Source organism: Diceros bicornis, chromosome 6, assembly GCF_020826845.1.
Source record: "Diceros bicornis minor isolate mBicDic1 chromosome 6, mDicBic1.mat.cur, whole genome shotgun sequence".
Classification (NCBI taxonomy): Eukaryota; Metazoa; Chordata; class Mammalia; order Perissodactyla; family Rhinocerotidae; genus Diceros; species Diceros bicornis.
Window position 1 is genome coordinate 15,463,085 of NC_080745.1, and position 144,179 is coordinate 15,607,263.

At 41.7% G+C, this 144,179-nt stretch overlaps 2 protein-coding genes and 2 long non-coding RNA genes across 7 annotated transcripts; 1 reads left to right on the top strand and 3 right to left on the bottom strand.

Annotated features, from left to right (window-relative positions):
• Positions 1-9,485: 9,485 nt before the first annotated feature.
• Positions 9,486-11,879, bottom strand: ZNF239 (zinc finger protein 239; the record flags this gene model as incomplete). Its single annotated transcript, XM_058542755.1, has 1 exon — positions 9,486-11,879. A coding segment is annotated over one exon (1,398 nt), but the record flags the coding sequence as incomplete, so codon positions are not given.
• A 7,826-nt stretch (positions 11,880-19,705) lies between these two features.
• On the bottom strand, positions 19,706-29,331 carry LOC131406982 (uncharacterized). Its single transcript, XR_009220418.1, has 5 exons — positions 29,272-29,331; positions 28,357-28,397; positions 22,526-22,598; positions 20,378-20,500; positions 19,706-20,083 (listed from the first exon to the last, which is right to left on the bottom strand). It is a non-coding gene; the product is annotated as an uncharacterized LOC131406982 (long non-coding RNA).
• A 132-nt stretch (positions 29,332-29,463) lies between these two features.
• Positions 29,464-103,779, top strand: LOC131406983 (uncharacterized). Of its 2 annotated transcripts, XR_009220419.1 has the most exons (4): positions 29,464-29,602; positions 40,643-40,818; positions 47,967-48,669; positions 54,526-55,945. It is a non-coding gene; the product is annotated as an uncharacterized LOC131406983 (long non-coding RNA). The 2 variants fall into 2 exon arrangements; XR_009220420.1 differs by lacking the exons at positions 47,967-48,669; positions 54,526-55,945 and adding an exon at positions 103,657-103,779.
• ZNF32 (zinc finger protein 32) lies at positions 74,058-78,885 on the bottom strand. Of its 3 annotated transcripts, XM_058542932.1 has the most exons (3): positions 78,818-78,885; positions 76,285-76,424; positions 74,058-74,997 (listed from the first exon to the last, which is right to left on the bottom strand). In XM_058542932.1, the coding sequence occupies exons 2-3, from the start codon at positions 76,352-76,354 to the stop codon at positions 74,246-74,248; spliced, it is 822 nt and encodes a 273-aa protein (XP_058398915.1). In that variant the 5' UTR covers positions 76,355-76,424; positions 78,818-78,885; the 3' UTR covers positions 74,058-74,245. The 3 variants fall into 3 exon arrangements, with proteins under 3 accessions (XP_058398915.1, XP_058398914.1, XP_058398916.1); XM_058542931.1 differs by lacking the exon at positions 78,818-78,885 and having other exon boundaries at positions 76,285-78,713; XM_058542933.1 differs by lacking the exon at positions 78,818-78,885 and having other exon boundaries at positions 76,281-76,343.
• Positions 103,780-144,179: the final 40,400 nt, after the last annotated feature.

Sequence of the window (144,179 nt, forward strand, 5' to 3'; positions counted from 1 at the left end):
TGACTCACTCCTATCCTCATTAGGCATCTCTGAGTCTGGAGCCAACTGGTTCCTTTTGTCCTTATCCTCACGTGCAAACAGTATAAATGGTGCCTGCTTCTGCTCTGATACAATAGCTATCCTCCTTCCATCTTTCAAATTTTTGTTGAGATCTCATTTGCTGATGGTCTTTCTCCTGTTCTCTTTATTGCTGTGGTTTTATAAATTTAAAAAGTTTCTTTTCTAGCATTTTAATCCTGTCCAGAGAGATCAGACATGTTCAACAAAAGCATTTTCTAGATCTTTCTCTGCTATTTTGCTCAGTTGACCAAACACTGACATGATTTCTGTAGCCCTGCTGATCAGTTGCCACATGATCCCTATGTATTAGCTTTTCCCAGCTCTAGGTCCTGAACCTACTTGTTGGTATCATCTGCTCTCAGGTACCAACCCAGTGCTACTTTTACTCTGGCAACTACTTTGGGCAAGTTGCTTTGGATTCCCCTTGCTTTCATTACCTAGGGTTCAGCCTTGCACTCCATGCTCAGTTATGACCCTTTCTCACCAATGAAAGTACAATGAGAAAGGTTATGGGAGCTGCAAAAGTGAACCTCCATGTTTCTGTCCCCTAACTCTGGTGGTCAGGATGCGGGATGGAGAGGTAAGAATTAGAAATATCCTAATTTAGAACTGTGACTACAAGTAGTGATCACATATTTGCCAGTATTTTGACCTTAAGATATTAAACAATCCATATTGAAAGCAAATAGCACCCATTGAATAGGTAAGAATTTTAAGAATTGTAAAAACTTGTCTCAAGTACTCAACAAATAACCTGTAACCAGCACCAGCCCTGTGGCATAGTGGTTAAGTTCAATGTGCTCCGCTTCAGCAGCCTGGGTTTGTGGGTTTGGATCCTGGGTATGGACCTACACCACTTGTCAGCCATGCTGTGGTGTTGACCCACATGCAAAATAGAGGAGGGGGGCCAGCCCAGTGGCATAGCAGTTAAGTGCACATGCTCCGCTTCAGCAGCCCAAGGGTTTGCAAGTTCGGTTCCCGGGCATGCACCAACACACTGCTTGTCAAGCCATGCTCTGGCAGGTGTCCCATATAAAGTAGAGGAAGATGGGCACAGATGTAAGCCCAGGGCCAATTTTCCTCGGCAAAAAGAGGAGGATTGGCATCAGATGTTAGGTCTGGGCTGATCTTCACACACAAAAAGAACAAAAAACAAAATAAATAGAGGAGGATTGGATTGGTGTCAAGATGGTGGTGTAGGCGGACTCTGAACTCACCTCCTCTCACAGACACAACAGACTTACAACTATTCTTGGAACAATTACTTCTGAGAGAGAACTGAAAACTGAATAAGAGGAACCCCTGCAACACACGACAGTCCTGATTGAGGTGGAAGAGACAGAAATTCCCTTCTGGAGAGAAAAAAAGCCACTTTCACAAGCTGCAGCACTTCACAGCTACCTGGGAATAATCCAAAGGTATGCAGCCTTCCCTGGAGGAGTGAGGGATCTGAGCAGGGGAGAGTTGCCGCTATAAACATTTTCTGGACCCAGCACAACCAAGATGAGTGTCATAATACCTGGCTTTGCTGGTGACTAACAACAATGGTGAATACCCCCAGAAAAGCTATCAGACATAAGAAAAAAAAAGCTAGCTCTTAAAGGGCCCACACATAAATTCACCCATTCGGAAATTACCAGAAAGGTGCACAGTCCTTTGGTGAAAAGAGACTCACCTGATAGGACCTGGGTGTATCTCGGTGCGAGGTGAGACCTCTCAAGGGACTGAGACATTAGTGGTAGCCATTATTGTGACCTGGTGCGGGAGTGCTGACATAGACACTGGCAGATGCCATTGGAGTTCTTCCCTGGCCTGTTACTGCAGGGACCTGTGCCACCCTTTAGAGCACCGATTTAATCCAGCTCAGCCAGGGCAGGCAGCCCATCCTAGGGACTGGTCCCACCCAACAACAAGTCCTTGGGCAACTTGAGGGTCTGTATAGGCAACGTGCCTGGATTCACTGCAGCTGGGTGAGTGGATCTACCTCTGCAGGGCAGGACGTGTGCAAGGAGCAGGTGGAGTGTATGGGGCCTCTGCTGTGGGGCGACTGGGTCCACTTCAGGGGGTCAGGGCACATGCATGGGGCAGGACTGTGTTGATGGTGTGTGTGGCCTTCTGGGGTGGGTGGGGCTTGTCAGCTGCAGAAGACTTGTGCTTCTCAGACTGCTATGTAGAAGATCAGCCCTACCTACCTTCCAAAGCCTGAAACAACTGGGTGCTCCCCTGCTGGGGGCCAGCCCCATCCAGCTGCAATCCTGAGAGAGTTGACAAGAGCTGTATAGGCCAGAAGCCGACAGCAATTGTAAGCCCCTGAGCCTAACAACTAGCCACGCTGGGGGCCTACTCACTTAACAGAAAAACTGCAACAGGAATGTGCTATTAGATCTTGCAGCCAACTGTGCTGGGGCTCCCCACACCAGAGAAGGAGACTGAAGGGTCCATAACAGGCACATGCAGCTGCCCAGGGGGACACCCTAACTTCTCTGGGAACCTGCAGCAAGAGCAACCCTGCCATAACAGAAGGACACCTGTAGCCCACACGGGGGTCACTCTTGGAACATTTGGAACTGGTGACAAGAGAGCAGCACACTGCTGGGCCTCATAAGACATCTCTTACATAAGGTCACCTCTCCAAGATCAGGAGATGTAGTTGACCTACCTAAGACACAGACACAAGCACAGAGAAAGAGGCAAAATGAGGAGGCAAAGGAATATGTTCCAAGTAAGGCAAGAGGACAAAAATACCAGACAAAAAACTAAATGAAACAGAAATGAGCAATCTACCTGACAGAGTTCAAACAAAGAGTCATAGGGATGCTCACTGATCTTGGGAGAAGAATGGATGAACTCAGTGAGAACGTCAACAAAGAAATGGAAGATATAAAAAAGAACCAATCAGAAATGAAGAATACAATACTGGAAATGAAAAATTCACTAGAGAGACTCAATAGTAGAGTAGATGATAACAGAAGAATGGATCAGCGAGCTGGACGAAAGACTAGAGGAAATCACCCAAGCTAAACAGACCAAAGAAAAAAGAATTAAAAAGAGTGAGGACAGTCTAAGGGACCTGCAGGACAACATCAAGCACACTAACATCCATGTTATAGGTGTCCCAGAAGGAGAAGAGTGAGACAAAGGGGCAGAGAATCTATTTGATGAAATAATAGATGAAAACTTCCCTGACCTAAATCCAGGTACAGGAAGCAGAGAGCACCAAACAAGATAAACCCAAAGAGGCCCACACCAAGACACATCATAATCAAAATGTCCAGAATTAAAGATAAAGAGAGAATCCTAAAAGCCATGAGAAAGGCAACAAGTTACGTACAAAGGAAACCCCATAAGTCTATCAGCTTTCTCAGCAGACCTTACAGGCTAGAAGAGAGTGGCACAATATATTTAAAGTGCTAAAAGGAAAAAACCTAGAGCTAAGAATACTCTCCCGGGGCAAGGTTATCATTCAGAATGGAAGGAGAGATAAAGAGCTTCCCAGACAAACAAAAAATAAAGGAGTTTATCACCAAGAAACCATGCCTACAAGAAATGCGAAAGGAACTTACTTCAGAGGGAAAGAGAAGACCAGAAATATGAAAAGAAATCTATTTCCATGATAAGAGTGTAATGGCTACAAACACACAAACAAGAGGTTAGATATATCAAAAACATAAAATGTGGGAGGACAGGAGTAAAAGAGCAGAGCTTTTAGCAAAAGGTCAAAATAAGAGACCATCAACTTAATATAGATTTCTATATATGTAGGTTATTATACATGAACCTCATGGTAATCACAAACCAGAAACCTATAATAAATACACAAAAAACTAAGAGAAAGGAACCCAAACATAATACTAAAGAAAGCCATCAATCCACAAGGGAAGAGAGCAAGAGAGGAAGGAACAGAGAAGAACTACTAAAACACCAAGAAAGAAAGTTAAAAAAATGACAATAAGCACATTCTTATCAATAGCTACTTTAAATGTCAATGGACTAAACGCTCCAATCAAAAGGCGTAGGGTAGCTGATTGGATAAAAAATCAAGACCCATATAGATGCTGCATAGGAGAGACACGCTTCAGACCTAAAGACACTGACAAACTGAAAGTGAAGGGATGGAAAAAGATACTCCACGCAAATGGCAGTGAAAAGAAGCTGAGGTAGCAATACTTATCTCAGACAAAATAGACTTTAAAACAAAAACTGTAACAAGAGACAAAGAAGGGCAATCCATAATGATCAAGGGAACAATCCAACAAGAGGATATAACACTTGTAAATATCTATGCACCCAACATAGGCGCACCTAAATATATAAAGCAATTATTAACAGACATAAAAGGAGAAGTAGACAGTAACACAATAATAGTAGGGGACTTTAACACTCCACTTACACCAATGGATACATCATCCAAACAGAAGATCAATAAAGAAACACTGGCCTTAAACGACCCAGTAGACCAGATCTACTTAGTAGATATATATAAAACATTACATCCAAAAACTGCAGAATACTCATTCTTTTCAAATGCACATGGAACATTCTCCAGGATTGATCACATTTTAGGCCACAAAACAAGTCTCAATAAATTTAAAAAGACTGAAATAATACAAAGTATCTTTTGTGACCACAACGGTATGAAACTAGAAATCAACTACAGGAAGAAAATCAGAAAAGCCACAAATATGTGGAGATTAAACAAAATGCTACTGAACAAAGACTGCGTCAATGAAGAAATCAAGGAGAAATCAAAAAATACATGGAGACAAATGAAAATGAAAATACAACATACCAGAATTTATGGGATACAGCAAAAACGGTTCTAAGAGGGAAGTTTATATCAATACAGGCCTACCTCAACAAACAAGAAAAATCTCAAATAAACAATCTAACAGTGCACCTAAAGGAACTGGAAAAAGAAGAATAAACAAAGCCCCAAATCAGTAGAAGGAAGGAAATAATAAAAATAAGAGCAGAAAAAAATGAAAACAAGAGCTGGTTCTTTGAAAAGATAAACAAAATTGACAAGCCTTTAGCTAGACTCACCAAGAAAAAAAGAGAGAAGGCTCAAATAAATAAAATCAGAAATGAAAGAGGAGAAATTACAACGGACACCTCAAAAATACAAAAGATTATAAGAGAATACTATGAAAAGCTATATGCCAACGAATTGGATAATCTAGAAGAAATGGATAAATTCTTAGAATCATACAACCTTCCAAAACTGAATCAAGAAGAAATAGAGAATTTGAATAGACCAATCACCAGTAAGGAGATCGAAACAGTAATCAAAAACTTCCCCAAAAATAAAAGTCCAGGACCAGTCAGCTTAATATCTTTCAAAGAAGACTTAATACCTATCCTTCTCAAACTCTTGCAAAAAATTGAAGAGGAGGGGAAGCTTCCTAACTCATTCTATGAAGGAACATTACCCTGATACCAAAACCAGACTAGGACAACACAAAAAAAGAAACTTACAGGATTATGATGAACATTGATGCAAAAATCCTCAACAAAATATTAGTAAATCAAATACAATAATACATTAAAAAGATCATACACCATGATCAAGTGGGATTTAGTCCAGGGATGCAGGCATGGTTCCACATCTGCAAATCAATGTGATACACCACTTTAACAAAATGAAGAATGATCATCATCTCAATAGATGCAGAGAAAGCATTTGACACAATACAGCATCAATTTATGATAAACTCTGAATAAAATGGGTATAGAAGGAATGTACCTCAACATAATAAAGGCCATATATGACAAACCTACAGCTAATATCATCCTCAATGGTGAAAAACTGAATGCTATCCCTCTAAGAACAGGAACCAGACAAGGATACCCACTTTCACCACTCCTATTTAACATAGTAGTAGAAGTCCTAGCCAGAGCAATCAGGCAAAAAAAATAAATAAAAGGGATCCAAATTGGAAAGGAAGAAGTAAAACTGTCACTATTTGCAGATGACACGATTTTATATATAGAAAACCCTAAAGAATCCACCAAAAAACGTGTAGAAATAATAAATGACTATGGTAAAGTTGCAGGATACAAAATCAACACACAAAAATCTGTTGTGTTTCTATACACTAACAACGAAGTAGCAGAAAGAGAAATTAAGAATACAATCCCATTTACAATTGCAACAAAAAGAATAAAATACCTAGGAATAAATTTAACCAAAGAGGTGAAAGATCTGTACACTGAAAACTATAAAACACTGTTGAAAGAAATTGAAGAAGACACAGAGATGGAAAGATATTCCATGCTCTTGGACTGGAAGAATTAACACAGTTAAAATGTCCATACTTCCTGAAGCAATCTGTAGATTCAATGCAATCCCTATGAAAATTCCAGCAACATTTTTCACAGAAATAGAACAAAGAATCCTAAACTTATATGGAACAACAAAAGACCCCAAATAGCTAAAGGAATCCTGAGAAAAAAGAACAAAGCTGGAGGTATCACACTACCTGATTTCAAAATATACTACAAAGCTATGGTAACCAAAACAGCATGGTACTGGTACAAAAACAGACACACAGATCAATGGAACAGAATCGAGAGCCCAGAAATAAACTCACACATCTATGGACAGCTAATTTTCAACAAGGGAGCCAAGAACATACAACGGAGAAAAGAAAGTCTCTTTAATAAATGATGCTGGAAAAACTGGACAGCCACATGCAAAAAAAATGAAAGTAGACCATTATTTTACACCATACACAAAAATTAACTCAAAATGAATTAAAGACTTGAATGTGAGACCTGAAACCATGAAAATTCTAGAAGAAAAGATAGGCAGTACACTCTTCAACATTGGTTTTAGCAACATATTTTCAAGTATCATGTCTGACTGGGCAAGGGAAACAATAGAAAAAATATACAAATGGGACTACATCAAACTAAAAAGCTTCTGCACAGCAAAGGAAACCATCAACAAAATGAAAAGACAACCTAACAATTGGGAGAAGATATTTGCAAACCGTATATCTGATAAGGGGTTAATCTCCAAAATATATAAAGGACTCATACCTCTCAATAACAAAAAACCAAACAACTCAATTAAAAAATGGGAAAAAGATGTGAACAGACATTTCTCCAAAGAAGATATACAGATGGCCAACAGGCACATGAAAAGATGTTCAACATCATTAACTATCAGGGAAATGCGAATCAAAACTACAGTGAGATACTACCTCACTCCTGTCATAATGGCTATAATTAACAAGACAGGAAACAACAAGTGTTGGAGAGGATGTGGAGAGCAGGGAACTCTCATACACTGCTAGTGGGAGTGCAAACTGGTGCAGCCACTATGGAAAACAGCATGGAGATTCCTCAAAAAATTAAGAATAAAACTACCATATGATTCCCCTATTCCACTATTGGGTATTTACCCAAAGCACATGAAAACATGAATGCGTAAAGATACATGCACCCCTATGTTCATTGCATCATTAGTCATAATAGCCAAGACTTGGAAGCAACCTAGATGCCCATCAAGGGACGAATGGATAAAAAAGATGTGGTATATACATACACAATGGAATACTACTTTCAGCTATAAGAAACAATGAAATCCAGCAATTTGTGACAACATGGATGGACCCTGAGGGTATTATACTAACCAAAGTAAGTCAGACGGAGAAAGTCAAATATTGTATGATCTCACTCATATGTAGAAGATAAAAACAACAACTAACAATTATATAGAGACAGAGATTGGATTAGTGGTTACCAGAGGGGAAGAGGGAGAAGGGAGAAAGGGATGATTAGGCACATGTGTGTGGTGATGGATTATTGTTAGGCTTTGGGTGGTGAACATAATGTAATTTACACAGAAATTGAAATATAATGATGTACACTTGAAATTTATGTTATAAACCAATGTTACTGCACTAAAAAAAGAGGAGGATTGGCACAGATGTTAGCTCAGGGCAAATCTTCCTCAGCAAAAAATAAATAAATAAATAAAATAATAACCTGTAACCTAGATCCTTTGCTAAAGTAGTGATAGAATTATCAACTGAATATAATTGATGATTACTAAGACTATTCAAAGTTCCTTGTTCAACTCAACAAGTCCTGGTAAAGCATCAAGCCTAGGGCAACACTTGAACTCTGACAGGAACCATTTACACACAATCCTAAGACCCGTCATTTTTTCTATTTTCACATCTCTGTAATTGGTGTGTGTCTTAAAAATTAATGAAGTGTTTTCCTTTTACAGTCCATGGCATCTTAGAATCTGATGAAATGTGACATATCCCCTCTTGTTCTTCCTGCATTTTCACGCACAAGTTTTCTAATTTATTGATTTCCCCAAACTTCCTTCCCATAATCAGTGAAATGCTCCCCAAGGACTCTGATCACATTTCAATTGTATTAAGGAAGTTAATGCTTAAAAGAGAACAGTAAAGCTCAACATAGTTAAAAATATTGATTACTTAAGGTATGTATAAAAATTTGGAAAAACTGGCTATTTTACACCCATTTGAGACTTTGACTTCAGACCTACCCTCTGGTCTCACTCTATATGGGTTCTTGTGATCCTATTTGGCTCCAAATCCCAGTTAGATTATATACATCAGCCAATTGGAAGACTTATGTGACAAACATGAGGGTAGGAGGAACTGGGAGGCATTCACCATTTTAGAGATTACTGAAACAGAGTCACATCACTTGTGATGATGCCTTATAGTATCGAAACAAGTGAACGGCCTTAGGCAATGCCAAAGGGCAGATGCTCAGTCACTACCCTAATCATTCCATACGGAATGCTCAGGGTTAGAGTCAGATATTCTGGGACTCTGTCTTGAAGGAGGGTGGATTCTTAATCTGTCACCCTCCTTCACTCTTTATTAGAGATTAGCTATGTTTCCCCTAAAATAATGTATAACTTCACTGTTACCTATGTCCAGTTAACTGCTTCGTGTTACCTTTGATCTGGGTATATCAGCCACAACCCCACCTTCTCAACCTCATAAATAAAGCATCCATATTTCCTTACCTGGTATTTTTCATATATGGATACTAGTCACTGGGGAAAAACTGGCATCTAGAACATTGGGCAGCTTCCTGAGCACTGCTTGAGGAATCATTACAAGTTTAGAAAATCAGGGCTGCAATTAGGAGCTCACTATATAGTAACTTCCGATTTAGTTATGTGTTGGCAATCCCTTTTCTAGTCTCAACTCTTGTATGAGCCTCTTGTATTAACTCCTAGGAGATGAATGCCTAACTCTTTGAGGTGTCCTAGCTCCACACCCAATCCCACCCACACTCCAAGTGAATTATATGTGATACAGTGAATATTTTAAGCCTGATCTTCCTATACTCTCCAAATATGGTTTAAAAATTTTTCAAATAGCTATTTTTATATGAAGTTCTTTTAGCTAAATATAAAAATAATTTCATAAATATGAGTTAGATGTCAACAGCGAAGTCTAAAGAGGCTGGGGATGCTGCAAAAACTAATGATTTTTTGAGAGTACATCAAATATTAAAACACTAGATAAGCCTGAAGAGACAAATATCAGGACTTTCTCTCCTGACTCCTTTGTTTTGCTTAGAACATAGGTGGTGAAGAAAATTAAGGAAACAAGGAATTGTTGAGAGAAGAATTAAATACATTTAAATATATTTCAACTTCATTTGACATGTTTTAACATGGTGTATGTACCCTCGTTGGCTTTAGGTTGCAGGGGGGTCAACTGAGGTGGCGAGAATCAGAAGAATCCCAATAGACTAGGAGCATCCAGGAAGAAGAACTACTTATTTTGCTGAGCAGTTGCCTTCAGGAAGGTGAGGGGAGGGGGTTCAACACCCTGTAAAACAGTGTATGGGGTGTAATACATGAGTAGCTCTTCTCCACCTTCTTGTTGTATGGCCACAGACTTTTGTACAGTTTTGCAATAAACACAATAGATTTCCATGCCTATTGTAACTCCAACCACCTCCTCAGCCTAAAACTAACATATTGTACAATTGTAGTTTAGACAGGGTTACTCAGGGCTGGAAAGAAATATGAAAAACACAAGGCACATAATTTGAAGAGAAACCAGAGCTCCAATTTCTAAGAGATTGTGAACAAAGGGAAACATGTTCTGCTTGGACAAATATAAAGTTCTTGCAGTTATGAATGCTGGGTAGGATATGTAGTTCTAATAACATCGGCTGAACTGCAAAGTATAGATGTTTTCATTCCATCCATCTGAGGAACCAGAACAATCAATTCATGTTATAGCATAACAAAGTGCTTGGTACTTAAATATTTGAAATGAATGAATGAGTTTCAGTGAGGGAACATATCCGAATAACTCTCCCTTTCTTTCACAGAATATAAAGGTAAGAGTGATGTTAAAAATATTTAACAGTCTTTAGAGTATGAGCACTGAGACTGAAGACCTTCTTTAACAGGGATCTTTCCTGTGAACCCGCTGGTGGATCTGGAGGTTGGAGCTCTGGCTGAAGCCCTTCCCACACTTGCTGCACTCATAGGGCTTTTCTCCAGTGTGCACTCTCTGGTGGATGAGTAGTTTGGAGCTCTGGCTAAATCCCTTCCCACACTTGCCGCAGTGATAGGGCTTCTCTCCAGTGTGGACTCTGAGATGGATGCGGAGATCTGAGCTCTGGCTGAAGCCCTTCCCACACTCATAGCACTGGTAGGGCTTCTCCCCTGTGTGTATGCACCGGTGAATGTGAAGGTTTGAACTCTGACTGAAGCCCTTCCCGCACTCTCCACATTTGTAGGGCCTCTCTCCCGTGTGGACTCGCTGGTGGATGTGCAGGTTAGAGCGCTGACTGAAGCTCATACCACACTCCCCACACTCATAGGGCTTCTCGCCAGTGTGTACTCGCTGGTGGATGTGCAGTTTGGAGCTCTGACTAAAGCCTTTCCCACACTTGTCACATTTATAAGGTTTCTCGCCTGTGTGCACTGCGTGATGAATGAGCAGACTTGAACTCCTCGTGAAGCCCTTCCCACACTTGTCGCATTTGTAAGGTTTCTCATCCATGTGGACTGCTTGATGGATGAGGAGACTTGAGCTCCTGGTGAAGCCCTTCCCACACTGCTCACATTTGTAGGGCTTTTCTCCTGTGTGGGCTCTCTGATGAAGTAGGAGTGCTGAGCTCTCATTGAAGTCCTCACCACACCGACTACATCTATATCGTTTCTCTGCAGTGTGGATTTTCTCACGTGGATGGCCATCTGAGCTGGTGTTCAGTATTTTCCCACAGTGATATCGGTTACAGGGTTTCTCTTCTGTATGAGCTCTCTGATGACTACGACTGGCCACCTGTGATTTCCAACCACAACTGTCTTTGTGGTTACAGTCTAGGGGATCCAAGTATTCTTTCAGCTGGCCATTCTGGCAGATTGCCTCACCACTGAACAATGGCGAGACCAGTTCTGTTACATCAGACACAAATTTAATTTGAAGGTTCTCTGAACAATGGTCCCTGGGAGGACTTTTCTCCCCTATTACTTTTCTCTCAGTGCTTTCTTCAGTTACAAATAGACTTTTGCTTTCCTGAGGATCCTGGGGCTCATTCTTACAGAACATCACTGAGGAGTCCTGCATGGTCATTTGGCCTGGAACTTTCAAAGACAAATATTCTTCACTTTCTATGTTTTTGACATTATCACTTTGAAGAGTTACCACACTGCTCTTGTTTCTGGAAATATTAGAAGATGCCGACTTTTGACATGAGGAAAGATCTAGTTCAGGGTTCCCGTACACTTCCCCTTGAAGAGTCACAATATAATCCTCTCTCCCAGTTATTGTACTGGCTATCTCTTCCAAAATTAGTCAGCAGGAAAGCTCTTCATGTAACAGATCCCTAAGTCCTTTCTCTTGAAGATTCTCCAGGGAATTTTCATTCAGGTCTCCTAGGGAACAAAGACAATTCAGTGATAAGAACAAACAAAGGGTAGATGTCAAGATTTCAGAACTCGAGTGCCTAAGGCCTGAAGAATTAGTAACTAGGGAAAAGTTCAGGCTTGTCCTTACAGAGTCACGTCCTTTGGGTTAACGTCAGAAAGAGAGAAGGTTTGACTACACAAGACAGAAATCTTTTCTCTGTTTTTAAGCATAGCCAATGAAAGTATTCCTCCCCTAACCCTGCAGAAGGCTATGAATCTCACATCCTTGTCACAAATAACACTTTGTTTCACTTTACTTCATTTTATTTTATTAAATTTGCATTTAATTGGTAATCCACTTTAATAGGTGCCAGGGATACAAGGAAGAAAATAAAAATCCTTTTGCTTAACAAGCTAGAGCCTACTGGGAAGAAAGAGAAGTGTATCAACAATGATGATACCATGTAAGTGCTACAGTAGATGCATGCACAACCAGTCCCGGCAGCACACAGGAGGGGCATTTGACTCAAACCTTGGGGTCTGGGGGAAGATTTCTGGGAGAAAATGTAAGGAAAAAAAAAAAAAAGTGAAATGTAGAGAGAAAATATGACATGCTCAGTTAAACTGTAAGCAGCTTTTTGTGAAGGATATAAAACAGGTGCCAGTGGTAAAGAGTGTACCCTGGAGAGGAAGCAGGAGCCAGAACAAAGGGCTTGGTGTGTACTACTAAGGATTTAGGGATAAAATGCTCAGGGATTTAAGGCTATTGAAGGATTTCAATTGAGAGTGAAATGACTGACTTCATGATTATGACCACCACCAGAAGTGAGCAAGACTTTAGGTAGAGGGACAACTGCGGTAGCAAATGAGAAGAAAAGTGATAAGGATGATGGTTATGGAGAGAATGGGAGAGACATTCTAAATTATGTGACGACTAACTAAGCTCAGAAAGGAAAGAAGGCATCAAGCATGATCCCCAAGTTCCCTGCATGAGTGACTACATATGGAGGTGCTGCATAATAAGATAGGGAATGCAAGAGGAAAAGGCTGGTGCAGGGAAGGAGGACAGATGACGAACTCAAAATCTATCTTGTTTAATTCGTGGTGCTGGTGGAACATTCTTGCACTGTTCAGTAAGCAGTGGATATATCTGGAACTCCTGAGAGAACTGTGCTAGGAATACAGATTTTAGACTTAATAGTATATATGCAGGTCAAAACAATTAGAGTGAATATGACAGTGAAATGACTAAAAAGAAATCTAGAATAGTCTTGGAAAAAAAGAAAGGTTGCTAAAAATGTTGAGGAACTCCTAGATGATAAAGAGCAGATGGATTATGACTGATGGAGAAACTAGAAAAAAATGCACACCTCAAATCATGTACAGGAGAAGACTTCTGAAAGAGTAAGAGATCTTCTCAAAAAGTCCTAGAAATTCAAATTCCAACTCAGAATCAACAATTATAAAGTAAGAGAGGTTTATCCTGGAAATCCAGGTTTATTAATTCACGTTAGGCATTTCAAATGGCTGGACTAGTTGTTGCCATTAGCAGCACCACTCTCGCAACCACCTTCTTCCTCACAAAAACTGAAATATTGGGTGGCTAACAGAAGTGGCCCCACACAAAGCCTCAAGAACAAAATAACTGATCTGCTAAAGCAAGAAAGACTCCTAATAGTATTAGTTGGGTTGAAGAGAGAAGCAGAAGTTGAGGTAATGATGAGCCTGATATAATGACAGTGTTGATTAAGGTAGAAAAAGAAGCAATTGACTCCACATGTGCCCAGGAGAAAGCCTCAAGGTAACCCCTGAAGTGGGATTTCTGACAAGAGAGATATCCCAGAGCTGGAGATCAAAGCAGGGCATGCCCCAGATAACTTACTGGCCTGAAGTGGCAACCCCAAAAAAGGGGGTCTACACCACCCACCATCTGGATTCTTATTCTATCCATCCCAAGTCCAGTCATTAGAGGCATCCCCTATAGGCAGAACACGCATGCACCAAAGAGGGTGGAGCATCAGCTGAGGATGTACACTCCAGTATTGTACTGTGAACATAGACTTTTGGGAAAAAATGAGAATAAAAAAATATAAGCAGACCAAAAAAAAAAGTAGAAAACATCAACAGAGTGGCACAAACTCAAGTGAACAGAGGAAACAGAATTTAAAAGGTACATAAGTAAAATCCCAGAGAAATCTGAGAGGATATCACATCTAGAAAAACAACACAATATAATAATAAAATATGGACAAGTTGTTATGAAAAATAATCGGAATTATTCTAAATTAACAAAGAGATTGAAAAAGACGATAATCATAATAATTAAGACCTACCGTGCCCATTTGAAGCACTCAGGCACTCGTTGCAAAATCTTATGTGAGAGGAACTATTAGGACACCCATTCTACACATGAGGAAACCAGGGTGGAAAAGGTTAAGTAACTTAGCTCATAGGTTAAACTAAAAGGTTAGGTCTTTAGTAATTTTTACTTAGTAATATTTTAATATTTATTATTAATAAATGTATAGCAAAATTTTTTAAATTACTTTTTTTCTATTATTTCTTTGATCATTTCTTTCCCTTCATTCTATCTCCACTATATTCAGAGGACTCCTGCAAGATGGGCTTTTATTTTTATCTTTCCATCTGTCTATTGTATGTGAAACCTCAGGACTTCAAGAAAAAAAAATCCCAGAAAATGCTAAAAGCATCCAGACAGAAAAACAAGGTTATGTACAAACAGAATTATAGTAACACTGAACTACTAATCAGCAGTACTGGATACCTGAAGATAATTAAGCAAATCTTCTAGTTTTGGAGGAAAAGTGATTGTGAAAGTAGTATTCTCTTCTATACCTAGCCAATCAACCATTTTGGTAGGAGGAATAAATACACACCTTTTCACACAAGAAAGGATTTAAACAATTACTGAAACAATTACTCAGAAATATACTGTAGCAAAATTTTTTTAAATTACTTTAAGAAAAAGATATGTGATACAAGAAACAGCAGTGAGCTGAGAAATCATTACAACAGACAAGTAAGTCGACTCAATTGTTGATACATAAAAGAAAACAATAATAATTAACCAAATTAAACAAAACTCTATAAAATAGTATGGAATGAAAATCTCCCCAAATAAAATATATTTAAAAAAGCAAGTATTAGCTTTAGGAAAGAAAATAAAAAAAGGAACTGCAATCTATACTAGTATACTATTTGACTCTGTGGGAACAAGAATTATGAAGTGAGAGCAATGTAAGCATGAATCACTGATGTGACTCTGACATAAATTCTTGAAAGGATGGGCATGTTGGGGGAAGTAATATAAAACAGCTAAATCCTCATCTATGATATAACAAAGTCAATAGAAAATATCAAATATTGATAAATTGAAAAATAGCAATATATCATAATATAATAAATGCAAATTAGAACCATACTGAGGTACCATTTGCCACCCGCTACACTGGCAAAAACCCAAAGCCTGAAGATCACACTGCTTGTGAAAGTAAATTGGCATTACCCCCTAAGAAGGATATTTTGACAATTACGTATCAAAATCACAAATGTATGCACTCAGCATTCCAGCTTGGGGGTTTTGTTCCTCAGATTTCCAGGCATAGCTGTGAAATGATATTTGCACGAGATTTATTCACCGCAGACAGTTTGTGATAGCAAACGACTAGAACCTGGGTAGAGTGGAATTATGGACATGAAAGAAAGTTCTCACCGTGCACCTTTTTGTTTGTTTTTATTTTTGCAATATAACTTTAATAATTTTAAAACATTTAGTACATTTGGGAATCTTACTTTTCTTTGCTACTCATGCATAATTTATTTTCCACCTTTCTCCTCATTGTACATTTTTTTCAGCTTTATTTAGGTATAATTGACAAGTAACACTGTGTACCTTTTTATGCTTTTTTAAACTACGACTGAATGCATTTATTCTTTTTAAAAAAGAAAATAAGTAGCTGCATATACGTATTATTTGGAAATATGATGGCAAATACAATAAGGAACAGATGAACGGCCTGAAACTGAGTGCCTTTGAGAAGCTGCGTGAAGCTGCGCTGTTGGCACGAGGAGCAGCAGAGCAGGGAGACTCATTTTTGTTATAAGCCTTTTGATACAATTTGCTTTATCTAGGTGAATGTATTACTTTGTTTACAAAGTTGAAAAGTAATGGCAAAAATAAAAAGGAAAAAATGATAAAAGAAAAACAGTGCAGTTTGGAGCAGTTAAATCACAAGGTGGGCCAAAATGATTAAGGGTCAAAGGACACTAATTCACCATCCTTGCTGTATAATACTTGAGAAAGGCAGCAGAAATGACAGGTCTATGAAGACCAGTGAGGCAGGAATTGTATTAATGGCAAGTTTTATAAGTAGTAATGAAACTTTGTGATATTATTTAAAAAAATATTTAAAGTACTATGAAGAATGAGTATGTAATATTAGAAGAAAATGCTGACATAATGAGAAAAGAGGTCCTTATACAGGAAGTTAATACGACATAACAAAGATCCCTATGACATATTGCATAAAACAGCCAGTTGAAAAATATATACAGCATAATCTCATAAAATTTTAACACATATATCTGTAATATACACACATACGTATAGAGTGCATAGAAAAAACAGGATATACCAACTATTATTAGTGACTTCATTTCATATTATACTAATGTGCTCTTTGACTCTTTGAGATTTTTATATCTTACTTCCATAAAAAAAAGTTGGACAACTATGTTTAGTTTTAAATCAATTAAAAAGGAAAACCTAGAGCAGAGCTTGAAAGTAGAAGCACATATCCTATCTCATTTTTGCCCCTCTGCATAAAGCAGTCCCAGTGATACTGGGTAAATCAGATCCTACCACTCTGTTGCTCCATTGGCTTCCCACTGAACTTCGCATGAATCTACACTTTTTACCAGGGCCTCCAATGCCACGAATGAGCCAGGCCCTGCCCACCCCTTCTTCCCAGGTGCTCCCTGTCTTCTAGCCACACTCCTCCTTCCAGATCTTTGGGTCTTCCCTTACACTATTCTCTCTGCCTGGAGTCCTCCCCCAACCAGTCACCTCTTTAATGCCTACTAATCCTTTAGATCTCAGTTTGAAAGTCGCTTCAGAGGCCTTCCCTGAAACTCTCAACAACACATACATCACCCTTGTCCCCTCCCATGCCTTCATTCTCTCAGAGCACACTGTTCTATCCTTCATAGGACTTATCAATTTATAGTAATATATCGTGTTTACTTAGTGTCTCTTTCACAAGACTGTAAGAAATATTTCTTCTCTGTTAAACTCCAAAGCAGTCAATTTTTTTCCCGTATTTTTTTATTGTGAAATTTTTGTTGTACATTATTGTTTATCAGTCACCATATAAGTGCATCCCTCCACCCCTTGTGCCCACCCCCCACCCCTTTAGCCCCTGGTAACAAAGCAATTTTTTGTGTGTGTGTGTGAGGAGATCAGCCCTGTGCTAACATCTGCCAATCCTCCTCTTTTTTTGCTGAGGAAGACTGGCCCTGGGCTAACATCCGTGCCCATCTTCCTCCACTTTATGTGGGACGCTGCCACAGCATGGCTTGCCAAGCAGTGCATCGGCGTGCGCCCAGGATCCGAACCAGCGAGCCCTGGGCCGCCACAGGGAGCACGTGCACTTAACGGCTTGTGCCACCGGGCCGGCCCCCAAAGCAGTCAATTTTTAAATCTTGACTATGTATACAGAACACTGGAAGTATTAGATACATTGCTTTCCCTCCAGAAACCTGGCTGGAAACAAAGAAAATAAATCAGACTTGCAGATTCAATAGTTAAAATAAAAGCATGCAATAGAATGTATAATCAGGTCTAAGACTGTGAGATATAAATTGAAAGTTCTGAGAAGAACAGGGTCAAGTGGAAGAGGTGGTCAAAGGTTTCACACAGGTAATGGACTTTGAATAAAACCTTAAAGGACAAAATTTATCAGGAACCAGGGCATAGTAATCAAAGGTTCCAGAGCAAGGAAGCATGGAGGACCTTGGGAAAACAGGCTTAGCTGAAAAGGAGAGTAAACTTGAGGCAGCAAAGAACAATCCTCCATAGGCGAGAGCGGGGCACGAAGGGCCTCAAAAGCCAGGCGGAAGTTCAGGCTCTACACCAGCAACTAAAGGTAATTCTAGGCTTTTATCCAAAGAGTGACATGGTAAATGACAGGTCTAGGGAGACAAGTCTCCCTGCAACATCTAACTTGAGCCTGAAGAATGATGTCAACAATCTGGCAGATTGTTACCAAAATTCAAGCATTAAGTGGGGCCATTTTAGGGTGATATCTGTGGGACTTGAGTGTTAATAAATTTAAAAGAACTTAAAGTCAAAAAAGAATTGGTGAGAGAATTGGAGATATTGAGGATGGGGAGGGAGAAACTTAATGGCCTATTTCTAAACTAGGGGACTGGAAGAATGTTAATACTGACAGAAGTGGGAATATGAGAAGGGAAGTTAAAAAGGAAAAGAATTTTGAAAATTCTCAATACACTGAATTTGAAGTGACACTGGATATTCAAGTGTAGATATCCCATAGCCAAGAAAATACATGGGAAGAGTGTTTAATACAAGGATAGGAAATAAAGACATTAGGGTTATGGAAACAGAAAGGATAGTTAAGGCCATATAAATGTATGATAGCTCTTGGGGGGAGGCAGACAAATGTACATACCCAGCATGCATTCTCAACAGGGCAGTACTGCCCCCAAGGGGGTGAGAATTGGTTCTTAGTGGGCAGTGGTGATAATAAGAAAAAGACTGAGAAACTGATAGACAGTGATCAAAGAGCAGGGCCTTTTGGGATTTCCAAAGTTAGAGGAAAGATAGAAAAATATGCAGAGAAAAGGAATAAAAGGCCGGAGGAAACAGGAAAACTATGATTTCATTCAAGTCAAAAAATTTTAAGATTACGGTGAACACTATCAAAACCATCCAAAAAATTAGTAGTAGTAAATACTCTGAAAGAAAAATTAAAAAAGGAAAAGCCCTGAAAGGGACAAAAGTTTAACAGTAACCTCCAAGTGAGGAAATCTGGTACAAAGATAGAGCACAGTCACTGGGTTTCCATAAAGAAAATGGAAACGCATGACTCTCACCACCTGCGGAGACCACTTCATCCTGGGGCTCTCCCCTCACTCCCCAGGTTTAACTGACAGTAATGGTTCGAGAGCCACAGTTACTAAGGGAAGAGAACCATGTGGGCTGAGGCAGGAAAAACCCTGAAAGCCCCAAAGGAGAGGATACTTCTTTACAATTGTTTTTATAGAATGTCCGATTTTACCACAAAATGGCAGTTTCCCATGGTTCAACCTGGTAGGTAGACATGCATCTTCCCATCTAATTAAAAATTCTTTATCAGCATATTTTTAATGGCCACGTATTTTTCCCTTATATGATCTACCATAATTTGTATAACCAATCCTCTCTGATACATTTGGTGAATAACTTTTCACTATTTCAAATAATTCTATAACGATTCATCTCTGTTCACAATTTTTGGTTAGAGTTACTGATTATTTCCTTAGTCTAGATAGCTAAAAATGAATTATTACATCGAAAATGTTTAAGGCTCTTTGATTCAAGAAGTCAAAATGTTTTTGAGAAAAACTACATCAATTACACCCCCATCTATCGCTAGCAAATGAGGCTTTGTCTCACCAAAGTACTGTCTTATCTTCAGGGGAGATGGATGAATCCCTGAATGTGTAAGAAAAGAAGCACTGGAGACTAGATATTGCAGGACAGGGGGATGTTTAATGAAAACAAAGTCTAAGGAAAGATGGTACAAGACCAACGCGGGGTAAGTGTGGGAAAAGATAGAGTACAGATAAGAAGGTCAAGTGAACGGGAAAGACCACAACCTTCTGAACAGGTAGAAGGGGGAGCGAGTGAGTAGATAAAGGTAGATCAGTATGTGGAAGCTGAGGCCTCACTTTCTCCACAAACCAGAGAACTTCAAAGACAACTCCCGGCACACTGACAAAGGAACTCCTCTCTCACGGATTAGCCTGGCTTGCAATTTGCCATGATGCTTAGCTGATTCCTTTGGAGTTCATTCTCCATTATATAATGATCTTCAACTTCACCTTCCTCCAACTGAGAGGTCATATCTGGGAAACACACAGATTGGGTGACTGTGCAGAAAGCAAAATCAGTCCCAAACCCTGGCTTATTAGGGATGGACCAGGTATGGTTTCTGAAACAACTCAGTGAAGCTACCATTCTCCACTTCTCACCAAATAAAGTTCTTTAGTGCTTAGAGTAATCAGCAACATCCTTTTGTGCCGAAAGGAATTACGAAACTCTGATTCTCCTGAACGACAATTCCTGGGGCCCCAGCACTATTTAAAATGGAAGAAACAAAGACTCCCATGGGCAGTGTCCTGGCTCATGTTCTTACCCACCTAGACCAAGTGGCTGTAGTTCTGCAGCATCACAGCTCTGTGCAGCTTCCTCTGAGTAGGGTGCAAGCAACCCCACTGTTCCTCAGTGCAGTCCACAGAGACATCCTTGAATGTTACTGGTTCCTAAAACAGTAAGCACATTCCTGCTTAACCAACAACCATCTGCACAAATGCCCCACAAGGAAGGTGAGTTTGGTAGCACTGGAAAAGGTGAGAAGGGTACAGAAGTGTGCAGTTCAGGGATCTGAGTGATCTAAGTCAAGTTTTGTTGGAAAATCTTTCCTTTCTCATCTACTTTGATACTTCCATCCAAGTCCTTCCCCTCTTGCTCACAACTCACCCAAGCTCAAGCTATCCAACTGCTGAATCTTTCCTTGTCACTGTCATCTCCTGGTGATTGCTGAGTTGTCCTTTTCCTCTCATTCCCCCTATTAACCTGAGAACCTCAACACTCCTGAGAACAATTTACCCAACACTCGAACCTCACGTTTCTTAATCTCTTTAGTGCTGATGATCTCTGCCTCATTTCATCAAACTCAATAACCACAATCAGGGCCATTTCACTATTTGGACCACTCTGCTTTTGAAATATTAATCTCTTAACGTCCTACACCCTAAAAATGTCTTCCTCTTCTTTCTGCTCTTCCTCTGCCATCACACCTGCCTTGTCAGGATCACCATCCTTTAACCCCTCCTCTTGTTCTCCTCTCAGCCAAAGCACCCTTCTGATCTCAAGCTTTTCCCTAGTCGTATCAATCATATGTCCTTTCTTCTTCTAAACTAAGTAGTCGAACATTCCTGGAAAAAATAAAATAGCATATAGACACACAACCATAAAATACTCTCCTTAGGTATTCCCAATCCAGCCGCTTTGGCTTAAAATACCACTGACTGCCAAATACTTACCACCAGCCCTAACTTTTCCCCTCAACTCCAGGCTCCAACTTTCCACCTAACATCTACACTTGCATGTCTAAAAGGCACTTACAACTTAACAGGCCCCAAGAGAACTTTTGTTCCCAACAATCTTCATCAATATCTGCTCTTTCCTAGTCGTCCCCATTTTAGTAAATAGCCACGTGACCCACCCGATTGCTCAAGCCAAAATCCTAGAAGTCACTTTCTCTTCTCTCTTCCTCACATTTTATCTATCACCAAGTCTTTTCAACTCTACCTCTAAAACATACCCGAATCCACCACTTCTCGCCATCTTGCACTATTATCGTCACGAGGCACAGCTGTCATTAACTCTGACCTACACCAACCTCCTATTTTGTCTGCTACCACTCCTGCTCCCCCAACACAGTGAGTTTTCCACAGAGCAGCCAGAGTGATCTTTTAAAACACACACTGCATCAGGAATGAAACCGTCCAAAGGCTTTTCAGTGGACACTGAGTAAAATCCAGACTCTTCATCCTGGTCGGCAAGGCTTTACAGACTGGGGTCCTGTCAATTCTCCAACCTCAGCCCGAGTGACTCCTCCCTTATGTGTCACACTTGGCCCCAGTGACCTTGCAGGTCTCTGAACACATCAAATGCACCCCAACTTAGGGCCTTTGCACTGGCTGTCCCTCTGCCCACAATGTCCTTTTTCCAATCTTCACATGCCTGGTTTCTTATCATTCAGATCTTAGGTGTACTGCCACCTCCTCAGAGTAGCATTTCCTTGACCATCTAATCCACAGTAGCACCCAGTGACTATCACTTCTCTGTGTTTCAATTTCTTTGTACTACTTATGCCTTATGTCATTTTCTAATTTATTTATTTGCTTTCGTATTTATAGTCTGTCTTTCCCCACTAAGATATAGGTTCCCTAAGAACAGAGTGGCTGTCTGATTTGTTCACAGCTGCATCCCCAAGACCTCAAGCAGGGCCTGGCACATAAAAGGAGTCCAAATATTTATTTAGTTAACTTCACAGTGAGTCTGGTTCCCTCTGAGGTTCTGTCAATAGAGAAGCACTTCTCAAATTGCCTCTGGTGAAGAACCAGTTTCTTTTAAAAAAGTTCTAATATGGCACAGACTGATACTTTTGTTAAATACAATAAAAAAGAATTACTAGAAAATAAAAACCAAGACATATAAAATACTAACATCAATTTTTTAAATTATTAGATTCAATAGACATAAAAGTTTTAAACACTCACTCTCAATTTCCTTATGTCTTTGCAGACTGGTAACAAGCAGTTTGTGGGCCGGCACCAGTCTACAGGCCACACGCTGAAAAGCAGAGAATAGAATATACACAAAACAACTGAGAGCCAAGTGAAGCCCAAAAGAGCAGCTCAACTCTGTCCAGGGAAGGACCCAGTAACCTTCAGAAGTGCAGACAACTTAGGCCTGAGGCTGAAGGGGCACTACCCCCTCCCTCCTCAGGAAACAGGACCACCAGGCTGCCCCCAGGAGTGATACAACCATCCTACTAGTCACCAGTGGAGCAGGTAACAATGAGGGAAAGTGCCAGTTTCCTCCCAAGCCCTCCTCTCATGGTCACGGGTCTCTACTGTGTCTGAGGAAGAGGGAGGAGATTGGGCTGGAGAAGCCTGCAAGTCCCTGCACAGGTGGAACGAAGAAGTCGAAGTGAGGGTTGCTGCCTTAGAGCACCACAAACACACTCGTTAGTAAAACAGGGCCCGGTGAATATAGGCAGTTGGATTAGCCACTCCTCTCACCCACACTTTTTCTTTACCTCAGGAGAAAAAGACTTCTTTTTTTTTAATTTCTTGTTTATTGCAGTAACATTGGTTTATAACATTGCAAAAATTTCAGGTGTACATCATTATACTTCTATTTCCGCATAGATTACATCATGTTCACCACCAAAATACTAATTACAACCCATCACCACACACATGTACCGAATTATCCCTTTCACCCTCCTCCCTCCCCTCTTCCCCTCTGGTAACCACCAATCCAATCTCTGTCCCTACGTGTTTGTTTATTGTTGTTATTATCTACTACTTAATGAAGGAAATCATACGGTATTCGACCTTCTCCCTCTGACTTATTTCACTTTGCATTATACCCTCAATGTCCATCCACGTTGTCACAAATGGCTGGATTTCATCGTTTCTTATGGCTGAGTAGTATTCCATTGTGTATATATACCACATCTTCTTTATCCATTCGTCCCTTGATGCGCACTTAGGTTGCTTCCAAGTCTTGGCTATTGTGAATAACGCTGCAATGAACACAGGGGTGCATGTACCTTTGCAAATTGGTGTTTTCAAGTTCTTTGGATAAATACCCAACAGTGGAATAGCTGGATCATATGGCAATTCTATCCTTGCTTTTTTGAGGAATCTCCATACTGTTTTCCATAGTGGCTGCACCAGTTTGCACTCCCACCAGCAGTGTATGAGAGTTCCCTTCTCTCCACATCCTCTCCAACACATGTTGTTTCCTGTCTTGTTCATTATAGCCATTCTGACAGGCGTGAGGTGATATCTCATCGTAGTTTTGATTTGCCCTTCCCTGATAGTTAGTGATTTTGAACAACTTTTCATGTGCCTGTTGGCCATCTGTATATCTTCTTTGGAGAAATGTCTGTTCAGGTCTTTTGCCCATTTTTTAATTGGGTTGGTAGTTTTTTTGTTGTTGAGATGCATGAGTTCTTTATATATTTTGGAGATTAAGCCCTTATCAGATGTATGGTTTGCAAATATCTTCTCCCAATTGTTAGGACAGAAAGACTTCTTTCTGTCCAAGGCTAACCTCCCCTATGCATTCAGGAGCGAAGCCCTTCCTCCCTTCTGAGATTCAAGTCCATCAGTTATCTTTTTTCCCTTTTATTTTTAATCCATCTTCCACCCAGTCATCTGGATTGTCTAAGACTCCTTCATTACCTCAACAACATTCAAACCACTTCAGATCTTGTCAATTCTATCTCCTAGATCTCCCTCCAATGTATTACCTCTTCTTTATTCCCACTGCCACTGTCCTAGGTGAGGCCCTCATTTCTTACCTAGATCACAAGAACTCCTTATCAAATCTTCAAAACACAAATGTCATTTTTCAATCCATAGATTGGACAGTTAGAGTTATTAATTTGTTAAGATCCCAGAGATAAAGTGGTGGGGAGAATTCTATACTGAGAATGGAAAGGATATGTTGATGGACTACCAACTTTGTGGTAGGCTGAAAATTCCAAGATGAGAAATGCTATGACAGTGGACCAAATGAAAGGAATCAGTGTGACAAGGGAAAGGAAAAAGAGAAAGAAAATAGTGGTTTTGAGAAAGCAGGACAAAGTTGGAATGAAAGCATCTGAATAATGAACAGTCTCCCCTGGTGTCAGCGGAGCTAACGAGTCACCTCAAGGCAGAACTCATGCTTATTGTGGGAAAGAGAACTGAGTATCCTGAAGGCCAACCAAAGTGGAAGGTTACAGGACCAGTAGTTTCCTGTTCCCACTCAACAAATGTCAAACTCCTCAAATCTACATACACATGTGGCTTTCCACTTCCTCTCCAGAGCCCACCCCTGCTAGAGCCAACAATTTTCTCAGGAAGCAGTAATGCAGAAGGCCAGAGGTGGACAGGAGCTGTGGTCACACTGGATTACCTGCAGTCATCCAAATGGCATGCTCTAATCTAGAACAGCCCTTTACACATTGCTTCTGCCCTGACTTATACTTCTCCCATCCATTTTGGAACTCCTTTCAGTTTTAGGACAACTAATAACCTTTCTGAAGCATGAGGATAAGTTAAATGCCTCCTCCTCCAAGATCTCATCGTATTTTCCACATATCTCTACTATAGCTATTAAATCTGTCTCTCAAATTGGCTATAAGATTCCAAAGGATAGGGGTCATGCTTAACTAATCTTTAAATCCCCAGCAACTAGCACAACTGACTCAGAATCTAAATGATAAATATTTATAAATTCACATTCAACTTAAATAATGAAATTATACAAGAAAAGAGAAACTTGAGGTCATCAAACTCAGCACTCTAATCTTACAGATGAGAAAACCAAGGTTCATAATGGTGAAGGGACTGACCCAAAGTCACAGAGGGAGAGAGGGGTTAAACTGGTACTCCTTCCTTTCAGCAGACTCAAGGGCAATGTCTGGTACATAGAAAACACTCAGTAAGTATTGGTGGAATGAAATCTTTTATTTAAATTCAAAACGTTATTAACATATGCCAGAATCTCAAAATTTCACAATACTAGCAATCCCCAACTACATCATAAAAAATAATCTTCATCAGGGACCAGATAGAAGGAAGGAAAATATAAAGAGCACAGGGTCTTACTCATTTTAATCTCCCTTGAAGTCCTCAATTACTTTTCAAGGCACAGAGATGGCATGCTCTCAGTACCTTGAGGCAGCTTACTGTCCTCTAAACAAACTGATTTTTATAAGAGCTCATGGTCTCTTCCCATACATGTGAAGACTGTATTCGCCAAGCAAAAAGATCGTCTTGCTACCTCACACCCATCAGAATGGCTATAATTAATAAGACAAAAAATAACAAATGTTGGAGAGGATGTGGAGAAAAGGGAATTCTCATACACTGCTGGTGGGAATGCCAACTGGTGCAGCCACTATGGAAAATGGTATGGAGATTTCTCAAAAAATTAAAAATAGAAATACCATAGGACCCAGCTATGCCACTGCTGGGTATTTATCCAAAGAACATGAAATCAACAATTCAAAGAGATTTATCCACCCTATGTTCATCGCAGCATTATTCACAATAGCCAAGACATGGAAGCAGCCCAAGTGCCCATCAATGGATGAATGGATAAAGAAGATGTGGTATATATATACAATGGAATACCACTGAGCCATAAAAAAGACAGAGTCATCCCATTTGCAACAACATGGAGGGCCCTTGAGGGTATTATGCTAAGTGAAATAAGCCAGACAGAGAAAGACAAACACCGAATAATTTCACTCATATGTGGAAGATAAACACATGGATAAAGAGAACAGATTAGTGGTTACCAGAGTTGGGGAGGGCAAAAGGGGTAAAGGGCACATATGTATGGTGACGGATAAAAACTAGACTATTGGTGGTGAACACAATGCAATCTATACAGAAACTGATATATAACAATGTACACCTGAAATTACACAGTGTTATAAGCCAATATGACCTCAAGAAAATAATTTAAAAAAAAAAGATAGTCTTGCTGGTGGTGTTAAGAACCAATTATTTTTTCCTTAAAATCCAGCCTGATATTTTATTCAAATAACTTCTGGTGTGATGACCTGTTTAGCTATGGAGAAGGAACAGCATGGAGTTAGAAAACACGGGGTTTACTTCTGACTCTGCTGCTCTCTGCAATAAAAGACATGGTGCTTCCCTTCAGCACCCTCAGAACTAGAGCTCTGCTCTGTAAAAGGCCAGAGCCGAGGCAGAGGGGGCTGGCTGACCTCTTCCATTTCACACATTCTACGATTCTCAGTGCCAATCTTGAGGTAACTTTCTAGAAATGCTTTTATGGAGACAAATGGGAAATTGGTCTTTAACAAAGTGCTACCTGGTAATTTAACAGTTTATTGTACCAATTAAGTAGATATGTTGATAAAGGGAACAAAGCAATCAGAGCATAAAAGATGCATGACCCATCTTACCTACCTAGTGATGCTCACATCAGTATGTAGAGAAATATTTCCCAATAAATGCAACAAATCTTTGGATACACAAAGATCAACGGATAAAAAAGGAGTGAAATTCTCATTTTAGTAGGTCTGGGGGTGGTGGTGCCTAGGAACCTTATTCTTAAAAAACACCACGGGTAATTCTGATGCACAGCCTGGTTGAGGAGCATTTCTGGGAGTGATTTGGTAACTACTGTGCTGCTATTTAACAAATTTTCTCATGTCTTTCTCTCTTTCATGTTTAATAAATGATTATCGTAAATGTGCATATTTTTTTTGTATATGTAATCTGCTCACGAAGAAAAGCACCATGGTTTACAGTAGTCCCCCTTATCCACGGTTTTGCTTTCTGTGGTTTCACTTACCCACAGTCAACCGTGGCCTGAAAATATTAAATGGAAAATTCAGAAATTAACAATTCATAAGTTTTAAATTGTGTGCTGTTCTAAGCAGCATGATGAAATCTTTCACCTTCCTGCTCCATCCTGCCAGGGATGTGAAACATCTCTTCATCCAGCGTATCCACACTGCACATGCTACCCACTACCTGCCCATTAGTCACTTAGTCGCTTTCTTGGTTATCAGATGGACTGTCGAGTTATTACAGTGCTTGTGCTCAAGTAACCCTTATTTTACTTAACAGTGGCTCAACGCGCAAGAGTAGGGATGCTGGCAATTCAGATATGCCAAAGAGAAGTTAATGTTAACCTTTTACTGTGCCTAATTTATAAATTAAACCTTATCATAGGTATGTATGTATAGGAAAAATCATAGTCTATATAGGGTTTGGTACTATCCAAGGTTTCAGGCATCTGCTGGGGGTCTTGGAATGTATCCCCCATGGATAAGGCAGGACTACTGTAATTCTATTTGTTTTCCTGAGACCACTTAGCACTGCACTGAGCACGTTATCACTTTGAATGACTTTACAGTGTGAGTGAAATGTCTGGCAGGAAAAGGCAGGCTTTCAGGGAGAGGACCAGGCAAAGACGCTGTGTTGAGTCTTTCAATAAAAGAGCATAGCGCAGTGCTCTGGGGAGTGGGCCAAGTTCATGGAGGCAGGGTGGTTCAGTGAAAACTGACGTGGAATTTAAAGTCAGGAGACAGCTGTGCAGATTCTGGCGACATCATCTGATAGTAATATGCCTCAGTATATAAATGTTCCCACACCCATATTTATAAAATACTGTAGGTCTCACACTGAAGTCTGACAATAAAGAGAAAAACAACACACAAAACAAAGACAGGACATGACACTAGATAGGCACTCAATTAATGCTGATGTCCTTCCTTTGTCCCAAGAAAGAAAGGCTATCTCCATTCTCAGAGAGATGGCATTTTCGGGGAGAAGAAACCCCAACTCACCTGGAACTCGGTCATTTCCTCCTCTCAGGAAGGACAGAGTCCTGGAAAGGTAGAGTTAGGGAGAGAGAAAGAGCCATGAAAATCAAGTCCACCATGCAGGACACAGACTAGCCAGTCCAGCAAGGCTGTGGGAAAAAAGTTCCTCAGCTCCTGCTCCTAACCACTTCTCAGTCAGCCCGTCACCAGCCTTCTCCAGAGATGCCATTCTTGTCTCCCTCACCTCTCTCCACAGGGCTTAGGATCAAGCCGGCCAAGCCTTCCCCCAGAAACCCCACCAAACCCAGGAGGGTAAGTAAACTCTGCAGCCCCCAGCAGCTCTAAGATGTGTCCATTTCCTCAGGCTTTCCCATTTCTGCCCTAAAGTTCTAGTCGGAGCAGTAGGAGCTCTCCCGTCGGATGTGTCGCATCTCCGGATGGATTCTGACTGCCCGAGATGCCTTCCCCACCTGACTCGTTTCTGGAATGCAGAGGCTCAGATGCAGCCTCCTTTTAGCGAGGACAGGGCTGTGGGGGCAGAAACCTCGGCTCCCTCACAGGAGCCCCTCTCGGTCACCTAACATCCACTCAAAACCTCCTTGAGTAAGGCCAGTCACTGGCGCGGAAAAGGCCGTGAGGCAACGACGAAGCCCCCAGGCCGCCCAAGGCCGCAGCTCAGCCAGGCGCGAGGAGGGCCCCTCCGGGCGGGGGCCGGCTCAGCGGTCTGGGCCGCCTCGTCTCAGGTGACCGCAGCCCGGTCTGGGGTACGCAGCGGCGGCCGCGGGGCCCGGACACACGTGCAGCCCCGGACTGCACCTTCGCCAGGTCGCGCGCCCTCCCACGGCCGCCCCGCCAGGCTTCCAGTGCCTCCCCCGCGGCGCTTCCATATCGCAACCGCCGGACGCCTCCCTGCCGGCGCTGGCGCCCCATGCCTCTCACCTCCCACGTGGGAACCGACACCTGGGAGCGCAGGATTCCGTATACTGACCCGCGCCCGCCCGCGCCTAGGGCCCGGAACTACACCTCCCAGAAAGCCGCGGGCGGGCCACGCCCACTTCCGGCGCCCTCTTCTGGCGCTGGTCCCCGCCTTCGCGAGGCGCTGCACCGAGGGCTGGTTCCCGTGTACGGGGTTCGTTTTCATGGTAGTTTGTCAGCGGCTAGTTCATTCAAGTTATCCCCTCGGTTATTTATTACAAACGCGGAAGAATTATTTTAGGAATATCTATTAAAGTGTTTTCGTTTTGTTCAAGTGCTACTGGGGAAAAAGAAGGTAAATATCACCCGTAATTTCGCCTTTACTTTTAAAAATATTCTAAAACGAATATGTGCCGCTCGGCTTCTCCATCTCACCTCCGAAGTTCATTTATTTAGCCAGCGTTATTTGAGGGCCTATTATGTTCCAGGAACTGTTCAAGACGCTTAAACAAAAATCATCGTGTATGTTAATTTCTAGTGGGGTAAACAAGCAATACCTAATTAATGATAAATGGTCTAGTGTGTTATAAGGTGATATGAATTATTAAAAAAGTAGACCCGAGTCGGGGGATTGAGGGGCGCTAGTGTGTGTGTGTGTGTGTGTGAGGGGGTTGTGGGTTGGGGGCGTACTTCTCAATTTTAAATATGAGATATTGGAGCAAAGACTGAGGTCATGGGGGGAATTAGTTATGCGACACTCAGCAGTCAGAACTGTCTCCTGAGCGTACACAGACAACTATTTATACATACAGCTATACTTTTTAAACAAAAATGGGGTCATGCCATATATATGGGCCTACAGTTTGCTTTTTAAAATTTGATAATACTGTGTATCATAAATTTACCAAAGAAACAAACCTCGTCCCCGAGACCCTTTTAGTTGTTAATAATGCTTTCAAGGGAGTGGCGCTAAAACCCTCCCAGGCTCTGTCTCCATTACCTTCACCCTTCACTGAGTGACACAGGGCCACTCATTTGGTCCCTCCCTAGTACCTTCCCTTCAGATTTATTCTGGGGGTCAAAGAGCTGTTGCTTGGACCCCTCCTCTCTGTCTTTCCTCTTCCTTTGGTGTATTAGTTTCTAACTGCTGCTGTAACAAATTGCCAGAAACTTAGTGATGTACAATAAACAGAAATTTATTCTCTTATGGTTCTGGAGGTCAGAAGTCTGAAATCAGTTTCACTCAGCTAAACTCAAGGTGTCAACACAGCTGGTTCCTTCTGGAGGCTCCAGAGGAGGATCTGTTTCCTGGCCTTTTTCAGTGTCTAGTGAAGGACTATATTCCTTGGCTTGTGGCCTCTTTCTCCATCTTCAAAGCGCATGACACCAATCTCTGCTTCCGTCATCACATTACCTTCTCTGGCACTGACTCCTCCTGTGTCCTTCTTATTAGGACTGATGTAGTTACATCAGATCCACCTGGATAATCCAGGACAATCTTTCACATCATGATCTTTAATTTAATCACATTTGCAAAGTCCCTTATGCCATATAAGGTAACTTATGCCTTATGCCATGTAAGTCACAGCTTCTGGGGATTAGGACATGGACACATTTGGGGGCCTACCATGTGGGGAGAGGCTCCTCCTCAGAGCTGCTCTCCTACCTTTTCTCTGGGGAACATGAAATGTCTCCCTAGGACCTTACTCCTCTCCTCAATCTTCCCTGATCCATTGATTCTATCACCTTTGCCCTGACTCTCACCCCCTGTTGTTCTCACTTCCTTTCTCACCCAATTGAGAAGCCATAGCCCATCATTGTAATCAGTCATTTGCATATAGTCAGCTCTCTTGCCCCTATCTCACTTGGTTTTATTCTCCAGATAAAACACCAAACCTGGTTGAATACAATTCCCTGCCTATTTCATGCCTGTGCCTGTGTAGCAGATGTGGCCTGAAAAAAATACATGGCCCTGATGATTGTTCTCACTTTCCATTTATGACCACTAAGGTCAGTGTGCCCTTAATGCTGCCCAGCGATCCCAGCACATTTTCTTAGTCCATCCATTCTCCTAAATGACTATTTCACAGCTTCTTTTCTCAAGCCTCCAATAAGTCCTCCCATGTCACTCACAGCTGATGACTTTGCTTTCTATGAGAAAAGAGAACTTCTGTACCTTCTCACAAGCACATCTGCTACCTCTCTGTATTGGAACCTGTATGCTCTACTTTCCATTCTGAATGAACAGCCCCAGTTCCTATTTAAGAAAACTCTCCATTTGCACCCTGGATTTTATCCCCTTTCTCACACATGGGGGCATTCCCCTCTCTCTTCTGTATTGTCAGTTTTTCATTCTGTACTGAATTATCAACATACTAGTGCATATGCTCTTAAAAATACTAGTGAATAATATCTCCTATAAAATAGTCATTTGCCCCCCACCCCAATTCTCTCCAGCTGCTATCCATTCTATGCTTCACTTGACTGAAAAAACTCCTAAAAAATTGTCTTTAGGAGATGTTTCCAATTCCATTTCTCCCATATTCTCTTGAACCCACTTAAATTAGGTATTTTCCCCTACCAATCCAATGGAAAAGTCACCATTAAATTTCAACAACCTAGGTTCAAAATATATAAATCAGAAACTTTTAGACAGGAGAAATTGACAATTACTATCATAGTGAGGTATTTTGACATACCTCTTATAGAAAAAATCAAGTCAACAAAAATCTGCTTGGGATATAGAAAATCAGAAAAATACAGTTAGCAAGCTTGATTTAATAGTTAGATATAGAATAGTAGACCCCCAAATCAGAAAATAAGCATTTTTTAAAAACGTGAAATAGTCACAAAAATTGATCCCATTAAAAATGATAAAGAAAATGTCAACAAGTTTTGAGGAGTTGATATTAAATATGGACTTTCACTTAGCAATATGGACTTCAGACGGACCCTCTGTCTAGATGCTAGCCCATAAATCTGCTGCCCACTGGGTTTCTAACATCACCTATAAAAGTGCTGAACTTTTTTTCTGTGCATCCCAGAGGTTCTCAAATATTACTTAAATAGCAAAAGCTAGTCTCAGATCCTGTAAAGGATGTGGCAGCCTTTTGAGAAAGGCCTACAGTTGGAGCCAATGCTATTTGGAGTATTTAAACCATATAATGTGCTTTCAGATAAAAACCAGTTAGAGCATTTAAATGTGTCATTTGTGGCTCCAATTCCCACTTTCCAAGAACCTAAGACTGTATGTCATCTGGGTTATTTTGCCTCATAATGTGCAAATCAACCCAAGGATCTTGTCTTTCCAACACCATTACCATTTTATAGATGTAGACAGCTAAGACAAAATGAAATTTTCCTGAAGTCACTCAACTTGTTATTGGCAAACTTTTGTAAGGCCAAAACATTGCCTCTTGTCAGGGCAGTGCTTTTTTACCTAAATATCCACCCCTGAGGTAGAGTTAGGGTGGATGGGACCATCCAGAGGTCTAGCTTAAAGTTCCTGGGAGGGAGATAGGGTCAGATAATAAACAAAAGGACAGACCTGGGACTCGTATCCTGGCTAACAGGGCAATGGCTTTTCTCAGATTCTGCTTGTTGCTATGAAAACAGCTGATTGCTTGGAACAGGAAAAGGTCCACGTGGAAGAACATGTTCTTCATCTAGTGAGGAAGAAGAAAGACAAGAATGGCAGGCAGCCCAGATACCAGTGAAAAATCTTGGTTCTGTCTGTGTCTTTTAACAAATTAAGCACAATAATTAGCATATATGTGTCAAACACTGTATCTTTATCTCATGTAATCTTTCCATACACCCTAATGAGGTAGGTAGTGTGACCCATTTTACAGCTTTTACATTTTAAAAGCTTTAAGAAGCATAGTGTCTCATAATAAGGGGCAGAGGATGGATTCAAACCTAGTTTTGTTTTTTAGAATCCAAAGCACAAAGTTCTTCACAGTTGACTCCTTTTATTATTACCCTGCTTTTTAAAAATCATTCTCCCCTCCAAGACTTGGTTTTGTCATTTATAAAAGGGAGCCAGTAACCATAGCCCCTTTCGTTGAGACCCACAGGAAGGCAACGGAGGTTAAAATGTTTTAGGAACTTTCCAGGGCTCTGTAGGGTTGAGGGTAATTATCACTGAAATGTGATGCTTTGTACTTAGAAAATGTCAGGAGATGTTTGTAGGGATCAGTTGAGGGGCCTCAGCAGGGGTTAGTATGGGGAAAAAGACATTCACATTGTATTCTGCAATTTAGAATCCCTAGAGAATGATCACATTTTCTCACTTTATACAGGGGGTGGTGGGACTTTGGGATGTACTGAATGGCATTCTGCTGACAGTGATCAACCTGCCCACAAACCTATACTCCATATTCATTCATACAAACTATATATATACATGCAGTCTGTACCCGTTACAGTATGTTCCCACACAGCCGTAGTAGTTCATAGCATGTGTTCATGCTCTCACCCACTATTGCTTGTAGATTGCATTATTATTCCCCATTTTTTTTGGTTCATATATATTTAAAACAATTATAGATTCATAGTAATTTGGAAAAAATGTACAGGGAGGTCTCTGTACCCTTCACCCGGTTTCTCCCAGTGGTAATATCTTGCATAACTAAATTTTGTAATTTTCAGGATATAGATCCTGTACATGTTTTGTTAAGTTTATATCTAAGTATTTAATTTTCTTTGGAAAGATCATAAATGATATTGTGTTTTTAATTTCAATTTTCACATGTTTGTTGTTTAGTATATAGCAAATTAATTGGTTTTTGTGTGTTGGTCTTGGATCCTGTGACTTGCTGAACTCAGTGGTTATAGGAGCGTTTTTTTACAGCTTCTTTGACATTTTCGACATAGTCAACTATGTCAGCTACAAATAGAGACAGTTTTCCTTCTTTCTTTTCAATCTGTATCCCCTTTATGTTTTTTCTTACCTACTGCAATAGCTAGAGCTTCCAGCACTATGTTGAATAAGAGATGTGAGAGCAGACGTGCTAGTTTGTTACCGATCTTAAGGAGACAGCATTCAATCTTTAAGTGTGATGTTATTTTAGGTCTTTATCAATTTGAGGAAGTTCTTTTTGTTCATGGTTGGCTGAGTATTGTTATCATGAATAGTTGTTGGGTTTGTCAAATGCTTTTTCTATATCAATTGATCTTAATATTTTTCTTCTTTAGTCTGTTGATATGGTAGACTATACTAATAGGTTTTCAAATATTGAACCAGTCTTCCATATGTGGAAAAAAATCCCACTTGGTCATGGTGTATAATCCTTTTTATACTTTGCTGGATTTAATTTGATATTTTGATGAGGATTTTTGCATCTAAGTTCAGGAGAGATATTGGTCTGTATTTTTTAAATTATTTTGATACTGTCTTTGATTTTGGTATTAGGTTAATACTAGTCTCATAAAATGAGTTGGGAAGTGTTTCCTCTTCTTTTATTTTTTGTAAGAAATTGTGTAAAATTTATGTTAATTCTTTAAATGTTTGGTAGAATTCTCCAGTGAAACAAACTGAGCCTGGAGATTTCTTTTCATTTTAAATTACAAATTCAATTTTTTTTAATGGTTATATGACCGTTCAGATTATCTATTTTGTTTTGGTTTGTTTTTGGTCTTTGTGGTTTTCAAGGAACTGGTTCATTGCTTCTAAGTTGTCAAATTTATGACTGTAGAGTTGTTAGTAGTATTCCCTCTTTTTCCCTTTCACTGACTGAAGGCTTTATGGTGATATCTTCTGTTTTGTTCCTGATATTGGTGATTTGTGTCTTCTCTCCTTTTATGTTTGTCAGTCTTGCTAGAGATTTATCAATTTATTGATTTTTTTTTGAAAAACCAGTTTTCTGTTTCATTAATTTTTTCTTTATCTCTTTTCAGTTTCATTTGTTTCCCTTCCTTATGCTTTCTTTGGGTTCATTTTGCTCTTCTTTTTTAGTTTCTTGGGATAGGATCATAGATTATGATTTGAGACTTTTCCTCTTTTCTAACATAAGCATTAAGTGCTAAAGATTTCCCTCTCAGTACTATTTTAGCACAAATGTTGACACCCTATATTTTCATCATGAAGTTCTATTTATTGTTTTTTAATTTCCTTTTAGATTTCCTCCTTGACCATTGGATTATTTAGAAGCGAGTTGTGTGATTCTGAAGTGTTTGGAGATTTTCCTGTTGTCTTTCTATTATTGATTTCTAGTTTGATTCCATTATCTCAGAGAATGTCCTTTGTGTGATTTCAGTCCTTTTAAATTTGTTGAGGTTTGTTTGGTCTATCTTGGTGAATGTTCTATGGTGTTTGAAAAGAATATGTATTCTGCTGCTGTTAGGTGCAATGTTCTATAAATGTCAGTTAGATCTTGTTGGTTGATGGTGTTGTTCAGTTATTCTGTATCTTTGCTGATTTCCGACTAGTAGTTCTAACAACTGCTGAGAGTAGGATGTTGAAGTCTCCAGCTATAATTGTAGGTTTTTCTACTTCTCCTTTCAACCCTATCAGTTTTTGCTTCATGGATTTCAAAGCTGTTTTTTTATGACCACTATGTCTTCCTGATGGATTGATCCTTTTATCATTACATAATTTGCATGATATATCTTTTTCCACTATTTTACTGTCAACCTACCTATGTTATTATGTTTGAAGTGAATTTCTTGAAGAAAGCATATAGTTGGGATATTTAAAACAAATGCATCTTGCCAATACTTCCTCTATTTTGTATATGGGACTCCTGCCACAGCGTGGCTTGAAGAGTGGTGCATAGGTCCACACCCAGGATCCAAACCTGTGAACCCTGGCCCGCTGAAGTGGAGCGCAAAAACTTAACCACGATGCTCCCAGGCCAGCCCTGCAATGCTTGTCTTTTAATTGGCATATTATACATTTATATTTAGGGTAGGTATTGATATGTGTGCCATTTTGTTTTTTGTTTTTTGTTTGTTCTCTTTTAGTATTTTTTCTTTTTCTTGCTTTCCTGTGGGTTACTTGAACATTTTTGATAGTTCCATTTAAAATTTTTATTGTGCTTTTGATATATTGCTTTATATAATTTTTTTAGTGGTTGCTCTAGTGTTACAATATACATGTGTAACTTATCACAGTCTACTGGTATCAGTTTTTCACCACTTTGAATGAAGTGCAGAAACCTCACTTCCATTAGGTCCTTTTACCCGCTCTGTTTAAAAAATATACTTGTATTAAATATTTCCTCGAGGTGCATTGAACACTGTATTACATGATATTATAATTTTTGCTTCAACTATCAGCTATGATTTAAGAAACTCACGAGGAAAAGCGTAGTCTATTATATTTACCCCCCATTTTTACCCATTCCTTTGTTCTTCTTTCTTTTCTGAAGTTCTGAACCCTTTTTTATTGTCATTTCCTTTCTGTTTAGACAATTTTATTTTGCCATTCTTTAAGGGAATGTCTACTAGTGGTAAATTCTCCTAGTTTTCCTTAATCTGAGAATGTCTTTATTTCCCCTTTATTCCTGAAGGATATTTTTCACTGGCTATAGAATTTGCTATTTACAGTTCTTTCAGTACTTGAAAAATGTTGTGCCACTTCTTTCTGGCCTTTATGGTTGCAGATGGGAAATCCCCTGTCCTTTTAATTGGTGTTCCCCTATAGGTAATATGTTGTTTCTCTCTAGCCTTTTTGCCAAGATTTTTTCTTTTTAGATTTTCAGAAATTTGATTATGATGTGTCTTGACATGGATTTCTTTACATTCATCCTATTTAAGATTTGCTCAGCTTCATACGTCTGTAGGCTTATGCCTTATACCAAATTTGAGACACTTTCAGCCATTATTTCTCCATATACTTTTTCAGCCCACACTTGCCTTTACTTCTGGGACTCTGATGATAGGAAGGTTAGATTTGTTTTTTGTTAAACACACAGGTCCCTGAGGCTCTGTTCATTTTTTTTCCATTCTATTTTCTCTCTGTTGTTCATATTTGGTAACTTCTGTTGATCTACCTGCGAGTACACTGATTCTGTCCTCTGTCCTCTCCAATCTACTATGGCATCCTTCAGTGAGTTTTTTATTTTGCTTACTGTAGTTTTCAGTTCTACAATTTCTCTTTGGTTCTCTTTTATATCTTCTGTTTCTTTGCTGAAATTTTTAATTTTTTCATTTGCAAAAGGGAATTCTTAATTGCTTATTGAAGCATTTTTATGATTGCTATTTTAAAGTTCTTCTCAGATAATTCCAACATCTGAGTCATTGCCGTGTTGATGTCTGTGAATTTTTTTCTTGTTCAGCTTGTAATTGACTTTGTTCTGGGTATGATGAGTGATTTTCAGTTGTATCCTGGACATTTTGGATGTTATGTTGTGAGATTCTGGATCCTACTTAGTTTTCTTTTTTAGCAGACATTTACCCTTTTTAGGTGAACCACATTGGTCTGGGTGGGCTGGATGATCAGATCCCTCCAGGCCCTGATGACACCAAGGCTTCCAGAAGGGTGGGAGGGAGGAAGAGGAATGCCAACTAGCTCCACTTCCCACCATCTCGTTCTGCCTTATTGATGTTAGGTAGGGTTGGAGGTTCAGCTCCTCACTGGGTCCTGTTGATACTAGGGTAGGTGGAAAGTGGAGTGTGGACTCGCCCTGTCTCTCACACCCTTGTTCCCCCTTATTGATGCTGGGTGAGAGTCGAGGCTTGCTCTCCACTCAGCCTTCTAACGCTGGGGGTGGAGAGTAAAACGGAGTGACAACTCTCCCTCCTTGCATCAGCTTGTTATGTCTGATTGCTGCCAAATGAGGGTAAAGGCTTAGCTTCCTACTAGACCCTATTGACACTGTCCTGGTGAGGGCACCACCTGCTTTTGCTGAGCAGGGGATGGAAGGTCTTTATGTTTCTTTTATTAGAGGAAGAATGTAATTCCAGGCCTATTGATGTTGGACTTGGCAATGTCACTTGTCTTGGTTAACAGAATTTTGGTAGATATGATGCAAACGGATACTTTAAAAATGCTTGTAGGATTGGGCTTGTTCTGTTGCACTTCTGCCATTTCCATGAGAAGAACATGGTATAGGCAGTCCACATGTCCCAGAAAAATAAGAGACATGTGGAGCAGACCTGAACCCACCCTGTGGCCTGAAGCCAAGCTCAGCTATGCCTAGCCTAGATCATCAAGACCCCAGCTGGCTTGCAAGTTCATGAGCATGAAACAAATGATTTTTTTGGTTAGCTACCACATTTTGGGATATTTTGTTACATAACATTATTGTGAAAATAGCTGACTGGTACATTGTCGCACCCTATTTTACCAACTTACCTTGACACATCATTTATTCACACATCATACTGTCCCCCTATATGCACGCATCCTCACATCACACATATGCACTTTCTTATACCTCATACATGCCCTCTTGCTCATATACTATCCCCACTATATTCCCTGGTCTCATATTCTCTCTCTCACACTCATATCTCATTCACATAGACCCATACCCACTTGGTTCTCACACACACATCCTATAGTAACACACATACCTGTCTTAACTATGATAAATTATACATAGATATGGACACCTCTATATTGGCGTGTTCCCTATATGCTTTACCCCCTCTATGAGGCTTCCAGGGGATCACTAGGGATCATACTGGAGTGGTGCAATCCCAGATTCCATAGGAATCCCCATCATTATTAAGCCCAGGAAGTCTGTGAGGAGAAGGGCAGTAGGCAGAATTAGAAACAAGTGCTGTGAAAAGCTGAGGGTCCCAGGATTATGGTAAAGAAGGCAAGCAGCTGGCCTGAGGCATGGATGGCCAGGGGACAGAGTGGGGGAGGGGTGGTAGAGGAAACTACCAGAAGAGGCCATGATTCCAGCAGTCCTTGTCTGTTGTAGGCTCGTGTCAACCCTAACTGTTCCATGAACTTGGGAAGGCTGGGCTGCTCTGTGCTGCCTGAAGACTCTTCATGCATGACCTCAGAACCCAGCCCAGAGCTGGGCAAGAGGTCAGGGGTGGGAGGCACAGCACTGCCCCGCTCATGGTGGAGTGATTACCCTTGATGCTGGGTAGGCCCTCTTGGGCTCTGTTTGGGGGACCGCAATATGGTAAGGAGCTTTTTATGTAAACAATGGGACTGAGGCTCATAGGAATGAGGTTTGTATCTGTTTTCCAAGGCAAACGATCCGCTGTGCGGATCTAACAGTGCTTTTTGTTTTCAATTCTATCCTAATCTTGTCCCACCCCCATCCAGTACCCTTTTGCCATCTCTTCTCAGCTGATTCTAACCCTGACCCCAGAGAAAGGCTGTAGTGGTACAGCCGTCTGAGGCCATGGAGCCCCTACCAGGATGCTCTCCATGTTGCCGGGGCCAGGAACTCTGAGAGGAAGCTTGGGAGGTCTTCATTTAGGGTCTACATCTTCTGCCTCTTGAGGTCTTGGGACCTGGAGAAGCACTGGTCAGGGAGCACATGGGTATTTAGGCTTTAGCTGGGGAGTCCTTGGGAGACAGAAAGAAAGGTGGAGGGACTTCCGTTTACTGATTTCCTTCTGGGTGCCCTGTACTGGACTCAGGGCCCAGTGTTCATCCTTGCCTATTAGCAGCACTGTGGAATAGGGGTTATTCTTCACTTGTCTTAAAGTGAAGGCACAGAGGATGAGAGAGAGAGTAACTTGCTTAAGATCTTGCTGCTGGTAAGTGGCAGAGCCAGGATTCAAACTCAGATCACAAATGGAACAGGCCAGGTTAGAGATGAGGAAAGGAGCTTCTTTTGGACCGCTTGGGCCCCACCTCGCAGTCCAGCCTTCTGGTGGATCACTCCAACGCAGAGATACACCAGGCCAAGCAGGGTGGTGGCAGATGCAGGTCAGGCCATACTGGACTCCTAGAAAACCTGGAAAAATCCCAGTTGGAGCTAGAAAAGGGGTGCCTACATGAGTTTGAGCCCCCTTCCCACCTGGGCTGGCTCCTGGCTAGAGCAGAGGAACACAGAGCTGTCCCTCAAGATCCCTGCGAGGTCTAATAATGTCTCCAGCTCTATTTCCCAAGTTGTCCTCAGGATGTCCTCAAATGCTGTGAAGCCATGGAAATGGAGAGGGTGATAAGGAGGGTCTCATCCAGCCTTCTTTACTTTTCAGACTGAGAATCAAGGCCCAGAGAAGAGAAGAGAATTGCTCAAGTGCAGCCAGGCAAGCAGCGGAGGAGGCAGGAGGGATATCAGTGCTGTCCGGTAATGAAGGCTCTTGGTGCTGCCCTGCTAGGGGTCTGGGGCAGACAGTGTCAGGGTTATAGAAACTCATGATTATAGTGCACATGCTCCCAGATGCAACTTAGCATCATTCCTGCACTTATTCATTCAAAAGCATTCAGTGAGTGTATTCTGTGTCCTTTGTCACGCAAAATGCTGTTTCTCCGCAGGGCCCTACCAACACTGGGATGAGGAGAGTTTTGATGGTTTTCAGCATTATGAATCCTTTGTCCTGCCCATCAGCCTCTTCTCCCTGATCGTGTGTTGTTGCTGCGCTTCCCACCTTTCTTCAAACTCTACTGTTGACTTTCTCAAAGTTGTTGGGCACAGCCAACTAAGGACACTGGTGAGTAGATAACAACTTAAGGGATGTCCTCCCATCCAAGTTTAGAAGATCTAGAAATCTTTAAACCAAAAAACTGTGGCTTTTTAGTTATCGTATTAGCATAATAGAAATGTAAATCTATATGGAGTGAGGAGGGTTGGGTTGCCAGATTTAACAAATGAAAATACAGTATGCCCAGCTAAATTTGAATTTCAGATAAACAATGATTATTTATTTTTTTTAGAAAATGTTTGTCTGAAATTCAAATGCTACTGGGCATCCTGTATTTTATCTGGCAACCCTAGAAGAGAGGCACGCTTCCAAGGACTCCTCGAAAGACTCTAAGTGGGTAATTACCATCTTGTGGGCTAATCTAGAAGAGGTACTATGAAAATAGGCACAACAGTGATATTTGTTGAATCTGGGTTATGGATATGTGGAGGCTTGTTATATTATTCTAAGTTGTGTATATTTTGAAGTTTCTGTAACAAAAAGTTTTTGCTATTGAGGATGGTAATAGTACCTACCTCATAGGGTTGCTTTGAGGATTAAATGAGATAATTCAAGTGGAAGCTTTAGGACAGGACTTGGCATAAGGGGAGTCAGACCTTGCCGTAGGCCTTTGCTGAGCATGACTTTTTGGCATTATTTCATTATTATGTGAGATATTATGTGGGATTTACTATATAGGCTGTTTTAGAAACTGATTTTTTCACTCAGCAATACTTTGTCAGCATATTTATGTAACATATGTCTATATCTACATTGATATTTTTAATGGCTGCCTAGTATTTTGTCATATGGATTTACTATAATTCACTTAACCACTCCTTATTAATAGTGAGAGTGCTGAACTTTATCTGAGCCCTGTGCTTCTGGAAAACAGCATAGGTTAAGGAATCCCCCACACTTCTGTTTGGGCAACAGTATAGTGTGGCATAAAATGATGATGGCATTTCAGTGCAGTGGAGGAAAGAATAGACTTTTCAATGAATGGTGCTGGAAAGATTATCTATTCATTTGAGACAAACTTAGATCCTATCTCTTATAAGATTTGAACTTTATAAAATAAATTACAGAGTATTAAAGGCAAAACATTAAGGAACAAAACATAAAACACAAAACTAAATGTTATGGGTTGAATTGTGTCCCCACCAAATTCATATGTTGATGCCCTAACCCCCAGTACTCTGGAATGTGACCTTATTTGGAAATAAGGTTGTTGTAGATGTAATCAAGTTAAGATAAGGTCATTAGGATGGGCTCTAATCCAATATAACTAGCTGTCCTTATATAATCCAACATAACTAGCTGTCCTATGTATAAGGAAATACCATATGAAGACAGAGACACACAGGGAGAATGCAAGGCAAGGAATGCCAAGGATTGACAGCAACCACCAGAAGATAGAAAAGTCAAGGAAAGATTCTACCCAAAGTCTCAGAAGGAACCAACCCTGCTGACACATTGATTTTAGACTGCTAGCCTCCAGAACTGTGAGAAAATTAATTTCTATTACTTAAGTTTGTGATACTTTGTTATGGTAGCCCTAGGAAACTGATATAATTACTATCTAATTTTAAAACATTTCATCATACCCCAAAGAAACTCCATACCCATTAACAATCACTCCCCATTCCTCCTTCCCTCTATCCACTGGCAACCATTGATCTATTTTTTGTCTGTATGGAATTGCCTTTTTTGGACATTTCATATAAATGGGATTGTACAATATATTGTATTTTGTGACTGTCTTCTTTTACTTAGTATTGTGTTTTCAAAGTTCATCAATTATGTAGCATGTATCAGTACTTCATTCCTTTTATTGCCAAATATTATTTCATTATTTGGATATACCATATTTTATTTATCCATTCACCAGTTGATGGACATTTGTGTTGTTTCTACTTTTGGCTCTTATGAATAACACTGCTATGAACACTTGTGTGCAAGTTTTTGTGTGGATGTATATTTTTATTTTTCTTTGATAAATGTCTAGGAATGGAATCACTGAGTGATATGGTAACTCTGTGTTGAATGTTTTTAGGAACTGCCAAACTGTTTTCCAAAGTGGCTGCACCATTTTACAATCCTCCCAACAATGAACGAGGATTCCAATTTCTCTACATTCTGATGGCTTCTTATCTCATTCAAAATAAGAGCCAATATTCTTACAGTGGACTAAAGGGACCAAAATTGTATTAGTCAGGGTTCTCCAGAGAAACAGAACCAATAGTGTGTGTAATTAATTAATTAATTACTTGGCTCATGTGGTTATGGAGGCTGAGGAGTCCCACCATCCGCCATCTGCAAGCTGGAGAGCCGGAAGAGCCAGTGGTGTAATTCAGTCTGTGTCCAAAGCCCTGAGAAACGGGAGCCAATGGTGTAATTCCCAGTCTGAGGGCAAAAGCCTGAGAAGAGAAGGGTGCTGTGCTGGTGTAAGTCTCAGAGTGTGAAGGCCTGTGAGCTAGAAGCTTGATGTTTGAGAGCAGAAGAAGATGGATGTCTCAGCTCAAGAAGAAAGAGAGAAAAATCATCCTTCCTCCACCTTTTTATTCTATCTGGGCCCTCAGTGGATTGGATGATGCCTGCCCACATTGGTGAAGGTGGATCTTCTTTACTCAGTTTACTGATTCAAATGCTAATCTCTTCCAGAAACACTCTCATAGACACACCCAGAAATAATGTTTTACCAGCTATCTGGGCATCCTTTAGCCCAGTCAAGTTGACACATAAAATTAAGCATCACAAACATGATCTGGCCTTTTCCTATGTCTTCATTGTTCTAACCACATCGACCTGTTGCTGTTCCTCAAATAAACCAAGCACACTCTCTTTAGGGGCTTTGAATCTGCTGATACATTGTTACTGAGCAATGGGCTCGCTCTGCTCGCTGTGGTCTGAGCCAATTAATCACAATGAGTTAGGGATCGAGAAAGGAAGTTTTAATTCTATTAGCCAGCATAACCGGGAAGATGGCAGACTAATGTCTCAAAAAACCATCTTCAAAAATTACAGGATCTTGAGGTAGTTATATAGGGAAAATGGGCAGTGAGGAGGGGGTCCAGAGATGTTGGTCTCCAGGCGTGATGGGCTCCAGGCATCACATTGTTCCATTCTCCTGTCAGCTGTGATGGATACCTTGTAGGTGTGTTTCCCACCTGTGGTCAGCCTGTTCCTGGAGAGAAACTCATAGAAAAAAGTTTTAATTTATCAAGCTGTTGGGGAGTACATACATAAACAGAGGCCATAAATCAGGAGAGCACATGAATTTTTTTTTTAGAGTGCATGCAGAGCAGTGAGTAGTCACACAGAGGAGGGGCTGGGGCCACTTAGCATAACAAGATGGCCTCACTTATGTTCACTTACATCATCTGCCTAGAACAGACTCCCCACAGACATACTCCCTCTTGTTACCTCACTTACTTCAGACTTCTGCCCATATGATCTCTTATCAAAGAAGGCAATCCTTACAGCTCTATATTAAATAAGAATCCTTCCCCCACCTCTTTGCCCTGCTTTTGTTCAATCCCTCTTTTCCTGACCCCGATTGGAATGTAAGATCTTTGAGAAGAGGGACATTAATTATTGTGTTCACTGTGTTAAAGAGAAATTATGCTGACACTTGAAACCTGCAAAGAAAACTTTATTCAAGACTGTTGCAATAAGAGAGAAAGCTTGAACTTAACTCCCAGTACAACAGGGACAAGGGGGGATTCATAGCCAACTGTCAGGGTAAAGGAGTAGATGGAAAATTACTAAGAAGAAATTGATTAGGTATCAAGGGTGTGGTGGTGAGGGGAGGGGGAGAGGAACTTGATTAGATATCAAGGGTGCAAGAAGAGGAGCTTGACTGGATATCAAGGGTGGGGGAATACTTGATGAACTGGCTTAATAGGATTCTTTGCTAAATTTGGGCTCAGCAGGCCAAAGACAAGGCTTAGTCAAGAATAGGGCTCAGAGAAGCCTGAATAAAGTTTGGTCAAGGAGAGAGTCCTTGTCAACTGCTCTATCCTTAGCATCTAGAACAGTGATTGGCACATAGTGGGGCATTGGTTAATCACTGTTAAATTGGTGAATGAATGCCCCATTCTGAGAAATTTTCTTTCAAATAAGAAGTCCTTATTGAACAAAAAAGATACATTTTCCTTCCCAAGCTGTCCAATTCCTGTAGTTTATAAGTAGAAATATTTTTTTATAGAAAATAATACATTTGTTAAAACTAATTCAATCTTGTTCCATTTTCTATGTCAACACATGATGAGAAAATTAACTTTCAGTGTTCTGGGTGCTATACTTTTTAAACATGCTTTTTCTTTGCTTGAAATCAAAACAGGATTACTTGGAAAAAACAAATAAACAAACGAACAAACCATAAAGAGCTGCCCCAAAGTACTATATAACATGTCATGCAGATCCTCATCAATTTCTAGAAGTGGGTGCCGATCTTGGCTGCACGTTAGAATCACTTGGAAGTTTTAAAAAAATCTCGATACCAGGACCATATACAGAGCATTAAATCCGAATGTCTGGAGCTGGGACCGAGGCACCATTACTTTCCAAAGCTCCGCGTGTGATGCCAACCTGCGCGTGGATGCATGGAGACCCTAAGACGGCTGATTGTATCCCGGACTACATTTCCCAGAGGCCTCTACGACCATTTCCGTTTCCGGCCCTGCCCGCCTTGGAGTGCGTAGAGCGAGGCGCTGCTTTGTTGCTGGTGTTAGTGGCCAGATGCGCTTCGGTTAGTGGTGGCACAGCCTGCGCTTCTGGGTCTGGGAACGGCCGCCGCCGGGCTGGGGCGCTGAGACCCGCTGGGCCCCTCTTTTCCCCGGGGGGCAGGTAGAGGAAGGAGCCGGTTCGGAGGGGACCGTCAGATGTGGGCAGGGCCCCACCTGCAGGAGCCGTGCACTGTTGAGTGGCCGCTTGAGTGGCGCATCACAGAAAGCTTAAAGGCTTGCGCCGAGGCCCAGAGACTGTCACCGACGAAACTTTCCACCGTGTTGGCGAAGGTGCCTGACTGACTCACAGCCAGAGCTTGGCCTGGAGCTTCCTGCAAGGCTGGCCTCCAGGCAGCCGTCCCATGACCTTTCTTCCTGACCTTAACCATCTTCACTTGTCTACTACCTTTGTGGGGAGTAGGGAGGCTGGTGGACCGCTCTCGTCCAGCTCGCAGAGAGCAAGTTCTAGCTAGTATAGGACATGGAGGGATTTCCTCATATCGCCTTTATTTCCCAGATTGGCTTACTCAGGATTCTTGGCCTTTGCCTGGGAGAACAGTTCAGGAGACAGATGGCCCCAAGACTACCAAGAGCCCAGATCCAGGCAAGTTTGATTTTTCTTTTTCCTGAGAAATCGCCATCATTTCCAATTGAAGTTCAGTTTATGCCTTTTGCCTGGAAGATGCTCTGCCCCGTGTATGGACCAAGTTGCCTGAGCCAGTCCTGGATGGGAGCAGCTCTACAGAGAAGGGACATGTCTCCCCACTGTCATCCCTTCATGTCCTTCTCTCTACCGATTACATAGTCATTCACTAAATAGATGTTGCTATCCGTGCTTTCTAGAGTGCTAGAGACTGAAAAATACTTTGTACGTAAGGCATAGCTGTTGCCTCAAAGACGTTGCCAACTCACAGAAGATGAAAAACAGACACATTTAGCATATAAAGACATACAGGCTAAAGTATCAGTAAATGATACACACCACTCAGGGATGGCAGTGCTGTCTTGACCTTGGGGGGGCTCAGAGGAGTCTTCAGGGTGGGGCGGTGGTGATGGTGGTGATTGTTGTAGTTTTTCCTGAAGAATAAGTGAAATTTGCATAATTGCAGAGGATGGGGTGACTAGGGGAAGGCGCTGCAACATGAGTGAAGCCATTTCATCTGAACCATGAACAATGCGGCCCCAGAGAAAGTTGGAAATGTTCAGGGTCTAGAATGCCAGTCTGGAGTTTGCCTTTGTCCTGGAGAAAACTGGGTTTTGAGGATTTTGAGAAGTTGGCAGGAAGTAATCAGCATTTTTAAAAGTAATGAATATTTGAATATTTATTGTACAAACGAAGAGTAACAAAATTTTAAAAAACTAGAGATTACCCACATTCCTATGAGGCTAACAAGTCAAATTATTTCGTTTGAAACACGTTTTCATATGTATTTTTTAGGCTTACTCATTTTTTCCTTTAAATATGTCAGAGCCATTTCTTCCAATTTGCTCCATAGTCACATTTTTATAGCTGCTTTTTATATTGTACCCCTCAACCAGCCCTCTGACCGTGAGCAAGTTCTTTCAACTCTCTGAGCCTTAGTATCCTTAGCTATAAAATAGATGCAATAATGCTTTATACAGTTGTGGTGGAAGTTCAGAGAGAGATGGTGTATATGCTAGGGCTTAGCACTGTGCCTGGTGCATGTTAAGTTGCTACTGCTATGAATGGCAATAAAAAAAAAATATATATGTGTATATTGATATTCTGCCCCAGAGTCAGACCATAGTCCTTGTAAGTTCTGGGATAAAGCCAATATCACTTTGCGTTTCTTTCAGAGTTTCTGTTAATTTGTTGATTCACAAATCCTTGAACACTCCCATGTGCCAGGCAGTGTTTTAAGCTGAGGAGACAGCAGTGACCCAAGTGGTCCCTGCCCTGGAGCTCACATTGTAGGGGATACTGACAATAAATCTAAACCTCCCCTGCCAGCTAGTGAGAAATCCTGTGAAGAAAAATAAAGTGGGTCCTGATGAGGACGGGAGAGGAGAAAAGAGGAGACCTTTTTGATAACGTGACATTTAAGCAAAGACCAACAAAGTGAGGGATGAGCAAACACCAGCCCCGGAGGAGGGAGCACGATGGGTGTGTTGGAAGAACACGAGGAGGGCAGTGTGGCTGAAGTGAGGGATCCGACCTCCTCTCACCCTTCGCTGGGTTCTCCAGCTTCTTGTCTTTTAATTCTTCATTCCTGTGAAGCAGGTCTGCTCTCTGAACGTGTCCTATACTTTCCCCTTGGTCCTTTTGTTAACTGTGTCCCACTTCTCTTCCAGTAAACAATTTGAACTATCAGAAGCTGACCTTGAATTTCTTACTTTCCTTCTCCTGTGAGGCCTTTCTGGCTCCCTACTTCAGGGGCAAGGATGTCAGCGGTTCCTGGATGAGCAGAATTGGGTCTGGTTTTGCAGGGATCACTGACATTTGGGGATGTGGCTGTGGCCTTTACCCAGATTGAATGGAGACACCTGGATTCCGCTCAGAGGGCCATGCACAGAGATGTGATGCTGGAAATCTATGGGAATCTGGTGTCCGTGGGTAAGGATGTCTTTGTCTTTGACTCAAAATTGGTCTACTGGGCAACTGTGCATTTTCACAGGGTAAGTGATTTGGGGTATTTAAAAATCTTAAATGGCAGGGTTTTTTTGTTTGTTGTATTTTTTTTTAGCATGGGCTTAGACGCTGGAGTTTACGCCCCTTCTACCCCTCAGAAAGGTCAGAGCCTTACAGAGTTTAAGATGGGAAGCTTTGTGTGCAGTCCAGCCCAGTTCTCTAAATTTTCCATGTCAGGATTCATCTGCCACCAACAGGAGTTTCTCTTCCTCAAGGAGGTCCAGTTTTCTAACTGACTTTCCCTCCTACATTTCTATGACTGCGTGATATGGACATCCTTGATACCACCGTCTAGGCCTCCCTGACATACCCATGCTCCTTATAGACCCCCAAGTTGAGACTGAGGTCTGGGATAATTCCTTGTGCTCATAACCATGGTCACATTCCTTTTCTTTCTCTATGAACAGGGCTTCTCTCTTCCAAACCCAAACTAATCACCCAGTTGGAGCAGGGGGCAGAGCTATGGGGAAGTACAGGAAGTCCCATCAGGTACTTGTGTAGGTGAGTGAGGTGGGAGCCATTTCAAGCAGCAGCTCAGCACACAGAATGGCAAGGAAGACATTCTTGGTCAGAAAGCTCCTCTCAGGGGGCCCATGTCTGTGCACCAGGGCTGGGGCACCTGGCACTAGTTTCCTCTTTTTAACGTCATCCTTATGTCAAATGACCTGCGATTTTTCTCCATTCTTTCCTCTCCTGTGGACAGCTGCTCCCTTCATGGGCCTCAGGCCCATTAGCTCCTGCCCTGCAATCCTCAGTCTTTTCATGTGTTTTTCCTTCCCCATTTTCAGGCGCTTGTCAGGCTATTCTTTATTTCCACCTTCTGTCATTCTCAATTCCTTCGAAATTCTCTCCTGGTTAGCTTGTTCAATGACTCTATAACCCTTTCTAGTTTTAGTATCCATATCCCTGATCGTATAGTGGCATGGCAGATTCAAAGTATAAGCATAGTTTTTTAACTATCAGGTAACTATTATTTTTGGCAAACAAATTGATGGGGAAGCATTTTCTTTTCTTCCCTTTTCTCATAGGTCGTCTTTTATTTCTCTTCTCTGTTATCCTTTGCTCTTGGCTCTCATTTTTTCCTGTGTATACTTTGCATAAATTTCTGTATGTCACTTGCTCTGTGTCATAGTTCATATTTATTTATTTTTAGTTTTTTTTGTGAGGAAGATCGGCCCTGAGGTAACTTCCGATGCCAATCTTCCTCTTTTTGCCAAGGAAGATTGGCCCTGGGCTAACATCTGTGCCCATCTTCCTCTACTTTATATGGGACGCTGCCACAGCATGGCTTGACAAGCGACGCATCGGTGCGCACCCAGGGTCCCAACCTGGGAACCCCGGGCCGCCGAAGCAGAGCACGAGCACTTAACTGCTGTGCCACTGGGCCAGCCCCTATAGTTCATTTTTAAATCTTTAAAAGTGGATGTTTCTCTCACTAAAAATGCTTATCCTGCCAGTATTCCTTCTTTTAAAACTCTGTCATTTTGCCTATATCATCTTAGGGGAAACTTGTGTAGCTGTATTTCATGGAAAATCCCAGTGATACATAATCTTGCTTAACCTAGGTTTTTAAAAAAATGCTTTTCAGTAATTCCTTTTGTTCTTACTGTGTTTAACTTCCCCTCCGCTAAATTCTTGTGTAGATTCTTTGTAGGGTAACAGCAGTAACTCAGTCTTCCTTATTCTTTGTTCTTTCTGTTTTAATTTTAGTATTTTTTGAAATAAGATGTTTAAAATTTAGATGTAGTAAAAACTAGCAATGTTTCCTCTAATATTTCTTTTATCCATTTAGAAGATTAATAAATCTTTATACAAGATTTCACAACCATTCAGTATTTTATGCTCCCCCCGCTTTTTTTGCATATTTCCCTCTGTTAGTTTTTAGAAATGCATATGGTGCAAAATTCAGATGGTTCAAATGGTATGCAGCCTCCTTCACGTACCTTTCCTAATCACCCACTTCCCCTCCCCAGAGGCATCCTTGTATAAGTTTCTTGTGGAAGTTTCCAGATATAATGTATGCTTTGCAAGAATGTACATGTATTATTTTTAAAACACATTTGTCACATATCTTGGAAATCATTTCACATAGCTACATCCTATAGAGCCACTATTTTTCTTTTGAATGCCTGTGTAGTGTTCCCTTTTATGGGTATACTGTAATTTATGTAGTCAGTTCCCTATTAATGGACATAATAACTATGAACAGTGCTGCAGTGGTTATCTTCATACATATATCAGTTCTCTCAAGTACAAGTAAATCTCTAGGATAAATTCCTAGAAGAAGAATTGCTAGGGGAAAGGGTAAGTATATTTTCAAATTTAGTGGATACTACCAACATCCATAGAGATTATATGTATTTATACTCCTAATGACAATGTATGAGTGCCAACCTGAGCATACCTTGTCAACAGTGCCTTATACTTTTTGATCATTGCCAATCTGATAGTTAAATTTTTTTATTTTATTGTAATTTTAATTTGCATTTCTCTTATCAGGAGTATAGTTGAGCGTGTATTTTTTAACTTTGTTTTTTATTGACTTTTTTTTGTATTGTCAACAATAATGGTAATGATGGATATGCTTGTCTTTTTGTGTCTTTAATGGGATTGTGTCTAGGGTTCTTGCATTTAGCTGGTTGTTGGGTTGGGATACGTATTTGTCATTATGTAGAGGAAGTATTTAATTCACCTCTTTTATTAAGGAATTTTTGTTTTTTTAAATTAAGCGTGGATGTTGAATTTTATCAAATGCGTTTTCAGCATATATGGAGATGCTATCTATCTTTTCCCTTTTTATCTGTTAACGTGGTAAATTTTATTGACTTTGCATTCTTAGTAGAACCCCACTTGGTCATGGCACAGTACGTTATTCTTTTAATATACCAGTAGATGATTCTATTTGCTAATCTTTTATGTAAGTTTTTGCATGGATATGTATAAGAAATTTGTTTACGTTTTTCTTTTTTGTCAGGCCATTTTCATGGGTTTTTTATTTGTTTTGCAATATTTCTTAAAAAATTTTTGGATCCTTCCTATTTTTATCCTCTGGTATAGTTTAGTTCATGTGACAGCTGGTTCCCTGAAGGTTTGGTGCTCTGTTTTGTTTTTACTTATTTATCGTGACAGGGAGGAGGGTAGGGGAATTGGGGAGTGGTTCTTTGACAGTATTCTCTCCTATATAGTAACCTGTCGAAGTAGGTTTTCTTTCTCTCCCTCGAAACAGTTTTGGTGATTCACAATTTCCTTAAACGTATCCAATAATTCAAGTTCGCAGATTTATCTACATAGTTGTGAACAAAGTAGCCTTTTATGATTCTTTTTATAATATCCTCTACATTTATGGTTACTTCCTCCTGATTTCGTACATTATTTATTTGTCTTTTTCCATTTTTTCTCATTCATTAGCTCTTTTATTTTTTTAAAGAGCTCTTAGATGTATTTATTAGTATTATTGTTTTCTGCTTTTAATATTTAATTCCTTCTTCCTTTTCTTTCCTTAGGTTTATTTACTTTTTCTAACCTTTTTAGTTGTTTACTTAATTCATTGATTTTCCTTCTTGTTTATGTAATATAAATGTTTAAAGGCTTAAACTTTTGTTTGTGCAGTGGTTTGGTTTTATTCAATAGGTTCTGATATGTAGTTTTTATTATTATTATCTTTTAGATATTTTGTAATTTGTGTTTGGATTCTCTGATCAAAGTATTAAGAGACTTGTAAACTAGCCTTCCTTTTTCTTTCTTAAAGACTTTAAAAAATTTAATAAATATATAGAAAAGTTGATAAAAAATATATGTACAGCCTAATTAGTGTTTTTAAATTGCATACTCATGTAACCAGCACTCAGGGCGAGAACTAGAACACTGGGTGTACTCTACTAAATCACATCTTGTTTCCTCCCAATCATTAACCATGCTCTCCCCCACCCCCTAAACAAACATAGTTTATTTTGGCTTGTTTATAAGTTTTATGTGAATGGAACCATATAGTATCTTTTTTCCCCTCTGGCTTCTTATGGATAACATTTTGTGAGATTCATCCATTTTCATTCATTGTCCTTGCTGTGGATCAGTAGTTCTTAAAACTCTAGCATACATCAGAATGCATGCTTAAGTATAATTGCTGGTCCCCACTCTCAGAGGTTTTTTTTTCGCTAAGTCTGGAGTGTGGACTGAAAATTTCTACAAGTTCTCAGGTGATGCTGATGCTGATGCTCTTGGTTTGGGGCCCATGCTTTGGGAACCACTGCTATAGAATATTTCATTCATTGTATGACTAAACCATAGTTTATCTCATATATTTGGATGGATATTTGGGCTACTTCCAGCTTTTGACTATTATAAATGCTATGAACATTCTTCTGTGTTATCTCTTGGTTCACATGTGAATACATTTCTATTGGGCATATACCTAGGAGTGGAATTTCTATTTTATAAGATATGCATATATTCAACTTTAGTACAAATGCCAAATGGTTTTTCAAAGTTTTATACCAATTTATACTTCCACCATGAGTGTGTAAGAGTGCTCATTGTTCCATATCCTTGCCAACACTTGATATTGTCAGTCTTCTGAAGTTAGTCATTCCCTGGATGTGTCACGTATCTCGCTGTGGTTTTAAAATCCATACTCCTGATACCTAATAAAGTTCAGGACATGTTCAAATGTTTGCTGGCCAAAATATACCATCTTTTATGAAGTATCTGTTCAAAGAACACTTTGGTGATTACATATGCAGTATCACCTTTCTCTGTGTGGTTTGCTTTTCACTCTTAATGGTCTTTTGATGAATAGACGTTCTTAATTTTTTTTTTTCCTGAGGAAGATTCGCCCTGAGCTAACATCTATGCCAATCTTCCTCTATTTTGTATGTGGGTCGCCACCACAGCATGGCCGCTGACGAGTGGTGTAGTCCATGCCCAGGAACCAAACCCAGGCTGCTGAAGCGGAGCACACTGAACTTAACCACTAGGCCACGGGGCCGGCCCCTAGAAGTTCTTAATTTTAATGAACTCAGTTTATCAACCTTTTTCTTTCTTGTTGGTGCTTTTCGTGTCCTATTTAATAAATCTTTCTTTTTCCCAAGTTCATGAAGATGTTCTCCTGTGTTAACATCTAGAAGCTTTATTGTTTGTCTTTTACATTTAGATTTACCATCCTCTTAGAATTGATTTTGTGCGTGGTATGAGATAGGGTTCATGTTTACTTCCCCCCCACCCCCAAAATATGCTAAAGTAGTCTCCTCTTCCTCACTGCTCTGCAAGGCTACCTTTCTCATAGAGCACGTGTCCATATGTGTGCCTTTCTCTTCATATGACTAATTTGCCTCCACCTACCTTTACAATCAGTATCTTGAAATTTTCTCTAGTTTAACCATTACACGTTAAATATATATCCCATCAAAGGCCATTTGAAGGATCTGGGCTGTTTCTTACCAGGCTTCACCTCCAATTTGCATCTCCTTAAAGAAGTCTTAGCTCTAATATCTGATGTATGGGATTTCTCCCCAGGCTAATAAATATAAATATATAAAAAAATATAAATATAAATATATGTGTGTATATGTGTGTATATATCTATATCTGTAGTTATAGATAGAAATAACTTTTTATGAGAAAAAATTCATTCAGTAAAAGAATTGATCAACCATTGTTGATTTATCAGAAATTTGGCTCCATTAGTTTTTCAGAATCTCCTTGTCAGAATCATTTTGCATATTTTCTATTGGGTCTTGTGTCTGTACTTTGTAAACAGCTAAAGAAAAATCACATAGTTGACCTTTTGATTGGTATGTTCTTTTTTAGATATGTTAAAAACAGATTACAGTAAAATCTTTTGACATGAGAACTATTTTGATTCTTTAAATATTTTGTCTGGTTTTTATCTGAGTCATTAAATGTTAGTTTGCTGTTAAATTTTCACAGATGAATGTTATTCGTATGTTCTTGGAGAAATTACAGTCTTCTCAAATGTACCACCCTACAGGAGTAGGGTGCTACTTGGTTTTCTCCCCAAATTACATAAATTTATTTATGTATTTATGTATTATGTATTTATCCTCATATTCTCATTGCTTTTCTTTTCTGTGTGTTTCATGTGTTACCTCCCTAACTTGGTAACTTCTTAGATGCTCCTTGCGTTCTTTAAATACAATGTTTATAGTATAACTTCCTTCCATTTCTTTTGACTGCTACTTCTCATATCTTTAGTTTTGCCATCTATTCTGAGCAAGAATCACAAGTGGGATGAATTAAAACCCTTAGTTGTGTTGAATAGAACATTATCCTTATCCTTGTGCAGCTCTCATTTTCAGTATTTCAACAGAGAACACTTGAATTTTTAAAATTTTCTTTCAGTCCAGGAGTACTGGTTTGAAACAGAGTTGTCGGCCCTAAAACAAAATGTTTCTGATGGATCTGATCAGGAGGAGTGAATAAAAAGTGTCATGATGGAAAGAGGCCTGGATTGGGAGGACAGAAGTTCCACAGAGAAGATGCACTATAAATGTGAGGAATGTGGGAAAGTCTTCAAATATAATTCCTCCTTTATTAGCCACCAGAGAAATCATACTGGTGAGAAACCCCATAAATATAAAGAATGTGGGTTAGCTTTTATGAGCAGCTCATCCCTTTTAAATCATCATAAAATTCACCTAGGCAAGCAACTTTATAGCTGTATTGAATGTGGGAAATTCCTCAAGAAGCATTCAAAGTTTGTTAATCATCAGAAAATTCATTCTAGAGAGAAACTCCATAAATGCAATGAATGTGGGAAAGCTTTCAGAAAGAACTCTATCCTTTTAAGTCATCAGAGAATTCATACTGGTCAGAAACCCTACAAATGTAATAACTGTGGGAAAGGCTTTGCTCAGAATGCAGCCCTTACTCGTCATGAGTGAATACATAGTGGAGAGAAACCTTTTAAATGTAAAGAATGTGGGAAAGCTTTCAGGGATAACTCAACTGTGTTGGAACATCAGAAAATCCATACTGATGAGAAACCATATCAGTGTAATGAATGTGGAAAAGCCTTTAGGAAGCTCTCAACTCTTATTAGTCATCAAAGAATGCATACAGGAGAGAAACCCTATCACAGTAAATGTGGAAAATCTTTCAAGTATAGGCTCATCCTTTGCCAGACATCAGAAAACTCATAGTGGAAATAAACTCTATCAATGTAATGACTGTGGGAAAGCCTTTGTGAAGAGCTCAACCCTTATTGGACATCAGAGAATTCCTACTGGAGAAAAACCCTGTCATTGTAAGAAATGTGGGAAATCCTTCAAACATAGCTGTGGCCTTGTTGAACATCAGAGAATCGATACTGGAGAAAAACTTTATGAATGTAATGAATGTGGGAAAGCTTTTCCCTGGAGTTCAGCCCTTAAACAACATAAGAAAATTCATAACAAAGAAAGAGCAATCAAATGTAGTTAGTGTGGTAAATCATGCAGAAATAGTTTATTCATTTTGACCATCAAAGAGGAGACATTCAATAAATTACACATTTAACAAAAGTATTCTGTGCACCGCTATCCTGAAGAACTTCTCACTTGTGAGAAGGTCATTGTAGTATGGTTTGTACTAGTGAAATATTTGAAGAACCTAAATGTATATCAATATGGAAATAGTTACTGTAGAATCCTGTGTAGCAAATGACAGAATGAGGTAGAGCTCTATATATGGCCATAGAAATATCCTGATGATACCTTGTTAAGTTAAAAAAGCAAGTTGCAGAAAATTTATATATTGTGGTCTTATTTATATTTTAAAGAATGAAGCTATTTTTGTTTGTACATTTATGTTATATGTATTCAGAAAGATCTGGAAAAATAAAGGCCAAATATTAACAATTGTTTTCTTTGAGAAGAATGTGGTATTGGTATGATGAAGTGAAATTTTGATATTGGCTGTGTTTTTTTGAAATATTTAATCAAGCATACATCCGTGTATCTTCTATAATTTAACAGCTGTCTTTCTAGAAATTTCAGAAACCATAAAAATTAAAACACACACACACATGAAAACTAAAAACTTTTATATTACCAGAGGCTTCACAATGTTAAAATACAAAGAACCAGGCTTGGGGAAAATATTACCACCATCCTATATAACAAATAAAACTTAGAATATCTAAAGAGTTCTTAAAAATACATAAGAAAAATACAAAAACCCCAGTGGAGAAATGGTCTGGGATATGAATGTACAGTTGTCAGAAAAAAGTACATAAGGTCAAACTTAAAAAGAGATGACCAGCTTTAGAGAAATGTGATTTAAAATGATCAGATTTTTTTTGGCTTGTTTGGCAAAAATTAATAAGGTATATTTGATGCTTTTGAGTGTGCAAGAAAATAGGCACACTTGTAAGTATATATGTATATAAGTACATATATATATAACAATATGTATATTGTTAAAAGAATTGTGAATTAACAATATATTTGGTGGTGAGAAGCATAATTTGACTATATCTACCAACTTTTAAAAGGCTTCTACTCTTTGACCTAACATTTCAACTTCTTAAAAATCTAAGAAACAGTAAAGTTGGTCTTTAGAGCATTATAGTAGTGAAAAGTTGGGGTCACCATAGTATCTATCACCGGGGCTTTAAATATTTACACACATTGAGAACCACATCAGAGAGTGTTATAATTTTTGCTTCAATTGTCTAACATAATTTAGAAAACATAAGAGGAGAATAGTCTTTTATACTTACCCAATATTTTTACTCTTTCTGTTGTTCTTATTTTCTCACATTTCAATTCTCTTTTTTTCTTTTCTTTTTTTTTTCTGTTTGGATACTTTCTTGTAGCCATTCTTTTAGAGTAGGTGTACTGATGACAAATTCTCTTAGTTTCATCTGAAAGAAATGGTTGATTTCCCCCTTCATTCCTGAAGGATATTTTCACTGGGTATAAAAATCTAGGTTGAGAATTCTTTTCTTTCAACACTTGAAAAATGTGTGCCAATTCCCTTTGGCGCCCAGGATTTCCAATGAGAAATCCACTGCTGTTCAAATCATTGGTTCTCTACAGGCAATGCTTTGTTTATTTCTAGCTACTTTCAAGGTTTTTTTTTTTTTTCTTTTTGTTTGAGTTTTTGAAGTTTGATTATGATGTGTCTTGGTCTGGATTTCTTTGGGTTTATCATCTTTGGGATTTACTCAGCTTCTTGAATCTAGAGGTTTATGCCTTTAACTCAATTTGGGAAATTTTCAGCCAATATTTTCAAGTACCCATTCAGCCTTACTTCTTTTCTTCTCTTCTTTTGGAACATCAATTATACAAATGTTAGCTCTTTCATTATTGTCTCATTTCTTTTCAGTGTATTTTATCTCTGTCATTCAGATTGAGTAATTATTATTATTATATCTTCAAGTTTACTGATTCTTTCCTCTGACATATTCACTCTGCTATTGAGCCCATCTCATGAGTTTTTAATTTATTTTATTTTTCAGTTCTAAAATTTACATTTGATTCTTTTTTTTAAATCTCCAAACACCTGTGTGACCTTGCACAAGTTATTTAACCTCTCTAGACTTCAGTTTCCTGAAAATTATAGTTTGTGCTTATCCAAGAAGTTTTCTGTGAGACTTCAAGGATATAAGGCATAGCTCAGTGCCTAGCAAAAAGTAAGCATACCATAAATATTAGCTCTGATTGAAAAATTATTTTCCTACAAATAAATTAACATCAAACATTTCCAGCTTTCTGGTGTGTGATTTTTATTGTATTTTTATTGTGTGGGATCATTCCCACTTCAGAGGTACCTTGATATTTTATAATGAAAGTCAGTGGGAAGATAAATATTTGTTTTACCAGGGCAAAATTCTGCACTTAAGTAGCATTTGTTTGTTCAGTTTTTTTTTCTTTTTGCTGAGGAAGGTTATGCCTGAGCTAACATCCATTGCCAATCCTTCTCTTTTTGCTGAGAAAGATTGGCCCTGGGCTAACATCTGTGCCCATCTTCCTCTACTTTATATGTGAGACGCCTGCCACAGCGTGGATTGATAAACGGTGCTTATGTCTGCACCTGGGATCCAAACCTGTGAACACAGGCCACCGAAGCAGAGTGCTTGAATTTAACTGCTCTGCCACCAGGCCAGTCCTGTTTACTCAGTTTTAACCTTAAAAGTACATTGGGTACATGAGGAGCTTTAGCCTAACATCTTAATGTAACATTTTGATATTTAATGATTTGTTTTAAATATACTTTATATTATATATACTTACATAAATAAATATAATGTATAATATATACCTTATATGTAAATATACAGTATATATATATATGTGTGTGTATACATGTATGTATATGTAGTCAATTCTCATTATTCACAGTACTTATGTTCTAAAAAGTCTCAGTGAACATTAAATTAGCAAATACTGAACCATTACTCCTAGCAGAAATACAAAGTTAGGTTCTTGTAAGCTTCTGGTCACAATATTTTCATTAACTGATCAGCATGTTGCAATTTTTTTTTGTATGTTTCTGTTTAAAGACACCTTACTTAATATATATTGTTGATTTATTAACATTGAACTCATAATCAGCAAGAGTATAACTCATTCTTGAACAAAGCTTATATAACACGTTTTCTTCCTGAGGTACATCCCAGCCTCTTATGCTTAAGAACATTCGATGGCACTTCAGCACTACACTTGAGGCCATTTTAAACAGCAAAATCGCCAAGAAAAAACATAAAACTGAAAAACCTGGCATTAAATATACCATGAAAAGGAAGCTTCTTTACAGTATGAGAACTGAAACAAGAAGGCATAATGACACCTTGTTCGACCTTAGCTGGGAACTAAGCTGAATGTTGGGTGACTCAAATTTTTCACTGCTCTGTGTATGTTTGTGAATGACCACAAAAGTACAGAGAATATTGATTTTGGGTTATGAATAAATTTTAGCATGTATGTGTATTTGCAAATATGGAATCCATGAATAATTAAGATGTACTGTATATACACACACATGCAAACACACACCTCCATATTATGTTTCCTTAATATCTGTGGAAATTACAGGTAGAAAAAACATATTTGAGTCTTTACTTGGTAGTACTATGTGGTGCTGTATTGGGGGGAAAAATTTAGGTTTTTGCAATGCACATTAACTTTACAAACCACACTTTGTCATGGTGTATTGTGTATTTTTATATATTTATCTACTTGTCATCATGTATGTGTTTTTGTATGTTGTTGGATTCAATTTGCTAAAATTTTGTCTCTATTTTCATGAGGGATGTTGATCTGTAGTTTTCTTGTGAGTTCTTTGGTGTTAGGGTCAGATAAATACTGACTTCATGAAATTATTTGAGCATATTCTCTTATTTATTGAAAAAATATGTAGGGATTGTATTTTTTTTTTTACTAGAATGTTTGATAACTTTATCAGTAAAGCCCTTTTGGCCTAGAGTTTACTTTGTGTGAAGGTATTTAATTAAAAAGTTGAATTTCTTTAGTGGATATATGGTTACCTAGATTTTTTATTTCATCTTGTGTCAGTTGTGGCAAGTTGTGTCTTTTATATCTATTTTATTTGTGTTTTTGAATTTTTTGACATATTGTTTATACTGTCTCTTCATTATCACTTTAATATCTGTGTAATTTCTAGTGATGTCCTCTCTTTTATTCCTGATATTTTAAATTTGTCTTTTTCTCCTTTTTTTCTTAGTCTTGCTAGGAGTTTATCAGTTTTATTAATCTTTTAAAAAAGCCAACTTCTGCTTTGTTGATGTTCAATTTCAGTGATTTCTTCTATTATCATTTGTTTTCTTCTACTTGCTGTGGTTTTAACTCTTTTTTTCTAGCTTCTTACATGGGAAACAGATCAGTGATTTTACACTTTTTTCTTTTCTAATATAGATATTTTAAAGCTATAAAATTCCCTATAAGGGCTGCTTTAGTTGCATCCCACAAATTTCAACATGTATTTTCATTATCATTTGGTTCAAAATATTTTCCAATTTTCCTTGTGATTTATTCTTTGAACTATGGATTATTTAGAAGCATGTAGTTTAATTTCCAAGCAATTGGGAGGATTTTCTAGATATTTTATTGTTATTGATTTCTAAGTTAATACTATAGTGGTCAGAGAATATACTCTGTATAATTTATATCTTTTAAATTTACTGAGACTTGTTTTGTGGTTCAGCATATGGTCTACTTTGGTGACTGTTGCAAATGCACTTGAGAAGAATGTGTATTCTGCTTTTGATGAGTGTGGCCTCCCATAAATATCAGTGAGATCAAGTTGACTGATAGTGCTGTTCAAATCTATATCCTTTTTGATTTTTTTCCTACTTGTTTTACCAGTTATTGAGAGAGAGGTGTCAACATTTCCAACTATGACTTTTGTCGTGTCTGTATTTCCTTTAGTTCTCTCAATTTTTGCTGTATGTATTTGGGACCCTTATTATTAGGTAAATAAACATTTTAGTTTCTTAGGTCTTCTTGATTAATTGATCTTTTAATCATTGTGAAATGGCCCTCTATATCGCTGATAAGATTCTTCATCTTGAAGTCTACTTAAGCACAAGAAGGCTCAGCTTTCTTATGTTTAGTGCTTGCATGATATATTTTTTTCCATTTAAAAATTTTATCCCTTTGTCTTTATATTTAAAATCATTTCTTGTGAACAATATATATTTGGGTCTTGATTTATATCTGGCCTGAAAATAACTATCTTTTAATTATGATGTTTACTCCTGTTACAGCTAATTTAATTATTGATATATTGGGATGGATGTCTATCATATTGTTGTTTTATTTCTGTTAGTATCATTGCTCTTTGTTTCCTTTTTCCTCCTTTCCTTCCCTCCCTTTTCTTGGGCAAATCAAATATTTTGGGGCACATTAAATAGTTTTTAGTAACCCACTCTGTCTCTTTTGTTGACTTTTTAGCATTGTACCTCCCGTTTTTTTTTGTGAGGAAGATCAGCCTTGAGCTAACATCCATGCTAATCCTCCCCTTTTCTTTTTTTGCTGAGGAAGACTGGCTCTGAGCTAACATCTATTGCCAATCCTCCTCCTCTCTGTTTTTTTTTTTTTCCCCAAAGCCCCAGTAGATAGTTGTATGTCATAGATGCACATCCTTCCAGTTGCTGTATGTGGGTAGCTTTGTCCCTTTATGTTTGTGTGTGTGTGTGTGTTTGCCCTAGAAATGACTATATGCATCTTTAGAATATCAGAGTCTATGCTAAATGTAGTCTTTTACTTCACTAACATTTTAAGTTCTTTATTATGGTATATTTTTATTAATTAATTAATTATAAAAATCAGAAAGTCTTTATTTGTGGTCATGGTCCTGCAGTTTAATCACTTTCTCAGGGATGTAGAAATCACTTTTATGTTAACAATTTAGTAGAATGAAGTTAGACATGGTATTTATTCATAAGCTGAATGGGCAAGCAATTCATTATGTTCCAAATCTTTAATTTTTGTGCCTGAGCTTTTTGTAGACACATAACAGTAATGGAAAAAAGGCCAGACTTTCTATATAATTATTATTTTTTTCAGTGAGGAAGACTGGCCCTGAGCTAACATCTGTGCCCATCTTCCTCCACTTTATATGGGATGCCGCCACAGCGTGGCCTGACAAGCGGTGCATCGGTGCGCGCCTGGGATCTGAACCCGGCCACCAGCAGCAGAGTGCGCGCACTTAACCGCTACGCCACGGAGCCGGCCCCTCTTTTTTTTTTTTTTGGTTACTTTTGTCATTGTTTTGTATTTTTTTTTTATTGCATTAACATTGGTTTATAACATTCCATCTATTTCAAGTGTACATCATTATATTTCAATTTCTGTGTAGATTGCATCATGTTTACCACCCAAAGACTAATTACAATCCATCACCATACACATTTGCCTAATGGCCCCTTTTACCCTCCTCCTACTCTCCTTCCTCTCTGGTAACCACCAATCCAACCTCTGTCTCTATGTGTTTGTTTGTTGTTGTTTTTATCTTCTATTTATGAGTGAGATCATATGATAGTTGACTTTTCCTGCTGACTTATTTTGCTTAGTATAATACCCTCAAGGTCCATCCATGTTGTCACAAATGGGAAGATTTCATCATTTTTTATGGCTGAGTAGTATTCTAGTGTATATATATACCACATCTTCTTTATCCATTCACTCCTTGATGGGCATCTAGGTTGCTTCCAAGTGTTGGCTATTGTGAATAATGCTGCAATGAACATAGAGGTGCATATATCTTTATGCATTTGTGTTTTCATGTTCTTTGGATAAATACCCAGCAGTGGAATAGCTGGATTGTATAGAAGTTCTATTCTTAATTTTTTTTCTTTTTTATTTATTTTTTTGTGAGGAAGATTAGCCCTGAGCTAACATCTGTTGCCAATCCTCCTCTTTTTGCTGAGGAAGATTGGCCCTGGGCTAACATCCATGCCCATCTTCTTCTACTTTATATGGGACTCCACCAAGCATGGCTTGATAAGTGGTGCATAGGTCCACACCCAAGATCAGAACTTGCGAACCCCAGACTGCTGAAGAAGTGGAGCGTGCAAACTTAACCACTATGCCACCAGGCCGGCCCCTCTATTCTTAATTTTTTGAGGGATCTCCATACTGTTTTCCATAGTGGCTGCACCAGTTTGCACTCCTACCAGCAGAGTATGAGAGTTCCCTTTTCTCCACATCCTCTCCAACACTTGTTATTTCTTGTCAATTATAGCCATTCTGATGGGAGTGAGGTGATATCTCATTGTAGTTTTGATTTGCATTTCCCTAATAATTAGTGATGTTGAACATCTTTTCATATGCCTGTTGGCTATCTGTAGATCTTCTTTGGAGAAATGTCTGTTCAGATCTTTTGCCTGTTTTTTAATTGGGTAGTTAGTTTTTTTGTTGTTGAGCTGTATGAGTTCCTTATATATTTGGGATATTAACCCCTTATCAGATATATGGTTTGCAAATATCTTCTCCCAATTGTTAAGTTGTTTTTTCATTTTGTTGATGGTTTCCTTTGCTGTGCAGAAGCTTTTTAGTTAGATGTAGTCCCGTTTTTTTTTTTAATTGTTTCCCTTGCCTGGTCAGACATGGTACTTGAAAATATGCTGCTAAGACTGATGTTGAAGAGCATACTGCCCATGTTTTATTCTAGAAGTTTCATGGTTTCAGGTCTTACATTCAAGTCTTTAAACCATTTTGATTTAATTTATGTGTGGTATAAGATAATGGTCTACTTTCATTCTTTTGCACGTGGCTGTCCAGTTTTCCCAACAACATTTATTGAAGAGACTTTGCTTTCTCCCTTGTATGTTCTTGGCTCCCTTGTCGAAAATTAGCTGTCTTTAGATGTGCGGGTTTATTTCCGGGCTCTCTATTCTAGTCCATTGATCTGTGTGTCTGTTTTTGTGCTAGTATATGTTATTTTTAATTACTAGTCTTCCTTACTTTGTATTTTTGTCATCGTATATTTTGCTTCTTTATGTTTTATAAACTCCACTTTCCTTTGTTATTATTTTATGTTATTGTTTTTCTCTTTTTTATTGAGGTATAATTGACATATAACATATTAGTTTCAGGTGTACAACATAATGATTCAATATTTGTATATATTATGAAATGATCACCACAGTAAGTCTAGTTAACATCTGTTACCATACATGGTTACAATTTTTTTTCTTATGATGAGAAATTTTAAGATTTACTCTCTTAGCTACTTTCAAATATGCAACATGGTATTATTAACTAGTCACTATTATTAACTAGTCACTATTATTAATAGTCACCATTGCTGTATCTTACATTCCCATGACTTATTTGTTTTATAACTGGAAGTTTGTACCTTTTGACCCCCTTCACCCATTTCATCCACCTCCCACCCCCCACTTCTGGCAACCACCAACCTATTCTCTGTATCTATGAGCTGTTTTTTGTAGATTCCACATATAAGTGAGATCATACAGTGTTTGCCTTTTTCTGTCTGACTTACTTCACTTATAATAATGCCCTCAAGGTCCATCTTTGTTGTCAAAAATGGCAAGATCTCCTTCTTTTTAATGGCTGAATAGTATTCCATTGTATTTATATACACACATTTTCTTTATCCATTCATCCATTGATGGGCACTTGGGTTGTTTCCAATTTTGGCTATTATAAATAATGCTGCAATGAAAATGTGGTACAGATATCTTTTTGAGTTAGTGTTTCTTTTTCTTTGGCTTAATATCCAGAAGTGAAATTTCTGTATAATATGGTAGTTCTATTTTTAATTTATGAGGAACCTCCATACTGTTTTCCATAGTGGCTGCTCCAATTTACATTCCCACCAACAATGTACAAGGGTTCCCTTTCTCCATGTCCTCACCGACACTTGTTATTCCTTGTCTGTTTGATAATAGCCATTCTAACAAGTGTGAGAGGCTGTTTTATTGTGGTTTTGATTTGCATTTCCCTGATGATTACTGATGTTGAGCTCCTTTTCTTGTACCTGTTAGCCATCTGTATGTCTTCTTTGGAAAAATATCAATTCAGATCCTCTGCCCATTTTTTTTTAAACTAGAAGGGCTTTTTTTTCTTTTCTTTTTTTTTCACAGGGAAAGATTCACCCTGAGCTAACATCTGTTGTTACTCTTCCTCTTTTTTTTCCCCACCCCCAAAGCCCCAGTGCATGGTTGTATATCCTAGGTGTAAGTCCTTCTAGTTCTATGTGAGCTGCTGCCACAGCATCTCCGCCCATTTTTTAATTGGATTGTTTGGGTTTTTTTACTATTGAGTTGTATGAGTTTTTTATATATTTTGGATATTAACCCCTTATCAGATATATGATTTGCAAATATTTTCTCCCACTTGGTAGTTGCCTTTTCATTTGTTGATGGTTTCCTTTGTTGTGCAGAAGCTTTTTAGTTTGATGTAGTCCCACTTGTTTATTTTTGCTTTTGTTGCCTTTGCTTTTGCTGTCAAATCCAAAAAATCACTGCCAAGATTGACATCAAGAAACTTACTTCCTATATTTTCTTCTAGTTTTATGGTTTCAGGTCTTATGTTCAAGTCTTTAATCCTTTTTGAGTTAAATTTTTTGTGTGTGGTGTAAAATAGTAATCCAGTTTCATTCTTTTGCATGTGGCTATTCAGTTTTTCCAAACTATTTATTTAAGAGACTATCCTTTCCCCATTATATATTATTGGATCCTTTGTTGTAAATTAATTTACCATATATGCATGGGTTTATTTCTGGGCTCTCTATTCTGTTCCATTGACCTATATGCCTGTTTTTTGCCAATACCGTACTGTTTTGATTACTGTGGCTTTGTAGTATAGTTTGAAATCAGGGAGCATGATACCTCCAGCTTTGTTCTTTCTCAGGATTGCTTTGGCTCTTCAGGGTCTTTTGTGGTTCCATACAAATTTTAGGATTGTTTGTTCTATTTGTGTGAAAAATGCCATTGGAAATTTGATTGGAATTGCCTTGAATCTGATTGCTTTGGGTAGTATGGACATTTTAACAATATTAATTCTTCCAATCCATGAGCATGGAATAGCTTTACATTTGTTTGTGTCTTCTTCAGTTTCTTTCATCAAAGTCTTATAGTTTTCAGTATACTGGTCTTTCACCTCCTTGGTTAAATTTATTCCTAGGTATTGTATTCTTTTTGATACAATTGTAAATGGGAATGTTTTCTTCATTTCTCTTTCTGATAGTTCATTATTAGGGTATAGAAATGCAACAGATTTTTGTATACTGATTTTGTATCCTGCAACTTTACAGAATTCACTTATTAGTTCTAATAGTTTTTTGGTGGATTCTTTAGGGTTTTCTCTTATAATGTTATGTCATCTGCAAATAGTGACAGATTTTTCTTCCTTTCCAATTTGGATGCCTTTTATTTCTTTTTCTTGCCTAATTGCTCTGGCTAGGTCTTCCAATACTATGTTGAATACATGTGGTGAGAGTGAGCATCCTTGTCTTGTTCCTGATCTTAGAGGGAAAGTTTTCAGCTTCTTACCATTGAATATGATGTTAGCTGTGGGCTTGTCATATACAGTATTTATTATGTTGAGGTATGTTCTCTCTATGCCTACTTTCTTGACAGTTTTTATTATAAATGGATGTTGAATTTTGTCAAATGCTTTTTCAACATCTATTGAGATGATTATATAATTTTTATCCTTCATTTTGTTAATGTAGGGTATCACATTGATTGATTTATGGATGTTGAACTATCTTTGCATCTTTGGAATAAATCCCACTTGATCATGATGTATGATCTTTTGAATGTATTGTTGAATTCAGTTTGCTAATATTTTGTTGAGGATTTTTGCATCTGTATTCATCAGGGATATTCGCCTGTAGTTTTCTTTTCTTGTGGCATACTTGTCTGGTTTTGGTATCAGGATAATGCTGCCTTGTAAAATGAATTCAGAAGTGTTTCCTCCTCTTCTATTTTTTGCAAGAGTTTGAGAAGGATTGGTATTAATTCTTCTTTAAATGTTTGGTAGAATTCACCAGTGAAGCTGTCTGGTTCAACTTTTGTTTATTGGGAGGTTTTTTGAGTACTTATTCAATCTTCTTACTAGTAATTGGTCTGTTCAGATTTTCTATTTCTTCATAATTCAGTCTTGGTATGTTGTATATTTCCAGGAATTTATCCATTTTTTCTAGATTGTCCAATTTGTTGGCATATAATTGTTCATAGTAGTCTCTTATGATCCTTTGTATAGCTGTGGTATCAGTTGTAATGTTTCCCCTTTCATTTCTGATTTTATTTATTTGAATCCTCTTTTTTTTTTCTTGGTGACTTTAGCACAAGGTTTGTCAATTTTGTTTATCTTTTCAAAAAACCAGCTCTTAGGTTCATTGCTCTTTCCTATTGTCTTTTTAGTCTGCTCTGATCTTTGTTATTCCTTCCTTCTACTAACTTTCGGCTTTGTTTGTTCTTTTTTTTTAGTTTCTTGAGGAGTAGAGTTAGGTTGTTTATTTGAGATTTTTCTTGTTTCTTGATGTAGGCATTTGTTGCCATGTACTTCCCTCTTAGAACTGCTTTTGCTGCATCCCTTAAGTTTTGGTATGTTATATTTCCATTTTCATTTGCCTCAAGGTATTTTTTAATTTCTTTTTTGACTTATTGGTTGTGCAGTAGCATGCTGTTTTTTTTTAATTGAGGTATAATTGACATAATATAACAGTATATTAGTTTCAGGTGTACAATGTAATGATTTGATACTTGCATATATTGCTAAATGATCACCATGATAAATCCAGTTAATATCTGTCACCATATATAGTTACAAAATTTTTTTTCTTGTGATGAGAACTTTCAAGATCCAGTCTCCTAGCTACTTTCATCCTAGCTGTACATTACATTCCCATGACTTACTTATTTTATAACTGGAAGTTTGTACCTTTTGACTCCCTTCACCCATTTCATCCGGTAGCATGTTGTTTAATCTTCACATATTTGTGAATTTTCCAGTTTTCTGCTTGTAATTGATTTCTTGTTTCATACTGTTGTATTTGGAAAAGATCCTTCATATGATATCAATCTTCTTAAATTTATTAAGACTTATTTTATGGCCTAATATATGATCTATCCTGGAACATGTGACATGTGCATTTGAGAAGAATGTGTTTTCCTTTTCTTTTGGATGGAATGTTCTGTGTACGTCTGTTAAGTCTGTCTGGTCTAATGTGTCCTTAAAGTTTATGTTTCCTTATTGATTTTCTGTCTGGATGGTCTATCCATTGATGAAAGTCAGTTATTAAAGTCCCCTACTATTATTGTATTGCTGTCTATTTCTCCCTTAGGTCTGTTAATATTTGCTCTATATATTTAGATGCTCCTATGTTGGGTGCATAAATATTTACAGATATTATATCCTCTTTTGGATTGACCCCCCTTATCATGCACTTTTTTTGTCTCTTATTACAGTCTTCATTTTAAAGTCTATTTTGTCTGATATAAGTGTAGCTACCCCAGCTTTCTTTTTGTTTCCATTTTCATGGAATATCTTTTTCCATCCCTTAACTTTCAGTCTGAGTATGTCTTTACATCTGAAGTGAGTCTGTTGTAGGCAGCATATAGATGGGTCTTGTTTTTTTAATCCATTCAGCCACTCTATGTCTTTTTATTGGAATATTTAGTCAGTTTACATTTAAAGTAATTATTTGATAGGTGTGTACTTATTGCCATCTTGTTAATTGTTTTCTGGTTCCTTTGTTCTTTCTTCTTCTCTTGCTCTCTTCCTTTGTGATTTGATGATTTTTTTTAGTGGTATGCTTAGATTCTTTTTTCTTTATCTTTGTTTTTGCTAGGTTTTTGCTTTGTGGTTACCATGAGGCTTATATATAACAACTTACATTTATAACAGTGTTTTTTAAGTTGTTAACAACTTAAGTTTGAATGCATTCTAAAGCTCTACATTTTTACTCTCTCCCACCATGTTTTATGTTTTTGATGTCACAATTTACATCTTTTTATCTCCTGTGTCTCTTATGTAATTATTGTACTTGTAGTGATTTTTACTACTTTTGTCTTTTAATCTTCATACTAGCTTTATAAGTGATTAATGCACCAGCTTTACAACATTAACTTATTCTAAATTTTACCATGTATCTACTTTTACCAATGAGATTTATTCTTTCATATGTCTTTTTGTTACTAATTAGCACCCTTTCTTTTCAGCTTGAAGAAGTCTCCTTAACATTTCTTGTAAGGCTGTTTTAGTGGTGATGAACTCATTTAGCTTCCGCTTGTCTGGAAAACTCTTTACCTCTCCTCAATTCTGAATAACAACTTTGCTGGGTAGAGTATTCTTGGTTGGCAGGTTTTTGTCTTTTGGCACTTTTATGGTATCATGCCACTATCTTCTGGTTTGCAAAGTTTCTCCTGAAAAATCTGCTTATTTTGTTCTGGGGGTTCCCTTGTATGTAACATGTTGTTTGTTTGTTTTTTGTTTTTGCTGCTTCTATGATTCTCTTGTTGTCTAAGTTTTGACACTTTAATTATAATGTGTCTTGATGTAGGTCCCTTTGGGTTCATTTTATTTGGAACTCTCTGGATTTCCTGGATCTGGATGTCTGTTTTCTTCCTCAGGTTAGGGAAGTTTTCAGCTGTTATTTCTTCAGATAAGTTTTCTGCCCCTTTCTCTCTCTCTCCTCTTTCTGGGACCCCTATAATGTGAATGTTGGTCTGCATGATGTTGTCTCATAAGTTTCTTAAGGTACCTTTACTTTTTTCATTCTTTTTTCTTTTTGCTGCTCTGATTGGGTGAGTTCCACTGCCCTGCCTTCAAGTTCACTGATCCTTTCTTTTGCTTTACCTAGTCTGCTGTTGGACTGCTCTAGTGTATTTTTCAGTTCAGCTATTTTATTCTTTAGCTCTTGACTTCTAGTGGTACTTTTAAAATATTTTCTATCTCTTTCTTTAAATTCCCACTGTGTTCATCCATTCTTTTCCTAAGTTTGGTGAGCATCTTTTTGACCATGATTTTTGAACTCTTTATCAGGTAAATCACTTATCTTCATTTAATTAAGGACTTTTTCTGAGGTTTTATCCTGTTCTTTTGTTTTGAACATATTCCTTTTTCTTCATTTTCTTTGAGTCTCTCTGTTTTTTTCTATGCATTAGATAAAACAGCCACTTCTCCCAGTCTTGAAGGAATGATCTCATGTAGGAGATGAACTTTATCATTCAACCCTGACCTAGTTCTTTGTTTTCTCTCAAACCTTTGTGATTTTCCAAGTTGCCTATTTTATTTTCAGTGGCTCTTAAAATTTGAAGGTGTGCCAAGGCCTGTCAGTATCCCAAAGGGGAGGATCTCAGTCAGGGCCTAGGTTCAGGCTGATTGGAAGCCAGACCTTCAGACAGCAGCTTTAAAGTTTGCAAATATATGTGCAGTCCTGTGGGACCACCAGCGTAAGTCCCGCTGGCCATCAGAGTCACTGCTCTTAGAGGTGTCTCTGTGTGGCAGTCACAGAAATAGGGGTGCCAGGTAAGTGTACAAGTTCCTTTCTGGGAGATATCAGTGACCTGGAACAAGGCAGAGGGATTGCAGAAACATGGCGTCCACCAGCCTCCATCCCCACAGTGTACCTCAGTAGTCCCCTAGATGTGTGCCAAACTAGAATCCTGCCCCTCAGGCCAAATTTCCAGGACAAGCAAATAGGCCTCTTTCACAGAAAGACTGGGGGTCTATTTCAGTCTGCTATCTGTGCAGTGCCCTGGGACTGGTAGCTGGCCAAGAACTGTCTTTCTATTTGTTACAGTCCCATGGGACACAGGAATGCAAGCCCCATGGGGCACCAGAGCAAGGTAATCAAGGGGCATCCCCTCAACAGCACCCACAAAGCCCAGGGCACCAGACAAGTGTACAAGCTCCTCTCTGGGAGTCACTGGTGCTGTAGAGATGGCAGAGGGAGAGTGTAAAGATAGCACTCGACCTCTGAGGTCACTGGAGAGGATTACAGTGTGCTCTTACATGTGTATTTAATTAGAAGTCTGTCTCTCAGGTCGCAGCTATGAAGATAAGCTCATAGGACTCTTTCACAGAAAGACTAGGCTCCTCAGACTGTTGCCTCTTGCTGTGCCTTGGGAGTGGTTGCCAATTAAGAACTCTTACTCCATTGTTTACAATCCTGTGGGATCTTTGGGCATAAGCCTCACTGGCCACAAGAGTCACTGGATACAAGAAATGTCCTGTGTGGGGCAGCCACAAAAATCAGAGCACCAGAGGAGGGTACAAGCTCCTTTCTGTGAGCTAGAGCAAGGCAGAGGGAGAGTGCAAAGATGGAGCTGTCACCTTCTGTCCCTGGAGAGTACCCTCAGAAGGCCCCTAGATGTGTGTTAAATTAGATGCCTGCCCCTCAGTCCAATGCTTTAAGATAAGCGAATAAACCTGTTTTACATAAATTCTGGGTGCCTCTCATTTGGCTGCCTCTGTGCTGGTCCCTGGGGTGAGTGAGTTGGGGAGCAAGAGCCCCTTAAGAGCTGTTTCTCATTTTGCTGTAGCCTTGTGGGTTTCGTGGTTCCAAGCCCCATTGGTTTCCAAAGCTATATGTTTGGGGGCTTGTCTCTCAAGTGCAGGTCTTAAATGTTGAGGTGCCCAATGTGGGGTTCAAACTCTTCACTCCTCAGGGAGAAGCTCCAAGTTTTGAGTTCCCTCTCAATTGTGGGCTGCTGTGCCAGGGGTGGGGTTTATGGCAAGATTGTGTCTCAGCCTCTCTTACCCGGTTCGATGTGGATTTTTTCTCATTTGCTGGATCTTTAGGAGTCGCTCAGCTAGTTTTTAGTTTTTTTTCCAGAGGAAATTGTTCCACATGTAGCTGTAGATTTTGTGTGTTCATGGGAGGAAGTGTGTTCAGGATCTTCCTCCATCACAATCTTGAACTGGAACTCTCTTTTGTTATTATTTTAATATAAGCAGCCAACACTCTTTAAATAAATTCAATAATATATGTATAAAAATAGGAATACTATTTTTAAAGATCATTTATATTTTCTGACCTATTTACTCATTCCTTTGTGTAGAACCAGGATTCGAATATATATGTATGTATATTTATATGCATTTCTTATAGTGCAGGACTGCTGGAGACTTGTATCTTCACTTTATAACTTGGATCTGGGTTAACTTATCTGTACCTTGCCTCCTATTTTGTCAAAAGAAATGTTTATTTTTAAATCTTAAGCTTTCTAGTGAATCAAAAATCATAATTTCCTGTTTTGATTAAATCAGTGAGTTAATATCAAGTTGCTTCCCTAGATTTTTCCTTTTCTTTTCACAATCACTTATCCTTTAAAAAAAATATGTTCTATTATTGCTATATAACAAAAAGTCTGAAAATTTAGTGGTATAAAACTATAATCTTTAATTTTTCTCATGATTTTGGGTGTTAGGAATTTGGGAGGCAGTTCTCACTCGGGGGTCTCTCATACAGTTTTGGTCAGATGTCACCTGGAGCTGCAGTCATCTGAAGGCTCCACGGGGCTAGACATCTACAAGGGCTCACTCACATGGTTGGGAGTTGATGCTGGCTGTCTGTTGGGAGCTCAGCTGAACCTGTCAACCGGAGCACTTACATGCAACTTGTCCAGCATAGTAGTTTCAAGATAGTTGGACTTTTTACTTGGTGGCTGGCTTTCTCCAGAGCAAGTGTCCCAAGAGAATCAGGCAGAAACTTTCTGACCTTTAAAGGGCTTTTCAGACCTACCCTTGGAAGTCATGTAGCATTACTTCTGCTGTATTTTGTTTGAAGCAGTCATAAACCTGCCCAGAGTCAAGGAGAGGTGACATAGAGCCCATCATGGGGTGAGTGTCAAAGAACTTGTGGGCAGTATTTTTAAACTGCCACATTGTTATTGAAGTATTCTTCAAATATAATAAAATGCATAGATCTTAAGTGTTGAGTTCAATGAATTTTGACAATTGCATCTACCACCCGAAGTAAGGTACAGAACATTTTTCACTCTATAAGGTTGCCTTGTGCCCCTTTCAAGTCACTCCTCAACTCCCGCAGCCCCAATAGAGGCAACCACTATCTGACTTCTATTACCATAGGCTAGTTTTTTCTGTTCTGTGAAGTCATATAAACGGAATTATATACTATATTTGTGTGTGTGTGTGTGTGTACTTGGGTTCTTTCACTCAACATAAGACTTTGAGATTCACCCACATCACATTTATCAGTTATTTTTTATTGCCGAGTCATATTTCATTATATGAACATACCACAATTTATTACCTTAGCTTTTGTTGGACATTTGGGTTATTTCAAGTTTATGACTGTTATAGATGAGGATGATATGAACATTCTTGTATGCATCTTCAAATGTTATCAGGGTATCTTTGGGAGCAATATTGTATTACTATTCAAACTCATATAGTGTTTGTAAAGTGTTTCCATCCCAAAGACCTTTGATAAAATTTACCTATCTAGATGATAAAGATTTGCTATGAAGCTTTTGGGGATTAAGGAGCCTACAGCTTATAGGATCTACTAGAAAGAATGGAATGGTATCTTATCAAGAAAACCACACGTCTACATCATTCATCATTTTAATTACATAAATACTCAGCATGAAAACTTACAGAGGTGGCTAAGGTTAAAAAAAAATGGAAATTCCCCCTTATAACCAATTTCTCCTCTCCAATATTCTTCAAATCTCATCCACTAGAGGTAAAAAAATATTAGAGTAGTTTATCCTTCCAAATTTCTTCCTCTTTGTGTGTGTGTGTGTGTGTGTGAGGAAGAGGACAGTATTGTTGGAGGACTGGAACTTCATTGTTGACTACAAATCTTGGCTCAGTAATAAGGACACTTATGTCCTTTCTAGGTGACTCCAACCCTGAGATATTGCTACTATTGCCAAAAGGGGAGTGAAAGTCATTGTGTTTCCCAGGGAGTTGGAGTCCATTTATTAGAGGACATGATAATAGGCTTAGGATTCTCAAAAAAATTGCACAGATGGTTGTCTGCTCTTTGGCTATAGGCAAATTATCTCTATCCAGTTAAGAGAGGAGGACTGAAGTAAAACACAGTGCACAGACTCCAAACCTTTGCAGGCTTGGAAAGGAACTCTCTTTTGTATGGAAAGGCTAGGGCCTGGGTGATTTGTTAGAATAGATTTCTGGGGGGTATCATCCAGGTAATACAATATTCAATAAGAGGATCATTAAAGTAGTTAGATTCACCTCATTAATTCTGCCCAGTGGTCTTGCATGCAAAAGAAAATTAATTTGAATATGTAAAGAAGAAAAGAATCTTGGGATTGATTTTTTAAAAAAGGCTGATGGTGTCAACTATAAATTTAAAATCTGAATCTGCTACAGACAATCTCCAATTATGCTCTAGATTAATGGAGGTACCTTGGGAAATTAGGTCAAAATAAACTTACAGAAATTATGAAACATATGTGATAATGATAATAAACAAGACATTTATTTTTCATACTCATTTGAGGGAAAGGAGAAAAGTCAGTTTGCCCTACCCATTGATGGTCTTTCTGAAAGAATCTCCATTCATTCCATAGAATTGGATAGGTTGCTTTATCTCAGAGGATTTTGGACTCTCAATTCATAAAGAGAACTTCCTTTGAACAGAGTGGTCATAGGGTGAGCCTTTGTGAGCAGCTTCGCTGGTGCACAGCCAGACTCCCTCTCTGAGTGAAGCTTTTCCCACACTGGCCACACAGATAGGGTGTCTCTCCTGTGTGGATTTTGCCATGAAGGAGACAATTCCCCCTGGTGTGGAAACTCTTCCTGCATTGTGCGCAGGCATAGGGTTTCAGGCCTGTGTGGACTCTGATGTGAACAATTAAGCTTCCTTTCTGGCTGAAGGCTTTTCCACACTGATCACATCTATAGGGCTTCTCACCACTGTGAACTCTTCTATGAACAGCAAGGTTACTTTGATTTCTGAAGCTTCTCTGACAAATGGCACACTCATAGGGTTTCTGCCCAGTATGGAGTCTTTCATGAACGGCCAGACTACCTCGTTGACTAAAGCTTTTCCCACACTCCTTGCACTGATAGGGCTTCTCTCCTGTGTGTATTCGCTGATGTGTAACAAGATTGCCTTTGGCCCTGAAGCTTTTTCCACAGTGGGTACACTCAAAGGGCTTTTGACCAGTGTGGATTCTCTCATGTAATGTTAGACTACCCTTCTGCCTGAAGGATTTTCCACATTCCTGGCACTCATAGACCCTCTGTCTCACTCCAGGCGAATCTTCCTCTAGTGCCTTAGAATCTGGGGATTTTTGTTCCAGCTTCTCTCTTCTGAAAGAATTCTGAAAATCCCAGCTTGAAGATCCTGTGGCCTCAGAGTGATCATATTTGTGGTGGGATTCTGTCATCACATCTGGTAAAATGAGAGGGAAGTCATGTAAGATGCACCAATATGCTGAGTGAGAAGAATAGGGAAAGAAGAAACAATGCTTTGAGTGCTTATTATGTGCCAGACATTATACCATGAACTTTGCATAGATAATTTAGTCCTGAAAACAATCCTGTGAGATTGCTACAGGTAAGGAAATGAGAGCATGGGGAGGTTGTCAAAGATCATGCAGCTAGGTAAGCATAGAGTTGGGATTCAAATGCGGGCATGCTCCACAGCAGTGTATTGCCTCTAAATTTAGTTTAATTTAGCCTCCCAAATAATTTTGTGAGGTAGACATGATTATCTCCATTTGCTCAGAAAAATTAAGAAAAATTATACAGGATCACATAGAACCCCATACCCAAGTTTTATCTGACTCTGAAATAGGTATGGATCCAGGTTTTGTAGGGCCTAAAGCTTTAAAATTTTGGAGGGACTTTATTAAGAAAAGGTATAAAAGCAGGTACAGGTCCTTGAAGAGACCAATGTGAGAAAGGGGTCCTGAAACTTAAGTTTCATCAGCTTCTTGAGAAATCCACCTCTGCTCCAATCTCCACTGCTCTCCTGACAGTGGAGTAGGCTCCATAACGTCAGAAAACATGTAGCAGAATCCTTGGTACTTTATATCTGTTATCTCTAATCCCTGCAACCCTGCAAGGCAGAGCTTATTGTCCCATTTTACAGATGAAGAGCCTGGAGCTCAAGGAAGTTAAATAACTTGTCTGATACCACGAGCCAGGGCAATTATAGAATCTGATCCAAGGAATTTTTCCCTTTAAAACCCATGCTATTTCAGTCTACTAAGCTATGGTGGAATTGAAATCAATTTTGGTTTGGAAGTTATTCTCAAACACTTTCTGTGCAGATATTGACAGTATTTTCCAATAATGCCCTGCATCTGAGCCTCCTACTGCACTTTAAATATAGGTCCATTCATCACTATTACCAGTCTTCTTGGAATCATCCTACGGAGATTTTTTCCTTGTTCCCCTGCCTTACTCTTCCTTATTCATTGATTGCACTCAGATTTAAAGCTGCTCATTCTCTCCGAGACTCCTCAAGACTACTTCCATAGCAAGATTGTTCTCCTGCTCTGTTTCTACTGTTATTTCTAACTCCAGCTTGCAGGCTTTCCCTGTAACCCCAGGAATGGTGAGTTCCACCAAAGTAATGTCTCCTCTGCTTCCTTAGCCTGCCTACCAGTGCTGAGGACAGGGATACTGAATATTGTGAGCTGAGGGCATCTCAGCGATCAGCTGACTCACTCACTGAAAAATGCTACATTCTGGGCATATCTTCCATGACAGTCCAGCAGGGTAGCTGTTGGAAATCCAAACATGTCCACTCCTGCTATATGACCTTAATCACCACCTCTTCACATGCTTCTTCCATGGGCTGTGCTTGAGCACCTGAGGAGGAAAAAACAAACAAACAAAAACAAAACAGAACAACAAAAACAAACAGGAAAGGGCAGAAGAATTGATAAGTGAGAAGGATAAAGTCAACAGGAGCTGTAGTTTGGGGTACGAGTAAATGGAGGAAATCTGGATTGCCTGATGTAACATCAGTCACCTATAATGTAACTGCAAAATGGGCTGAAAGGTTCCATGACCACACATAAATGAGTCCAGGAGGAAGGGGGAGGTGGGAAAGCAGAGAACACATACAGTAAACATGTCTCTTTCTGCCAACCCCAAGATAACAGCCACTCCTGTTTGTACCTTAGCCTTGGCATGTGATTGGGATCTTTCACTTTCTTCCCCCACCTAACCACCTGCTATTTTATCCTCCAAGCCTCCAAAGGAATTCAGAATCTAAAAAACCCAACATTTCAGCCTTCATGATTGGTTCTACAATGGAAATGGCTCCAGCTCTCCTCTCCAGTTCCCCCCTCAGTTATAAGGACAGAACAAGAGATTTCATATGTTACCTTTTAGCAATCTTAGGAGGCTCCAGATCCAGACCCACTCCTCTCCTCTTTAAGATATGAGAATACGAGTTCTGAGGAAGTCAAAATGCTTGTCAATTCTTGGAAAAGGAAGACCTACTTCAGACTCCAAAAGCAAGCCACAGGCACACCAACTAGGGTAAGTAACTTGCCCAAATTCTCTGAGCCAGTAAGGAGTCGAGGTGAAGCAAAGGTTCAAATCCAAGACTTTCCAGATCCAAAGCCTATGCCCTTACACTAGACAGTTCTCTAGTTCCTCACCACTAAAGAGCTGTTGAGAATTCTTATAAAATGGAACAGAATGAGACAGGGCTTGACCAGACTTTACTACACTTCCAGATCCTAGGAATCCTCTTGCTCCATATTATCTTTTTCTACTTGTTTTTTTTAGAATATTCTCTTCTTACTTTAGGACCTAATTACCGAATTCTTACACTTTATTTATGGAGTGGTTCAATGTATAATCCCTCTAATATGTCTCATCAAAATGCTGGCCTCTTGATTTCATGAAATAGCAGTGTGATGCTACAATTGTTTTGTTAACCTAAGCACCTGGTCTTCTTGACAACTGCACATTTTGCTACATGCTGTGATGACTGGGGAAACATTTTAAACTCTCATTTGGAGGACTCAGCTCCAATTTGGAGTACAAGCTACAAAGGAATCCCCTATCAGAGAGCCGGGATGCTACGGGACCTTCATTTGGAAGTTCAAGGTGTTACTGCTCAACAAGTGCACATCCACCAAAAGTCAGTGGAAGGTACATGGCACATGCTGCCTGGGGTTGGACTCTGTCCCTGGGGAGTCCAGCAAATAGTTTGGACAGAATAAGTGGGTAAAATTGACAGCTCTGCCTCTCCACATGCTGTGACATCTTCAACAAGTGACAACTCAGCTGTGTCTCAGAAACCTCCTTGATTAATAAAGGGAAATTGTCTTATATTCCTCCCTAGATCACAAGTCTGAGGAATTAATTTCCTGAAGATTTTGGAGAAAGTGGCTTTATAATAGAAAATCTTGCTTTTCCTGGCAGAAAGGCTAGTTATCCTTTGGAAGACCTCAGGATCAGGCCCCAAGAGACTTGGATTCTTGCCTTGGCTCCTCCATGTGACCTTGGGCAAATACCTAAACAGTGCTGACTCTACTTCCTCACTAAATAGGTTAATAACACTGTCATATCAGGTGGCTCCTGGGAGAATAAAATTATCAAAGGTGAAGAGTCTCTGACATCACCTACAGATTTATGGCCTAAAGCTGAGAGTCCTCAGAAGGAGAGGACTAGAAGAGGGGGTAATTTTGCTGTCCTGGGAACCTCTTGGGGGACAGTTTCAGGATTAGGAGATTCTGGGTAAGGGTGATTATTTTCTCCAAACACTTGATCCACTTTGTCCTTTCTCCCATTCTCCACCCAGGGGAGCTTGTCGTTTCTCCCCATCACCCTCCCTGGAGAGACTGCACTTTCCCCTGTCCATCTCCTGAAACCCTCACTGCAGGCCTGGGCACACCTGCCTGTGGCTCCCCCTCCCGCGTCTCCAGGGTGCAGGCCTTCACCCACGCCCTGCCCAGCGGAGCGGCGGTCGGAGGGGCCCCTGCTCCTCAGGGCGGACTTCCTGTCCTGCCTCAGGCCCCCCGGGGCCCACCCTGCGTGCTGGACCTCAGCGCCCCGCTCTCCGGTCCAGCTGGACCCTTCTCTGAGGGCGGCAGACTTCTACCCTCGGGGCTGGCCTCCCTCAGGGCCCAGGCCAGCCAGGCCTGCTCAGGGCCGCGGGGGCCCCGGAGGGCCCGGGGGCGGCGGCCTACCGGCGCCGCCCCACCTTGCCCGGGCGCACTGACCCGGCCGGCGGCCTCACTCACCGCAGCGGCGCGCGCCCGCAGACAGACAAAGGCCGGCGCCAAGCCCGCAGCAGCGCCGGCGCGAGCGGACCGGACTACAACTCCCAGGAGGCTCCGCGCGAGCCGGTCCGCCAGGCCCCGGGCCTCGGCGGCCCCGACTTCCCGGAGCACTGTGGGAAACGTAGTTCGGCAGCGCGTACAGGCCCTCGGGCTCTGCGGGACCCGGTGGGCGCTGGGTCATCAGGCCGCCCCACGTGGTCCCGGAGCCCGTGGTGCCCACTTGTCTGCGGACGTGGAGCTGGGACGGAGGGGGCCGCACAGTCTCTCAGATTAGCGAGACCTGGAGTGGCAGCCTCATGAAGCCGTCCGCTTACCCAGGAAGTCGGGAATCCAGGGTTCTTGTAGGACATCGTGGAAGGAAGCAGAGCCTTGGGGAGAAATTAGTGATAATGCCTTGGGTGCTTAGGGGCTGTGTGTTGAGCCGCTGCATGAGCAAAGACCAGTTGTTCTGTAATCAGGGCTCTGAAGCAAGGGGCAAATCTTTCAAGCAGAGACTGCGGGAAAAGGGAATTTGGAACACCTCAGGAGAATTTCGAGGGGCTAGGGGAAGGATACTTAAGTCTGGTGGACAGCTGTTTCCTCCAATCTCTTTAGTAGAATTCGCACCAGAAATAATGGGTAAGAGATCAGGCTTTGGAATTATCTTGAATTTGCGTGTTGGCTCCACCACTGACTAGCTGAGGGACTCTGGACAGGCTTCTTGTCTGGTGGGGAGCCTAGGATAGGGCTGGGTGACAGCGACAGGGGCCTGGCTTCTTGGGAGGGCCAGGGTGCTGGCCAGGCAACCCCCTGTCCTATTCCTTCAGAGCTAAGGCAGGGATGTGAGTGAACCTGGAAAAAAATCCTTCTGCGTGTACCCTATGAATTATAGAGAGAAAACAATATTTTCTAAGGTAACAAATTAGATTTTTCTTCTTACCTGAAGATGTGACTGAAGCACTGAGAAATTGTAAGCCTTGAAAATTACTCAGCACATAGGGCAAGAGCTCTTTTTCATGAGGCTTCTCTGAAGAGCTGCACAAACACAGGCAGTCAGTCCTTGGCCCAGTTGTGTGATCCTGGGAGGAGGCAAGATTGCTTCTGAGCATCCATGAGATAAAAGCTCTCCAGAATGCCTTAAGCCTCCTTCAAATGCACTTTTCTAGGATCCTGGCCTCCCCAAGAGGGAATCTGGACAGGGGAGAATGGCGTTAAGGTTCCTGATGGCTGAGGCTGCTGTTGTCTGGGGCTTCCTCCCCCTTGGAATCACCTTTGTTTTCCTTTATCCTGGAGCTCTCCTGCTCAGTGGACTTCTCTCTAGGCTCCCTGCTCCAGAGCTCCCACTCGGAGACTGGTCTATCCTATTGAATAAAGGGCTTCATAAGGAACTCTTCCTCTTGCTTGTCCTTGTCCTCTACCAAAAGCCACTCATCTGTTAAATAAAACAAAACAAAATTTAATTTCACACTGTATATGAAATTGTAAGTGATAAGTTGATTCCTAAATGTTAGTTATTACTATTACTAATAACACGTTGTTACTTAAGCTCATTCAGCATGTATGTGCTAGGCCCATTTTAAGTGTCAGGTACTGTGCTGGGTGTTGGGGACACAAATGTGAACAAGACCCACTCCCTTCTCCTAGAGAGGAAGCCGACAGTCTAGTTGAGAAGATAAACACACCACCTTCCTTAAGACTGACTCACAGAGAAGTCTTGGAGTGTGCAGTGGACACTGCCCTGAAGCCCCCCACTCCTGAAGAGCCCCTGAGCACGACTGCAGAGCTCCCTGTGGTGCCTCCTTCCATCATTTGTTCCTGAGTCCGAGAGAGAAAGGGGTAGGGCACCAAGGGACAGGGCACAGTCACCGCTTTCTCCTTCTAGAGCAGCCACAGACACTTGTATTTTTCAAAGCCCAGGAGGCACACAGCAAAGGCAGTTCTGTCTGATGGGGCAGTGCTGTGTGAGTGTCTCTGCTCCCTTCTCTGTTGCGGCAATGTCAGTAAGGCTGGGTAAGACTCTACCCCCCAGGGCCGGGAGTCATTTCCTTGCTGATAAACAGCTCCATGCTCCTGGAAGTCACTCCAGACACATAGTTCTCTGTTGAGGTCAGGATCAGCTGTGGACATTAGGACAAGTTTCAGATCCCATTGTGCAAGTTAATGACAAAGCTTTAGTTGGAAAAGGTGGCTATAAGGGAGACTGTAGTCACTTTTCTCGTTTAAATCTTCATAAATTCTCTTAAGGAGTCTCAGGAAAAAGAACACATTGGATGGAAAGTGGGGCAGAAAGCGGTTAGGATTGGAGTTGATGAGCCCCAGATGAGAGCCAATGCTCTCTAGACAGACACTTACCAGTCTTGACCCAGATCTTAAATGGGGCCCAGGCCTCAACCACCACCTGCACCTTAACGCACACACTCAACAGGAGGGAGGGGAGAGGGAGGAGTGTCAGTAGGGTAGATTTGAGAAATTGCTAAAGAACTATTCCCCCACTTCACATGCATTTCAAAACGTTAGGGAAAGACAGATAACTCAATAAATCGTGTTATGACAAAAGGCTAGCCATTTGGGAAAGAAATAAAGTTACATGTTTACCTAACTCCTATGCCAAGATAGCCTCTAGATGGATTAAATGTGAAATGTAAAACCCAGGTCCTTAAAAGGCCCAGAAGAACGAATGGATTAATATTTTTATAATCTTGGCACAGGAAAGGTTTTCCTAACTGTGGTAACAAAGGCAGAAACAATAAAGAATAAGATTGCTGGATTTGACTGCATTAAAATCCAACACCTCTGTGTCAAAACACCACTAAATGAAGTTAACACATGACAAGCTGGGAAAATATTAACTGTCATATTTAAAGATACTATCAAAATCAATGAGAAAAAGAAAACATTTCAATAGAAATTTGGAAAATGAGAGCAAATCACAAAAGAAAAAAATAGAATTAAAGAAAAATAACTCAGATTCACTATTAATTTTTTAAAAATGCCAGTTGAAACAAAGGAAATTTTTTCCCTAACTACTGAATGGCAAAAGCTGCAAAGAGGACTAAGGAAATGGATATTTTCATTTATGTGTAAATTGAGACAATCATTCTGATTAGACATTTGGTAATATGTATGAAAAAGTCCTAAAAATGTATATATTACTTCTAGAATTTTTTCCTCAGGAAGAAAGAAATAAGATAATTGTATCCTAAATGTAGAATGAAAGCTGCAGTGTCCAAGTTTCTGGAGTGAATTATTGACTTGGAAAGGACTCCTGGTTCTTTTGAAGTGAGTGGCTGCCCCAGAAGCTTCCATGAGATGGCATGATGCTCAAGGAAAGCTCAAGGCCTTCACTTGCTGCCAGATAGTTCTCAGGGCTGGAAGTCATCCTGGTCTCCTTGGATAAGCCGTTCCTGTTCTCTGCAGCTGCTTCTGTCCCTTTGAACAAATATGTCTTGTCTTTGATCTTGTTATTCTTGCCTGATTTATAAATTTGAGATACTAATAATTTGGCCTTAATGATGCCTACTGTGTACATCTTTGCTCTTGTAACCTCTTAACTCTCTCAACTATTCAAATCTAAATCATTTATCCTTAGGGAAACTATTTGTACAGGGTTTGGACAGATTTTTATTTTTGCCTTTATTCTACCATGTAACTAGCTGTGCCTTTCTTCATTCAGTCATTTGGTGGAATTGCTTATATACCAGAAGATGGAAGGGAAAGTTTGGGATGGGGACTGGTGTCCCACACTTAGCATATAATTGTATCTATTTCCAGCACTATGGGCCATGCCATCATTTCCTGCTGAGGGTCTAATGCCCAGAACTGATGATCGCATTTGGTATCACCTAATGGGGCTGGCTTTAGGGTCCCTGTAGGATATATTTATGGTACTGCTTGGCCCAGAAAGAGGAGGTGCCCTTTGTTGCACGGGTGAATGTTGTCCTTTCATAATGACCCTGCGGAGGAAATGTCAAGGGGAACACAAAATCCTGTATTTCTGTCAGGCCATTTTGTAGGAAGGCCCCCGAGCAGCCAGAGGGTGAAGACATGAATGAGACTGCAGGTGGGAGCTAGTTGTTCCTGCTCAAATTCTCTGTTGGATGTCACTTCCTCCCACACCCAAGTCCTGAGCTGCGGCCCTTGAAGCCAGGGTTCTTCACCTGGATGGGCTCCACATGGGTGTGTGAATTCTCAAAGTGGAAAAAGTGGACTTGGAGGTTTTTTAGGGCAGACAGTATATACTTTTCATCAAAGAGTTTGTTGACCTCCAAAAAGATGAAAATGATTGTTTTAGAGAATCCTTGAGTAATCAGAGATAGATCATTTAAAACTTTTTTCCTTTAACTTTTTATTTTGAAATAATTTTAGACTTACAGAAAAGTTGGAAAAACAATACAGAGTTCACATTTGTCTTTCACTCAGCTTCTCCTAGTATTAACAACTCACAGAATTATAATACAGTAATCAAAACCAGGAAATTAACATTGGTTCAATATGCAATAGTAATACTTAACGGAAAACTACTGACCTTATTTAAATTCCACCAGTTTCCCCCCTACTGTTCATTTTCTGTTCCTGGATCCAGTCCAGGATCCCACATTGCATACAGTTGTGTCTCTTTAATTTCCTCCTATCTGTGGCATTTCCCGATTTTAAAGAAGAAAATAAAATCTGTTGGTAGTGATGATGTTAAAATGCAAGATAAATGTACAGATGTACAAATGATCTGCTTCCTTCTCTTACTTTTTTCCTTCTTATTCATTTTCCTTTCCAAGCAAAGCTTAAAAATTAGCTTTATTTTATTTGCTATAACTGAAATTAAAAATAAATAATGATTTTTATTTTAAAATAAGTTTTAAATATAAGTATAATGGTTTTAAAAATAAATATAATAGTTTTAAAGGCTTTAAAAGCTTCAACCATATTTCAGAATAGTCAAACACATTGTACCCTGCAACTTTACTGTATTAATTAATTATTACTAATAGTTTTTTGGTGGATTCTTTTGGGTTTTCTATATGTAGAATCATGTCATCTACAAATGGTGACAGTTTTACTTCTTCCTTTCCAATTTGAATACCTTTTATTTCTTTTTCTTGCCTAATTACTCTGGCTAGGACTTCTACTACTATGTTAAATAAGAGTGGTGAGAGTGGGCATCCTTGTTCCTGTTCTTAGAGGAATAGCTTTCAGCTTTTCACTATTGAGCATGATATTGACTGTGGGTTTGTCATATATGGCCTTTATTATGTTGAATTACTTTCCTTCTATACCCATTTTATTGAGAGTTTTTATCATAAATGGATGTTGAATCTTGCCAAATGCTTTATCTGCATCTAGTGAGATGATCATATGATTTTTATTCTTCATTTTGTTAAGGTGGTGTATCACACTGATTGATTTGCAGATGTTGAACCATCCCTGCATCCCTGGAATAAATCCCACTTGATCATGGTGTATGATCTTTTTAATGTATTGTTGTATTCAATTTGATAATATTTTGTTGAGGATTTTTGCATCTCTGTTCATCAGTGATATTGGCCTGTAATTTTCTTTTTGGTGTTGTCCTTGTCTGGTTTTGGTATCAGGGTAATGTTAGCTTTGTAGAATGAGTTAGGAAGCTTCCCCTCCTCTTCAAATTTTTGGAGGAATTTGAGAAGGATAGGTATTAAGTCTTCTTTGAATATTTGGTAGAATTCACCAGGGAAGCTGACTGGTCCTGGACTGTTATTTTTTGGGAAGTTTTTGATTACTGTTTTGATCTCCTTACTGGTGATTGGTCCGTTTAGATTCTCTATTTCTTCTTGATTCAGTTTTGGAAGGTTGTATGATTCTAAAAATTTATCTATTTCTTTTAGATTATCCAATTTGTTGGCATATAGCTTTTCATAGTATTCTTTTATAATCTTCTGTGTTTCTGAGGTGTCCCTTGTAATTTCTCCTCTTTTGTTTCTGATTTTATTTATTTGAGTTGTCTCTCTTTTTTTCTTGTTGAGTCTAGCTAAAGGTTTGTCAATTTTGTTTGTCTTTTCAAAGAACCAACTCTTAGTTTCATTGATATTTTCTATTGTTTTTTTAGTCTCTATTTCATTTATTTCCACTCTAATTTTTATTATTTCCTTCCTTCTACTGATTTTGGGCTTTGTTTGTTTTTCTTTTTCTAGTTCCATTAGGTGCACTGTTATATTGTTTATTTGAGATTTTTCTTGTTTGTTGAGGTAGGCCTGTATTGCTATAAACTTCCCTCTTAGTAGTGCTTTTGCTCTATCCCATAAATTTTGGCATGTTGTATTTTCATTTGTCTCCAGGTATTTTTTGATTTCTCCTTTGATTTCTTCATTGATCCAATAGTTGTTCAGTGGCATGTTGCTTAGTCTCCACATATTTGTGACTTTTCCAGCTTTTTTCTTGCAGTTGATTTGTAGTTTCATACCATTGGGGTCAGAAAAGATGCTTGATAGGATGTCAATCTTCTTAAATTTATTGAGGCTTGTTTTATTTTCCAACATATGGTCTGTTTTCGAGAATGTTCCACGTGCACTTGAGAAGAATGTATATTCTGCAATTTTGGATGGGATGTTCTCTATATATCTGGCAAGTCCATCTGGTCTAGTGTTTCATTTATGGCCAATGCTTCCTTGTTGACTTTCTGTCTGGATGATCTATCCATTGATGTAAGTGGAGTGTTAAAGTCCCCTGCTGTTATTGTGTTGCTGTCAATTTCTCCCTTTAGGTCTGTTAATTGTTCCTTTATATACTCTCGTGCTTTTATGTTAGGTGCATATGTATTAATCAGTGTTATGTCTTCTTGGTGGAATGTCTCTTTTATAGGATATACTGCTCCTTTTTGTTTCCTGTTTTTGTTTTTGGCTTGAAGTCTTTTTGTATGATATAATAATGGCTACGCCTGCTTTCTTTTGGTTGCCATTTGCTTGCAGTATCATCTTCCATCCCTGCATTTGAGCCTATGTTTGTCTTTAGAGTTGAGATGCATCTCCTGGAGGGAGCATATTGTTGGGTTTTGTTTTTTAATCCATCCAGCCACTCTGTGTCTTTTGATTGGTGAATTCAATCCATTTGCATTTAGAGTGATTATTGATATATGAGGGATTAATACTGCCACTTTGTCTTTTGTTTTCTGGTTGTTCTATACTTCCATTGTTTATTTTTCCTTATATTTCTGTCTGCCATTTCAGTTTGGTGGTTTTCTGTGATGTTTTTCTCAGTTTTCTCTTTATTTATGATTTGTGACTCTGCTCTGACTTTTTGTTTTGTGGTTACCATGAGGTTTGTATGAAAGATCTCAAGGAGGAGATAGTCCTTTTTCTGCTGATAGCATCTTATCTCCATTAGCCTATGCAGGTTCCATCCTTTTCCTCTTCTATGTTTTTGTTGTCACAAATTATCCTTTTTTGTGTTGTGAGTTTGTTACCCAATTGAAGTTGTTATAGTTATTTTTGATGCTTTCTTTCCCTTTAGCCTTTATGTTATAATTGTTTGCTAACCTGTTCTGATACAGAGTTGCAATTTTCTGATTTTGTCTGTCTATTTATCACCAATATTTCCTAGCCTGTAGAGTTTCTGCTGAGAAATATGCTGATAGTCTGATGACAGTTATTTTATTTTCTCTGACCACCTTAATATTCTTTCTTTGTCATTGACTTTTCACAGTTTTAATAGAAAGTGCCTTGGAGAAGGTCTTTTTGCATTGAGAAAATTAGGAGTTCTATTAGCTTCATGTACTTGCATATCCAGCTCCTTCTCTAGGTTTGGGAAGTTCTCAGCTATTATTTCTTTGAATAAGTTCTCTGCTCCTTTCTCCCTCTCTTCTCTTTCTGGGATACTCATTATCCTTATGTTATTTTTCTTAACTGAGTTGGATATTTCTCATAGAATTTATTAATTTTTTAAAAATCTTAGTGCTCTCTCTTCTTCCACCTGAATAATTTCTAGATTTCTATCTTTGAGCTCACTAATTCTTCCATATGGTCTGCTCTATTTCCTATGCTTTCTACTTTATTGTTCATTTCATTAATTGTGTTCTTCATCTCCAGAATTTCTGTTTTTTATTTTTTTTTGTGAGGAAGATCAGCCCTGAGCTAACATCCATGCCAATCCTCCTCTTTTTGCTGAGGTAGACAGGCCCTGGGCTAACATCTGTGTCTATCTTCCTCCACTGTATATGGGATGCCACCACAGCGTGGCCTGACAAGCAGTGCATCAGTGCGTGCCCGGGGTCTGAACTCAGGCCACCAGCAGTGGAGCGTGAGCACTTAACCGCTAGCCACCGGGCCGGCCCCTGTTTTTTTTTTTTAAGTTTCAATCTCTGGTGAAGTATTCCTTCTGTATATTAATTTTATTCCTGAGCTCATTGAACTGAGTTTTCTTGTAATTTGTTAAGTTTCTTCATGATAGCTATTTTGAATTCTCTGTCAGTTAGATTGCAATATTCTGTGACTTCAAGTTTTGTTTCTGGAGAGTTGTAATTTTCTTTCTGTGCTACTGTGTTACTGTAGTTCTTCATGGTGCTTGATGAATTGATCCTCTGCCAGTGCATTTGTGGTAGTAAGCACCTTTTTTATTTGGGTAAGGCTTTGGTTACTTTGATTCTGAGCTGCTTCTGGTTGTATTTGAGAGCTTGCACATTTCACTCTCTGCTGCCTCTGCCAGAGGTGTCATCAGTGCCCTCTTTGTGCTGCTTGTGCCTCTGAGGTTGCTGGTGACTTACTGCTTATGATGTCGCTACAGTCATGGGTGTCATCACTGGAGTCAACAGGTTGTGAGAACCTCTGCTGCTTCCAAGGTCCCTGAGTTCTCATGTTCCCCCACTGGCTCTTCGTGGGCTCTCCATGGGCTTGGGTGCTGCTGCCGCATGTACCACCTGTGCTGCTGCTTCCAGGTTAGCTGGGGGTGCTGGCAGCACCATTGCCAGGAGTGGTGGGTTCACAGGTGTTGCTGCCACTGTGAGGGGCCTGGGGTATGTATGCAGTCTCTGCTGTTGGTAGGGTTGGTGTCGGGGGTGCCGCCACTGGGGGCCGGGTCACAGGTACTGCTGCTGCTCCTGCAGCCTCTGGTCTCTAGCTCCAGTGCACTTTTTGAAACTTCAGGTCAGGGCATCACTGCCCCTGCTGGGGGTATCCACGTTTTGGATGCAGCCCTTGCTGCTGGAAAGACTGAGGTTGGAATTGCCATTGCCTGGGGAGTGGGAGGGGGCTGGGTTACTGGCACTGTTGTGTTTCCTGAAGCATCAGGTTGGGGGTGCCACCTGCCACTGCTGGAGGAGGGGCCAGGGCTAAGCCACAAGTGCCATTGCTCCTCCTGCAGCCTTTTGTTGCTGGCATGCACTGGTGTGCTTTTTGACCACTCAAGTCAGAGCACCACTGCCACTGCCAGGGGTATCGCATTTTGGATTGCTGGGGCAAAGGGAAGGGGCCGTTGCCCTAGTTACAATGCTTCCCAGCAGTTCAGTCTACTCACCTTCAGATGTATCGATGTTTGGATCTCTCAGGTGTTCTGGTGTGCTGTGCAGGGAGTCCCTTGTTGGTCAATGGGTGTCCCACTGGTTGTAACTTAGAGAGGAGAGACAAAGGGAACAACTCACCATGATGCTGACATCGCTCTCAGTGGAACGTTTAAAATACCATGTTTAGCGGATGTTGTTGGTGCCCATCATATACTCTGAGCTCACCTTAAGCTTTCGTGACAATGTTCCTATCTATGGAGGGCTTCTTCCTTCAAGAACCTGAGTTCCTTGCCTGAGGACTTTCTTTGGCCACAGGAATTCCCCTGGCCCTCTGAGTGTGGCAGTCCTCAAACACTGAGGGTTTAATACCTTCAGGAACTGACTTCAACCAAAGGGAATAGGAACTCGTGGAGAAATAGCCCAGCTTGCCGCCTTCTCAGCGGACGGTTCTGAAGTGTATTCTATACTCTCTCAGAGGCCCCAGTGGGCTTGCACCCCATTTTCCCACAGTGGTAACCCACCTTTCATGCACCCTTGATTGATGTTCCTTCCTTTTCTGGCTCATTCTCCCACTCTGCCTGACTGTGCTTCCCAAACTCCTTGCCCTCAAGTCTTTGTCTCAGCATCTTCTTTCTGGGGGTGCCCAACAGAAGACATCATATGAACTAAGTAACACTCGCAACAGAACCATCAGTCTTATTGGGAGGTAAAAGCTCTAGACAGGCCTCAAAACAAGTCAGAGGAATGGGGGTTAAAGAAAATCAGTAAACCCCAATAGGAGAGGGTATATCACTAATAAATCTGATGGACCAAGAGAAGTGGTTGCAACATCCCCCCAAGTGATATTGGGAGAGAAGAGAGTAGTATCATTTTAAACCAGGATTTAAGATCACAGACTAAATAATAAAAGAATAGGAAGGGATGGGAAAGTGGACTGAGAGAAGCCAAAAGACATTAAAGTCTTACACTTCCGTAAAGGAGAAATAAAATTTTGCGTGCTTATTGCTGTTTTAAGATATATTGTAAATGAGGGCTATACTGTTTTAGGATAACAACCATAGGATCAAATGGGGCTGTTTTCCTGCTTACCCTTGGTAAATGATGGAAGCAAGTGGGAATGTGTTCACTCATCTAAAGACAAGAAATAGACAAGGAAGCATAAAGAGTGGGGCTTGGATTGCGAATGTCCACAATCCGGATCCTCTGATGGCGAAGAAGCTCCCCTCTCACCTGCCACGTTCCATCAAATGTTGTGTCCTCCCAGTTTGACTCTTAACTATGTATTGTATCTGCCACCTCTACTCTTCCTGTCACTCCACAATGTGTGATCACTTTTTCTGGATTTCTAGGATAGGTTCCTAAATGTTGATTTGTCTAAAAACTACAATTCATTTTGCCTATTAGGTATCCAATAACTACTAAGCTATTGTGAATGCACAGAAGTGCCCAGAGTGGACTTGGGAACAGTCCCAAGTCTGATGCTCTTGGAAACAGATGTGTCTATGTAGACATTTATGTAAGTTATACATAATTTAATGCTCACAGCAGCCCTGTGTAGTAGGCCTTGCCATTCCCTCCACCTTGGAAAGGTGTCCTTCATGTGCCCAGGGTCTCACAACCAGTAGGTGGTCAATCTGGGATTCTGCCCATGTCTGACTCCAAATGCCTTGCTCCTCTCATCTCACTGGGTTGTCTTGATGGGACGTTCATTGGACTGCAACAGGTGCACCTGAAACAAAATAACCCAGAAAGGCTTTATGAAATATGGACAGAGGGACTGACATGAATATTAACATTCAAAGAGCATTGTTTAGTCAACAGAAACATTTAACAAAGTGGTTATGACCATCAATATTAAGGATAACGTTTTTAAAACTTTATGAATTTTGTTACTTTGTGACATAAAGACATAACGTTTGGAGTTAAGGAATATTCAACAAAATATGCTATTTAGAAACTTGAATTTACCATTATCAGTTTATATTAAATTAAGCTGGCAAAAAGGAGGTATAGATTATAAAAGAATGAAATAGAAGGTATCAATAATCTGAGCTTTGAGCCTTTCCAGTGTCTGAAATCTTTGCGAAGTCTGATAATTCATTATGACATAGAGAGGACCAATACATTACAAAAAATAAAGAAAAATCTTACAGGCTATAAACGCTTTCCATAATATAGCAAAACTAGTAACAATGAATGTTTCAATAGGAATTACAAAATTGTCCCTTTTGTAACTTGCTCAATTCTCTCTCAAATAATAATTGACTACAGTGGGAAATTAAAGAATATAACAACATAATGTTTATTAAATGACAACACTATACATATAAAATTCTGTAATATTTATCAAAGCCATACCCAAGAGAAAATTCACATATAATGTTTTTTTTGTGTGTGTGTGTGTGTGAGGAAGATCAGCCCTGAGCTAACATCCATGCCGATCCTCCTCTTTTTGCTGAGGAAGACAGGCTCTGAGCTAACATCTATTGCCAATCTTCCTCCTTTTTTTCCCTTTTTCTCCCCAAAGCCCCAATAGATACTTGTATGTCATAGTTGCACATCCTTCTAGTTGCTGCATGTGTGACACGGCCTCAGCATGGCCGGAGAAACGGTGCCTCGGTGCGCACCCGGGATCCGAACCTGGGCCGCCAGTAGTGGAGTGTGCGCACTGAACCACTAAGCCACGGGGCCGGCCCCTCACATATGGTGTTTTTATCACCAATAAAGGAAAAAAGAAAACAAAAGAAGACAACATTCAACTTCGATTTATTGGAAAGGGGAATTCAAAGACGTATAAGACAAAGATAATATTAATAAAAGGAGAAATATAAAAAACTATAAACCTCAACAAAAGACAACTCACTAAAAAATCTGATCAAGAAAAACAGATGCATATGTACAAACAATATTGTAATTAAGAAAAAGAATGGCAAAGATATAATTTACTTTGTAAAATTATAAGCAAATGTTATGATTAATTGTAATTCAAGTACTTTTGGGAAATTTGATATTTTGGTGTCTTTAGTCTCATTCATGACCACCAGAGGGCATAGTAGTTTTTAAATTTCTTTTTCCCTCCCTTTCTTTTACTGGAAAATCTTGAATTTTCCAGTAAATTCTGGGCTGTTTAGACTCTGGGGGAGCAAGCCTGCTCTGGGCTTAGATGCTGGAGTCCGGAAGGGATCAAGGAGATTCTGGTTTGCCCACTCTCTGCTAGAGGGAACATCAAAATGAGAATCCTAGGGTCCTGGTAGGAAAAGAAAAAGATGTGGAATCGGTAGCATAATTGGTAAATTGGTATAGTTTCCAAGAAAAAAAATAGCGGTTTTCTGAACAGGAAAAAGATGCTAGCTGAGACTGTTGTTCAAGTCCAGTTGAGGAGCGCTGGAGAGAGAGGGACGTTGCTTCTCTTCTCTGTGTTAAAAGTGCTTCAGAAACCCAGAGGGGCAGAATTAACTGCCCGCTACCATGCTGTCCATGCCCTAAGAGGGCAAACAATTCTTCCAGAATAGCAGTGCTAAATTAGGAAAGAGGTTTGTCAAAGTTCCTTTCCAGCCTAAGGATTTTTATCATTGAATAACTTCCAAGGATGACCTCTGGCCCCATGGTGGAAAGTGTACAAATATAAAAATCACACATCCAGCGTAGATCCATTGTTCCACGACTTTGGGCAGATCGGCAACAACCTTGCCTGTGTCATGGAGCTGTGGAGGTTAATTCTGGTAGTCATCTTTCACTTTGTGAAAAGCATAAAGCCATCTGTGTACATAAGAGATTCATGTTCCCCAGTGGTCCTAGAACCAGTCTCTCTCCCTTGGACATCCCACAGCACTTTGTCAGTACATATTTTATGGTCCTTGTGCCCTTCTATGCTGCACTAGCAATACTTATATACATGTCTCTTCTTGAGTGTGAGAGCAAGATCTCGAACCAGTGAATCTGTGAACTCCCTTCATTACTCAGTAGTGTCGTACATGTAGCAGATATTCAAAGAATATTTAGTAAATGAATATTTGTTCAATAATCCCAGTGCCTCCCATCTTCATTCTAACCCCCAGGGTAGCCAAAGCATATAGATTGGAAAAGAAGTCGTGAAACTGTCATTAGTCACTGACATGGTTGTGTACATAGAAAATCCTATGGAATGTAAAAATAAAACCACCAGAATAATCCTTGAATTTGGTAAAGTCACAGGACACAAAGTCAGTAAACAATTAATTGTATTCATACACAATGGCAACAAACAGCTAGAAAATGAAATAGAAGTACTTTTTATAACAGCATCAAAAACATCAAATATTTAGGAAGAAATCTAACAAAATATATACAACAAGATCACTACACTAAAAGCTACAAAATATTGATGAGAAAAATTAAGGCAGACCTAAATAAGTGGAGAGGTATACTATATTTATGGATTATAAGATTCAATATAGTTAAGATGGCATTTCTCTGGAAATAGATTTATAGACTCGGAATTCTAATCTAAGGCCCAGCAGGACTTTTTTTTGTAGACATAGACAAGCTGATTCTAAAATTTACAGAGAAAGGCAAAAGATCTAGAATAGCCAAAACAATCTTTAAAAAGAGGAACAAAGAGGACTTATCTAATCTGATTTCAAGAGTTTTTATAAACTAAGCAATAAAGATAGTGTTTATTTGCATAAGAACAGACAAATAAACCAATGGAACAGAATAGAGAGTCAAGAAATAGAACCACACAAATAGGCAACTGATTTTCCACAAAGGTACCAAATCAACCTAATGGAGGAAAAAAGTCTAACAAATGGTGTTTAAACACTGCATATTCATATGGAAAAAAGTGAACCTCAAATACTATCTCACTACATACACACAATTAAGATGAGTCATAGCCCTAAAAATAAAAGCGAAGACCATAAAACTTCTAGAAGATTATATAGAAAATTATTTTTGTGAGAAACCTTTTGTGCAAAGTTTTCTTAAACAGTACACAAAAAACACTAATCATTAAAAAATAATAAAGTGGCCTTCATAAAAATATTTCTATTAAAAAATGGGCAAAGAACTTGAATAGATATTTCTCCAAAGATGATATATAGATGGCCGATAAGCATATGAAAAGATGCTCAACATCACTAATCATTAGAGAAATTCAAATCAAAACCATATCGAGATACCAGTTCACACCTGATAGGATGGCTATTATATATATATCTCTCTCTTTGAAAATAACAAGTGTTGGTGAGGATGTAGAGAAATTGGAACCGTTGCGCACTGGTGGTGGGAATGTAAAATGGCACAGCTGCTGTGGAAAACAGCATGGTAGTTGCTCAAAAAATTAAACAGAATTACCATATGATTCAGCAATTCTGCATCTGGGTATATACCCAAAAGAATCAAAAGCATGGACTTGAACAGATACTTGTATACCAATGTTTATAGCAGTATTATTCACAATAGTCAACAGTTGGAAACAACCCAAATGTCCACTGATGGATGATGAATGGATAAACAAAATGTCATGTAGACATGTAATGGAATATTATTAAGCTTTAAATAGGAAGGGAATTCTAATACATGCTATGACATGGATGAACCTTGAAGACATACTAAGTGAAACAGCCAGTCACAAAAGGACAAATGCTGCATGATTGCACTTGCAGAAGGTACCTGGAGTAGTCAAATTCATAGAGACTGAAATTAGAATGGTGGTTGCCAGTGGCTGCAGGGAAGGGAGAATGGGAAGTTATTGTCTAATGGGTACAGAGTTTCAGTTTGGGATGATAAAAAAATTCTGGAGATGGATAGTGGTGATGGTTGCATAACAATGTGAATGTATGTAATGCCACTGAACTGTATATCTAAAAATGGTTAAAATGGTAAATTTTATGTTAGGTATATTTTACCACAAAAATTAAAAAAGAGTAAAAAAATTTTTTCATTAACACTATATACATATTTGTCATCACAGAGGTTGTGAAGGCCAACCACAACTTCTGTGACGCATCTCTAAAGGACACAGGAGAGGCTAGCGAGTTTCTTTAATGGCACACCCCCAGCTTGTTCCAGAGTTCCTCAGAGGTGCCTGCAGATAAACACGGTCGTCTAACCCTCCCTGGGTGCTTGTTCTGTGTGGGCCCTCTTCCAAGTGCTCTATGGATGGTGATTTGTGTACCCTCTCCACAGCTTTAGGAGGCAGGTAGCCGTTATTGCCCTCCTGAGAGAAGGGGTTAGTCAGGGGAGCCATAGTCAAGAGCTTGCCCACAGCCCCAAAGCCAGGAATTGGCGCTGCCAGCCCCTGTGGTCCCTCCCCAGCTTCATACCTCTGACCACTGGACTCCCTGTCCCCCACGCCACCCCCTTCAGCTCCCTCGGTCACTCCTCAGGCTCTGCTTTCAGGTATCTGCTGTCCTCTTCTCACGCCAGCAGTCTTTGCCTCAGCAGACAGCATCCTGTCTTGTTTCAGAGGAAGGGAGGACAGTCAGGCCTGAGCCCAGCTCTTCTGTCCCACTGCTGCCAGAGTGGGCCTCAGGCTCTTTTGAAAGCCAATGGAGTTTTCTTGTTGCCCAAGGTCAAGCACTTGAACCTGCTTGTTTTCTTGGGGAACTTGTTCCTTCGTACATCCTCTCTTGTTTCCAAATGTTCTTCCTTTTTCAAAGTAAAGATGTTTTTAGGATTGTAAGAACAACACAACTTGTAATATAAGAATGCAGAAAAATAAAAAGAAGAAAAATTGCTACTAATTTTATCAAACAGAGAACATCGCCATGAACATTTCTATTTTTTTGGATGCATTTTAAAGACACAGTGTGGTCATATTAGTAAATAAACATTTAAATGGCTATTATTAATTATAACACAACCATCGCCACACTGTTGGACATTTAGAGTGTTTCAAATTTGAAATTTAATGTTGGGTGGCTTTCTTTTCCCCCCTGATTATGACTTTACACTACTCTTTCTTGTTGCGTGGCTTCAGCTGCTGCCCCCACCCCTCACTTCAGGAGGTTTCTCAGAGGTACTCCTGCCCAGGTAGAGATTTCGGGTCCCCTCCATAGGCTGGTTCTGGCGACTTCCTGGGGCTCAGAAGCAACGTCACCTCTGACTCCCTCCCCTGCCATGGAAGGCTCTTCTGCTGATGTGCCAGTGGATGGCAGAGGGGACGGCCACAGGGGACTCCAGTGGCAACAGACCCCGTGTCCCCACGTGGAGATATTTATCACTTCCCTGAGCCACCTCTTGGCTCAGGCTTGGCGCCCCCAGTCGGCCTAGCTGGTCTGCGCTCTGGGCATCTTGTGGTCCGCAGGCCCGCCGGGGGTCCCAGGGCAGCTCGCTCGACTCAAGTCAGCGTCTAGCACGCAGTGATTTCCAAGAATTAAGAACGACGCTACTTAGAAGGCCGTGTAGCAAGTGTTTTGTGAAGACAGACACGTTAGCGCTGGAAGCGCGGACGCCGGGACAAGGCTCTGAGCGCTCACGGCGCGCACCGACAGCCCGGACTGCTGGAGGGGCCCCCGCTGTGGACCGCGGTGCGTCGGTGCCGGAAGCTTCCAGCAGGGGGCAGTGCGGGCACGCTTGGGACCCTCTCCCCCAACTGCGCCAGGCTTTACATTGCAAAATCGTTGAAAAGCTTGGAGAAGTTCGATCTTTGTTTATGGTCTGAAGTTTATTGACTTTCACTCCCAACTCAATCATTCCCACCCGAAGGAATCCTTTTAAAAAGCAGCAGCATAAATTACTATCAAGTGGATCCGATGGAACTTGCTTTCTTCCCTTGCTTTCGACATGTGTCACTCTGGTGTGACAACGGTGGGGCCTGGCCTGTAGGGAGGGGCGGGGGAGGTGGATTCCTCCTGATGTAGCCCCTCAGTAGGGACTTAGGGTACTAAACAGACTTGCAAATTGTGGGAAATACCATTGTAGTGGTCCAAGTCTCTCGGTTAGACGGGTATGAAAGAATTGTAACTCCCGTTATTTTCCATAATTCCAGTCTAGTTTCTATTTATACCTAATAGAGATAAGTCAACCACTTCTTGGTTAACTCTGCCGAGTTAGTGATTGCTCAGCCATTTTAGGTTTAAAACTCGATGGCTCCCCCTAGCCTCATCCCTGGGTTGATTCTAACCCGCGAGCACAGGGCTTGCCACAGCCGCATACATGGTACCGTGGGGCCGCTGGCCCCTTCTGAGGCCTCTGTCTCTCCCGGGTCTCTGCTGACCTCACCTACTTCCAGTGTATGGTTCATGTTCTCTGGGGCCATCCACAGAAGGGCCGGGAGGACTCCAGGCATGGTGTCCGTGGTCCCTTGGCTCCCTGGGACAGAGGTCTGCTGAGACAGTAGCAGAATCTCCCCCTGGAGCCTCAGTGGAGAGAGTCCAAGTGGGTTCCTTTGATGCAGGTTCCCGAATTCCAGTTTCATGACTTTGAGTAGATCCACCTGGGTTGTCTAACTTCCAAGTCCCACTTGGCCCTTGGGAACTTAGAGATGCCCTCTCATGCCTTTCAGGTCGGGGACAGGTGGGGCTGTTATGGGTCCTCGGGTGCCCAGACACACCTAGATCCACTACTTTCTTGAGGCTGGACAACACAGAGGTCTCTAAGAGGTTTGCTACTGCGTCTTTCAGGCTGTTCTCTGGTCTCAGTTCTAGATCAGACTCTCAGACTTCCAGGTAGAGTCCACTGTGTGTCCATCCCCTAACTCCCCTGTACTCAGCCCAAGGAGGACAGGGGAAAGAGCGTGGCCTGGGTGCTGGGCCTAAGCCTCATGCTTCTTCTCCCAACAATTCCTTCTCCTACCCAGTTTGGAGGGTGTACACACACTCACACAGACACAGAGACACACGCAGACACGCACAGACACATGCATACACACAAACTAGATTACATATTTTCTTTAAATATATATAAAGAAGATACATCCTTAGCTTCTCATTTCACATATATGGGTGCGTTGTGAATGAGAATGGTAGTGAGGGTGGATAACAAAGCTTTGTATCTTTCTGCTTTATCGCCTTTCAAATCTTTGGTCTCACACCTCTATGGTACTTTTTGAAATGAGAAACTAAGGATGTATCTTCTTTATTTCCTGAGTCCACAGTGACTCCCTTTCCCCAAAGCATCAGGTGAGTCTGTGTCTACCTGTCTGGGGAAGGAGGCCAGAAGGAGCTCTTCAGAGAATGGAGGGAGCAGGCCAGCATCATTGTCCACATCCACACTCCATCCTCTGTGCCTCATGGAGGATTGTCAGGTCAAGGCCCCAAGGCCTGACCAGACTTTGAGTGGAAGGGGTTTCTTTTGAAGAAATGGGCCTTCATTGTCAATCATCTGGGGAAATTGTGGATCTTAGGGCAGGACATGGGACTTGGTTGGTGTGGGTCTCTGAGCAGATTCAATAAATACACCCCCAAATGTCTGAGTTCTGAACAAATTGAGAAATATCCCACAAGAGTGGCAGATGGAGACCAAAGAATGGCCTTACTAATGCTGGTGGGTGGTCACCTTCGGCCATACAGAGGGTCTCTTGAGTGAGGTAAGCAGTTAGTCAGTTGGGGACATCTAGGACAGATTTGGGCCCTACTTCAAAGTTATCTCATCTGTTATACCTCCCTTGGCTTATTCCCAGGTCTTCAGGAAATTCCCACAAAAAGTTACGTTCTGAGCTCAGATTATGGTGGGGTGCTGGGGGGTGGGGAGGATTTTGTGAGTGTGGCTTGGCGAGTGGCACAGGGCACAGTGCCTACTTTCTGAGCACAGAGTCATGCCCGCATGGAGGCCAAGGGCAGCTGTGCCCTGCAGACCTGGCTCATAGGGGCTGCTGGCGGTAAAGGGAGGTGGGAAATGATGGGAGCAGCGAGAAGGGAAGGGAGGAGGAGAGCCTGAGTCCCGCTCTTGAGCCTCCTGAGATAGTTGTAGAAAGTGCTGGTGGGAGAGTCAGTGGGGACTCCCCGATTCCTAATTTGGATCAGAGTGGAAGTGAACATTGGCCTATGGTTTTGTGTGTCAGGGGTGTTACACTGAGCACCCTTCTGTGCTCTAAGAAGGCAGTCTCCACAACACACCAGGCCCAGAGAAACCCCGTGTTCCCAGACAGAAGCTTCAACATGGAAGTTTAGTCATGGCACGTGGATGAGGAGATGGAAACTGGTATTTAAAGCTGCTCAAGGGCCTTGTCAGTTCATGACGGACACGGGGTTGGGTGAGCCCTTCCCATGCAGGGTTCTCTTCCTGGCGTCCTGGAGAGCACTGAGGGGCTCCCCGGCCCCGTCACACTGCCCCCCGGCCTGCCTTGCACCCACAAAGGACCCATTGTCCCTACTCAGGCATCCTCGGTGCTGAGCTGCCCCTGTGCAGCTGTCATAACACTGGGATCCGCTGGCTCTTCCTCGGACAGTTTTGTTACCAGATCTGGGTCTGATGTCTGCACTTTATGCTCGACCCCCACCCCAGGCCTGACAAGGGGCTCTCTGCGTCCCAGGCCCCTGAGTTCCAGCTGACATGCACCTTCGGTTTCCTGAGGCTTCGCTGTGCCCACACCTGTTTTGCTGTGGGAACTCTGGACCCGGATTCTCAACCTGCCAGAGAGTGCTGGATGTCCAGGAGAAACAGAGCAGCCCGTGTTTCTTCCTTTCCTGCTTCCCTAGAGTAAATAGCAAAGGTTTTGGTTTTAAATTAGAGATAATGGACCTTTTAATCTTTGTATATATCCCTTGGTTTGGGTCTCTGACCCTTTTACTTTTTCATTGTGACACCTGGGGACTCGTTGGTAGGTCCTGGAAGCCTGGAGCCGTGTTACCGACTCTCTTCTAGTGTTTCCTGGTTTTTCTATTCCCCTTTACATAAGTACAACCAGACCTTTTCTTTCACCTCCTGTTCTCACTCCAGCCTGTTGGTCACAGGATTGCACATTCTCACTATAATGCTGAGCAGAGGGTGTTCACTCCACTGTCACATAACCTCTTTGAGATAGCAACATCTAGTAGTGTTGTTCCTATGGAAGGGACAGAGAAACTGAGGCAGGAGGAGGCCAGGTGCTGGCCCAAGGTCATAGAATCAGTGGAAAAGCTTAGCCTCACTCAGGTTCTCCTGGCTTTCAGCTCTGACTCCTTTCAAAATTAAGAGCCCCAGTGCTGTGTGGACTGCCTGCAGCTTAGAAGGACTGTCACACAGTGTGCTCGAATCAGCAGGTGCTGATGGCCTCTTCCCTTCTCTGTCTTCTCCAGGGTCTGGTCCAGGCAAGTCTGTGGGACCCCACTACCCGAGAAAGGCTTTCTGTTTGCAGCACACCTTCAGCGTAGGGCAGAGTGGCAATCTAATCCTGCGGATACTGGATAAGAACAGCGATGAGATTTCATCCTTCCCTCCTTCCTTCTGCCTCACCTCCCAAATCCTAGGAAGTTGTGGAAGAGAGATCTTTTTGTCATTTGCATGACGTCTTTAGGCACTCCTGTGAGTTAGTTACTTCCCTTTCTATATTTCCTGAACCCAGGGCCGGTGTTTAAACTGAACAAATGATCATTACAGAACTCCAAGGGAGCACTATTGAAATTCATAGTCGTGTAGATCTGTTTATTATTAAAACAATTTTCCAGCAGGTGGCAGGAAAGTGTTATGAAGAGCAGGTGCCTTGTTCTCACTTGTGCGGCATCTCTGTGAGTTAGCAGCGGCCCCACTGCTGGCGCATCTGACTGCAACAGCACTCAAGACTGAGCTGGGGTCGCAGCAGAGAGACGACCACGGTGAGTGTGACCTCAGAGCTACATGGCCAGCCTGGCTGCACCTGAGGGAGCAGGATGCAAGGCCCTCCCTTCTACTGCAGCCAGCTGGAGCACCAGAGGGTGAGGCCTGGTCCTTGGGACAGCCCTGGTGGCCACAAGGACCCTTCTAAGACATGGTTTAGTCCAGGGGTCTTCAAACTATGGCCAGTGGGCCAAATCCAGCCACTGCCTGTTTTTGTTTGGCTAGCAAGGTAAGAATGGATTTTTTTTTTTAAACATTCTTATAGATCTTTGCCGTTTTTTTTTGAGGGAAATTGGCCCTGCACTAACCTCTGTTGCAAATCTTCCTCTTTTTCTTTTTTCTCCCCAAAGCCCCAATACATAGTTGTGTGTCATAGTTGTAGAGTTGTAGCTCTTCTATATGGGACGCTGCCTCAGCATGGCTTGATGTGCGGTGAATATGTCCACACCCGGGATCCAAACTGGCAAACCCCTGGCCCCTGAAGTGGAACGTGCGAACTTAACTGCTATACCAGCGGGCTGGCCCCAGAATGGTTTTTACATTTGTGAATGGTTGGAAAAATGGCAAAAGAAAAGAATATTTCATGACACGTGAAAGTTATGTAAAATTCAAACTTAAGTGTTCACAGATGAAGCTGCATGGGAATACAACCACACTCATTTGTTTACATATTGGCGTGGCTTCTTCTGACCACGACAGCAGAGCTGAGAAATATTTACTATCTGGCCCTTTACAGAAAAGTGTTGCCAACCCCTGGATTAGTCCTTTGGGACTTCCATTGGCTCCAAGCTATCACGATATTTTTGGGCACGTGCATAAGCAGAAGGTGAACTAGGGCCAAGATGGAGTGGGAAGACCGGATCTGATGTGCTGTGGGTCCTCGAGAACCCTGGGAGAGGGTGGTTATGGGCTGTCCTGTTCCAGGCCATAGTACCCTATCCAGAGGGTTCAGTGCCTTGGGGAAAGTCATCTCCCCTCAACCCCTGGCCTGGCTCCACTCACTGCGGCCCTAATCGCAAGGATGTGTCTTTGCCTCAGCATTCTCGTCTGTCTGTCCATGCACAGACTGTGACCTCTGGACCTAGCAGTATGCTTTCAGCTTTTCACATTTCTTTGGTGACAATTTGAGCCTCTACTAATGTCTTAACCCTGTCTAAAATCCCAGCTGACTTCCAACAATGTGTAAGGGAAATCCTTCATGACCTTCTGGCTAATAGAGTGATGTTGTACCTGGACAAGAGGCTGATATACTCTGAGAACCTAAACTTGCAGCCCCTGGTCCAGCAGTCCTGGGTTCCCTATAGAAACATCTTCAACAGACCAATTCAATGAAAGTAATTTCCACAGCACAGTGGTGACTTCCTGGGCCACATTCTGTTCAAAAAGGATATACTTATGATATCTGATCAAATACTCACCATCTTTCAGGAAGTCTGACTGTCTCTACTTTCAAAAGATGTTCAAGTTTCAGTTTACAAGATGAAAAGTGTCACGGGGATGGATGGTGGTGATGGTTGAACAACAATGTGAATGTGTTCAATATTACCGAACTGTCCGCTTAAAAATGGTTAAGATGGTGAATGTTATATTATGTGTATTTTACCACAATAAAAAAAAGGAAAAAATGCAAAAAAAAAAAAAAGTCCAGAATCCAACCACCTACCTCCTCCTCTGCTGTCAGTTGGCCCAGATACTGCCACCTCGTTCCTAAGGCTTATTGTGAGAGCTTCATAACAGATCTCCCTGCTTCACCATTTTCTATTATAATCTACTCTCAACAGAGCAATTGGAATGATCCTTTTGAAATATTAGAGAGCTCATGGCCCTCTTCTGCTCGAAATTCTGCAGTGCCTCTCAAGTCGCTGAGAGCAGAGGCCAAAATCCTTCCAATTGTCCACAAGTCCATCTGCAGTCTGGCCCCTATATCTCTCTAACCTACCTACCTACCCTCCCTTATTCCAGTCTCTCACCCGTGGCCTCCTTGCAGTCTCCACCCTTGCTACTCCTCTGGGGCACCAGGCATGCCCCCATGAGAACATTCCCACTGCCAGGTACCTCTGTCTGGAATATTCCTCCCTCAGATATTCTCCTTCTAGTCTTTGCTGAGATGTCTTTTTCCCCAGGAGGTCTGGCTTGGCTCTCCTTAATATTGCAGCTTTGTTCTGCTCTGTTTCTTACACTGTAGTATTTCCTTATCCTCTCTGACATACTGTAGAATTTGCTTATTTATTATGCACTGCTTGTTCTTACTAGGACATAAACTCCATGAGGTCAGGCATGTTTGGTTCATTGATGTACCCGAAGTGCTTAGAATAAGATCTGACACATAGCAGATGCTCAACATAAATTTTTTGAGTGATTCCTGGCTGGGATCCATGTGGAAGCTTCTTTAAGTGAGGTGGATACTCTTACTCTCCTTGTTAAACAGTGGAGGAAACCGAGGCAGCCCTAGGACTTGAACCCAGGGTTGTTGGCTCCAGAGTCCATGCTTCTACTGCTACACTATAGCACCTTTCCTGTAGTGCACCAGAACTTGACCTTGTCTTCTCTCCAGACAAGGTCACTTCCTGCCTCTGCCCAATTTGGCTTTTTCCTTAGTTGCCCTGTCCCTGTATCCCTACTTTTCTGGAAGGGAGCATAGCTAATTTTCCACTTTACAAGTGGGGAAACTGAGGCTCGGCCATTTTCATTAACACAGCCCTAATCACAGCCTTAGTAGGTAGCAGGCTGGCCCTGGAACCTAGGAATTCTGGCTCCACAGCTGAATACGCATGCTTTGCTGCCTTCCGTTCTGCTCCTCGTTCTTGTAAATTGGATAAACATATGGAGTGGATGCCAATTAGATCAACAACAATAGAAATTGGGGTAGGGGGTGCAAGGTGGGTGGAGAAAAGTCACTGGAAGGGGACAAGGGGACTGGGATGGCGAAAGGATTCAGAATCCTGGGGAATGGTGGAAGGAGCAGAGTGTTTTTAGCCTTGAGAGAGTTCAGGGTGAGGATAGGGGCGTATGAAAACTTTCTTCCGATATTTGGAGTCTGTGTGGAGATATTAAGAGGTGGCACGGGGTCCTAGAGGGAGCTTGGGATCTGAGAGATGCCATTATAGGGTGGGGGACAAAGGTTTCTGAACTTGAGTTTTCCTATCAGTACAACGAGGGCCCACTGAGACCCACTGTGCAGAGTTGTGTTAGAATGTCATGTATGAAAGGCACCCAGAAAAGCTCCTCACGCCCGTGAATGCACTCACCGTGAGTGTGCTTGTGATTAAATTGTGATAAAGACCATGATCTGCAAGACTGAAAAACCACTTTGGCAACTTGATGGGATTGGTTTCAAGGACTGGGTTAGAGGACACGTAACATCATTCCACTCTTAGCTATTTTATTTCATTAAAACCTGTTTAGATTAGCATGACAACCATGAAAAATGCAATATTTTGGACAATTTCTTTTAATTTGGTTCATAGAATGGAAGTAATATTATTGTCTATGTGACAGAGGATATAGCTAGGATATTGGAACTGAAATATTTACTGTGCATTTCAATTTGAATGGTTGTTTTTATTAGAATGTACTCACATTGTGTGCATATTCTATGGGTTACATGTAATCACTATATGTTCTATCACTTATTCCTCTTCAGAAACATATGGAAAGACGAACAAAAAATAATCGTGACATTACAGCATGACAAAGTCGGGGAACTTCAGAAATGGAAAGGACGTTCGTTAGAAATGGGTTTGTAGTGAAATTCAACATCTAGAGGAAGGAGTTAGAAGTCTCACGGGAGCCCCTTTCTGGCAGTCTGCTGAAGTCTCCCATCTTGCTAAAGCGTCACATTTGGCACGCACTCTTGGAAATCTAGCAAATTTTTCAGTCTTTTTCGATTAAATTCCATGATGCTGTCCCTCTTGCCAACCTGATGTTAATTTGCCTCCCATGGCTACACCTTCAGTGGTTTCCCATTTCCTCTAGGATAGACTCCAAAGAAATTCACAATCTGGCACCACTATACCTAAGACTGTTATTTCCCTTCATATGTCCTCCATTCCAGTTTTGGCCTCATGGTGAGCTCAGATTTCTGAGACGGGAGGCCACAGTGCTCCGGGGCTCCGGAGCTGAGGTGCCAGGAGTATCGGCACAGGCACTGCCTTATCTTCAGTGCTCTGGGGTTCTACCCTTACTTCTAGTCGCACTGCAGTGCAGTGGAGGTGTGATGAGTCAATGTTACAAAACAACTGTGAGCCTCTGCAAATCTAGCCAAGATTAGAGCAGCTTGCATGTAGCGGGCAATCAGTAGCCAGCAAATCCCACGCTTGGACAATCCTTTGTAATGTAGGAGGCACCTCGTGTGTGCTGATCTATGGAATCTTCATATAAGAACCCCTCCTGTAGCTAAAACACAGCTCCCAAGTCCTCCCACATCACCTGCTCACCCGTCTAAGCATGCCTGCCTCCACTGACCCTCATGAGATAACACCTTCCTCCTTCCTTGAAGTTCAGGCTGGCACAATATGCTCCTAAAGTGATTCTTTTCACCACCTCCCTTAGTATTCTTATTTTTTTGCAAGGCTATTGATTCAAATCAGGGAAAGAAACAAACAATTCATTTTATGGTCAAATAGGTCTAGACCAGCACCGTCCAGTAGAAATTTAATGTGAGCTACATATATAATTTAAAATTTTCTAGTAGCAGGTGAAATTAATTTTAAAAACATATTTTATTTAACCTAATATATCCAAAATGTTATTTCAGCACATAATATTAAAAATAATCAGAAATATTTTACCTTCTTTTTTCTGTTCCAAGTCTTAGAAATCTCGTGTGTCTTTTATACTCAGAGCATATCTCAATTCAGACTTACTCCATTTCGAGTGCTCAGCAGCCACTAGTAACTGATGGCCACTGTCTCGACACAGCATGTCTGCAGGGCAGGCTCAAGATGGTTAGCTGTAGAGTCATGTGGTGCTGAGTTCGAATCCTGGCTCTGCCACTGATGGGCTGTGCAGCCTTGGGAAAATCCGTTCACTTTGATGAGCCTCAGGTTTCTCACCTATAAAATGGTGATATTAGTTATTACCTCATAAGGCTGTTGTGAAGATAAAATAAGATCATACATGTAAAGATAAAAATGAGATAATACCTGCACAGGGTAAACATTTAATGTGTTAACTGCTGTTATTATCGTAGCTAGATTTTAAATTTGAGCATTTATGTGCAAGACCAATGATGTTACATTTTCTTGCATCAGTTTCATTCCATTAAATACCTGTGGGTGATGAGGACAAGTTAACTTGCGTTGAGGACTTTAGCTGGTAGATGTTCTTAAAGCACACATCCGTGAAGTTGGTTTTAAAAATTTGTTTTTTTGAACATTAGGAAAATATTCCAACAGAAAAGAGGAAAGAATTATACAGTGAACACCTGTATACACACCATCTAGAGTCTACAATGAACATTTTGCTCTATTTGTTTTATTAAATACCTATCCATTTTTCCATCCCTCTGTCCATCTGTAAATCCATCTTAATTAATTTTTTTGAATTTTTATAGTTATTGGGGCTGATGTTCATATTGCGAAAGTTAGAAAACCCACAGAGATACATTAATCATGTGTGTTTTTGTACATCTTTCAGAAAATTACAAGAATGTTGTCAACAAATGTGTAAGAATGTAGATTATTTGAATAATACAATTAATATAATTGGTCTGCTATAATATTTAATAGATAAGATACATGTTCTTTTCCAACACCCATGGAAATTTTGACTACTGTTACAAAAATAAGAAAACATACATGCTACGCTTTCTAAAAGGCAATAACTACAAAAATAGAGTCCCTCCAAAATGATTCCTTTGAAAAGAGAAGCAAAACCAAAGAAACAAGGTCACTTTTCTAAACTACTCTTAGCTATAGAGAATATCAATCAAGAAGTATAGACTATTTAGAAATGAAATATTGTGTCTAAATGCAACTCAGAAGAATGTTCCTACCTTTAAATATATTTCTTAGACAAGGTAAAATAAGGACTCAACTCAGGAGATAAAAAAAAGATAAGAAAAACAAATTTAACAAAACAAACAAAAGTAGTAGGAAAGATTCATTAAACGACAAAAAAGCACAAATTAATGAAGATTGACAAGTGAAAGCAAAATGATAATTCTTTGAAAATATCAAAATAGGTCAACCTCTTGACAGTAGTCAAGAGAAAAAGAGAAGAAAGAGAAACTCAGTGTGGTTCATGAAAGATAAGACATTTTAAAAAGAAGAAATCCTTTGTAAATGTATTTAAATAATCTAGATGGAAAGAACAAATCCTGGGAAACTAAATTTCTAAATTTGATTCAAGAAGGGTCCAAAACAATCCCAGTAACTATGGAAGAAATTGAAAAGGTGGTCCCAAATGTACTACTAAAATAGTCACTATCTTTCAAGGAACTGATGACTTCTGTTATTTAAGCTGTTTCAGAACACAGCAAAAGATGAAACGGTCTTCATCTTTTTCTAAACTGTGAACATAACCCCGATCCCACATTGGAAAAAAAGAACAGCATTAAAGGAAAATGTATAGGTTAATCTTATTCATAAACAAAGATGCAAAATCTGTTAAAATGTTAACAAATCAAACTATGTTCTTAAAGGGTAGTGTGTTCTGACCAAGAAAGGTTTATCCAAGCCATGCAAGGATAGTTCAACAAAAGGAAATCTGTTCACATTATTTACCATGTTACTAAGGTAGAAACAAAGTAACCTTGTAATCTGCTGAATGGATGCCTGAAAACACATTTGAGAAGTTGTAAAACTCTTCCCCAGGAGCCACCACTGAGCGCAGAGCTTGAAAAGGTAAACAGATGCCACTAAATAGATGTGACAATGGCCCTTCATTGTTCCCAAGAGGGTAAATGCTTACAGTGTTAAACGAATGTTTTCTCTAAGCCCTGATTCTCTGAGTGATTCTGCCTAAGTCAGTTAAGAAATATCTTACTCTATCTTCAGCTGTTTGTTTGTTTATATCTTGGGGAAATTTATATTGTTTTTTGAATTTTAAACAACAAGGTGCCGGGCCCATAGCTATTACTGTTCCAGTCTAGAAGTGGAGTTACTGGTTCCTGAGATTCCAGGAGGTGCATGCTTCTGTGCTGATAGCTTGGAGCCTCCAGATAAAGTTAGGAGAACTCTCATTCCAAATGGAAGAATGTGGGCAGGGACCCAACCACACAAGACACACGGTCACGCTTTGACCTTTCTCATTAAGTGGAGTAACTGGAGGATTCGTACAAATGGTGTTTTAATCATAGCATAAGTTATTAATTTAAACCAGACAAAATGCCCTTGGGGATTCTTCATTCTGTGTAGGGGTTTCCATAAACTTCCATGATTTTTCACCTAATTCTCCCTTATTTACTTTTGTTGAGACATTGCACTATTTTATAATTTAGACTTTTTCACCTTTGGAAATAAACCAGACTTGGAAAAAACATGTTTTGTCAGAATTTTGGATGAATTTAGAAAGCTGTGTAATTATGAAATCAGGACTGCTAATTTGAGGAAGTATGATGGATGCAGCATGCCCCGGGCCTAGGGCAGCACTGGGCCTCCTGACCGGATCCCAGTCTCAGGCGCTGTGAGTCCGAGGCCTTCTGGGCCACGTCTCCATTTTGAGTCCAATGGAACAATCAACCTGGACTTTTATGGTACCCAGCACAGAAACACTTGGCTGAAAAGGACTCATGAGAAACCATGATATTTAATTAGATCAGCAAATGGTTTCTGACAGAATAGCTCACTGACCACCCTTCGGGCAGAACCGGCCTACCTGCACGTGGCAGATTTGTCTCCAAGCATCATAGGATGTGTGTAGTGAACACAGTTAATTAACTATCCAGTGTTTGCATCCTGAAAAACCCACTTGGGGAGACAGCAGACCCAGTGGTGAACTATTCAGCATCAATTATTGCCCACGTTATCTCTTGAATTTTTCCCCATCTCTGTCTTCTACCATTTGGGATGAAGCTGACTACTCATTCCAATTCTCGCTGTGGATCTGCACCAGCTCTTGCCCTGGCCATACCCTCTGGGGCAGGGGTGCAGAGCGTGCAGATGTGGGACTTTTCTAGACAAGAATGAAGAAGCATGTAGTCTGCCTTCTTACAGGCAATCAAACTACAGTCACGAGGAGGAGATGGAGCTAACACTGTGGCAGAAAGAAGGAAACTTAGAACTTGGCATTGGAGAGTCCCTGGGTCAACCAATTCTGAAGCTGTCTTAACTTGGACCTCCAGTTGTGTGTTTTAATTGTTTTCAAGCCAGGCTGATTTGAGCTTTCTCTTATGTGCACTGTGAAGCTCTTGAGTAATACAGAGTGAGAATTATTCTCTGTAATTTTCTGAGTGTAAGACTTTTACTTCCCTTTCTGCGGATGCTTCCTTACTTATGACCTTAAAGTTATAAATCTCCCAAACTAACCATTTCTTCCTTTGAATTATTTCTTTTTTTTTTGTTTTTTTATTTTTTATTTTTATTTTTTTTGGTTTATTGTGGTAACATTGGCTTATAATGAATTGCTTCTTTTCAATGGTGTTTTTAAGTCCCAAATCCTATAGTAATAATAGTAACAGCTGGTATTTACTGTGCATTTACTATGTGTTAGGCACTCTCATAAGCATCTTATGTGTATATCTTGTAATCTCTACAATAATGCTCTTGAGGCCAAGACTGTCATTTCCCCATTTTAAAGAAGGTCACACTGTTAGTGACAGGCCTGGAACCAGGTACAGCTGGTTTGATCCCAGGGACTCTGCACTTCACTGCCTCCCTGCGTAGACTTTACAGGACACGGCTGGGCTATGGCTGTGTCTTTCTACAGGAGATATCACAGGACGGCTGAGCAGAGAGATGAGTTTTATGGTAAATATTTGAAATTAACATTTCATCTTCTCTTTGTAATTGAAAACATGATTGTTATAAGTTCCCCTGAAGCACTATTCTGAAATAGACAGCAAAATGTAACGAGAATGCTTCTGAACAAAGGACTGGGTGTATATTATTTAGATCCTTAATATCTTCATTTTAATGTACTTGATCTGTTAAAAAATGTATGTTAAAATAGATACGTTAAAACCTCTCAGGACACTGGTTTATTCTATTTTGTCCTTATAGTTCCTGTGAGAGTTTTTTTATGTGTCAACTTATGATGTTATTTGGGCCTGGAACCACCGTGAGGGTTAAATATTGTTTTTGACTGTGCCTCCCATCATCACCATATGACCCTCTTTGTGACTTTGCATTTTTCTTTTCCCCCTAGAATTCTACATTGTGTGTGTTGCGTAAAAAAACAAAACAAAACAAAAAAAACACAACAAAACTATTGAAGATTCTTAATTATACTTTTAGTAACAGACCAAAAACAAAAGCACAACTTGGCTTCTTTAAAAGATTGTTTATTCCTCACTTATTCTTTATTTGCCAGCAACAAATAAGTAAACTAACAAATAAAAATGAAGACATGGAAGGCCAAGGAGAAGGCAGGACCTGCGATATCTCACAGTGCAACGGTAATGTGAGTGCTTTGGGGGAGCTCACAGGGAGAGGAGAAGAAAGCAGTGGCGGCCCTCAGGGAGACCCAAGGTGGCTGGCATGAGATTTTCATCTTCTGATCTGGGTGTAGTTGAGGCATGGAGTGATGTCCCAGAGTCTGGGCCCTCAGTCGGCGTTGGGCATGGGAGGGGCGTGTCCCTTCCTAGGTGTTTGTGGGGCCTCCTGCCATGTTCTCAACCTACCACGTTCTCCCTGCCACCGTATTCTCCTCCCGCCTGCCATGTTCTTCCCGCCGCCATGTTCTCCTTCTGCCCAACATGTTCTCCTCCTCCCATGTTCTCCTCTCTGCGTCCCCCCCACCCCGCATGCTCTGCGATCCCCACGTTCTCCCGGTTGCAGGTCCCTGAACCTCACAGACTGTCCTTCTTGGCATTACCCATCATTTCCCCCTCTCCTCTCTGCACCTCCTCAGGCCACAATCTGTTCTTAACATTTAGCAAATACTCTTTCACATAAAGAAACTTATCCTACTTGCACATATATTTTACTTATGGAAATAGCTATCTACTTTACAATTTGGATTTATCATAAGCGCTATTTTTCAGACTACTCCTGATCCAAAGGGGCAATCCAAGCAAATTGTGGTGAGTAGAAATGGGGGTAAAATGAGTTGAGAATTTCTCCCCAAACCACTCTCTTCCACAGTTTGGTATTGATATCATGACCTCTGCCTTCCTTTGATTTGTGTTTGTTCCTTCTTTGACTTGTAAGTTTTCTGAGACTTCATTTTAGGGATCTCTTTTACAGTTGGACTTAATGTTTTTTTTTTTTTTCCTCCCAAAGTATTCATGACTCTGTGATTCAAAATGATTTTTCCTGGTACATCAAAATCTGATCTTTTTAGTTGCTGTTTTTGTTTAAAGCCATGGTAACATCGTTGAATTACTGTTGGGAGCAGCCATTTCGCAGAACGTTTAAAAATATTGAGCCAAATCTGTTCGACGTAGCACTTTATAACGCTAGGATTAAATCCTCTTTGACAAATGTTTTAATTGCTGAAAAATGAAACGTGGGGAGGGGTCTGGAGGAGTTTTGGCTGGTGTCCCTGTGCCTGCTGTCAGGTGCTCACGTGGCGGTGAGGAGCTGTGGTAAGCAGGAGCTTACTGGCAATTGGAGCTGCCGACTTGGCCTGTGACATCTGCAGGTTCCTGAATCTTCCTGTGCCTCAGTGCCCTCATGCCTCTTGGACAGGGTCCACTCCCCAGAGCTGGGTCCGAATGAATGGAGTGAGCCCTTGGCGAGGGGGCGAAGAGCTTGAGACAGGATTGCCCCCCTCACTTCCCCAGCACACACATGATCAGTCTACACAGCTGATCAGTCTCCTATTTAGAATTGCTTCAGTCCAGAATAAGTAGTCATTTAATTCAAAGTTGTTTTATTTTATTTAAAAAATTAACATACAGTAAGTGTGACTTTTTTTTGGGCTGTACATTTCTTTGAGTTTTAACACATGTATACATTCCACCATAATCAGGATACAGAGCCATTCCGTCACTCCAAAAACTCGCTGGTGTTGTCACACCATCCCTTCACCTCAATCCCCTGGCACCCACTGAGCTGTTTTCTGTCACTATAATTTTGTCATTTTGAGAATGTCTTGGTAGTGGAATCACCGAGTATGTAATCTTTGAAACTGGCTTCTTTCACTTAGCATAATACTTTTGAGATTCATCCAAGTTGTGTGTATCAAGAATGTGTGTCTTTTGTTGTTGAGTAGTAGTCCATTGTATGGGTTCATCACAGTTTGTTTATCCATTCAGCCACTGAAGGACACTTGGATTACTTTCAGTTGTTAGTGACTATGAATAGAGCTGCTATAAACATTCATGTATAGGTCAAGTTGTTTTTAAGAAGTTCCTTTTTAAGAGATTTCTTTTAAAGAGGTCCCTTTTTGAGTATTATTGCTTCCTGTGGAGATTTTAAAACATAGCTGCAAATTCTTTGACACTCTTCCCATTGAGAGGGGGTGTCCATGTCCCTTCCCCTTGAGTCTGAGTGGGCTGCTATGAACAATAATATATAGCAGAAGTGATGCTATGTGACTCTGAGACTAGGTCATAAAAGGCCATGCAGTTTCTGCCTTATTTACCACAACACTCACTCTTGGAATCCTGAGGCGCCATTTGAGAAGTCCGGTGACTCTGAGACCACCGTGGAGAGAGCACGTGTGGGAGCTCCAGCTGACAGTCCCAGCTGAACCGTCCTCCGTCTCTTCCAAGTTGCTATAGTGTGAGTGAGACCAGCTTGGTCCCTCCGAAAGAGCCCACCTGCCAGCTGAATACCAGCAAATGACCTCTGCAATGCCATGTGGAACAGAAAAATCACCCAGGCAAACTTCGCCAAATTTCCTGAGCCGAGAAATTGTGAGATATAGTGACGTAGTGGTTGTTTTTACCCACTAGGTTTGGATTTGTTTGGTCCACAGCTGTGGATAACTGGCACACTCCCCAGTGAGTATGTAAGTTTCACAGGAACAAGGACCATAATGTCCCTTGACAAACTGAAAACTTTGGAAGCAGTAGTGCTCAATAAGCATCATTTTTATCTTTTAAAATTATGACTTCCACACCATGCTTGGCAAGTCACCTTATAAATATTGTGTGATGGTGATGATGAGGAAGTGGAATTACCTTGATAATCACCTTGGTGATAAGAAAATTACCCAATATCTACCAAATGCTGTTAAGTATGTTACTCATGGACTCACCAACTGCAGAGTCTGGAAAGGGGGTTAAAGACCATCTACTTCAGCCCTGCATCAGGCAGGTGGGCTGTGAGGCCCAAGGAGGAAGCTCCAGCAGGAGCCTGATGTCTGATTTCTGGCTCCAAGTTGATCAGTCAAGGCCTCTGTTCACAAACGTGGATGGGCTGCAAAGAACCACTGGGTGGCTCTGTGAGCCAGCAGTGCACAAGGAGGGGTCTAGCCGGGCACTCAAACAGAGGACCCCGACCCAAATAGTTAGTGTGGAAAACAGAAGCGTCTTAGCACGATAGTCTCCGCAGGCGTCCAGGAGCCACGGCCTTGATGAAACACAAGTGTAGGCAGTTATGCAAAAGGAGCAGTAGGAGAACAAGAAAGTGTTCTTGGAAATAAAAAAAGTCCACAATGCCCCAAATTAAAACAAAACTCCCTAGGTAATGAGTGACAAGTGGACTCCAAAATCCGAGGCAGAGAAAGAGTGTAAACTGAGAGACCCTCACAGATGGGAGCAAAAAGAAAAAGTGATGGAAATTATAGGAAAGAAGATATAAAGAAGGAGAGAACGTGAAGAGAGACATGATTTATTTATTTATTATGCATTTATTGAACAAATATCTATTGAAGCCCTCCTCTTGGTCTTAGCAGTGGGTGACAGGCAGTGAATAAAACAGAGAAAAAATCCCGGCTTGCTTGGGGCTTGGGTGCAGTGAGGGGTGGAGCTGGAGGGAGAAAGAAAATAAGCAAATACACAAGCTAAAATGTATCAATGGGAGAAAGTGATCCGTGCTCTGGAAACACACAGAGCTGGAAAGAGGAAAAGGAGTGGGGTGGTGAGGAGGGAGGGAGCTGATGATTTTAAATCAAGTGGCAGGAAAAGCCAGTGAAGACAGTTTGAGGAGCAACCTGAAGGGATAAGGGACAAGCCAGGAGGAGACCTGGGGGAGCACATTCCAAGCAAGGGACAGCGCTGTGAAGACCCTGAGACAGGAGCCCAGACCAGTGTGGGTGGAGTCAGGATAAGTCTCCAGAGAGGTGGCCATGGGGGTCAGATGGTGAGGGACTTCAGGCCATGGTAAGTATTTGGGCCATTTTAAGGTCTTTGAGAGGGAAAAGCATTGAGGGATTTTGAACAAAGGAGTGACGTGATTTCACTTTGAAAAGATTATTCTGGCTGTTGTGTTGTAACTAGATTGGGGGTGGGGGTGGGGGGATGCCAAGGCAGAAGCAGGGAGAAGAGAGAGGAGGCTCATGAATGGTTTGGAGGAGAGACAGTGGTGGTTTGGACTGGCCTGATGGTGATGGAGGTGATGAGAAGTGGCTACATTCTGGATTTACTTTAAAGGCAGGCCTGACGGGATTTGCTGAAAGATTGATTTGGAATGAAGGAGAAGGGTTGTCAAAGATAAATGAGATGTGGGGCTAAGCAACTGAAAGAGGTTGCCATTTACTGAGGAAAAGAAGATCTAGGGGGAGCTGTTTTGTTTAATTAATTAATTAATTAATTGTTTTTGTGGAGGGGAGCAGGAGTTTGCCTTTTGCTTTTCCAGTTTCAGATTCAACGTCTGAGAGGAGCTGTCTGGTAGAGTATTGGAAATGCACGTGTGGAGTTGAGGTGACAAGTTCGATGCGAGAGGAATATACTTTTGTGAATCATTAGTATATAGGTGGCATTTAAACGTTGAGAGTGGATGAAATCCCCAAGGAGCCAGTGTCGACAGAGACAGAGTGTAGGCCGAGACCAAGGACCGAAGCTGGGCTCTCCTCTGCCAATGTGTGGCTGTGCTGGGGACAGGATGTGAAGGGTGGGCCTGTCCAGGGCACTGCACCTTCCTGTGACTCGCTGCAGAGAGCCTGTGTACTACATCCGTAAGACTGTTTTACTGTATTACTGACTCCTTTGCACGAAGTATTTTCAGGGAAGAGAGAAGCAAGGTCTCTGTTGTCTAGTATAGCTCCTCAAACACCAAGCTTACTGGACTCTCGTGGGGAATGCCTTTCTCACCTTGCCCTGTTAACTCTTTTGAATCTTTCACAACGCAGTTCAAGGTAAACGGATTCGCCCCATGGATTCAGAGGGACAATGTCCACCAGGAAGCCTACACCCTCTGGAGAGCTGGGATTTGCATTTACCTGTGAAAACCACTGTCAGGAGGGCTTTTTTGCGCCCCAGGTGTGCGCACCCCGGCCTGGTCTTGCGGTGGGAAGAAGCTGAGCTCTCGGCTCGGTCCGGCAGGGGTCGCTGTGAGAGAGCAGTGTGCTGGGGTCCCAGTGACCATGCCCGCGGTGGGCCCACGCTTCATTCACCCGCGGCTGAGTCGACCTTGCTTCTCTGTCCATCGTGAGCACTGCACGCTTCTTCCAGGAGTGGTGGCTCGGCCTCGCGCTCATTTCTGTGAGCTAGTCCCAGAATTTCGGGAATGTGCATCTTTGATGGAGACTGAGAAGTTAACCGCGCCTGAGGGCAGGGGAGCTGCCGGGGTCACAAATCCAAGGTAGGGAAACTGGCAGGTGGGGAACTGGCTTGTTCTGGCTGCTCGGCACGTGGTGGCTGCCAGATGCTGGGTGAGGGTGGCCCACGAAGAGTCGAGATTCCCGGTTCCCTCTTCGAGTCCTGGCTGCTGCCGGAGCAGGGGGCACCTCCACGTCAGGCTGTTCTGCACAGGATCCTCTGTCTGCTGGGATCTGTCATCAGGCCCCTGCCAGGGGAGTGTGGTGGGAACAGCATCTCTTGTTGGCACCATGCGCTCTCTGCTAACCCGTACTGCTTGGGACAGAAGCACGGCTGGTGGTTTTGGAGTAGGAAAAGGAGAAGGAAGCATTTGAATGATTTTAAAAAATACTTTTTATTGTGGTAAAATATACATAACATAAAATGAACCGTTTTAACCATTTTTAAGTGTACAGTTCAGTGGTTTGAAATACATTCACATTGTTGCATAGCCATCACGACCATCCATCTACTTGTAAAACTGAAGCTCTATATCCACTAAACGATAACTTTCCATTCCCCCTTTCTCCCAGCCTCTTGCAACCACCATTTTACTTTCTGTCTCTATGAATTTGAATGCTCTAGTGCTGTAGACTGAAAGTTTGTGTCCCCTCAAAATTCATATGTTGAAATCTAATCCCCAATGTGATGGTATTTGGAGGTGGAGCTTTTGGGAGGAGATTAGGTCATGAGGGTGGAGCCCTCATGATTGAGATTAGTGCCCTAATGAAAGAGGCCCCAGAGAGCTCCCTCACCCCTTCTGCCATGCGAGGACACAGTGAGAATACCGCTGTCTATGAACCAAAAAGCAGGCTCTCACCAGACACCAAATCAGCCAGCTCCTTAATCTTGGACTTCCCAGCCTCCAGAACTGTGAGAAATAAATTTCTGTTGTTTATAAGCCATGTAGTCTGTGGTGTTTTTGTTGTAGCAGCCTGAATGGACTAAGACCTTTAGGTACTTCGTATTGGTGAACTCATACCATATTTGTCCTTTTGTGTCTGGTTTATTTCATTTAGCATAATGTCTTCAAGGTTCATCCATGTAATAGCATAAATTAGAATCTTCTTTTTTAAGGCTGAGTAATATTCCATTGTACATTTTGTTCATTCATCTGTTGATGGACCTTTGGGTTGTTTCCACCTTTTGGCTATTTTGAATGATGCTGCTATGAAAATGGGTGTCAAATATCTGTTCGAATCCCTACTTCCAATTCTTTTGGGTATTTATGCAGACGTGGAATTGCTGGATCGTGTGGTAATTCTATGCTTAATATTTTGAGGAAGCACCATACTGCTTTTTACAATGACAGTGGCATGATTTTTTGAAAGTGGCATATTTTCAACACATTTTTTAAGGTAATATTTTGGACCAAATTGCTGTTAAGACTACGGTGAAGAGTTACAAGACTCTGGGAAGATGGTGAAATGGTGGCATTCTTTTTCCTTCTTGCTTCCTGTCTGTCCCAGGCCCATGCCTCTGATGTCAGCTTGGCATCCATCTGGAAGCGAGGAAGGGGCCCAGACCCAGCACTCTGGGGCCTGGAATACCCTTTCCTATAGGGTCTGCTCACTTTTCTTTCCCTAAAAGAAATATAATTTCCACATAGGTTTCCCTCACTCTCTAAATAGCTCTCACACTAAGTTGACTGTTCCTTGCTTTGCACTGGGGGATGTCTTAGGAGGATGCAGAGGAGACGGCGATAGACCAGCCGCTAAATGAGAAGGAAGGGTCAAGCACCGCTAGAATTTGGGGGCACTGAGTCCCTCAAAGTCCTGGGCCCTATTTCACAGATAAAGGAACAAATGCTGCTGCACAGAGAAGAATGTGGAAGAAGATGGTTCCAAGGAAAGTGAGCCCTGAAGGATGTGCTCATGAATCCTGGAGGCTGAGAACAGCATCAGTCATCCTGAGTTCCCTGGGGCCCGGGGCCACTTGTGGGCACCACGTGGGCACTGAGAGCTGCCCTGGCTTGTGGACATTTCACATTTTCCTCCACGCATCTTAGATGACCTGACAGATTTGTTCTCCTCTATCTATTAAGGCAAACTGGGAAGTTTGTCTATTTAGCATTTATCTACTGTGTTGAAAGAGAGGTGGGGGTACAAGATTAGGAAACCTTGAAACAAAGCTTTAAGGAGAGCCATTCAGCATTATTCAAAACCAAACACAGATGCCTGGTAATGTAAGAGTCTTGCCAATTCCCATTACAACACACATTGCGACACGCCTGTCTTCTCGTAAATGTCTTTTCAAGGTCACTCCAGCCCCGTCTGATCCCTCTCCCCTTGACCTTCTGCCAATGCCCAACGGTGAATCAGTAGGGCTGTCTGCTTTCCCCTTCAAGCTCACCTGCAGCTGAGGGCTGGTCAAGAGACGGGAGAGTTCTGCTGTTTGTTCAACGACCAGTGTGTGGTCTTCACGCTCCACTGCACACAAGACTGTCTGGCAGCCTCTTCTTTCTCACAAAATGACCATTCCACCCATTACCACTCTCCTCCAGTTCCTCTCCCCATTCTCCAATCGCAGCATCTGCTCGCACCTCCTACTTTATGTTAGATGAGGCTTCCTTCAGCTTCCTGCCCCCAAACCCACAAATGTCCTTCCCCGCTGTTCTCAGCGCTCTGAAGCGAAGGTGCCAACCTCGCATGCAGGAGTGATTCCTCCATCTCAGATCTTGACACCTCACTTCCTTTCTCTTAGATACTTTGTTTCTTCCTGTATTCAACCCCTTGCTTTCCTGAGTCCTCAGTTTTTCTTTCTTTGAAGATTTCCCCACAGATTATGAGCATTGAAGCACAACAGCAGCTAAAAGGGGTGAGAACAAAAAATGCTCTTGCTCTGAAGCCTGTGTGAAAGCAGACTCACCTTTGCGCTGGAGCTTGTGGAAGAGAACCTGGCCTATGTTGCTCCCTTTCCAATCTCTTCTTTAGTCACTCAATCCAGCTCTTGTTTCCCAAACTCCATGGGAACTGGGCAGGCAACCATGCTCCGATTATCAAGGCAGACAGGAGATTTTCAGTCTGTCACCTCTTCCCTTTCCATAATCTGAAGGTGTGACTTTCCATTCTTCTCTAACAATCCTGGTGCTACCTGACATCGTGGAAGGATCACATGCTTTTGATTTGAATCGCGGCTCTGCCATGTAATAGCCGCGTGATTAAGGACTAGTCACTCAAACCTCTGAGACTCACTTTTCTCATCTATGAAATGGGGAAGGTAGCAACGATCAACAGAGTCTTTGGGAAGACTGATGAGGCATTGGAGAAATGCACTTGGCACACAGAATGCGCCCCCCACTAATGACTGTAACGCTTACTAGTCCACTCTTCACTTTCTCTTTCTAGATCTTGGGCTATTTGTTCTTCAGCGGTCTCTCCAAACCACATCTTCTTTCTCTTCACACCTTATACACATTTTCAATCTACAAACTCTGTAGGAAATATAGCACATAGCTCTGCTCTCTGCTAATTTATCAAGTGCTCTTTCTGTGTAACTCAAACTCCCTGGGTTTTCTTCTACCACGGACCCTGTTCCCTAACCTCCAGAGGAGCAAAGCTGGCTGTCTAGTAGAGGCCTATCTGGGAATGTCCCATGGGCATGATCAAGACTGAACTCATTTCCTTCCCTGAAATCTGCTCTTCCCATTCCCAGTCTCAATCAGAGACACCGCTTTTGGCTCCGGCTCCTCAACCCTCACGTTGGGGTCATCCTTAATGCCTCAGCTCCTTAACCCCATTATGGAAGGTCTTTGGCATTCACTCCCCTTTTAGAGGTCTTGTATTATTCCCCTTTCTCTATTTATATTGTTACTTCCTTAGTTTGATTCTTCAAGATCTTGGCCTTTCCATGAGGCATTTCCTCTCTCTAAACTGCCTTTCTCTTTTCCTCTGCCCAGCAAATCCCCACCTGTCCTCTCAATCCCAGCTCAGTGTCTCTTCCTGGGCTCACTGGTCACCCCCCGTGTTTGGTGCTTCCCTTGTCTCTACATCACACATCAATTATGACGTTTGGTCCCCAGGAGCCAAAGTGTTCAAGTCTCCAATGGCCTCTGTTCCCAGTACACATGCAGCACCCACAGTGTTCATGGAATGAATCAATGTTTAGGAAAATATGCCTCTGAGCAGTGCATTTATCTCAAACAATATTCGTAAAATAAAAACTAGATTCAATAAGATAAAGGCAATCTTTTTGGACTTTGACCTGTAACATTAACATACGTGATAACATTATCTGTCGAGGCTGAAATGGAAGCTCTGTTTTGATGACTTCCAGCACCACCAGTGATAAATTTGCATGAACAGACTGAATAAATGATGCCATGTACCGAAGTCCAATTATTTCTGCGGGGGGAGAATCCTGTGTAGCCAAAGGCTCCATCTGGCAGGGTTGTGCACAGTGAATGGCGAAGCCGCAATCTGGGACTCTGACCATTCAGAGCATATGATATGAACTCCAGGGCCCCTTGTCAAGGCTTATCAAGAGCAGATTTTAGCCTTGGGCCTTTCCTGGATCTCCTCCCGCTGTGTACATTCCCAGGCCATCCTTTCCCCTCCACCGGATCCTCTCTCCCAACCCCAGTCTGCTCTGGCCTCCATGCTCCTGAGACCTCCTCCTCTTTTCTCCAGCATGCTTTCAACCTGTAGGATTCTTCCTGGCGGCCGAATGGTTAATGCAAATGATGGTTTTGGAACAGTCAGCTGTCTGGTGACAAGCAGAGGGGCTGGGAGGAGGGGGAGCATGCATAGCTAACTCTGACCTGGGACCGACTCTCCTGGGTCCCCCAAACTTGCCTTTCACCCTCTCCTCTTGTTAGCTCCCCTCAGGGCCCCTCAGCCACTCTCTGGGTTTTCCCCTTGGTGCCCATGGCTCCTCAGTGATTTTAAACAGTAAGAAAGCACTGACAGGACGATTACTCTAAAGAAATGGTATAAGAAATACCCTGACTATGGTCCCATTGAACCACCTCATTCCTCAAAGGAAATAATTTGATCACACTATGAGGACGTGATTGCTGCTAAATGACAATGGAGTTCCAGGGAAATCTTGTGGAGGTTAGTGTGTGTATGAAAGACTCTTAGTGATTAAAACCCAAAAGGAAGCAAGGAGAATATTAGCATAGGGTTTGCTATAAGTAAAGGCATGGTCCTACCAAAGCAGAACCACCCAGTCTGCTATTTTAGAAAAGATTGATACCAGAGTAGGTTTGGGTTTCTCCAAACCCACATGCATTTACTGGAATAGCTCATGCATGCATTCTGGATATCCTCAGCATTTTTTCTTCCTCACTTTGGGTTTAATGTGTGTGTTTTTTTTTTTCTTTTTCTGGGTTTAGTATGAAGGCAATAAAGGAGAACTGCAGTCCCTTATTTTTTTTTTCTGCTGGTGGAACTTTCCCAGCAGGATAAGGGGACTGCTCTTTTTCTCTCCAGAACTAATGTCTTGGTTATACCTATGTTCTTTCTCTGTCCTATCTTTGTAAATGGCATTGTCTTGTCAAGAGTTTTTGACTTCTCCTTGCCCTCACTCTGCCAGTCTGAAAGAAACCCCAATCCTGTCCGTTGGCCTCACCTTTGCAGCTCAGTGGCTTCAACCACACCATCAGATTTCTCCCGTTTCACTCAATTCAGTCCACTTTCCACATTGCCACTAGAATGCCCTCAAGAAGACACATACCTGAGGGTGTCACGCTCTGGCTCTCATCCATCCCTGGCTTCCCTTTGCCTATGAAACCACATTCAGACTTCTGAGCGTGGAGTTCAAGGACCCGCCACCATCTGGTTACAAACCACCCTTCAATCCCTGCCTCTGACAATGTTCTCGTTCTTCCGTCCCACCACATGAAGTCCTCCCATCTCCAAGTCTCACCTCAGAACTCACTTCCTCTATAACAGCTCTGACATCCTCACACTGGCCTGTTTTAGAGTTATTTATGGGTCTGCTTTAGCTCTTCCAGCAGTGGGAGGCCTCAACAGCAGGTTCTGCTACATCTTATTTATTTTTAATTTCCCCACAGCAGCTAGCACGGGGCTGTGAGTGTGTGTGTGTGAGTGTGTGTGTGTGTGTGTGTGTGCATGCACGTGTGCGCAGGCATCAATTCTCTAGGCTCAGTCTTTAAAGTTTTGAAGAAAATTAATTCTGACTCATCAGTTTGCTCCAAATAAATTGAAAGGATCTCAATGTGCTTTTCTGCAGTCCAGAAAATATTTCCAAAAGAAAAATAATATCATTCACACTTACTCTTTCTACTTATAATAGAGAGATGGTTTCCTATAAAGTTTAATGATAATTGATTTGAGGAAAGGAATCTATTGTATGGATAAAATTACCTTTTATGTGAGAAAATTTTGTTTTGATTTATTTTGAATTAAACATTTAGAAAAAAAGATGTACAAAAAATTTTATGCTCATTCTGCATTATGAAATTGTGGGTATCTTCCACTATTTCATTTCATTAACTATTATTTAGTTAAAGAACACGTCTTTTAGAATGTGTTCTTTATTATGACTTTTATTATGTGTCGTATTCTAAAATAGAGAGAGAGAAATGTTCTCACACAAACAAATCTCCCGCAGGCCAAGTGGGAGGCGCCCCCTTGCCTGCCTGTGCCGTGCCTGTGTTCTCCCAGATGGGCACGCCTACCCATCTGCGCAGGCTCTGTGGCCGCTGTGTGACCCGGCTGCCGGAGGCCCTTGCTGATGTGACTGGTCAACCCCTGAAGGGCCTGTCTGTCCCTCTTCAGGAGAAGCATGTTGTCTTCTATTTCAGGACTCCCAGGAGCCGGCTCCACTGTGAGCATCTGCCCTATTCCTTCATCACGTTGGTTTCTCCTGTCAAAAGAATTTCTCCAATGCCTGAAAATCCCCAATTCTACCTCCAGCACACATAGCTGCTGCTATCTGAGAAGTTTTAATGTCTATGTGAAATGTGATAATAAGATTTGAGATTAATAGAGTTGGTCTTCTAGACATGACTTTATCTGTGTTGATCAGCGCTCAACTCAAGCTAGCTGCCTTCAGGACTCCAACAAAGTCAATGCCTCCCCTCTCCTCCCCTGTTCCCCTTCTCTCCTCCACTCTCCGTCTGTGCTGACCTACCCTCTCCCTGAAGTCGGGAAGGGAGAGCATGGCTGCAGATGACCAGGCTTCGGTGATCCACGTTAGCAAATCTACAGGGAAGAGAGCGTTCCTCTTCTGAGTCCCATCACAAAGCCTCAAAGCAAGACTCCACCTGGCCAGGCTGGGGCCCATACTCACCTGGGCACTGACTCTTGTGCCCTGAGGAGCAGAGTCTGGTCACTTACCCTCGTGGCCCTTCCTCAAGAAAGGCAGATGTCCTTACCAAGAGGAGAGTAGGGGTGTGGGGCAGAGAAAGAACAAATGCACAGCATCCCAGCTACATCCTACAAAACGTATGTATTCTCAAAGTCAAAATATTCTATTTTTGAAGTGAACATTTTGTAAAATTATTGACCTTAAAATGGGGGGCATTGGAGGTTGCCAAACAGTGTCTCGTTTCTCCACCTGGACGGGGTTGGGCCACCACAGGCTCACTCTGCATATCTCGATGATGACTGCTTTTCAGGGAAGGGCTCAGGGTGTGCCCCTCTATGGGGACCCTGAGATGGTTTCTACACAGTTTGAACCCACGAATTCTTCAGGGCTGGGTGGGAAAGGAGAGGGGGAACTCTACAAGGCCTTGTTTTCTGTGGTGCTCAGCAAGCCCTCCCGGCATTATGATTTCACCATTCCAGGCCAGAGCATTACGTAAAAGACTTGCTCTGCCCAGAAAGATCTCTATGAGAGTCTGTGGAGACTCTGACCCGCCCTACCCACCGCATGCCCCTCATAGAGGCCTGCGAGGCCACAGCACTTGAGGTTAACATTGAAGTCGATGGAAAAACACCGGCGTATTTACTTCCGAGTGTGTGTGCATGGTGTTTTTGTGGTGTGTCCATGTGTGCAAAAATGTGTGTTTTATGTGTCTCATGTGTCAGGATGTGATTGTATGAAAGTCTCTGTGTGTTTTTGTGGGCCTGCATTTGTGGGTGTGTGTCTCTGCGGTGCTTGTGTGTGTTTGTAGGAGTAGATCTATGAGCTGAACTCGTGTTTACGTCTAGACTATGTTTGTGGGTGTATCTGAAGAGCTGGAAGAACAGCATTCCTTTACTTACATTTACTAATTTTGTCCTTAATCTGCTTAATTTATGAAGCCACCAGCTGCCGTCCTTCCCGCTCCCCGCCCCCGCCAAGCAGAAGGCAATTTGGTCCAGCTGTCTTGCTGGAATGCATCCTGCTCTTCTTGAGCGTGCTTTATTATTATTATTTTTAAAGCTTTTGGAAGGCCTTGTGAGAGAGGTGCTGGGAGTTCATCGCAGATTATTTTTAATAACAGAATTCTAGAGGGAAATGGAGAGCTGTGTTTTATTGGCAAGCTGTCTTCTCCATCTTTAAAGTAAACAAGGCTCTGTTTTCTACAGTATTTACTGTGTTCTCCTTTCCTCCCCTTTCTAATCATCCTCCAAATGGACTCACGAGGCCCAAAGGGGGCACGGAGCCCTCTCTGTGAGCACACGTGCATCGGCCCCGCTGGAGGGGGAGGCCACCCAGCGGAGCGCCTCGAAGATCTGAATCTGCCGTGACTCAGGTCTTCTGTGGGTCCCCACTTAGAATGGCCATCCATGCAGAGCCCCGCCTCTGGTAGAAAACTTGTGTAAAGCTCTGGGAGAATCAGAATGTGGCAGTGGAGGGCAGCCTGTTATCTAGAGAAACTTCTGCGAGGCTCTGGTGGTGGCACCCTGCTCCAAACCGCCGCTTGTCATTTCAGCTCAACTCAGTTTGATCCAAATAGACACGTGGAGCACCTGCTTGGTCCTAGGTGTTGTTGTGCTAAGCCTGTGTGTGTGTGTGTATGTGTGTGTGTGTGTGTGTGTGAATGAATGAATGAAAGCTGAGACCCCTACCGCCCCTTCCGAATGTTGATATATTGATGTAATTGGCCCAAATCCCGACTCGTCAGGCTGTGATAAAGACCCCACGGAGTCTGTGCCCTGCTGCTCTCTGGAGCCACGGTCCTAGGTGTGTGACAGCTTTTCTGCTCTGCAGTGATCATGGGCTGGGAAGCCTGCTTGCCTGTGGTTTCGACAGGTCCGCATACAGCAAGCACCCCATGCTTTCTGCGCCCTTGTGCCGAGGGTGTGGAGCCACTGGCCCTCCGCCCCGGCTTTGCCCATCTTATCTGTTGGGCACCCATCCCTGCACAGCTGGCCTTGTGTCCAGGCAGGACCATCCCTCCCAACCTCAGACCCCCAGACACTCAGCTTTTACCCTTCATGGGCTTAGTAAGAATATTTTTCTGAATAAATAGGAATTTTGAGTATCACATTGTTCTGCCTAACTACATATTTAAGCTCACAGCCAGGTAGGAGTTTGTTTTCAAACTATTTTTGTAGGATGTGCTGCTCTGAAGAGAAAGAGCCTATCATCAATCCTTTCAAGAAACTTCCCTCAGTACTTCCAGGATTCCAGGAACCACCGCTGAGGAGTTCACTATACCTGTTTCTCCAACCCCTCTCTTCCCATCCTTCCCTTTCCTCTTCTTCCCTCCTCTTTCTGTCTTCTCTTTTCTCTCCTTGTCATGAAAATGTTAAAGCGTGTTTCTCGTGTCCTGACAATTCATGAGACTAGATCACGCAGTTAGCTGGAGAGCTCGCACATCACTCTGGCTTCAGTCACCGGAGTGAAACTGTTGAGTGTCTGAGTGCCGGGAACAGTGCAGGTCCTGAGGGGCTGTCGCTGCCCTCGGTGGGCTGGTGGTCTCCAAGGGAGTGATGACACGCTCACAAATGGCCATCAGGGAAAGTATGGAATGTGCCGGGAAACCAGAGTTTGGAGGAGATTCCTCCTGGCTGAGGCGCAGGCGCAGCTCCTGGAGAAGATGGATTAAGCTATCCCTCAAGGCTGGGTGGGATTTTGACTGAAGCCCCGGGAAAGGGAAGGCACGATGGTGATGCTCCCACGACTAAAGCTTCAGGTTACCTGGACTGAAGGGACCAGCAGGAGATGGATGAGAAAAATGGGCTGAGCCGCATCCAGAAGGTCCTGAGGGCGAGAAGCAGGGTCTGGATGTTGTCACTGAAATATCTTGAGCAGGCAGGGATGCAGCCTGAACTTTGTGCTGATGGGAAAAATAATACACCACCTTCTACAGTAACTAGAGGGCTGCTGGGAGAAAATCATGAGCACACGCCAGGGCTGCACACTGCCGCTGGTTTACAAAGCCCGAGCTTACGCCCAGGCGTAGACTCAGCTCGGTGACTTAATGTTAAATTAAATATTTTTAGTAATATTAATATCAGGGACGTTATCTAATCCTCTATGTCTCTTCTAACAATGTTTTTTTTTTTCTGTATTCCTACTTTATGCTTCTTTCCCCCCATTTATTTCCATAACAAAAATACTTTTGATAGGTGGGACAATCCCGTGGTTTTAAAAAAGTAAGATGAGTGGTTTTCTTTCTTTCTTTTATTATGTGTTTCAACTTCTGTCTCGGAGCTTCTGCAGCATCTTGCACTGGAGGAAGTTCTAATGTTGACCTAGTGTAGGTGTGTGGTGCGGGCACATGGGGGGCAGCTGGGAGGAGTGGAGTGTAGAGCACGGAAGGTGTGTTTGCAGGTTGATCCACCCCTGCCTCCCCACCATCTGTATCTTCACCTTTCATCCACTTTTTGAGCTGGGGCGTTTCAGAGCTCCCAGAAGTCTCTCTCTCTGCTTTAGGCATATTTAATGTCTAAAGACATGTAGGGGAAGAGGGAGAATCCCCCTCTGCCCTTTTCCTTAAGGTTCTCATGGCTGGCCAAATAATTAACAAGACAGGTTAGCAGGAGAAAATAATACCAAGTTTAATAACATGTATACATGGGAGAAACCAGGGACACTGCGTTTCTCAACACAATAGCAGAGATTCTCATCTTAAATACCATCTTCAGCTAAAGACAAAGGAGGATGTTGGGGGTGGGGGGAGTCAGTTACAGGAGATTACCACTAAAGCACGGTAAACAAGAGTAAGGTTATTATGCAGATTTAAGGCCTCACCTTCCACATTGATAAGTTTCTAGAAATGAGGTCATCCCCCCTCTTCCCTATACAGAGAGGGAGATATCTTTACAAATGGAGATTTCCCTTATAAATGTAAATGTTTGTCTGGCAACTCCTTGCAGGGCCATCTAGAAAATGTGGCCAGAGAGACAGAATTTTTGGTAAGATGGGCTTGTTGGTGCCTTTCCTATTGTAACATCTATTTTACATTATATTACAGCCATCAGATAGTAACTCTTTCCTGGAACAGATCTTCTACGTCAAATTCTTTAGGCAGTTAGTGGGGGAGGTCAAATGTCCATCAGAGAAAACAATCAAGGTAAAGAGATATATTTCAGGGTGGCCAAATTTTGATCTCCCACAGACACAAGACATAGGAAATGCCCCAAGAAAGAATTATTCTTTCCTGAAAGCACATGCAGAATCCTTCCATCCTGACTGGTGGGACTGGTCTGACTTCTACAGGAGGTGGGATGGGAGCAGGTCTGGGGAGCCTCTGAGCTCAGACAGACACTGTCATGCATGGGTGGGACTCCTGGAGAGCGGGCTGCTCTGGGCCAGTGGAGTGTTTGCTCGCACCTTTCTAGGAGTAGAACGGGGATAGGGCAGTTTTTTGGCCAAAGCCTCCTTCTCCCGGCAGAGGGGGAGGGCGGGGTGATTGCACATGTGTGGTGGGTCCGGGGAGGTGGGCTGCAGTTCTCTGGAGTGGTGGGTGGTTCCAGAGCGCTGTGGTGGCATCCTGGCTTTTCTGCTCTTCCTCAGCTCTCCTTGCTTGTTTCCCCTAATGAGCTGGGCCAGGGGAATGGAGAGACTTCTTCTAGCCCCTTACGGCCCTGCTGCCCTCAGCCCTACCCAGCAGAGGATGGTTCAGCACTCCTGCTTCTCCTGGCCATCACTGCCCCTGGGCTCTCACCCCTTGCACTTGCTCAGTAAACACATGGGAGTGGGATGGCACCGATCAGGGGTGTGGGTATCTAGAAGCCATGCCTTGTGAAGACATGGGGCCCAGAGAAGAGGAGTCTTAGAGTTCACACGACCCCAGGCTGAAAGTCTCGAGATGGAATGAGGAGGAGCCTCGGGTAGAACTAGGACCAGCTGCTGGAACAAGCTCATGGAAGTGTAGAGGAGGAAGACATATCCTCTACCCTCTCTGGGTCCTTCTGGCTGGGTATGAATTAAATTGACATGAGACAGAATGGCAGGAGAAAATCAAACAAAGCTTTACAACATGTATACATGGGAGAGACCCAGGAAAAACTGAGTAACTCCCCAAAATGGCAGAGGGTCTCATCTTAAGTACTATCTTCAGGTAAAGACAAAGGAGTATGTGTGGGGTGGGGGGGAGTCAGCTATGGGAGATTACCAGAAAAGCACAGTAAACAAGAGTAAGGTTACTACGCAGAAGTTAAGTCCTTGCCTTCTGCATTGATAAGAGTTTCTAGAGATAAGGTCATCCCCCCTTCTTCCTGGTACAGAGAGGGAGATACCTTTACAAATGGAGATTTCCCTTACAAATTTAAATGTCTGTTACAAAGGGTAACTTCTACTTTTCAGAGCTTCTCCCATGTCTGCAGTTTTTAGAAGTAACCAACCCAAAATATTCCTCATGCTAAAGAGACACACTTTGGGGTGGCCAATTTTGATCCCTCACAGAAGCAAGGCTTTCTGTCCCATTAAGAATGGGAGCCTTGGGTTCCTGTACGCTGAGGAGTTCCTGTTGATACCGGCTCAAGACAAGGTTGACGTAAGGGAAACCATATAGTAGAAAAGAAACCCTACTGTAACTTTGAATTACCTCTGACTAACTAACCCAGCTGGATATGCACCCTCCAGGAGATCTAACTGCTCTGTAGATTTTACGACCCCTACTTGTGCATGTACCTCCCAGCTGTGATAAGATGATAACTTTGTTCTTTTGAGTTCCTTAGGAATGTGATGACCCCTGAACAGAGAATCTATGCTGATAGCCATCATCAGTGAAAACTGAAAGATCTGGTATGGCGACTCCCAGTCTGTAACACCTGATGGTCAACATTCCTAACCCCTCCCCTATAACCCACCGGCCTATATAATTGCTGTAAGGTTTTGTGCCCCTTTAAGATGGTTCTTTGGGACATTAGTCAGCCATCTTCCCTCTTGCTAGCAAGCTGTAATAAAATGCCCTTTCTCTGCCACTATCTTGCCTCTTGACGATTGGCTTTTGTCTCATGGTGAGCAGTAACACTGTGAGGATGGAGCCTTAGGCAGGAGATATTGCAGAGGGGCCTTGTGGGCCTGGCCACAGAGTTTGAGTCTCATATTCTGGGGCCTTGAGGCCCCCCTGAGGCCTATGCAGCAGATCGGTGGCACTTCCAAGCTCAGCCATCACCTACACTCTCTCCAAAGGAAGACACAACACCTCAGAATCCCCAATGGCCCCTCAGCTCCACGGGGAGCTCTGGGCCCCCGACTCCCTCAGCTGACTCTTCCTGGGCAACCTGCTTCACATGCTGGACGCCTGTCTTGCCTTCCCTCTGGCTGATGTTTGTGCTTTCAGACGGCTTTTATTTTTGTTTTTGGTAAGGAAGATTGGCCCTGAGCTAACATCCGTTGCCAATCTTCCTCATTTTGCTTGAGGAAGATTCACCCTGAGCTAACATGTGTGCCCATCTTCCTCTACTTTATATGTGGGATGCGTCCACAGCATGGCTTGATGAACAGTGTGTAGGTCCATGCCTGGGACCCCAGGCCACTGGAAGTGGAGCAAACCCAATCACCACACCACGGGGCTGGCCCCTCAGATGGCTTTTGACTCCTCCTCTTCTCACATGACCCGTTACATCCTAACCCCTGACTTAAATCCCAGCCTGGTTCCAGATCAACTTCTGGTTCCAAATATCTCAGCTCAAACTCTCAATTGTCTGTACCTTCCTTACTCTGAACCCACTGTGTGCCAGCTTCTGGGATCTGTGCTGTGGAAGTCAGACATTGAGACTAGCTGTAACCTGAGACTATTTTAGCCCCGACTAACTTCTCTTCAACTTGTCCTTAAAATACACACGAAAGCACAGAAAAAGACCAAAAACAACACAAAAAACTCACAGGAACACTGTCAACAATTGTTAGCCTTGGGAGGGATTTCCATTATCTTCAGCAACAATGAGACAGGTTCAGAAGCACAATTGATGACATTTGCATTGTTAGTGGCTCAGCTGGCTAGAGGTAGGCGAGATGAGGCCTTGGTGACCCCCTCCCCCCAGTGTCTAAAGAAGTCGTTGGACTCAGTAGAGTGTTGAATAGCACCCTGCCCCCTCCCCGCCTCCCTGCCCACTGCACCTGGAGGAGGTGGGGGGGCAAGTCACAGCAATCCTGAAAGGTGTGGTCCCCAAAGGTACCATGCTGCTGGCAGGGCTGAGGGAGGAAGAGCACTGCTTAGTCTTCTGTGCATTGTATCTGGTCAAAGCAAACTAAGCCCTCCCCATATTTACAAGGGCATAAATTGCCCCTGAGTGTGTCAGAGAACCTGATCGTCCTCAACCCAGCAGATGACACCAAATGAGTGCCCAGCACCAAAGCACCGACATTGGGACAGGGGCATGTACCAAGTTTGCTTTCCCACTTCAGCTCTCCAGGGGGCATTCCCCAGGGGACCAGGGGATTCAGGAATGGGCCAAAAGGGTGAAATTGTGCTGCATATCTTCTGTCAACAAGATCTTTATGGAGGATGAATATACAGAAAAATCGAACCACTAGAAAGCCAATGAAAAAGTTCTGAACTGAATACACTGACTACATTTGAAAACACAACTTTTGAAAAAATTATTTTTAGGATGCCATAAAAAGTAATTTAAAGATCCACGTTTTTTGTTCTTAGTGAGCTGTAAGAATGTATGAGATTATTAGGAGAGACCAGGATGTTGACATAAGCAACAGGCTGACATGTGACGATGAAAGGAAACTCTGATATAAAGAAAAGATGTTGAAGAAACAGACACACAATGGCAGAGCTGAAATCTGGCAGTGGCAGTGAAGGGAAGAACTGAACTAGCAGAAAGATGCTATAATGTTGATGACAAACTTGAATTGCTCCTCTAGAATTCCTTGAGAAAGACATAGGGATGAAAATAGTGGGAAGAAATATAATAGTTACAGAGCTTAATAAAAGTAAATCAACCTTTGAATAATATAGTTATTGTGAAGAAGAAATAAAAACAAGTGGAAAGAAGCAATAATCAATGATATAATGTTGGAAAACTTTTCTGGGCTGGGAAAAAATATACCTGCTTCATAGACTTACTTAAATAATGATATTTTAGGCAAATTTGCTTAAAAAAAAAAAAACCCAACCAAACATAGATATATAGTAATTTCATCAGTGATTTAAAAATAGGTCTGAAAGCATTATCTGAGAGTACATGTTACTCAGAAAGGAATAAACCACCAATCAGGCGAATGTTACAGTATTCATTCATAGAGTCAGTTTTGGAAGATAACAGGGCAACTTCTAAGTTTTCAGAGAAATCATGTTGATTACCCCCAATTTAACTTTTATATGTTAAGACAACAAAAACATTTTTAGGGCTCTGAAGGGCTCTGAAGGACTTCAGAGCAAGGGCTCTGCAAGTCTGCCAGACCTTATACTATTATAACTGAGAGAAGAATCAAACATAAGAACTCTGGGATTGGTCAACTGATAAAAGTCTGCATGTTGCCATTTTGAATGGAAAAGCAAGAGATCAGAATGAGGCTAAAGATACACAGTAAACAAAAACTGTCACTTGATAACTATGGTGTGGCTCTTGAATTCCTGGGAGATGCACACAGACTGAGAAGGGTCTCTGAGCTGGTTCCGTTTAGAAGCCAAGGATGAAGACAAACAGAATTCCTGCTTTTATGAGGTCCATCCTCTAAATCGTGCACTAGAAAATGAAGACATTGATAAGACAATTTTCAGATAGTGATGAAGTCACAAAGAAAATAACACACGGTAATTGAGGGGGAGGAATGCAGAGAGGGGAAGGCTATGGGGACGTGCAGTCAGGGGACCACAAGGAGGTGATGTTTGAGCTGCAGTGTGAGAGTGGACGGTACCTTTCCTGTCATGATCCTGGGGAGGGACATTCAGGTAGCTGGGACAGTGAGTGCAAAGCCCCTGAGAGAGGAATGAGGCTGGCACGTCTGAGAAGGAGAGAAGAAGCCAGTGTGGCTGGAGGGCGGTAGGTGTGGGCAGTGGGGGAGGTAAGGGCAGATCACAGAGCCCTGGGTGCCATGGCGGGGTGTGTGGATTTTATTCTTAAGGCCATAGGACACTGTCAAAGGGTCTGAGCAGCAAAGTGACCCTCTGCCACCATATGCAGGGCCCACACAGATATGGGGAGCCCAGGGCAGGGCAGTAGTGATGCTGGTGGTTGGGGGATGGGAGATGCTGGCTGATGAGGGTCATGCTCTGGAGAGACAGACCTTGTGATGGCGTGAGGGAGAGATAAGATCCAGGAAGGTTTTTAGCCTTTTGGCCTGAGCAGCAGTAGAGCCGTGTTCTAAGATGGGGGACTGGGGAGAGAAAAGTTGTGAGGGGTGAGGATATCAAGGTTCTCTTTTGGACGTGCTAATTTGGAGATGCCAACTGGGACATACGCCTGGAGCTTGGGGGAGAGGTCTGAGCTACTAATATCACTTGGGTATCATCAGCTTGTAGATGATATTTTAAGTGTGGGATTTGAGGAGGGGCCTGGCCTGAGACCTATGTCAGTCCAGTGTTTAGAGAAGGGAGAGGACTAGGGCCCAGCAGAGGAGGCTGAGAAGGCACAGGCAGTGTGAGGGGAGTGAAATCAAGACATGTTCATGTCACAGGATTTTTTTCAGTTAGAAATGCATATGGCTTCTAGTAACAGAGAGCAAACATAATAATGGCTGGAATCAGATAGAAGGATATTTCCCCCCTGCCATGTAAAAAGCAACATGTGTGCTGAGGGACAAGATGGTGGCCCCACTAGTGGGGACACAGACATTTATCTAAGTTTTGCCACTCAGCCTGAAACTTCATCTTCGAGGTCAACTCAGAGTCTGTAACAGCTGCTGGCACTCCAGCCATCACATCTGTATCCTCACATTTAAAAAGAGGAAGGATAGGAGAGCAAGAAAGGCCCATGCCACTCCCTCTTAACCTGCTTTCCTGGAAGTTCCGCTCACAGTTTCCACTTATATCTCCTTGGCCACCTCTGTTTCGAGGGAGGCTGCATAATACAATTTTTCTGACTCTTCACTACCTCATCTGCAAAAATAGGGAGTTCTTCACTCATTTGTATTTCATTATTCATGCACGCCTTCATTTATTCATGACCCTATCAAGCATCAGTGCTGAACATTCTGCTTTCGTGCACCTGGGCCTGGTGATGTGGGCAGTGTCCTTATCCCTGCCCACTACTGAGCACTGACCATGTGACAGGCTGCGTGCAAAGTGCTCTGTGTTTATTACTTCACTTGATGCTCACCACAACCCTGTGGGCTGCTTTGGTCCCCATTTGCTGCATGAAGACAGTGGGCCTGCAGGGGTGAGCCCGGCAGTGGGGCACCACGCTGCATGGTGACAGGAAGTGAGCACACGGTGCCATCTGCACCCATGGGCTGATGTGGTGAGCCTGCCTTGTCCCGCAGGCCCTGCCACAGGCCCTGCAGACTTGCTGACGACCGGGACAGCTCTGTGCAGGGTGCAGGAAGTGTCAGAACAATGAGCCGCTGCAGTCTGGAGGTCTGGGCACGCCCACGGAGATTTCCCCTGTGCGTTAGGGAATGTTGAGTATGGTCGGCCTTGCCAGTGATTTACGAAATACCTTAAAAATAGTTTTTACCTAGAGATAAAACACGGCCCTGATTCTTGTGTGTACAATGACCATTGTACTTGTTGATGACTTCAGCTACAGTTGTTTGAAATCAGTATTATATTCACCCAGAATACTTAATAAAATAGTTTCCCCGGCAAGCACCCAGTCTCTGAGAAGAATTTCCTCTGGTGGTACAAGGAAACCATTCATGTCTTACCCTTAAGAGGTGATGGATAAAATTATCCTGACTACCAAGAGATTATTTGTCCAGTAAATAAAGCCTGCTGACTCTTTTTTATAGACAGCCACATTTTTCTGAGTCTGACCTCACTCAGCTCTGGCTGCAGAGATCACTGCCCCACCTGCTCTGGGACAGCCCCTGATGTGGCCAATGTGAGGATCCCCCCCCCACCCCCCGTCAGGCCTCGTCTGGCTCTGGTCTGGACCTTAATCTTCCTGACTCTACTCTTCAACATATGGAAGGCACCTGATTTATGGTGTTTCAATTTCTGTTTCTCATCAATCAGCATTTCCTTGTAAGCGTGGAAATGTCTCCATTTTTACGTTATCAGCAGACAGAAAGGTGGCAGCTTGTAATGCCAGCTCCGTTCTGCATGTGGGGCTGGGTGAGTCCCTTCTCACCTGTCTCATGGGCACTCTGAGGGCCGCCCCATCGAGACATTCCCCTGCTCTCTGCTCAGAATCAGCCCAGATACTGGGAAATAGAAACTGCTAGTGGTGCGGGAGGCCACGCAAGGCCACTGTGCAAAGGCAAAGCTAAGTCAGGGACCACTTTGTCTTCATGAACTCAGTAGAAAGCATGGGTGATGGAGCCAGACAAGACTGGACCCCAGATTCTAACCCTGCCAATCACTGCCGTGTGACCTAACCTCTCCAAGTGTCACTTTCTTTCTTTTTTTTTAAAAATAGATTTTATTTTTTTAGAGCAGTTTTAGGTTCACAGCAAAATTGAGAGGGAGGTACAGCGATTTCTCATATACCCCTTACCTTCCCACATGCACAGCCTCTCCCACTATCAACGTCCCCCACCAGAGTGGTACATTTGTTACACCTGATGAACCTACACTGACACATCATAATCACTCACAGTCCATAGATCACATCAGGATTCACTCTTGGTGTCGTACATTCTGTGGGTCTGGACAAATGTATAATGTCCTGTATCCACCATTACAGTGTCATACAGAGTGGTTTCATTGCCCTAAAAATCCTCTGTACCTCGCCCATTCATTCCTCCCTCTCCTCAAACTCCTGGCAACCACTGATCTTTTTACCATCTCCTTAGTTTTGCCTTTTCCAGATTGTCATATAGTTGGGATAACACAATATGTAGCCTTTTCAGATTGGCTTCTTTCACTTAGTAATATGTGTTTAAGGTTTCTCCATTTCTTTTCATGGCTTGATAGCTCATTTCTTTTTAGCACAGAATAATATTCCATTGTCTGGATGTACTACAGTTCATTGATCCATTCACCCAAATTGGGTGTGCAGGTTCTCAAGCTCACTTTCTTCATCAGCAGCAACGTGAGGATCTGGGAAGCATTAAACCAGACAAGACACAACAGCCTCGAGCGTACTGCTTGGTCTTTGTGTGCTCCTCGTCCCTGTTCCCGACGAGCTGTTATTGCTCCCTCTCCTGTACAGTCGTCCCTCCTTGTCCACGGTTTCAGTTACCTGAGGTCAACTGTGGTCTGAAAAGATTAAATGGAAGATTCCAGAAATAAACAATCCATAAGTTTTAAATTGCTCACCGTTCTGAGTAGTGTGATGAAAACTTGTGCCCTCCTTCTCTGTCCCACATGGGATGTGAATCGCCCCTTTTCCCAGCATGTCTGCATTGTATATGCTATGCGCCTGTTAGACACTTAGCCATCTCCATTATCAGAATAACTGCAGTGGTATCGCAGTGCTTGTGTTCAAGTAACCTTTATTCTACTTACTAATGGCCCCAAAGCCAACTTTATTATTAGTTACCACTGTTAATCTCTTCCTGTGCCTAATTTATAAATTAAACTTTATCATAGGTATGTATGTATAGGAAAGAACGTAGTCTATATAGGGTTTGGTACTGTCTGTGGTTTCAGGCATCCACTGGGGGTCTTGGGACGTATCCCCTGTGGATAAGCGGGGACTGCTGTACTGATGACAAACAGACTGATGATGGCTGGAGACAGCGTTTAAGGTTTCATTCATTGCGAAGGGAAAGGAATTTGAAGTAGCATGACTTTCCAAAGAAAAAGAACATAACAAAATAGCTGTGTTACTCAGGGAAAGAGAACACCTCTCAGGAACTGTACAATTTTTACTTTCAAGGACTTATGAGGGTAAGGAAGGAGGGAGAACAGCCATGTATAGATTTAATTTGTGAACCTAACAGAGGGGACAAAGAGTGTCCACAGCCGGGGCACCTGTGTACCATCGTGACTCTCAGGTCTAACGCACGAGTGCTGTAAGCTATAATCAGGGAAAGAGTGACAGTTAAGAGAAACATCACAGCATGGAAAAGGGGTGCGAGGAGCCCTGGAGCTTAGGGCCGGGGTGGCCTTAAAATGGCCTGGACAGTTGACAGCCTTCTCCCAGAGCAGATCCCCTGTACATCTATGAGGAATGCAGCATGGAAGGCTTGGGCTTTCCAGTTAGGTTGATAAGAGTTCCAGTGTTGGCTCTGCTGTGTGGCTTTGGGGAGGTTATTTAATCTCTCTGACCCTCAGCTGAGAGATGGCATTATAACACTACCACACAGAGTTGTGGTGGGGGTTAAATCAAGTAACATTCATGAAGTACTTTGAGGAGCGTGCAGTCGTGGTACACATTGGTTGTTTTCATACTAAGACATCTGGAAAGGCAGAATTGGCCTGGGCATTGCTTATTTTTGGGAACCCATTCCTACTGTTACAATGTGTCCTTAGCCTAAATTGAAATCCATCTCCTGGTAGCTAAGCTGAAATCAATTCTCCTGTACACATAGAACATGGGACTAGAACATATCTGACTCCTATTGTGTGAGATATTTTGAGATGTTCGACTGTGATGACAGGTTCTTTCTCCATCCCGATGTGCCGTCTCCTGGCTCCAGTGTCCTCAGCGCCTCCAAGCATCCCTCGTGGGAGAGGAGGTGATTATGTCATTTATCGAGCCTGAGATCAAGAACTGAAATGTGACAAATGAAAGCACAGTTACTTATTCAAAGCAACAATATAATAATGGCAATTGTACCTTATTATTATGGATTTTTTCAGCAGCATTTCCCCAACATATGTTATCTCATTGGATTCTCATTGGAGCCTGGTGAATTAAGCATAGGAGTTATTGTCATTCTATTTGAAAAAATTAAGGAAGTGATGTTCAGAGCAGTGATTTTACTTGCCTGGGAAGTAGAGGGATATGGGACTAGCACTGGGTCTTTCTTCTGACTCCCAGTGTAGTGGTCAGGCTGTATCCATCCACATGTCAGAGGGCATGTGGGTTACCTCTGCACTGGGAGAGAGTCAATAGTGCTTGAGCAGCAGGTACCAACTCTGTACACAGCACCACGATGGGTGCATTTGTAGGCTCTATAACTCTGTATCTGGAGAGACACAGCAAATACGGCAGAAGGTTCTTAAGACCATTTTCTTTCTTTTTTTTTTTTTTGTGAGGAAGATCAGCCCTGTGCTAACATCTGCCATTCCTCCTCTTTTTTTGCTGAGGAAGACAGGCCCTGGGCTAACATCCGTGCCCATCTTCCTCCACTTTATATGGGACACCGCCACAGCATGGCTTTCCAAGTGGTGCTTCAGTGCACACCAGGGATCCAACCTGGCCAACCCGGGCCGCTGCAGCAGAGCGCGCGCACCTAACCGCGTTCGCCACCGGGCTGGCCCCTTAAGACCATTTTCAAAGCTGAAAATCCACGTATTCAAGTTGCCATGGAAGCTTGAGAGTGGCCAGATTTACACTGGACACAGAAGGCCTGACTAGTCCATTTGGGGAAAAGGTTATTTTCAAATAAGGTCAAGCCAGATGGAGCTAGATCTTGAACAGGGCTTACAGAATTGAGACATATGGTGACAAGATGGAGGGAGGCATGGAAGGGATGGGGCGTGGGAGGGAACTGGGAGATTAGCTGTGAGCTGTCTTCCAGTGGCGATGAGTGGACTAGTGGCAGGGATCACAAGGCCAGATAACCAGAGCCCCCTTCTAAAGCATGTTGGTTAGGGGCCCTATTAAGCAACCCAAGAGCAAGCAAACAGACATAGAAACAGCATCTCGAAAGGCCACAAGCAGTGTCTGAGCTGTGGCCAAATGCAGTCTGCTAACTAAACACGTGGAGGGAAACGTGCAATTCCCTCCAACGTACAAAAGACTTAAAGTTCAAGCAGGTCCAAAGTCAACAGAGTGATGCCATCAGGGTGGGAGCAGGAGGGGAGATGGAGGAGAGAAGTGAAAGTGGAAGCATGATTGAGTAATTCTGGAAAGAGCATGCTGCCCAGGACAGAGAAGTCATTCCAGGGCAGTGAAAGAAAATGAAATCTTACAATCTGAGAGGGATGCTGAGGGGTGAAAACGAGAAAAGAAAGGAAGGTGGAAGCAGGATCTAATGAAGTCTGGAAGAAAGTGCATAACTGAATTCAGGGGCTGATGGGATGGATTTTGGAAACAAAACAGAATCTTAAGAGAAGTTGAGAATGTTTGAAATGGTTCCTGATTCATCAGTTTTGAATTAAAATTTTATATGTAAAATTAAGTTATGTTTAGCCCTTGCCAACAGGATGTATAACATCTCTGTCGACATTGTTTGCTGCTCTCGGGGTTTACAAGAATAATAGAATTCAAAGTAAGTTGCCATTTCCCCCGCAAGGAGGGAAGCCTGGAAGTGATTAGAAAGGACTTTTCTTTGGTTTCTCCACGTTGCAGCTGAGAGAGAAGAACAAAACGAGGACAATAGATGTGTGCTTCCAGTGTGTTGGAATCTCGGTGGTTTCACTGGCGCTTTAGAGGCAGACCTCCATGGGCGGAGGTGGAGTGGGCAGTAGAGGTGACAGCTGACCAAGGGGGCAAAAAAGTGAGGGAGATGGCCTGAGGTCTGAAGATGACGACCGTTAGCCACGGGGGTTGAAGGGTGACAGAACGACAGTCAACCTACCCAGCATGGGGAGTTACTAGCTCTGAGACACCTACACTGGGGCCAGCTTGTACGGGGATGTGAATGTCAGACCAGGCTGTTGAGCATTATGCCAAGAGGTGGGAGACATTAGAGGCATTGTAGCCAAGAGAAATCTTGATCAGAGTTGCCTTTAAGAAAAATCGCTGTATGACTGTATGATCAGGGTTCTCCAGAGAAACAGAACCAATAGGATAATATACATGAGGAGATTTATTATAGGAATTGGCTCACGTGCTTATGGAGGCCGAGAAGTCCCACAATCTATCTGCCCTCTGCAAGCTGGAGAACCAGTAAAGGGGGTGGATTACTTCACTCCAAGGCCGAAGCCTGAGAATTGGGGGTGGGCGGGCTGATGATGTAAGTTTCGGTCTGAGTCTGAAAGCCTGGAACCAGGAGCCTTGATGTCCTAGGGCTGGAGAAGATGGGTGTCTCAGCTCAAGTAGAGAGAGCGAATTCTCCCCTTTGTCCACATTTTCGTTCTGTTTGAGTGCTCAATGGATTGGGTGAAGCTGGCTCATGTTGGGGAGGGCCATCTGCTTTACTCAGTTCACCAATTCAAATGCTAATCTCTTCCAGAAACACTCTCAGAGACACACTCAGAAATAATGTTTTACCAGCTCTCTGGGCATCCCTTAGCCCAGTTAAGTTGACACATAAAATTAACCACCACGATCACTCTGGCAATATTGACTCCTCTCTCCTCCTATTCCATTTTAAATCTGCACAGAGTCACAGTTCCTTAGTATCTTCAAGAGCCTAGGTCACAAGATAGATCATCCTTCCCTATGCCCATGCAGAGGATGGGGGATGTCTGGAGGTGCCGCTGAAGAGGGGAGGCAAGGAGGTAGCGGGTCTTGGCTGGATAGGGCAGAGGAGCGGAGGGGTCCAAAGGGCCACAGCTGACACAAAGCCACAGAAACGTTTACAAGTGACTGGGGTTATGCTGTAGGGGAGTGTGAACACTCTGCACCCTTCACTTCAGACATCAGTCTGGTGACTGAGCAACCTGAGGCTGGGCTGGGGAGTGGGGATTTAAAAAAATACTTATTTAGAAGTAATTTTAGACTTAACAGAAAATCCCCAAAATAGAGTTCTTATATACCCAGCTTTCGCCAATATTGACGTCTTGGAGAACATTACATGATTATCAAAACTAAGCGATTAACAATGGTACGATATTATTAAGTAATCGGTAGACTTTAAATGTATCTCACCAGTTTTTCCACTGATGTCCTATTTCTGTCCCAGGATCCTATCCAGGATACCACATATAGTTGTCATGTTTCCTTAGTCTCCTCCAATCTGTAATCAGTTCTCAGTTTTTCATTTTTCTTTCATGACCTTAACACTTGTGAAGGAGACTGGCCAGTTATTTGGTAGAATGTCTCTCAATTTGGGTTTGTCTGAAGTTTTCTCATGATTTGGTTGAGGCCATGCATTTCTTACAAGAGTACTGCAGAGATGAAGTGCCCTTCCCAGAGCATCGTATCAGGAGTATGTGATGTCAGTATAGCTTATCCCACCTTCCTGCTGTAACAACCATGTCAGTAACAAATACAAGACTCTTCGTAAATTTGGGGAGTTGAGCAAAGAGGAGAAAGACATTTTCACTCCTTTGACACTGGAGACATGTCAGTACCTTAGAGGCACATAGAGCCCTCAGGACTTACACTGTCACCTGCTAAATCTCGGATTCACAAAGAGCCTGAGATTTGGTCTAATTAACCCTGTAAATCTGGAATTAACTCCACAGCGTTCTCCTGAGACAGTTATTCAGTGTCTTCTTCTAGTAATGGGGTTTAGCCCACTGTGGGCAGTCCTACTGGTCAGCCCCACGTATATCCCCAATGCTTGGCACACAGTCATGCTCAACAGCTATTTGTTGAATGAACGAGTGTAAGAACATTCTTTTTGTCGAGCTGATCTCAGCCTCCCCCCACTTCCACCTTCTGGGTTTTTCTTTCCTCTGAATCACATGCAAATACACACCATTCATCCAGAAAAACCTTAGATCTGTGGTCTTCAAACTGGGATACACCTACCCTGGGGATACACAAAGATTTTCAAAAGGATATGCAGGTATAAGTAGTTTTGAGAGAATGAATACCCACATCCATTTGTATACTTCCCTAAACCAGTGTTCCTGAGGTTGGACTTCTATAAATGTCACATGGGGTTCCCTCTCCCCCTGCCACTTATGCAGCTCCCCCCCCATCACAGGGGCCCTTTCTCAGTTTATCAAAGAAAGGGGCACCTCTCACTCATCCCAGATCTTCCTCTGATGCACTGCCAAGTGTGTAAATGTTTCAAATATTTAGTTAAGTAACTGAACATTGAGAAAAAGAATGGTTCAAACGAATGTGTAATACATGCTTTTGCATGCGACATGGTTTCCAATTCTTTGTTTTCAACAAAGTTGGAGGAAAATTGAATCAATTTGTCACCTGATGGACTGATGTGCTGAAAATAATATTTGATGATAGATTATTCTTTGATTTTTGGCAAATAACTAGGAAGGATTCAAAGAACTGAGGGACATCTCTATAGCAAACCCTATTAGTGTCTACTTATTTAAGAGAATAAAGTTTCTCAAGGCATAGATTTATAAAAACTGAAAAATAAGTAGTGTTCATTTTTGCATGCATGAACTAATTTATAAACATCCTATCCATTTCATTAAGCAATAAGTTTACCATAAAAATTTTACTTTTCATGTACTTTGATTATGCAAATTTAAGATATATTTATGCTATTTTCATCAGTTGCATACTAATAATTATAATGATGGTTAAACTAAAATAAACAAACATTCTTAACACCTATTAGAAAGTTTAAATCACACGCAATGTTTTTAAAAATCTATATTTCACTTATATATAAATTTTTGCTGCAGGGAAATGAACTAAAGTAATCAATCATAGGCTTTCAGCCATCAAATATATTAGGATAAAATTCAATGGTGGAAATGGGAAATGGAAATACAATTCTAGGGGAAAAAGGAACATTGTTAAATTTCCAGCTATTAAAGAGCTAGGTTCAAATATGTTTTTAAATAAATGATAGTATCAAATTGCAAGGCATTTAAATTCCTTTCGATACATTTAAAATAAGTATTATAATATTTTTGTTTTAAATTGCAAATATTTATGATATGCAAATTATATCCCTTGCGATTATAAAAATGTAAGAAAATAATCCAAATGTCAATTTTAAAATGTGCATTATTTTCAAAATTCTTGGGGGGTATGCAAAAATCCCCCCAAAAAACACAGGTTTGAAGTCCACAGCTTTGGAGGCTGTCTCAGGCCTCTGCTGCCCCTCCCCTCAGCTACTTCCCTGGACCATATCCTTGCCACCTTTCACCTGGACCACAGCCTGAACCCTCCAGAGTCTCCCCTTGGCTGTGCAGAGCTGACCTTGCTGCCGTGGGGGAGGGTGGGGCGCTCCCTACAGTCTGGTCATGTGGCCCCTTCAGAATCTCTGTTGGGCATCATCCTGCTTGCTGCTGGGCTAGGTCAACTTTTACACCAAGTTGTTAAGAGAGAGGGACCTTTTGGAGAGCATGGCCTTGGATTTTACTCTTTCTTTCTCAGTAAAGATTTCAGCATTGAGGTGGCATGGGACAGAGGTAGCAGACCAACAGCCCCTGGGCCGTAGCTGGCTTGCAGATGTATTTGGTTTGCAATCCAGTATTTTTTTTTTTTTTTTTTTTTGTGAGGAGATCAGCCCTGAGCTAACATCCGCCAATCCTCCTCTTTTTTCGCTGAGGAAGACGGCCCTGGGCTAACATCGGTGCCTATCTTCCTCCACTTTATATGGGACGCCGCCACAGCATGGCTTACCAAGCAGCGCGTCGGTGCGCGCCCGGGATCCGAACCAGCGAACCCCGGGCCGCCGCAGCGGAGCGCGCGCACTTAACCGCTTGCGCCACCGGGCCGGCCCCTGCAATCCAGTATTTTAAAGGAGCAACACCAGGTCGGGCTCCTGTGCAGCAATGCAACTTGAGTGGAGTTGTCAGTGTCCTTTCAGACGGGGGCGCCCCCGCAGCCCGCGTCGCTAAGTGTGTGCTGTTGCCTGGCCCCTGTGGGAAATCGTATTGGAGACCCTGAGACAGAGTTTTTCTACAGAGTGCATTAACTATATCACATTATCACTGTATCACAGATATCTTAAAACATTTACTGTTTTTAAAAAAATATGTGAGGTAGTAGATGTGTTAACTACCTTTATTGTGATAATCATTTCACAATGTATATGTATATCAAATCATCACGTTGTACACAAATTTATATAACATTAAGTATCAATTATATCTCAATAAACCTGGAAAAAACTTTTAAAAATCTACAATTAAGATGACAATAGGAAAATACTGATAAGCCGATTTAAAACAAAAATGCTTGCATCCCGTTCCTCCCTAAAACTCCTCCTGGGTCATCATTAACTCTGGTTTCTCTCCCCTCAGCAGTGCCCCGTTGGACTCCCTGTGCCATCTCTAGATGCTAGACTGCTCTGTCCGCCTGGGGCCCCGGGATGTGTGCAGACAAAGATAAAGCCTCCGGAGCACTGAAGACTCTGCCAAAACAGGTCATCTTCAGAAGGATCCTGAACTACAGAAGACACAAGAGCACCTTGAGGAAACTTGCGGCTGGATTCGCCTGCACAACGGTCAGAGGGAGTGCCCTTCTACCAAAGGGTGGGGGATGGACGAGGCCGGCTCCACATGTACGGGGTCCAGGGAGCTCAGCAATGGACGGTGGGCATCAGGCAGACAGAGCTTAGTGGAAGCTGATGACCCCAGAGGTCCCCTTGAATTTTACAGGTCAGCTCTGGGTGAAATTTACCTCTAGGACCAATTACATCCTGTTCAAACTAATAAAATCAACTCACCTGATTGGGCCCTCGCATGCTTTGGAAACCTCAGTCAGCAAACCATTCCTGCTCCCCAGCCCCGCTTGACTGAATCATACAAATACAAAAGATTATCAAATTGAGGTAAATACAGTTCAACTTCATTTAGTAACAAAGAAAACTAAGTCTAACAAGTGGGAAAATAAAGTATCCTAAGTTACAATGGAAAAAAGAGGTCATTTGTGTGTGAATCAGAGGATAGAAATAAACCCAGAGGGTAGAATTTAGAGGGAGTCTGAGATCAGCTCAACAAAAAGAATGTTCTTACACTCATTCATTCAACAAATATCTGTTGAGCATGATTGTGCCACGTACTGGGGATACACGTGGGGCTGGCCAGCAGGACTGCCCACAGTGGGCTACAACCCCATTACTAGAAGAAGACACTGGAAAACTGTCTCAGGAGAATGCTGTGGAGTTAATTCCAGATTTACAGGAGGGTTAATTAGGCCAAACCTCAGACTCCGTGTGAATTCGAAGCTCTGTGGATGACAGTGTAAGTCCTGAGAGCTGTTTGTGCCTCTAAGGTACTGACATGTCTGCAGTCTCAAAGGAGGGAAAATATCCTTCTCCTCTTTGCTCAACTCCCCATATTTACAGAGAGCCCTGTAAGTGTTTGTTACTGACATGGTTGTTATGACAGGAAGGTGGAAGGGTTCTTTTACCTGGACCAGGGAATTTCTGGTGTCTAACGTGGATGATTCTTACAGCACCGGCAGCCACAGGCTGTGGTTGTCCAATCCAGTGGGTACAACGGTTGCAGAGAGTCGGGGAAACAAAATCACTGCTTAGCTCTTAGTGGTTTTGAGGCACTTAGAAGATTATGTAAAATCGTACTTAGCAACGTGCTCCGGAAAGACTGAGATATTTTCATTGTTCCTCTGATTAATTTCACACTCCAAAATGCGCCCAACCAGCATCATTTAAGATGCCTGAGTTGGAGGAGGCTTAAGTCACAAGCTATTTCCACTAGACAAGGTGGAGAACATTCTTGTTTGTAGCCTAGGGATTTTGAGTAAAACAGCCTCCATCTGGGTTTCCTCACATTTACAGCAGGAGTGCAAAGTAAGAGGGTGAGAAAGGACTGGAACAACAGAACTCAAATGATTTTGTGGCCTCCAGTCCCCTGATGACGCTTCAATATGACCTTGCATTTTTTTTCCCCTCACCCTCGGTTCCTGGGAAATTAACATCCCTGAAGGCAAAGACACGCATCTCATATATATATATATATTTTTATCCTGACCATGTGGCTATCAATTTGCAGATTTCCAGGACTATGAAATCCAATGGCAGTCAATTCATCCGCTCATTTTTGCTGTACGCCTGCTATGCTAGGCAATGTGCTGGGCAGTTTGAAGCACATAAAAATGAATTACATGTGGGCTCAGCCTTTGTGGAGC

Excerpts from the sequence above, each read along its gene's own strand:
- ZNF32 (XM_058542932.1), bottom strand. The coding sequence starts at position 76,354 with ATGTTTGGATTTCCAACAGCTACCCTGCTGGACTGTCATGGAAGATAT. Across the intron at positions 74,998-76,284 it reads CCAGAATGTAGCATTTTTCA|ATGTGATGACAGAATCCCAC; the intron begins GTGAGTGAGTCA and ends TCATTTTACCAG.